The sequence below is a fragment of the Aotus nancymaae genome, unplaced genomic scaffold, assembly GCF_030222135.1.
Source record: "Aotus nancymaae isolate 86718 unplaced genomic scaffold, 86718_ANA_hifiasm-v0.15.2.pri h1tg000028l, whole genome shotgun sequence".
Taxonomy (NCBI): Eukaryota; Metazoa; Chordata; class Mammalia; order Primates; family Aotidae; genus Aotus; species Aotus nancymaae.
In genome coordinates this window covers 34,676,565-34,786,079 of record NW_026988441.1, presented here as the reverse complement: position 1 = coordinate 34,786,079, position 109,515 = coordinate 34,676,565, and the positions used below count along the sequence as shown (strand labels likewise).

General features: G+C 51.3%; 6 protein-coding genes and 2 non-coding genes across 12 annotated transcripts; 5 read left to right on the top strand and 3 right to left on the bottom strand.

Moving 5' to 3' along the window:
* Window positions 1–7,210: 7,210 nt before the first annotated feature.
* SHFL (shiftless antiviral inhibitor of ribosomal frameshifting) lies at window positions 7,211–14,121 on the top strand. 2 transcript variants are annotated; one of them, XM_012436185.3, is made up of 8 exons: window positions 7,211–7,342; window positions 7,817–7,940; window positions 8,139–8,188; window positions 9,860–9,898; window positions 10,208–10,357; window positions 12,113–12,216; window positions 12,448–12,494; window positions 12,919–14,121. In XM_012436185.3, the coding sequence occupies exons 1-8, from the start codon at window positions 7,322–7,324 to the stop codon at window positions 13,152–13,154; spliced, it is 771 nt and encodes a 256-aa protein (XP_012291608.1). In that variant the 5' UTR covers window positions 7,211–7,321; the 3' UTR covers window positions 13,155–14,121. The 2 variants fall into 2 exon arrangements, with proteins under 2 accessions (XP_012291608.1, XP_012291607.1); XM_012436184.3 differs by having other exon boundaries at window positions 12,340–12,494.
* On the bottom strand, window positions 13,190–24,907 carry ANGPTL6 (angiopoietin like 6). Of its 2 annotated transcripts, XM_064381885.1 has the most exons (7): window positions 24,790–24,907; window positions 20,602–20,687; window positions 16,518–17,109; window positions 15,328–15,502; window positions 14,563–14,750; window positions 14,220–14,490; window positions 13,190–13,631 (listed from the first exon to the last, which is right to left on the bottom strand). In XM_064381885.1, the coding sequence occupies exons 3-7, from the start codon at window positions 17,097–17,099 to the stop codon at window positions 13,441–13,443; spliced, it is 1,407 nt and encodes a 468-aa protein (XP_064237955.1). In that variant the 5' UTR covers window positions 17,100–17,109; window positions 20,602–20,687; window positions 24,790–24,907; the 3' UTR covers window positions 13,190–13,440. The 2 variants fall into 2 exon arrangements, with proteins under 2 accessions (XP_064237955.1, XP_021532286.2); XM_021676611.2 differs by lacking the exon at window positions 24,790–24,907 and having other exon boundaries at window positions 20,586–20,698.
* PPAN (peter pan homolog) lies at window positions 24,098–30,116 on the top strand. Of its 2 annotated transcripts, XM_012436180.3 has the most exons (12): window positions 24,099–25,141; window positions 25,230–25,400; window positions 26,690–26,791; window positions 26,991–27,041; window positions 27,144–27,314; window positions 28,458–28,534; window positions 28,733–28,840; window positions 28,943–29,066; window positions 29,143–29,221; window positions 29,305–29,434; window positions 29,517–29,704; window positions 29,783–30,116. In XM_012436180.3, the coding sequence occupies exons 1-12, from the start codon at window positions 25,124–25,126 to the stop codon at window positions 29,983–29,985; spliced, it is 1,422 nt and encodes a 473-aa protein (XP_012291603.2). In that variant the 5' UTR covers window positions 24,099–25,123; the 3' UTR covers window positions 29,986–30,116. The 2 variants fall into 2 exon arrangements, with proteins under 2 accessions (XP_012291604.2, XP_012291603.2); XM_012436181.3 differs by lacking the exon at window positions 27,144–27,314 and having other exon boundaries at window positions 24,098–25,141.
* On the top strand, window positions 26,837–26,921 carry LOC135276872 (small nucleolar RNA SNORD105). The gene has a single exon (XR_010344426.1). It is a non-coding gene; the product is annotated as a small nucleolar RNA SNORD105 (small nucleolar RNA).
* On the top strand, window positions 28,583–28,660 carry LOC135276880 (small nucleolar RNA U105B). The gene has a single exon (XR_010344434.1). It is a non-coding gene; the product is annotated as a small nucleolar RNA U105B (small nucleolar RNA).
* A 94-nt stretch (window positions 30,117–30,210) lies between the features above and the next one.
* Window positions 30,211–33,590, top strand: P2RY11 (purinergic receptor P2Y11). Its single transcript, XM_012436182.3, has 2 exons — window positions 30,211–30,557; window positions 32,243–33,590. Exons 1-2 carry the CDS (start codon window positions 30,539–30,541, stop codon window positions 33,334–33,336), a joined length of 1,113 nt encoding a protein of 370 aa, XP_012291605.1. The 5' UTR covers window positions 30,211–30,538; the 3' UTR covers window positions 33,337–33,590.
* On the bottom strand, window positions 33,587–38,297 carry EIF3G (eukaryotic translation initiation factor 3 subunit G). Its single transcript, XM_012436183.3, has 11 exons — window positions 38,203–38,297; window positions 38,017–38,063; window positions 37,440–37,523; window positions 37,240–37,328; window positions 37,052–37,111; window positions 35,601–35,705; window positions 35,317–35,506; window positions 34,521–34,628; window positions 34,265–34,401; window positions 34,069–34,175; window positions 33,587–33,698 (listed from the first exon to the last, which is right to left on the bottom strand). The coding sequence occupies exons 1-11, from the start codon at window positions 38,220–38,222 to the stop codon at window positions 33,683–33,685; spliced, it is 963 nt and encodes a 320-aa protein (XP_012291606.1). The 5' UTR covers window positions 38,223–38,297; the 3' UTR covers window positions 33,587–33,682.
* A 15,792-nt stretch (window positions 38,298–54,089) lies between these two features.
* DNMT1 (DNA methyltransferase 1) lies at window positions 54,090–107,758 on the bottom strand. Of its 2 annotated transcripts, XM_021676661.2 has the most exons (40): window positions 107,624–107,758; window positions 97,637–97,673; window positions 96,700–96,807; window positions 96,286–96,505; window positions 95,178–95,253; window positions 92,242–92,320; window positions 90,377–90,411; window positions 89,583–89,667; window positions 85,747–85,781; window positions 83,765–83,852; window positions 81,972–82,006; window positions 81,321–81,402; window positions 80,257–80,291; window positions 79,893–79,938; window positions 79,716–79,796; window positions 79,532–79,641; window positions 76,308–76,426; window positions 75,778–75,870; window positions 74,855–75,006; window positions 74,534–74,721; window positions 74,242–74,428; window positions 71,888–71,985; window positions 71,533–71,680; window positions 70,001–70,116; window positions 69,606–69,810; window positions 68,748–68,881; window positions 66,171–66,344; window positions 64,693–64,914; window positions 63,199–63,391; window positions 62,256–62,340; window positions 61,935–62,063; window positions 61,194–61,476; window positions 60,814–60,955; window positions 59,257–59,423; window positions 58,662–58,839; window positions 57,941–58,136; window positions 56,735–56,901; window positions 56,348–56,464; window positions 54,909–54,999; window positions 54,090–54,445 (listed from the first exon to the last, which is right to left on the bottom strand). In XM_021676661.2, the coding sequence occupies exons 1-40, from the start codon at window positions 107,701–107,703 to the stop codon at window positions 54,411–54,413; spliced, it is 4,851 nt and encodes a 1,616-aa protein (XP_021532336.2). In that variant the 5' UTR covers window positions 107,704–107,758; the 3' UTR covers window positions 54,090–54,410. The 2 variants fall into 2 exon arrangements, with proteins under 2 accessions (XP_021532336.2, XP_012291679.3); XM_012436256.3 differs by lacking the exons at window positions 97,637–97,673; window positions 107,624–107,758 and having other exon boundaries at window positions 96,286–96,465.
* Window positions 107,759–109,515: the final 1,757 nt, after the last annotated feature.

Genomic DNA, 109,515 nt, shown 5'->3' with positions numbered 1-109,515 from the left:
TAGAGAACATGTATCGAGGGCTCTCCTCTTTCCCTTTGTGTTCGTCATTTTGGCGAATTACTGGAAGATGGCGGTTCCGGCCGAAAGCGACTCTGTTTCAAAAAAAAAAAAAGAGAAAGAAAGAAAATAGGAAGGAAGGAAGAGAGGGAAGGAGAGAGGAAGGAAAGGAGGTTGGTTAAGGACTGTCTGGTTCCAAAGCAGGCCCCCTTCATATCTACAATTATCAACCTAAATTCCAGCTTGAAGGAGTTTGCAGTCAGTTGGCCTGAGTTCAAATCCTGGCTATACCACTTACAAGCTGGCTGTCCGCATGAGTTGCTTAATCTCTTGGAGGCTCAGTTTCTTCCTCTGTAAGGGCCAATCATGCCTAAGCCAGAAGATCCTATGGCCGAGGGCGTAACCTGCAGAGAGCCTGACACCCAGTGAGCCCCAGATACACTCGGGGCATTTCTTTTAGCCATTGTAATTTCTCCACTCACCAAACTCATTTGAGCAGAGCTCCACCAAACAGATTCCTCAGCTTTTGCCCATAAGGTATCCTTGGAAAAGTATGAAGCTGATTTCACAAGACTCAAACAATAGACTTCTGTGCTACAAAGGATGTTCCATTTACTGAGAACTACTCAAATTATAAAATCCCAAATTACTTCTTACGTCTTAGGCGTTCATTGTCAAAGATAGTGACCAGGGTTTCATCCATGTTATTTTAAAAAATTAATTGGCTTTATCTTATTGGGTATTTTTTTTCTCATTATAAAAATGATAGATTAGATGCTTGTTGCAAGAAAAATTCAAACCAGGTGCAGTGGTTCATGCCTGTAATTCCAGGGCTTTGGGGGCCCAAGGAGGGAGGGTCACTTGAGCCCGGGAGATCAAGATCGGCCTGAGCAATATAATGAGACCCTGTTTCTACAATTAAAAAAAAACAAAAATGGCCGGGAGCAATGGCTCACATCTGTAATCCCAGCACATTGGGAGGCCAAGGCAGGTGGATCACCTAAGGTTGGGAGTTGGAGACCAGCCTGACCAACATGGAGAAACCCTGTCTCTACTAAAAATACAAAATTAGCTGGGCGTGGTGGCACATGCCTGTAACCCCAGCTACTGAGGCAGGAGAATCACTTGAACCTGGGAGGCAGAGGTTGCAGTGAGCCAAGATCGTGCCATTGCAGTCCAGCCTGGGCAACAAGAGTGAAACTCCATGTCAAAAACAAAAAAATTAGCTGACACGATGATGCACACCTATCATCACAGCCACTTGGGAGACTGAGGCAGGAGGATCACTCAAGCCCAGGAATTCAAGGCTGCAGTGAGCTATGATATCAACATGGCATACCAACCTGGGTGGCAGAGTGAGACTCTGTATCTAAAAAAAAAAAAAAGGTCGGGCATGGTGATTCAGTCCTGTAATCCCGGCACTTTGGGAAGCCGAGGCGGGTGGATCACCTGAGGTCAGGAGTTCCAGACCAGCCTGGCCAACATGATCAAACCCTGTCTCTACTAAAAATACAAAAGATTAGTTGGGCACGGTGGCTGGCACCTGTAATCCCAGCTACTTGGGTGGCCGAAGCAGGAGAATCACTTGAACCCAGGAGGTGGAGGTTGCAGTGAATCGAGATCACACCATTTTACTACAGCCCGGGCAACAAAAGTGAAATTCTGTCTCAAAAAAAAAAAGAAGAAGGTGACAGAAAATGAGAGACTCAGCTAATCCAGCATGCTTAATAGTTTAGTGGCAGATTTTTCCATGGTGCCTTTTCCAAAAGGTTTCACCAATGGATGTTGTCTCCGATGATTTGGGAAATTTCTCATTTCCCTACACCTTCTCCAGCTCTGTGCATTCCCGATCAATTTTTCATTGGACTCAACTGGAGTGGGAAATTGACTAGATTGTGAAAAGCACGCACATGCTCCAGTGGTCTCCATTTCCTCCACTATATATATATATATATATATATATTTTTTTTTTTTTTTTTTTTTTTTTTGAGATAGAGCCTCTGTCATCCAGGCTGGAGCATAGTGGTGCGATCTCAGCTCACTGCAACCTCCGCCTCCCAGGTTCAAGCAATTCTCCCACCTCAGCCTCCCAAGTAGCTGGGACTACAGGCATGCCCCACCACACCCGGCTACTTTTTGTATTTTTAGTAGAGACAGGGTTTTGCCATGTTGGCCAGGCTGGTTTCAAACTGCTGGTCTCAAGTGATCTGCCCACCTTGGCCTCCTAAAGTGCTGGGATTACAGGCGTGAGCCACCGTGCCCGGCCTTCCTCCACAATTAACACACAGTTACTCAGCTAAAGTTTCCAAAGGTCCAGTTCCAGTTCAAGATTCGTTGCTTTTTTTTTTTTTTTTTTTTTTTGAGACAGAATCCCACTCTTTCACCCAGGCTGGAGTGCAGTGGCATAATCTTGGCTCGCTGCAACCTTCACCTCCTGGGTTCAAGTGATTCTCCTGCCTCCGCCTCCCAAATAGCTGGGATTACAGGCACCAACCACCACACCCAGCTAATTTTTGTAATTTTAGTAGAGAGGGGGTTTCACCATGTTAGCCAGGCTGGTCTCGAATTCCTGACCTCAGGTGATCCAGCCGCCTTGGCCTCCCAAAGTGCTGGGGTTACAAGAGTGAGCCACTGCGCCCAGCCAATAATTTTTAAATTTTTTGTAGAGATGGGGTCTCACTATGTTGCCCAGGCTGGCCTCGAAATCCTGGCCTCAAGTGATCCTCCTGCCTTGGCCTCCCAAAGTACTGGGATTATAGGCATGAGCCACTGTGCCTGGCCAATGAACCTTTAATGTACAACATGTGGCAGAAGTGATGCTATGAGACTTTCAGGCTAGGTCATAAGATGATACACCTTCCACCTGGCTCTCTGGTGTGCTCAGGAGGCCAGCTGCCACGCTGGGAGTACACTCAAGTCACTCAAGTACATTGGGAGGAATCGAGGCGTTCCACCAATAACAGCAGCCATCGGCATGCCCTGGGAGTGAGCCGCCTTGGAAGCAGATTCGCCAGCCCCAGTCAAATCATCAGATGATGGAAGCCCTGGCCAACTCCTTAACTGCAACCTTCTGAGAGGCCGTGAGTCAGAACAGCCCAGCAAAGCCATTTCTCAAGCCTGAGCTACAAAGACTACATAACATCATAAGGATTGACCAGGCAGTGACTTATGCCTGAAATCCCAGCACTATGGGAGGCCAAGGCGGGAGGATCACTTGAGCCCAGGGGTTCAACACCAGCCTGGGCAACATAGCGAGATTCCCTGTTCTCTACACAAAGTATAAAAATTAGCTGAGCGTGGTGGCACATGCATGTAGTCCCAGCTTCTCAGGAGGCTGAGGCAGGAAAATCACTTGAACCCGGGAGGCAGAGGTTGCAGTGAGCCGAGATCGCGCCACTGCACTGCAACCTGGGTGGCAGAGCAAGACTCTGTCTCAAAACAAATACAAAACAAACAACAACAAAATAACAAACAAATTAGCCAGGTGTGGTGGCACACACCTGCAGTCCCAGCTACTCAGAAGGCCAAGGCGGGAGGACTGCTTGAGCTCAGGAGATTGAGGCTGCAGCAGACCTATGACCGTGCCACTGCACTCCAGCCTGGGCAACACAGTGAGACCCTGTCCGTTTTAAAAAAAAAAAATGCCAGCTCTACAAGGGCAGAGATCTTTGTTTGGTTTGCTGTCATGTCCACAGTGCCTGGAACAGCATCTGGAACAGAGTAGACGCTCTATATGGTTGCCACAATGATTACAACCTAACAGACCTTTGATCTGCGTATTCTGTCCAAAAAAAAAAAAAATTATAAAACCTAGTAGATCTGATTTGTATCAGGGCTAGATCAGACTCTTACCTGTTTCCTGCCCACCCTGACCAGTGGATGGGACATAGCTATGACCTCCCCCTACACTGGGCAAATAGATTAGTAACTGGCAACTATGATGGGAGGAGATCCCTTCCAAACCTCCACACTTCCCTCAGGATAAAATCCCAGGTCCTCTGTGCAGTCCACAGCCCCCGTCCGTGCCTCGAATTGCACCATTCAGCCACGAAGAATCATGAACTGCTTGTAGTTTGCAAATATAGTAGTCTCCAGGGTGGAGTACATGCACCCTGTAAACAAAGCTTTGGAGTTCAACTGGAAAATATTAGAATATCTAGATTTGGGGAGTTTTATTGCTTGTTTTCAGTTTTTTAAAAATAACTATTTTTTTTAAGAGACAAGGTCTTGCTGTGTTACCCAGGCTGTTTTTGGATGCCTGGCTTTAAGTGCTTCTCCCACCTTGACCTCCCAAAGTGCTACATGCCCAGCTTCATCTATCTATTTTTTGAGAGTCTTGCTCTGTCACTCAGGCTAGAGTGCATGCAGTGGCATAAGCTCGGCTCACTGCAACCTCTCCTGCCCGATTCAAGCAATTCTCCTACCTCAGCCTCCCAAGAAGCTGGAATTATAGGCATGCACCACCATGCCCAGCTAATTTTTGTATTTTTAGTAGGGATAGGGTTTCCCCATGTTGGCCAAGCTGGTCTCAAACTCCTGGCCTCAAATGATCCACCCGCCTCAGATTCCCAAAGTGTTGGGATACAGGCATGAGCCACCAAGCCCAGCCCTCATGTATAGTTTTAAATCTGCAGTTTTCTGGTTTTTTTGAGATGATGTTTCGCTCTTGTTGCCAAGGCTGGAGTGCAATGGCACGATTTCAGCTCACTGCAACCTCCGCCTCCTGGGTTCAAGCGATATTCCTGCCTCAGTCTCCCAAGTAGCTGAGATTACAGTTTTCTTTTCTTTTCTTTCTTTCTTTTTTTTTTTGAGACAGAGTTTCGATCTTGTTGCCCAGGCTGGAGTGCAATGGTGTGATCTCTCAGCTCACTGCAACCTTCGCCTCCTGGGTTCAAGCGATTCTCCTGTCTCGGCCTCCTGAGTAGCTGGGATTACAGGTGCATGCCAACATGCCTGGGTAACTTCTTTAGCCGGGGTTTCATCATATTGGTCAGGCTGGTCTCAAACTCCTCAACTTAGGTGATCCACCCACCTCTGCCTCCGGAAGTGTGGGGATTGCAGGTGTGAGCCACCGAGTCGGCCTTTTTTTTTTTTTTTTTTTTTTTTTTTGAGATAGTCTCGCTCTGTCACCAGGCTGGAGTGCAGTGGCGTGATCTCGGCTTACTGAAACCTCTGCTTCCCAGGTTCAAGCGATTCTCCTGCCTCAGCCTCTTGAGTAGCTGGGATTATAGGCGCACGCCTTCACGCCCAGCTAATTTTTGTATTTTTAGTACAGACGGGATTTCACCATGTTGGCCAGCGTGGTCTCTATCTCTTGACCTCATGATCCATGCCTGGACCAGTTTTTTGTTTACTAAAGAACATATCTTTCGGCCAATGTAGAGGCTCACACCTGTAGTGCCAGCAATTTGGGAAGCCAAGGGGGAGGAACACAAAGTCAGGAGTTTGAGACCAGCCTGGCCAACATAGTGAAACCCCATCTCTACTAAAAATACAAAAAATTAGCCAGGTGTGGTAGCAGGCACCTGTAATCCCAACTACTTGGGAGGCTGAGGCAGGAGAATCACTTGAACCCAGGAGGTGGAGGTTGCAGTGAGCCCAGATCTCACCATTGCACTCCAGCTCAGGCGACAGTGAGAGACTCCATCTCAAAAAAAAAATATATATATATATATATGTATATATATTTCTATAATAAAGATACTGTTATATAATAATTTACAGAATATATTGATATAATTGTATTTGTATATAACTTATAAATAATATCCATCTTTGAGGCCAGGAGTTTGAGACCAGCCTGGGCAACATAGCAAGACCCCGTCTCTACTAAAAAAATTGAAAATTAGCCAGGAATAGTGGCATAAGCCAGTAGTCTCAGCTACTTAGGAGGCTGAGGCAGCAGGGTCATTTGAGCCTAGGAGTTCAAGGTTGCAGTGAGCCATGATCAAGCCACTGCACTCCAGCCTGGGCAACAGAGCAAGACCTTGTCTCAAAAGATAAATAAATAAATAAATAAATATTCATCTGGGGGTGGAGCTTTAACAGTTTTACCTATGGGGTGTCCAATGGAGAAAAAAATTTGGAGTCGTTGAACACAATGCTATTTTGCCACTCAGAGTATCTGGCAGTCTCTGGAGACATATTTGGTAGTCACCACGGGGAGAGTGGGGAGCCATTGGCATCTAGTGGGTGGAGCCCAGGGATGCTGTTAAATGTCCCCCGATAACAGGACAGTCCCCCACACAAAGAACTAGGCAGCCCAAAATGTCAAGCGTGCTGGGCTTAAGAAACTCTTGCCCGAGCGCCCCAGACTTAGTCTTGCTTTGGGGGCTCCGCAGGCTGCTGCATCTCCCAACTCTGTTCCTCCCCTAGACCTCCAATTCCAGTGACGCTGTACAAAGCATCCCCTCCTCCAGTGAAGCAGCCATTTCTGAAGTCCCCAGGCTGGGCCAGAGCCCCACCACCCTAAGGCTCCCAGATGCGTCCTGTACTAGGTTCGAATTGTCCCGGCCCACCGCGTCCTCAACCATGGCAGATTCCCTGGATCCCTGAGACAGCCAGATTCTACCGAGCTACTAGAGACCAAGAATCTGTATTTTTCTCAAGCACCGCTCCCCGCACCACACACACACTGCCTGCCCCATCAAGGGCACACAGCTGGTGGCCCAATGCTAGTTGAGCGCCTACTGCAAGCCAGGCGCTGTTACGCGATCCACTCGGGAATCTTGGCACAGGCTTCACTCCATGGTGTAGACACCAGGATCCTCCCCATTTCACAGAGGAGTAAACTGAGGCTCAAAGAGGTGACCATAGCGGGACAGAGACTCAGGGCAGGAAAAGGGCCCAGGTCCTTAGAAGCTCCAGATTCCCGGGGGAGGAGGGAGGACAGAGAGGAGGGTGATGGACTGGGGGAGCGCGCGCTGGGTGGGGGGGCGCGAGGCCTCGCCGCGGCCTTCCGATGCAGCCCCGCCCCCACGAGGGACGTGAAGACGCGGACCCCGCGCAGCGTGGGGACATGTGACCGACTGCAGAGGCCGCGCCGCCTCCCCCGCCCGAGGTCTGCGCGCTCCGCCGCAGGGTGCAGACCCGGGGCGCCCGCCTGGGTTTGGGGCGCAAGAGCAGAGGCGGAGCCAGGGCGGAGCCAGCGCGCCCGGTCCCCCCCGAACCGAAAGCGAAACAGGGGCCGGGGAGGAAGGGCGGAGCCGGCCCCGAGGCACCGCCCCCTGCCCTGCGCGGCTGCTGGACCGACGGGCGCGCCCAGGTAGGGGGGCGGCTGAGCCGCGCAGTGCGGACCCTCGCGGGGACCTGCGCCGCCGCCACCATGTCTCAGGAAGGTGTGGAGGTAGGAGATGGCTACGGCTGGTCCCGGGGGGAGCCGCGACAGACCCCGAGGAGAGGCCAGGAGGCGCAGAAGGGGCTTCGCAGTTCCTGGGGACCCCCATCCTAGAACCCCAGATCCTTACCCCTGCCTGGCGCTCGCCCCCCCTTGAAAAGGAAAGTGACTCCCACGTTTCCTCAGAGCGAAATGAGGCCTCCCTGAGGAAAAGCGGGGGCTGCGGGGTCAAAGGTCAGAGGCCAGAGATAACCTGGCCGACCCCCCACCTTAGGCTGGGACGCTCGCCCCAGTCCGCGCCCTCCCCCAATGCCCTGTGGGGACTTTGGCTTTTTCCAGGAAATGCCGTAGAGGGATGGAGGGGGGGGCGGCGGAGGCCAAAACCAAGGGTCAAGTTCAGGCCGGGAGAACGGTGCCTAGAGATGGGGGAGGGAAGATCGCGCGTCCCCTTCCGCCACCGGAGCCCCGGTGTCCCCATCCCAGCTGGAGAAGAGCGTCCGGCGCCTCCGGGAGAAGTTTCACGGGAAGGTATCCTCCAAGAAGGCGGGGGCTCTGATGAGGAAATTCGGCAGCGACCACACGGGAGTGGGGCGCTCCATCGTGTACGGTGAGGCTGAGGGGGTCCCGGGCCTGGTGCGGGCACCGCGCGTGGGATCGCCGAGGGGGCGTGGTCTAGGGAGAGGCGTTGAGATCACCTCCCCCGGAGATCCCAGCTTGGGGGAGGCTCTGCGTCGCGGCTCTGGGTGGCCTGGAACTCCCACAGACCCTTCAAAGGCCCTTCCCTTATACGCACTCTCCCCCGCAGGGGTAAAGCAAAAAGATGGCCAAGAACTGAGTAACGACCTGGATGCCCAGGTAACCCCTCCCCTCTCAAAGGACTGGGTCACGGGAGGGAGAGCAAGAGGGGACCCGACCCGTTCATGGTGACCCTCCTCTGAAACAGCAGGGACCAGGCATTGTCTGCAGCTCATCGCCCAATCTGACTCACTTTTTCACCACTGCAAACAGTAGGCGCTCATTATGTGCTGATTGTATTCAATGGGGGAGAGAGAGCCATGAAACTAGGCAATGAAAGGAGCCAGGATTATTGCCATGGTAGGGGAACCCCAGAGGTCAGAGAAGGCTTCCTGGAGGAGGAGGTACCAAGTCTTAAAGGATGGGGTGGAGTGAGCCCTGGGAGGGGAAGCCAGGGGTCTTGGGGTGGGGGAGGGAATGGTATGAGCAAAGACTGGAAGTGGGGAAGGGTTGTTAGTGGCAGTCCCTAAAAATTAGGCTGGGATGAGCGGGGGATTTGGGGAGGAGAGAGAGGTGAGGAAATGGAACCCTTGTGTTGAGTGAGTGAATGAATGAATGAATGACTGGCTTTGAAGCACAGGTGCACTTTGCTTCTTTGACAGCTTTGGTGATGGGAACACTGTGGATTTCACCTGCCTGAAAGGCTCAGTGTAGGGCTGTTAAAGAGTATAATAAAATATGTATCATAGTCTACATTTACACATATAAAAGTATGATAAAAATACAGCAGAGGGGCTGGGTTCAGTGGCTCATGCCTGTAATCCCAGCACTTTGGGAGGTAGAGGCGGGCAGATCACTTGAGGTCAGAGTTCGAGATTAGCCTGGCCAACATGGTGAAACCCCATGTCTGCTAAAAACACAAAAAATTAGCCAGGCGTGGTGGTGCATGCCTGCAATCCCAGCTACTTGGGAGGCTAAGGCAGGAGAATCACTTGAATCCGGGAGGCGGAGGTTGCAGTGAGCCGAGATCGCGCCACTGCACTCCAGCCTGGGCGACAAGAGCAAAACTTCGTCTCAAAAATATAATAACAATAGCAGAGGGTAGCATTGACTGAGTACTTCCCACATGGCGAGACTCCAGGAATTGATTTATTTCCTCGCCACAGTGACCCAGGAGACAGGTTCTATTATTTATCATCCCCATTTCACAGACAAAGAAACTGCGACTTGAAGTCACTTGCCAGGTTCACGCAGCAAGCAGGTGGCAACTGAGATTTGAACCCTGGCCACCTGGAGTCAGAGCCTGAGCTCTGACATGCCTGTCAGTCAGTGGGAACCCAGGGGGCAGGGAGTGGCTTGCCCAAGTCCCCACAGCTGGAAGCGATAGAGTTAGGATTCAAACCTGAATCTCTCTCAATCCAGATCCCCACCACTTATCCCTGGCACAGCGTGGCCTCAAAGGGGTGATGTGTCACAACACCAACAAGCATGTGGCAATTGCAGGCAGGAAGTGAGTATGGGGGTCAGGCTGGCCTCACTCATGCAAGTCCTCCGCTAAGCCTCAGCTTCCCCAGCGCAGCAATAATGTCACAGGTGTGCCCACTCCTCAGGGCTGCTATGAGGACAACTCAGGCAACACACCCAGCTCTCAGTAAGTGGGCAGTGCTCCGTGAGTTCCTGGCGAGTCAGGGGCACCCCATTCTCCTTGTAGCCAGGCCCCTACCCCAGCAAACAGGGGTGGAAAGAGGCCTGAGCCCATCCCCCGTTTCTGCCCCTGCTATCTCCACCCAGGACCCACCAGAAGACATGAAACAGGACCGGGACATTGAGGTGAGTTGGTGGCCGTGCCTAGGGATGGGGAAGTGGGGAGGAGGACATCTGCAGGCACAGAAGCGTGTCCATTAGGAAAGGAGGGGAGATAGTCACTGGGGCAGGAGGAAGACCCCTCTGTTGGGAGAGAAGGGCTGATGTTTACGTTGGTACAGAAGGGTGACCCCAGGTGGAGGGTACAGTGAGCTGAGATCGCGCCACTGCACTCCAGCCTGGCAACAGAGCGAAACTCCATCTCAAAAAAAATAAAAGAAGAAGGAAAAAGGGTGACCCCGCCCCTGCCTCATCCCCACCTGCCCCATTCCACAGGCAGTGGCGACCTCCCTCCTGCCACTGACAGAAGCCAACCTACGCATGTTTCAACGGGCCCAGGACGACCTTATCCCCGCTGTGGACCGGCAGTTCGCCTGCTCCTCCTGCGACCACGTCTGGTGGCGCCGCGTGCCCCAGCGGAAGGAGGTGATTTTGACTCTGACTGTCCTGAACTCCACTCCCAACTCCCATCCTCAGTGACTGTAGCTCTGACCTAAGGGCTTCAATCACTGAGAGTCCAATCCCTGACCTCCAAACTCAGAGCGCAGCCCTGATCTCGGATCCCAACCCCTGACCCAGGACTGGACTTCTGACCTTCAATGTGAGAAGCCCAATAACCCCATACCCCAGAGCCTGACCCCTGACCCCACAGTTGAACAGCTACGACAGAAATCAAACTTGACCAGGTGCAGCGGCTCGCGGCTGCAATCTCAGTGCTTTAGGAGGCTAAGCAGGGAGGATTGCTTGAGCCCAGGAGTTTGAGACCAGCCTGGGTGATAGAGCAAGACCTTGCCTCCAAAGAAAAATTTTTTTGGGCCAGGTGCCGTGGCTCACGCCTGTAATCCCAGCACTTTAGGAGACCAAGGTGGTGGATCACAAGGTCAGGAGTTCAAGACCCGCCAGGCCAAGATGGTGAAACCCTGTCTCTACTAAAACATACAAAAAGTAACTGAGCCTGGTGGCGGGCACCTGTAATCCCAGCTACTCAGAAGGCTGAGGCAGGAGAAGAGCTTAAACGAGGTGAAGGTTGCAGTGAGCCGAGATTGCGCCACTACACTCCAGCCTGGGTGACAGGGTGAGAAAAGAAAAAAAATTTTTTAAGAGATGGAGTCTCGGGCCGGGCGCGGTGGCTCACGCCTGTAATCCCAGCACTTTGGGAGGCAGAGGCGGGTGGATCACGAGGTCAAGAGATAGAGACCATCCTGGTCAACATGGTGAAACCCCGTCTCTACTAAAAATACAAAAATTAGCTGGGCATGGTGGCGCGTGCCTGTAATCCCAGCTACTCAGGAGGCTGAGGCAGGAGAATTGCCTGAACCCAGGAGGCGGAGGTTGCGGTGAGCCGAGATCGCGCCATTGCACTCCAGCCTGGGTAACAAGAGCGAAACTCCGTCTCAAAAAAAAAGAGATGGAGTCTCGCTCTGTCACCCAGGCTGGAGTACAGTAGTGTGATCATAGCTCACTGCAGCCTCGACCTCCTGGGCTCAGGTGATCCTCCCACCTCAGCCTCCCAAGTAGATGGGACTACAGGCACGCACCATCATGCTTGGCTAATTTTTATATTTGTATGTGTGTGTGTGGAGATGCGGTTTTGCCATGTTACCCAAGTGGTCTCAAACTCCTGGGCTCAAGCAATCTACTGCCTCGGTCTCCCAAAGCGCTAGGATTACAGGCATGAACCACTGCACCTGACAAAAAAATTTTTTTAATTAGCTGGGAGTGGTGGTATGTGCCTGTGGTCCCAACTCCTTAGGAGGCTGAGGTGGGAGGCTTGTTTGAGCCTGGGAGATTGAGACTGCAGTGAGCCATGATCACAACACTGCATCCCAGCCTGGGTGACAGAGCAAGACTCTATCTCTAAAAAAAAAAAAAAAAAAGAAAAGAAACCAAATTTGACCTTAAAAACACAGCCCCAAATCTGGTCTCTGAACCTCCTGACCAGTAGTTTGCTTCAGTTCAACGCTTAAGTCTTGCAAAAGAGGCAGGAAGCTGAGATGTGTAGTGTTTGCCAATTTTCGTGGTGTAAATATTCCCACTATGGTCAATATCAGGCTATGGATGTAAAGTTACTGACTGAGTTGGCTTGCTCAAGCTGAGGCCAGCCGCTGCAACACACTGTTACCCCTGACCCTCTAACAACCCTTGGTCCCCTCTCCACACCCCCCTCCCCACCACCACCAGGTATCCCGGTGCCGGAAATGCCGGAAGCGCTACGAGCCAGTGCCAGCCGACAAGATGTGGGGCCTGGCTGAGTTCCACTGCCCGAAGTGTCGGCACAACTTCCGGTGAGGGCGCTGACCCCCAGCTCCCCTTCAGCCCTGCCCCACCCCAGCCCTGCCCCTCCCCAGCCCTGGCCCCACCCTGGCCCAGCCTCGCCCTCGGACCCTCACAGCCCTGCCCGCCCCCAGGGGCTGGGCACAGATGGGGTCCCCGTCTCCCTGCTACGGGTGTGGCTTCCCCGTGTATCCAACACGGATCCTCCCCCCGCGCTGGGACCGGGACACGGATCGCCGCAGCACCCACACTCACTCCTGCTCTGCTGCTGACTGCTACAACCGGCGAGGTGAGGCTCTTCTCCCCTAACAGCCTGGGCAGTCTTCGTCCCCTTCTGTCCTTTTAAGTCCCCAAATCTCCACTCAGTCCACTTCATCTCCCACGGCAGCAGCCACTGCTTCCAGGTGGCCTCCGTGGCCCCCCAGTCTCCGTGGTCTTGCCCACAAGGCTCTGAGGTTTCACCCCAGTGGCCCATGCCTGAGGGTCCCCATGTCTCTGGGTTTGGGGCCCCTGTTTTGTCCCCTGTAGTCTCAGGTGACTCCCCATGTCCCTGGATCTCCTGTATCTTCAATACCTCTGAATGTCCGGTCACTCTGGTCCCCATATCTTGTGGCCTCAGCTCCTCCCTACAGCCCCGAATGGCCTCAGCCCCCTCCTCCTCAGACTCTCCCAGGACCTCAAGCCCCATGCCAGCAACACCTTTCCCTCCCTAGAGCCCCACGTGCCTGGGACGTCCTGTGCTCACCCCAAGAGCCGGAAGCAGAACCACCTGCCCAAAGTGCTCCACCCCAGCAACCCTCACATCAGCAGCGGCTCCACTGTGGCCACCTGCTTGAGCCAGGGGGGCCTCCTGGAAGACCTGGACAACCTCATCCTGGAGGACCTGAAAGAGGAGGAGGAGGAGGAGGAAGAGGAGGTGGAGGAAGAGGAGGGCGGGCCCAGGGAGTGACCCCTGCCAGGTGCAGACACAAACCAGACACGGTCTGTGGCTACTTTGTGTTATTATAAGATATGAGCTCAAACCGAGATATGAATGACCTTGGGGAGCCATCTGGGGCCGAGATATTGGCAGGGGGGGATTCCTGGGTCCCATTTGCAGCGCCCAGGGTCACAGATCCACGGAGGGGAAGTTCCGTGGGACCCATTGGTACTGAGCCACAAAGAAAGTGTGGCCAGGACAACTTGGGCTCTTGCTGACCAATGTCCCCTGGGGCCTAGGGGACAGAGGAACAGAGTCACAGCCTCAGGGGCCGGATGAGCATGGCGGCCTTCCTGAGAGAGTATGCCCCGCCATGAAACTCGGCCCAGTAGACACCATCCTGGTAGCGGCTTCGGTAGTGGCCGCCATGGTGCCACACACCATTGAGGTTGGAGTGGGCGCAGGCATGGTACCACCAGCCTCCCCGCTGGTACAGGGCACAGTTACCTGAGGGGGGAGAGAGAGAGAGAGTCCATGTCCCCTTATCAGAGTAAAAGCCTCTATCTGCACCTCACAGTGTAAGGCTTTTGCCAGGCATCCCCTGGCCCCTCCTATTGTTATTCAATACAAGCCCTGATCTTCCATCTCCTCAGCAAAATAGGAGCCCTGGCCCCCCAATTTTCTTCAGAGTAATAGCCTTAATTCCTTCCCTATCTCCTTACCAAAGTACAAGTCACTTATTTCCCACCCTTTCTGCAAACTAGGAGTCTACTGCTTATTCCTTTATCAAATAAAATAAAGTATCTACTTCCTTTCTAGAATAAGAGTACTAGCTCTCACCCTCTGCCCTTCACCCAAACAGGAGTCTTGATTCTTTTTTGTTTTTTTTTTTTGCCTCATCAGAGAAGGAATCTGGGCTCCCTGTCCCCTCACCAGAATAAAAGTACTGTCCCTTGTTCTCTTGACAGAATAAAAGCTTGCTTATCCTAATACTTAACAGAGGGGCCTCTTACCTACCCCATCTCCTTCTATTCCCACACCAAAACAGGAGTCCCGTCTCCCCTATCCTCCCACCAGAGTAAGAGTTCTCCTTACCAGAATAGGAGTCTCGGTCCCTATCCACGGTGCTGAAGGGCTTGTCATTATGCCAAGAAAGAGAATCTCCAGCATCACCATGGTATTGGCCAAGCCGCAGGCGGTAGTGGTCACTCTCGGGTTCCAGGGAGAAGCCATCATAGTGGGCACGTGCTCTACGGCCTCCCCAGTCCTCCAGGAGCACCAGCAGCTCATGGTCTTCACGGCTGGTCAGCTGATACACAGGTTCAAGGCCCAGCCAGTATTCCCCGTCTGGCTGCCCAAAGCCCACCTGGAAGGGCAGGAAAGTCAGGAGGCCAGAACAGGCTCCCTCCCTGCCCTGCCTCTGCCCGCCTGTGCCCACCTTGTAGTGCTGCCAGGTAGTGAAGAAGTTGACCGAACCATCCTGCCTCCGCTGGATCACAGTCCAGCCTCCACCCTCCAGCTGCTGCTCACACCATACTGACACCACGTGCCGGCCCACTCGCAGTTCATACACTCCGCTCTGTTCATGCCCTGCCTGTCGGGCCTCTGCACAATCCTGCCATGGGCCTGTAGGCACAGCGATATAGGGAGGCACAGCCTGGGCTGACCAATCCCTTCCCGGAGCAAGAGTTGAGATTCTCACAAGTCCTCTCACCAGAATAAGAGTCCTGCCTCTCCCACTATTCTACCAAAGAGTCCTGCCTCTCCCATGTCCTCACCACAATAAGAGGCCTGCCTCTCCCATTTCCTCACCAGAATCCAAGCCTCAATAGCCATTTCCTTACCTAAGACTCTGGGTCCCTTGTCTCTAACCAGAGGAAATGTCAAGTCTGGGATTCTTAAACCCTGGTTTTTTAATGGTCTCCTCACCAGAATATAAGTCCTGAACATAGTACTCTGAACCAGCTCAAACTCTTACCAAAGTAGCAGTGCTAAATCTACCATTGCCTCACTAAAATAAGAGTCCTTCTTCCTTTTCTTGTTTCTCCTATTTTCACACCTTAGTAAGAAGTTTGGTCTTTCTTAAAGTCAGAATAAGAGTATTATTTATTCCGGTCCTCTCACAATGAGAGAAATCTGCCACTAAAATCCTGACTCCTTGATTTCCCTCTACCCACAGTTCTCAGCCCTACTGTCGACTTACCCGCAGGCTTGGTAGGGACAGCAGGGTGAACTGCAGGCATGAGAGAAGCCAGGTGCTGTCTCAGGATTTGGTCTCTCCGGGGCTCTGGGGCTGAGTCCAGCCTCCTTCTGCTGTCATTGGTGCCACCCACAAGACTGACTGGAACCACAGGCACCAGTGGTGGTGGGGGCAGGATCTAAGGTAACAGAGAAAGTCAGGTGTAATTGCACTAACCGTCGGGCCAGGAGGCCTGGTCTCAGGGGCAGGGATGGTGGATAAATCTCCCAGTTCCCAAATGACCTGACATCTGGCAGTGTGGTGTCCCAGCCCTAGGAATGATCCTCTCCAAAGGCTAAACAACTTGGCTTTAAAGTGCAAACAGGCCAGCCGAAGTGGCTCACGCCTGTAATCTCAGCATTTTGGGAGGCCGAAATGGGCGGATCACCTGAGGTCAGGAGTTTGAGACCAGCCTGACCAACATGGTGAAACCCTGTCTCTACCAAAAATACAAAAAATTTAGCTGGATGTGGTGGCGTGCGCCTGTAATCCCAGCTACTTGGAAGGCTGAGGTAGGAGAATTGCTTGAACCTGAAAGGTGGAGGTTGCAGTGAGCTGAGATCGTGCCACTGCACTCCAGCCTGTGAGACAGAGCGAGACTCCATCTCAAAAATAATAAAGTGCAGACAGATCTAGGCTTAAATATCCGCTCTTTGTCCTCATGGCTTAACTGATCTGTGCCCCAGCCTCCTTCTCTGTAGAGATAGTAAGAACACATCCTGCAATAGCCAACTTACTGACTCCTCCCACCCATCCTGTAAGGCGGGGACTGTCACAGAGCAACAATCTCTTATCCCAAACCCAGACCCAGGCGCGTTCCAGAATTCAGAACAACACGGCTGGATTTAGATTTAGGGAGGGTTATGTATAGGCATGTGTGTATGGAACATACATAACACCCCTAAAGGGGTTTTTGCTCTTTACGTGATAATATGCTTAATTATAGGATCCTATGACTATTCACATTAAATGGATAAGAAAAGGCTATAAATAGCCACCAGTCACTTTTTGACTCAAATATGTTACGAGAGGGGGCGAGTAGGAATCCGATTTTCAGGATTTTGCAGATTTCAGAACCGCGGATAAGAGATCGTGGGGTTGCAAAAGGCCGATTTCACAGACGATGCTGCTAACCGGGGAGGCTGCCAGGTTACCTGCTGCTGCCCGTCCGCGCCCCCCGGGCACAGGCGCTCCAGGCGGGAGATGAGGTCGCTCTGCTGGGTGACGAGCTGCGCCAGCTCGCGGAACTTGACGTCCAGCTGGTGGAAGCGGGCGGCGGCGCGCTGAGCCTCGGCGGACGCGTTGAGCACGCGCTCCCCGAGCAGCGCCAGCGCCGCGGCAGGCTCCGCCCCCGGGCCCGCCCCGGGCTCCGCCTCGGGCCCCGCCTCGTGCTGCAGCTGCGCGCGCAGCTGCCCCAGGCGCGCGCTCAGGCCGCGGCTCTCCTTGCGCAGCGCGCGCACCTCGCCGGCCACGGCGCCGTCAGCCGCCGCCAGCCTCTGCAGCTCGTGCAGCAGCTCCTCGTGGCGGCCGACGCGCAAGCGCAGCGCCGCCAGCTCGCTGGCGTTGGCGGCCTCCGACGTCGCCCGCGCGGACACTGGGCCGCTCCAGCACACGGCGCCCGTGAACTTCTGCGGGGGCAGCACGAAGGTGTAGGTGCAGCGCGGGGCGCCCGCCCGCGCCCATGACGCGCCCAGCAGGAGCAGCAGCTGCAGCGCACGCAGCCAGGGCGTCCCCATGGCGGCGGACCTGCAGGCAGAGAAGGAACGCGAGGAAAACCAGGTGCTGGGGCCCGGCCAGACCCCTCCGCTTCCACGCGGGGATGCGTGCGTCTACACCCGCGGTGTCCCTGGCCCATAATTCCCGTCACCATCTCATTTCCCCCGCGGCTGAGGGCTCCAGTGTGATCCCACTCTGGCTTCAACACCGAGCTCCTGGCGCCCCGCAGGATAACGGGTCTCATGCATTCATTCATTCATTCATTCGACGAGCGAGGCCGGGCGCGGTGGCTCACGCCCGTAATCCCAGCAGTTGGGGAGGCCGAGGCGGGAGGATCACGAGATCAAGAGATTGAGTGCATACTGGCCAACATGGCGAAACTCCGTCTCTACTGAAATACAAGAATTAGCCGGGCGTGGTGGCACGCGCCTGTAGTCCCAGCTACTCGGGAGGCTGAGGCAGAAGAATCGCTTGAACCAGGGAGGCGGAGGTTTCAGTGAGCCAAGATCGCACCACTGCACTCCAGCTTGGGCAACAAGAGCGAAACTCCATCTAAAAAAAAAAAAAAGCTAAGGGAGCAGGGTGCAAGGAGGTGAGGAGGAGTGAGGGAAACGTCTCACTGTCTTCCTATCCGTCGCGTACTGGAAACTCCATCTTCCACGTCCTCAGACCAAAACCCCAGCAGATCCAATCCATCAGCCAGGCCTGTCTGCTCTTCTGTTTAGACCCCGAATTCCTCCACGTCCCTGCTGTTCCGCTCTCCCCCTACACCCTCCCTGAATTCCCAGCTCAAGACACCATCTGGATTTCCTGACAGCAGCTGCCTCCCTGCTCTCTGAATTTTCCTCCTCAACCCCAGGTCTACTACCCACGACAGCCGCCAGAGGGCGCCGGTGAACATCCGAGTCAGTTCACGTCCCTCCCTCCTTCCCTCCTCTGCCCAGAATCCTCCTTGGCTCCCACCTCCTTTAGAGAAAAAGCCCAAATCTTCCCATGGCCCATAAAAACTTGCGCTGTCTGCCATGTCCCCTCCTGCCCTCACTTCCTCCCACGCCCTTCCTCACACCAAGCACATTTCAGCCTCAGGGCCTTTGTACCTGCTGTTTTTGCAGTCTGGAACATTGTTCTCTTTTTTTTTTTTTCTTTTTTTTTGCGACAGAGTCTCACTGTCGCCCAGGCTGGAGTGCAGGGGTGCGATCTCGGCTCACCACATCCTCTGCCTCCCGGGTGCAAGCAATTCTGCTTCAGCCTCCCAAGTAGCTGCGATTACTGGTGTGCACTACCACGCCCGGCTAATTTTTTATTTTTAGTAGAGATGGGATTTCCCCACTGCCCTGCGATTTTTTAATCCCAGTGCTGGAATTTTTTTGAGATGGAGTCTCCCTCTGTTGCCAGGCTGGAGTGGTGTGATCTCGGCTCACTGCAACCTCCCCCTCTCGGGTTCAAGCTATTCTCTTGCCTCAGCCTCCCAAGTAGCTGGTTTACAGGCACGCACCACCACGCCCAGCTAATCTTTTGTATTTTCATTAGAGATGGGGTTTCACCATGTTTCCCAGGCTGGTCTCATGGTGGTTCACGCCTGTAATCCCAGCACTTTGGGAGGCCAAGGCGGGCTGATCATCTGAGGTCAGGAGATCGAGACCTGGCCAACACTGCCCTATAGCCTGGACGACCTAGACCCAGTGAGACTCCATCTCAAAAAAAAAAAGAGACTTGCTTGCTCTGTTGCCCAGGCTAGAGTGCAGTGGAGCAATCATAGCTCACTGCAGCCTCCAACTCCTGTGCTCAAGTAGTCCTCCTGCCTCAGCCTCCTGTGTAGCTGGGACTACAGGTGTGTACCACTATGCCCAGGTACTTTTTTGTAGAGATGGGATCTCACTATGTTGCCCAGGCTGGTCTCCAACTCCTAGGCTCAAGTGATCCTCCCACCTTGGCCTCCCAAAGTGCTGAAATTACAGGTGTGAGCAGCCACAACCAGCCCTAAACGTACACTTCCTGATGCCTGTGCAAGCGCGTATCCTGAGGGTCTCCATCACACACACGCATTGCCTCATTTATTCATTCAACCACGCATGCCTTAAGTGCCTGTTTTATGCCAGGTGCTGTTTTAGGCAATGAGGACACAGCCTTAACCCAAACAGACAAAACGTCTGCCCTTGTGGAGCTGAAATTCAAGGTAAGAGAACAGAGAAATAAGTCAAACAGCCGGTAGGTAGGTCAGAGCGTGATGGTGCTTAGGAGAAAAATGGAACAGGAAGGGAGGTGACAGTCCTTGGGTTTGGGGACATTTAATAGAGTAGGCAGGGCCAGGTGCAGTGGCTCACACCTGTAATCCCAGCACTTTGGGAGGCCGAGGCAGGAGGATCACTTGAGGTCAGGAGTTTGAGACCAGCTTGGCCAATGTGGCGAAACCCTGTTTCTACTGAAAATACAAAAAGCCAGGCGTGGCGGCAGGCACCTATAGTCCCAGCTACTCAGGAGGTTGAGGCACAAGAATCACGTGAACCCGGAAGGTAGAGGTTGCAGTGAGTCATGATCGCACCACTGCACTCCAGCCTGGGCAACAGAGAGAGACTGTCTCAAAAAATAAAAAAATAAAAATAAAATAGAGGATTCAGGAAAGGCCTCACAGAAGAGACACTTGACCGGGCACAGTGGCTCACACCTGTAATTCCAGCACTTTGGAAGACCAAGGCAGGAGGATTGCTTGAGCCCAGGAGTTTGAGACCAGCCTGGCCAACATGGCAAAACCCCATCTCTACTAAAAATAAAAATTAAGAATAAGTGACACTTTCGCAAGGACCTGAAGGAAAAGAGAGAAGAGGATGAACATTCCAGGCAGAGGGAACAGCAGGTGCAAAGGCCCTGAGGTTGGACCCAAGAAATGGCAGAAAGGGGCCAGGCATGGTGGCGCATGCCTGTAATCCCAGCACTGTGGGAGGCCAAGGCAGAAGGATCATCTGAGGTCAGGAGTTCAAGACCAGCCTGGCCAACTTGGTGAAACCCTGTCTCTACTAAAAATACAAAAATTAGCTGGGTGTGGTGGGAGACACCTGTAATCCCAGATACTACTCAGGAGGCTGAAGTGGGAGAATTGCTTGAACTCAGGAGGCAGAGGTTGCAGTAAGCCGAGATTGCGTCACTGTACTCCAGCCTAGGTGACAAAGACAGACTGAAAAAAAAAGAAAAGAAATGACAGAAAGGTCTGAAGCTGGAACAGAGTAAGTGAGGAGGGAAAGCAGGAGTGGGTGAGAGGTGACGGCAACATGTGAAGTCTTGTGGGCCCAGAGGAGAACTTGGGTTTTACTCTGAGTCAGGTGGAGGGTGGTGGGGGGGGTCCTCTCTTTGTCCTCTGATCACTGACACTCCCCCCCACCGCCACCCTGCCCCCAGCTGCCTTTCACACTGCATTTCACACTCTCTGCCTGGGGTGGCGGGATGGCCTGGGGGCCCCAAGCCAAGCTGTGGTTGGGGTTTTCCGACAGTGAGAATCTACCTCCACCTACCTTCCCACCCTCTCACCTCTCACGCCCAAGACCCTGAATCCAGCAAAGCTCACAGGGCGCGCAAGTCCAAGAAAGAGTCGAGGGTCCAGTGGAGCCTCTGAGCTAGAGAAGGGTGTGTGCGGGGGGATGCTGGGACAGGAGAGAGGAGGCTTGGTAACCACTCCCCAACCCCCAGAGCCTGGGAGTGGAGCTGGGATGCTGGGCCCAGGAGGCCAAACTATAAATATTTAGCATTTCCCGAATGAGAAATGAGACAGAGTTGCCAGATCCCCCTGCCCAGGCCACCAGAGCCTGATAACACAGGTCAGTGTCCTGGACATCCCTCCCCTTCCCCGCCACCCTCCACTGCAGAGCCCAGAGCGTGAGAGGCTGCAGGCCCCGGGGCAGCCAGGCGGGATCCCAGCTCCAGACACTCACACACCACACATAGAATGAGGAATGTCACTGGGGACTCACTGTGTGTAGGGTGTGGCTCTAAACTCTCCACACCTTTCATGTCATTTGATCCTCACAACCTGAGCTGGCTTCTCTGTATGTAGCCTCATTTTACAGCAGGGAAACAGGCTCAGAGAGGGTGAGTGACTTGCCTGTGGTCACACAGCCGGAAAGAGACCAGGATGAGAACCAGCCGAGGTAGCTTGACTCAGAAACTCACACATGTATACCACAGCAGTCATACACATATCGGCATATAACAGAGCAGACACAAAGACACACACACACACACACGAATTAACACCCAGCAAAAGTCCGGGTACAGTAGCTCATGCCTGTAATCCCAGCACTTTGGGAGGCCAAGGCAGTTGGATCACTTGAGGTCAGGAGTTCAAAACCATCCTGGCCAACATGGTGAAACTCCGTCTTTACTAAAAATACAAAAATTAGCCAGGCATAGTGGTGTGGGCCAGTAATCCCAACTACTCGGAAGGCTGAGGCAGGAGAATCGCTTGAAGCCTGGAGGCAGAGGATGCAGTGAGCCGAGATCGCGCCACCACACTCCAGCCTGGGGTACAAGAGTGAAACTCCTATCTTAAAATAAATAAATAAATAAATAAAAATAAAAAATAAGTATAAAAGACACAGTTGGACATTTTTATTTTTACTTTATTCATTTTTTGAGACAAAGTTTCACTCTTTTTGCCCAGGCTGGAGTGCAATGGCACAATCTCAGCTCACCGCAACCTCTGCCTCCTGGATTCAAGCAATTCTCTTGCTTCAGCCTCCCAAGTAGCTGGGGTTATAGGCGTGCACCACCACACCCAGCTATTTTTGCATTTTTAGTAGAAACAGGATTTCTCCCTGTTGGTCAGGCTGGTCTTGAACTCCTGACCTCAGGTGATCCACCTGCTGGAAATTTTTAAATTGTGGTAGAAGAAATGTGTTTTTTTTTTCTTTTTTTTTTGAGACAGAGTCTCACTTAGTCGCCAGGTGCCAGGCTGGAGTGCAGTGGTGCGATCTCGGCTCACTGCAACCTCTGCCTCCCAGATTCAAGCAATTCTTCTGCCTCAGCCTCCTGAGTAGATGGGACTACAGGAGCACGCCACCACGCCCAGCTAATTTTTGTATTTTAGTAGAGACGGGGTTTCACCATGTTGGCCAGGATGGTCTCGATCTCTTGACCTCGTGATCTGTCCGCCTTGGCCTCCCAAAGTGCTGGGATTACAGGTGTGAGCCACAGCACCCAGCCCACAGCATATTCTTTTTTCTTTCTTTCTTTTTTTTGAGATAGAGTCTCACCCTTTTGCCCTGTTGCCCTGTTGCCCAGGCTGGAGTGAAATGGCTGGATCTCAGCTCACTGCAACCTCTGCCTCCCAGGTTCAAGCAATTCTCCCACCTCAGCCTCCCGAGTGGCTGGGACTACAGACGCCCACCACCACACCTGGCTAATATTTGTATTTTTTTTTTCAGTATAGACAGGGTTTCACTACTTTGGCCAGGCTGGTCTTGAGCTCCTGACCTTGTGATCTGTCCACCTCAGCCTCTCAAAGTGTTGGGATTATAGACGTGAGCCACCGCCCAGCCCTCTTTTTTTTTTTTTTTTTTTGAGACGAAGTCTTGCTCTCTCTCCCAGGCTGCAGTCAGTGGTGCGATCTTGGCTCACCGCAACCTCCACCTTCTGGGTTCAAGCGATTCTCCTGCCTCAGCCTCCAGAGTAGCTGGGACTACAGGTGCCCGCCACCACGCCAGCTAATTTTTATGTTTTTAGTAGTGATGAGGTTTCACCACGTTGGCCAGACTGGTATCAAACTCCTGACCTCATGATGCGCCCACCTGAGCCTCCCAAAGTGCTGGGATTACAGGCGTTAGCCACTGTGCCCGGCCAGAGGGAATGTATTAAGTGAGAAAAATTTTCAGGAATCAGAACTCTAACATGTTAAAGTTAGTGTTAAACATTGTCATATTGGATCTGAACCTATCCTAATATGTAACCATAAAGCTTGACTTTTGCATTGGAATTATGCTTTCATAAATAAAGGATATCCCACTGATAAAAAAATAAAAGACACAGCTTACTTTGTTCCAGCTTCACAGACCTTTCTGGAAACATAACACAGTTTCAGGCAACAACTGTGTGTTCCAAATACGGTCACACATACATCACAACTTAAAGGGAAATGGGGGTGAGCTGAGTGGGTCTTTTTCTTTCTTTATTTCCCATTTTTTTTTTTTGAAAGGGAGTTTTGCTCTTTTCACCCAGGCTGGAGTGCAATGGCACGATCTCAGCTCACTGCAACCTCCACCTCCCAGGTTCAAGTGACTATCCTGCCCCAGCCTCCAGAGTAGGTGAGATTATAGGCACCTGCCACCACACCCAGCTAATTTTTGTACTTTTAGTAGAAACGGGGTTTCTCCATGTTGGCCAGGCTGGTCTCGAACTCCCGACCTCAGGTAATCCACCCGCCTCAGTCTCCCACAGTGCTGGGATTATGGGCGTGAGCCACCGAGCCTTGCCCTAAGTGGGTCTTTATCTGTGTGTCAGACTTGTCCACACCCTGGTTCTTGTGATCACACTGTGATGCACAGATACAAAACAGGTACACACAGGTGACACCCAGACACCCATCCACCACACCACGGAGGTCACCATCAGTCTCCCACACACTCGGTCATATTTTCACACAAGTCAAATCACACAGGGACAGAACTGGGAGAAGTAACCATGCAGTCATTTCCCAGGGGTACAAAGAAACTCACGTAGAGCCCCGCAGAGCCCAGGCCCAGGGTCTGAGACCTGTCCGAAGGTCCCACCGACAACCGGCCACACGCTGGAAGAGCCGCCTCCTTCCCTGGTCCGCACCGTCCTGAGTTCCCAAGTAACTCGAGTGGACTCCAGGGTTGAAAGAGGAAATGGTCGTCCCAGATTTGAGAGAGGCTGCCAGGCTGGGCTCTGGGCCTAAGTTGGGGCCCCCATGCTGGGCCCCTCGCCCCCCCCCCGCGCCCCGCCCCAATCTCAGCCCCCTTTAGCTTCCCCATTGGCAGTAGAGAGGGAGTAAACGTCATAAGTCACAGAGAAGGGCTGAAGAAGACAGACTCGGACAGATGGAGATGGGAGAGACATAGGGAGATGGCAGAGATAGGGAGAGATGGGAAGATGGGGAGAGACACAGGGAGGCAGAGGAGAAGAAAGAAACGGGAATGGGGCCAGACACAGAGAAAGGAAACTTCTTTAGTTATAAATGACGAAAGAGACAACTGATGACAGAGACAAAGTTAAAGAAGGAGACAGAGACAGGGAGAAGATGAGAGGGAAGAGAGACACATATGGGGGAGAGGAGGAAGAATTGGGGTGCCAGAGAGAGCCAGGAGGGAGAGGAGGCCGATGGGGGAGGGGAGAGCAATGTTCAGCTCAGGGAGGGGGTGTCCCTTCCCCCAACTGCAAGGTTTTGAGGAAGAAGCCAGAGGCCTGAGGCCAAGACTGAGGCTTTGAGCGGAAAGAAGGAGGGGGCGAGTTATTCACGAAGCGCCCGCCTTGCCCTGAGTTTCCAGAAGGTGATGTGGAGTTTCCATCGCTCAGCGGGTCTGCAGACAGGAGTACCCGGGGAGGACAGCTGGCCCAGAGGAGCTGCGGGATCAAAATGAATGATTGCCACAGTCCTTATTCCCTCTAGTGGCTTCTCCCCAAGTACCTGGCGCCAGAGCGCCCCACATTGTGCATACATGATCGCTCCTCATTCGTGGGCCCGGAGGACATTGTCATCCTCACTTTGGGATATTTTAGAAGCCTCGGAATGCAGAAAGTGGTTTTAGCCCAGCTGGAGGAAATGGGCCGAAGCAGGATTCGAACTGTCAGATCAGTTTCTCTGCAGCCAGGAGCCGCGTAGCCCCGCCCCGTCTCCCTAGAAACAGTCCTCCCTGTCTCCATAGCAACCGCTCCACCTGATTGCCCCTCCCCGCTCCCAGAGGCCACCTAGTGCGCAGGACCGCCTGATGACGTCACCACGCCGTGCCGATTTCCGTGAGGCCTCTCAGGCGCCGGAAGTGAGCTGCGCGGCGCCGGAATCGGCAGACAGAGGAACCCTCGTGGAGGACCCAGGAGCATGGGGCGGTCAGGGAGGGTAAGGCGCGGTGGCTGGGGAGTCAGGGGGTACAGGTGGGGTCTTGGTCCGGGTCGCGGCCCTCACTGTTTGTTTTTCGCCTCCGTAGTCCCGGCACCAGAAGCGTGCGCGCGCCCAGGCGCAGCTCCACAACCTCGAGGCCTATGCCGCCAACCCGCACTCGTTCGTGTTCACGCGGGGCTGCGCGGGTCAGAACCTCCGGCAGCTCACTCTGGACGTGCGGCGGGTCATGGAGCCGCTCACTGCCAGCCGCCTGCAGGTCTGTAACTCACCCCTAGCCCGTCTCCACCCACCCTGAGGTTCGTCTTCGCGGCCGTAGTAATGCCTCCCTATGGGAGGCCTCAGTCTCCCCAGCTAGAGAAAGGGACCCTCATGGGGAGTCTCATCTCTGACTCAGGGCTTTCCGGGGCTGGAGCGAGGGCGTACAGCTTGCGAGATAGATAGTAGGCTAAGCGTGGCGGTTAAGACTGGGATCTCTCCATCATCAAATAGAAGTGATATAAAAAAATAAATAAATAAATAAAAAAGACTGGAATCTGGAGCCTGGCGTGGTGGCTCAGCCTGTAAGCATTTTGGGAGGCTGAGGCGGGAGGATTATTTGAGCCCAGGAGTTCGAGACCACCCCTCGGCAGTATGGCGTCTTTACCAAAAAAATAGAAAAGTTAGTCTGATACGGTGGTGAATGCCTGTAGTCCCAGTCACTCGGGAGGCCGAGGTTGGAGGATTCCTTGAGCCCATGAAATTAAGGCTGCAGTGAATCAGGATCATGCCACTTCACTCCAGCCTGGGCGACAGGGGCAGGCCATGTTGCAAAAAAAAAAAAAAAAAAAAAAAAAAAAAAAAAAGCTAGAATCTGGAGACAGCAAAGCAGGGTTGGAAACTGACTTTTCCTCAGTACCTGAAGCTAGTTACTTAATCTTGCTGGGCCTCGGTTCGCTCATCTGTCAAATGGGAAGATGCACTGTGAGCAAGAGACAGAGTTAGAACTGAAATCCATGTCCAGTTGACCTGGACTTGTTGAAAGAGTCAGGTGCAAGACAAATCATAACAGGATCTGCAGTATCAGCTTATAGTCACTGCAATAAGGGATAGCTGTGTGGGCTTGTTGAAAGGGTCAGGTGCAAGACAGACCATAATGGGATCAGCTTATAGTCACTGCAATAAGGGATAGCTGTGTGGGCTTGTTGAAAGGGTCAGGTGCAAGACAGACCATAATGGGATCAGCTTATAGTCACTGCAATAAGGGATAGCTGTGTGGCTTGTTGAAAGGGTCAGGTGCAAGACAGACCATAATAGGATTTGCAGCATCAGCTTATAGTCACTGCAATAAGGGATAGCTGTGTTTTTTCTTTTTCTTTTTTTTTTTTTTTGAGACAGAGTTTCCCTCTTGTTGCCCAGGCTGGAATGCAATGGCAACATCTCGGTTCACTGCAACCTCCACCTCCCTGGTTCAAGTAATTCTCCTGCCTCAGCCTCCCGAGTAGCTGGGATTACAGGCACACTCCACTACGCCCAGCTAAGCTGTTTTTTTCTCTTTGTCATTTCTAGGTTCGTAAGAAGAACTCACTGAAGGACTGCGTGGCAGTGGCTGGGCCCCTCGGGGTCACACATTTTCTGATCCTGAGCAAAACCGAGACCAGTGTCTACTTTGTGAGTAGACACCCTCACCCCTTCATCTCCCCCAGACCCCCGCTTTCCCCATCTCTCATGATGAACACATATGCCTCTGAGCTGCTGTGATTTCTGGCTTCAAAGTAAACGCTCTGAAGGAGAGATGGGGCAAATGTGCCTACTCCCGGGCTCCTCTGCTAGAGCTCTCCAGCCTGACTGATCTTTTCTTCCCCTGCAGAAGCTGATGCGCCTCCCAGGAGGCCCCACCTTGACCTTCCAGGTCAAGAAGGTGAGGAGGGGAGGTGGTACAAAGTCATGTGGGTGGGAGCTGGACTTGGGGGTGGCCCCAACCACATGTGGTTGATGGTCACCCCCTCCTCCTGCCCTGCAGTACTCACTGGTGCGTGACGTGGTCTCCTCACTGCGCCGGCACCGCATGCACGAGCAGCAGTTTGCCCACCCGCCCCTCCTGGTGCTCAACAGCTTTGGCCCCCATGGCATGCATGTGAAGCTCATGGCCACCATGTTCCAGAACCTGTTCCCTTCCATTAATGTTCACAAGGTGGGCCTGGCCTAGTGAGGTGGCAGGTACGGGTGGGTGCAGCAGGTAGAGGTGCCACAGGCCCTCAGGTGGTTCGCTCACTGACTCCTAGTGCTGAGGCTGACAGCTCCTGGGTCCGCTGAGTCCTGAGGTTAAATCCCACTCATGTGTCCGGTGATGCTGGGCAAAAGTGTCCAGAGATGCCCCCAGCACTCCCCACCCTGCAAGTTGTACCTTGTCCAGCAGGTCGGAAGACATACTGACAGAGTTTTATTTTCTGTGTGTGTTGAGTGTAGCATCTCTTCTCATGGCCCTGTTTTACAGAGGAAAGCTGCAGGGCCCGGTCCTGTGGCTCAGGCCTGTAATCCCAGTACTTTGGGAGGGCAAGGAAGGAGGATCACTTGAGCCCAAGAGTTTGAGATCAGCCTGGGCAACATAGCAAGACCCCATGTCTACAGAAAGTAGATTTTTAAAAAGTAGTCTCGTGTGGTGGCACATGCCTGTAGTACCAGCTACTGAGGAGGCTGAGGTGGGAGAATCACCTGAGCCCAGGAGGTCGAGGCTACAGTGAGTCATGTTCATACCACTCTACTCCATCGTGGGTGACAAAGCGAGACCTTGTCTCCAAAAAAAGCAAAACTGAGGCTGGCAGAGATGCTGAGTTTAGATTCCAGGGGGCAGGACTGGATTTTTAAATTTGTCTCGCCCCTGAGTCCTAGCTCCTAATCCTTGTCGCCAGTGACTCTCAGATGGGACCAGGGAGTCTAATATGGGCTGTGGGGACCAGGATTTCTTCTTTTTTTTTTTTTAAGAGACAGAGTTTACCTATGTTGGTCTTGAACTCCTGGGTGCAAGCAATCCTGCAGCCTCCGCCTCCTAAGTAGCTAAGACTGCAGGCATGCACCACCATGTCCAGCTCATTTTACATCTACTTTTTGTAGACATGGACACTCTTTATGTTGCCTGGGCTGGTTTTGAACTCCTGGGCTCAGGCAGTCCCCCAACTTCAGCTTCCAGAATAGCCGAAACCACAGGTGCAAGCTGGAAGCAGGAATTCTAGCCAGCACCACAGTCAGTGTAACAGTGCATGTATCCCCTAAAGCCCCCATTTCCCCAAACTTTGCCGAGAGTCTACTGGAACATGCTTTCTTCCTCACCTCCCAGGTAAACCTGAACACCATCAAGCGCTGCCTCCTCATTGACTACAACCCCGACTCCCAGGAGCTGGACTTCCGCCACTAGTGAGCATCCCGGCAGGCGAGGAATGAGGGGGTACGGGATGGGGGCCTCTGCATGCGGCTGATGACAGCACTCCTGCTGAGACTCTGATTGCTCTGTCTCAGAGTAAACGCCCTGATGCACTGTGGGAAGGGCGAGATGTGGGCTGCAAGCCCCAAGACTCCTGACCACCCCCTTGTCATCCACTCATGTCCCCACAGTAGCATCAAGGTTGTTCCTGTGGGTGCGAGTCGCGGGATGAAGAAGCTTCTCCAAGAGAAGTTCCCCAACATGAGCCGCCTGCAGGACATCAGCGAGCTGCTGGCTACGTGAGGAGGGCACAGGGCGGGAGGCCACCCGCAGCCCAGGGACCCCAGAATGGGCCCAAGAGTCTGAGCTCCCCCATTGAGCTGCGAGTGTTCCCCACACAGGGGTGCAGGGCTGTCGGAGAGCGAGGCGGAGCCCGACGGTGACCATAACATCACAGAGCTGCCCCAGGCCATCGCTGGCCGCGGCAACATGCCGGCTCAACAGAGCGCCGTGCGGCTCACTGAGGTGAGGCCCAGGGCAGGTGACCCTTGGGGACCCCCAGCCCCAACAATGGGATGACACTTCTCTCTTGTTCCCCCAGATCGGTCCGAGGATGACACTGCAACTCATCAAGGTCCAGGACGGCATCGGGGAGGGCAAAGTGATGTTCCACAGTTTTGGTGAGGCCGGGGCCCAAGGGTGGGGGGGGGTCACGGGTGGGGGGCTGCACCCGACTCTTGGTGACCCGCGTCTCCCTGTTCAGTGCGCAAGACGGAGGAGGAGCTGCAGGCCATCCTGGAAGCAAAGGAGAAGAGGTTGCAGCTGAAGGCGCAGAGGCGGGCCCAGCAGGCCCAGAATGTGCAGCGCAAGCAGGAGCAGCGGGAGGCCCACAGGTCTGGGTGGGGCTTGGCAGGGCCAGGCCAGGCGTCCTGGGGATGGGCAGCCATCTTGACCACCACCCAATCCCTCCTTCAGGGAGAAGAGCCTGGAGGGCATGAAGAAGGCACAGGTTGGGAGCAGTCACGAAGTGACCCCGAGGAGGGCGAGCCTGGGGTTGAGTGAGGAGTTCGATGACCTGGATTATGATGACCTGGAGGAAGATGACCTGGAAGATGATGACATCGAGTATTTCTGCCAGGCGGTGGGCGAGGCGCCCAGTGAAGGTATGGAGTGGGGTCTGCAGCGGGGTCCCCAGGGCCTGTCCTTGTTCCTGGGGCCCTGACATGGTCTCTTCCTCACAGACCTGTTCCCTGAGGCAAAGCAGAAACAGCCAGCTAAGTGTCCGGGCTGGAAGATGCGGGAAACGGACCGAGGCAAGGGTCGCTTTAGTGACCAGAAGTTGACCAAGGACAAGCCCCAGGGGGCTCAGGGCAGGTGGGGGCCCAAGGGGGTTTCCTGGCATCGTGGACGGGGCCGGGGCCGGCCACGGAAGAGAGCAGCATGAGGCCGAGCCACGCCGGAGCAGTGGATAGATTGAACACCCCAGATTGGGGCCCGAGAGACGTGGCCCTCGGTTTCCTTTCATAAAGGAGTTGTGTCCCCAACGCTTCCACTCCAATAAAGGACTGAACTGGCCAGGAGTCCACGTCAGCTTTTGGGATAGGGGATCCTGGAGCCCTACAAAGCATCCCAGAGAGGCCGGGGACGCCTGGGAGTCCCTCCCACCTGGTTTGCTCCTGGAAGCTGGGTCCCTCTCCCACTTCCTGCATGGGGTTGGGTTGTGTCATTGGTGGCAGCATTGGGCATGGGCAGCCCCTCCCCATGGTACCACCAAGAGCCCTGCAAGCAGACAGAGGTCACGCTTTAAGCAGATGGGCCTGAACCCCCGGCTGGCTGTGGCACAATGAGGAAGGAAACGTGGGTGGAAACAGGATGCTCTGGCCTGCTCTGCTGGCTGGCCCCGGAACTGGGCGGGACTGGGGCTTGGCCACAGGAGACTCAGGAGTGACAGTAGAACTGGGACGCAGGCTCAGGCTCGGCACGGACAGCGCGAGAACATGGCAGCCAACCACTCAGGTGAGAAGGCGTGATGGCCTATCCAGGGGTCTGCAGTTAGCCCTGGAGATTGTCAGAAGGTGGGTGCAGTGGGGGATGGGTATTGGTAAAACCTAGGTTGAGGCTGCTTGTGGTGGCAGGAGCCTGTGGTCCCAGCTACTCAGGAGGCTGAGGCAGGAGGATCGCTTGAGCCCAGGAGTTCCAGCCTGCACTGAGCTGTGATTGCACTTCATCCTCAGTGACAGAGCGAGATCGTGTCTCCAGAAAAAAGCGAGGTATAGATGGCACTTCCTCCGTGAGCAGGCTGGGGTTGGGAGTGGGTAGGCACCTCCAGAGGAGGCTGTCAGCCTGCGGAGGCGGGAGTGGGGAACGAGGAGTGAGCGCCCCTGTGCTGCTGTGCCCTGCACACTGTGGTGGGCACTGGTGCTAGTGGTGGGTAAGCAGAGCCCTCCATCCTCCCGGAGGAGGGAGGTTTTTTTGTCATTAGGTCCGGGCACGATATGGGGGAAAATGCTGCAGGGAAGGGAGAGTGGAGGGCATGAGGCTGCAGGCACGCTTTGGGGCCTCTGCAGGCAGGACCACAGACGTCGGGGAGGGAGCCTAAAGAATGTCGGGGTGTGGCCAGGCATGGTGGGTCATGCCTGTAATCCCAGTGCTTTGGGAGGCTGAGGCGGGTGGATCACCTGAGGTCAGGAGTTTGAGACCAGCCTGAAAAGGAAATCAGAGGTCAGAGTGGTTCAAACATTGGTTTTGGCGTAGGAAACCAGAGCTAGATAATTAAGCTCCAAAATCCTAGAGGTGGGTGGGGTAAATGCAAATTTAGCAAATCATTAAACCCTTGGAGGCAACCTTTGTGCCCCCTAAAAATCCTTATTAGCAGTGACCAACGTGGGGAATCCCCATCTCTACTGAAAATACAAAAATTAGCCAGGCGGGGTGGCACATGCCTGTAATCCCAGCTACTTGGGAGGCTGAGGCAAGAGGATTCCTTGAACCCGGGAGGCAGAGGTTGCAGTGAGCCGAGATTGCACCACTGCACTCCAGCCTGGCATCAGAGTGAGACTCCATCTCAAAAAAAAAAAAAAAAGTCTGGGTAGGAAGGTCCTAAGGCACAAGCCTGCAGGAGCAGCCGGGAAGCTAGAGTGGGCTATCATGAGGGAGTGAGTCATGGAGCAGAGAGGATGGCACTGGAAGTGTGGCGGGTGGGAGCGCACCCATGGCATCTTGGGTGAGTCTGGCTCTTGGGCGGCAACTCCTTGGCCAAGGGAGCTGGAAGCGGAGGGGGTGGGGACAGGCCTCCAGCACTCGCAGGTGCCCTCTGGTGGCCACGGGGAGAAGAGGCTGCGGGTGAGGGCTGGACCCCAGTGCGGCTTTAGGCAGCAGAGATCTGAAGTGAAGCTGGCAGGACTTGCTGGGGCTGGACTTCAGGGAGGAGGCCTCTAGTGGGGCCAGCGACTCCAGTAGACGAGGGTGGTGGGGGAGCTGGGTGGCCACTGGCTTGCCCCAGCTGGTCCGTTGGGGCCCAGTGCAGAACCCTGGCTCTGAGTCCCAATCCCGGCCATGTAACGGAGTGGAGCCTGGTCCCCTTCCAGGACGGGGAAAGGACTTGTGTCAGGATCCACGCCATGGTGGACGTGGGCTCTGGAGGCAGCAGAAGCTGCCTTATGGGAGATGAGGGCTCAGCTGGTGACACCTTCTGCCCACAGGTGCTAAGGCCTGCCCTGTTGACTTCTTGGTGGCTGCCGACCGCATCCTCAGTACGTTCCAGGGGGACTTCTTGTGGCCCATACTAGTGGTTGAGTTCCTGGTGGCCGTGGCCAGCAATGGCCTGGCCCTATACCGCTTCAGCACCCAGGAACAGCGCCCGTGGCACCCCACTGTGGTCTTCTCAGCCCAGCTGGCAGTCAGTGACCTGCTCTGCGCCCTGACGCTGCCCCCGCTGGCCGCCTACCTCTATCCCCCCAAGCACTGGCGCTACGGGGAGGCCATGTGCCGTCTGGAGAGCTTCCTCTTCACCTGCAACCTGCTGGGCAGCGTCATCTTCATCACCTGCATCAGCCTCAACCGCTACATGGGCATCGTGCACCCCTTCTTCACCCGCAGCTACCTACGGCCTAAGCACGCCTGGGCCATGAGTGCCACAGGCTGGGTCCTGGCTGCCCTGCTGGCCGCACCCACGCTCAGCTTCTCCCACCTGAAGAGGCCACAGCAGGGGGCAGGCACCTGCAGCGTGGCCAGGCCCGAGGCCTGCATCAAGTGTCTGGGGACAGCGGACAGCCATAGGCTGGCGGCCTACAGAGCATACAGCCTGGTGCTGGCGGGGCTGGGCTGTGTCCTGCCGCTGCTGCTCACACTGGCAGCCTACGGTGCCCTTGGACCAGCCGTGCTACGCAGCACAGGCATGACTGTGGCCGAAAAGCTGCGCGTGGCAGCGCTGATGGCTAGTGGTGTGGCCCTCTACGCCAGCTCCTACGTACCCTACCACATCATGCGGGTGCTCAACGTGGAGGCTCGGCGACGCTGGAACAGCCGCTGCCCAAATTTTGCAGATGTGGGACAGGCCACAGCGGCCCTAGAGTTGGGGCCTTACGTGGGCTACCAGGCGATGCGAGGCCTCATGCCCCTTGCCTTCTGCATCCACCCGCTGCTCTACATGGCCGTGGTGCCCAGCCTCAGCTGCTGCCGCCAACACTGCCCTGGCTACAGAGACAGCTGGAGGCCGGAGGATGCCAAGAGCACCGGCCAAGCCCTGCCCCTCAATGCCACAGCCACTCCTGAACCATCGGAGCCCGTCCCATGAGGTGAGCCTGACGTGTCCTGGCTGAAGCCATCCTTATTCCACGTGTCATTCCAAGGTGCCACTTCCCCCAGAAAGCAACGCCTGTGATCGCAGCCAGGTTGGGCCTGCTGCAGCCCAGGCAGCAGTCACCTTTCCCACCCAGAGCGCTGGCCATGGGACTCCGCAGGGTCAGGGACCAAACCCACACCCAGGGGAGGGGAGGGGCTGGCCCCGCCGCAGGACTGGAGATGCAAGAATAAACAGGACGGGGTAGAGAGGAGCCTTTTTATTGCCTTTGGAGCCCGCGCTCTCAGAGGCTGCCTTCTGTCGCCAAGGATCCTGGGCCGAGCACACCGTGGCAGCTGGCTTAGTTGGTGGATGGCCTGGGGAAGGCAGGAGGGTGGCATGGTGTGAGACCTTGGGGGGCACCCCAAGACTCCTGACACCCAAGTGGCACCTCGAGGGCGGAGCAAAGGGGGGGTAATACAAGGACAAAGGGGGCACAGAGTCAGATGGCCGGTCTCAAGACCTGGCCCAAAGACTGGCAGGGACTCTGGGCACAAGAGCTGCCGCCCAGTACCCCTCTGCCAGGTTTTGGAAAAAGACAAGGACTTTTTGAGCCTGACTTTTTGGTTCCCCTCAAAACCAACCTGGGGACTATTAAATTGCCATAGGACTATTGGTTGGCCCCAGGCTCAGTGGTGGTCCTGGGACAAGGCAGGGACCCGGGGCAGGGCAGGGGTTGGATCTTACTTGGCCCACTCGACGTTGAGGATGAGGTGGTCGTAGCCGAAGCCAGACACTCCAGCGATGGCGCGCGCAGCATCCTCACGGCGGTGGAAGCTGATGAAGGCAAAGCCCTGCAGAGGGGAGGTGTGGGCGGGATCAGGGGCAAGAGCTGGGACAGGCAAACCCCTGCTCCACAGCCCCGCCATTCCTGCCCACCTACCTTGGACTGGCCAGTGGTCTTGTCCTTGGCTAGGTAGATGCGGGAGATGGAGCCAAAGGGCCGGAAGAGCTCCTGGAGGTCGGTCTCACGCGTGTCCTCTGACAAGTTGGTGACGCGGATGGTGGCGTTGTCATCAGCTGTGAGGGGAGGTGGCTGTGAGTGGAGGCCCCTGCCTGGCCCTCGTGTGCACCTCAGGGATAATGACGGGGTGCCGGGAGGCGCCCACGCACCAGCCCGGTGTCGGGGCACCCCTCACCTCTGCGGTTCGGCTGCATGGACTCCCCGCGGCGGCTGGCCCCGTCGCGCAGGCTTGGTGGCACGTACTTCCCCGTCTTGTTCTGGGTGGCCTGCACTGGCTCCAGCTCTGGGGACCAACAGACAGCCGAGTTCAACTTCACCCTGGCACAGGCATGGGGACAGAGCTGCCCCAGGAAGCTGGGGCTCTAGTGCTGACCCAGAGCAGGCACCGTCTGCCAAGCCACAGGCAGCCGGTTGGCCAAGACGACACCAAGGTCACACCTGGAAAGCTGATACCATTCGAGCTCCCAGCCAGCAACACTGGTGAAGGCAGAGATGGTAAAGCCCCAACCCCCCTCCAGAGAGGGCGGGGGGTGACAGGGAGAGCAGCCTCACATCTACAGCGATGGCAGTCATGGGACACACAGGACAGTGCCCAGGCTCCCCTCACATGGCAGGCAACAAGTGCACATCCCCTCACCACCAGCTAATCCCACAAAAGGATTCAGATGGTAGAATCACAGGCGTGCAAACAGACGCCACACACACACAAGGGGATGGAGGGGTCAGCACACTGGGACTGACAGCAGCTCAAGCAGCTCACATCAGGACAGTCACAGGGCCACCAGCAGAGTCACAGCTGCCAAGTCGCATATAAAAGGGAGACGCCTGTCTCCCAACCTTACAGGAGATGCAGCCAACTAGGAAGGCAAAAGGCACCTCAAGGGAAGACAGGCACTGTGAAACCCACTGCGCCGTCATGCAGGAGGTAACAGGCACCGATCAAGGACGCCCCACACACCACGCCCGCGCACCTCCGGGCAGCTTCTCCTTCTCGCCGGTGGACAGGCCCAGCTGCTCGGCCAGCTCCTTCTGCATGGGCCCCAGCGTGTCCTTGTATGGGCAGCGAGTGGTCCAGTGGTCGCCCTTGCAGATGCGGCAGGACACGATCTTCTGCCCCTTAAGTTTGTTCATGGGGTCCTCCTCCTCCTGGCAGTTCAGGTCCTGGGCAGGGGCAGGTTTGGGGGAACTCAGGCGGCTGAGGCACCCCCTTTGCCACCACCCCCGGACACCAGCCCTGTCTGGTTGCCCTGCTTACCTCTTTGCTGGTGATGAACGTCATAGAGACATCGTCACTGACGGTGGTGGTGGCCACATTGGGCCCTGGGGGGTCAAACTCTGAGTTTCCAAACTTCTTCCAGTTCTGGGCTCAGGGAGGGATGGGGGACAGTTGAGGGCAGGGGCAGGCAGGTTTCCACAGTGGAGTACCCCAGACCTACAGCCTCCCCCAGTGTCTGGGCCCTGAACCTCATTTTCATCCTCGTCAACCACTCCCTGAACAGTTCTGGTGACAGTTCCTATTGCCTGAGTCCCCACCAGGCCCGAGCTCCAGGAGGCAGGGCAGGTGTCAGCATCGGGCCCCAGGTGACAGCTACACAGCCTGGGGCCTGTTCATGCTGGCGGACCAGCTCCCACTAGGGTTCAATATTCAGGGATGTGAAGGGGTCCACCCAGACCTCCAGGCCTTTGAGCTACACAGCCTGAGCCTTGGCTTCCTCCCTTGTAAAACGGGAACCACAAAAGCTTCCTACCTCCCTGGGCTTCTAAGGACATCAAATGAGAAACACCCTGCAAGGTGCTTGGCATGAGGTATGGTACAAATTAAGCGCACAGCAAACTGTCCCAAGTGTATTAATTGGTATCACTTCTTCCAGAAACTGCTGTGACCACCTCCTGGCTCCATTCCTCTGTTGACAGGCTAAGAGGAATAAAAAATCTAACCACGGCTGGTCACAGGGCCTCCCTCCCGTAATCCTGGCACTTTGAGAGGTAAAGGTGGGAGCATCTCTTGAGCCCAGGAACTGGAGACCAGCCTGATCAACACAGAGAAACCCCACCTCTACAAAAAATTAAAATTAGCCCAATGTGGCAGTGTACACCTGTAATCCCAGCTACTCAGGAGGGTGAGGTGGGAGGACGGCTTGAACCTGAACCTGGGAGTACAAGGCTGCAGTAAGCTCTGATTGTGCCACTGCCCTCAAGACTGGGCAACAGGACCGGACCCTGTGTCTTTAAAAAAAAAATAAAAGAATCTAACATATTTTTAATCGAATTTATTTGATGATATTACTATCATTTGATATTTATCATCAATTTTTTTTTTGGGTGAGATGCAGTCTCGCTCTGTCACCCAGGCTGGAGTGCAATGGTGCAACCTCGGCTCACTGCAAACTCCGTCTCCCAGATTCAAGCAATTCTTCTGCCTCAGCCTCCCCCGTAGCTGGGATTATAGGTGCACACCACCACACATGACTACTTTCACTGCACTCAGCCCATCATCGAACATTTTTACTATGTATCATCATCATTTATTTATCATCAACTCCTGTGCCCTGAACTTTCCAAGGCCCCAAGAGAGTACAAGCACCCAAGGCTCAGTTCAGCTTCACAACAGGTACAAAGAGTTAAGTCCCATCTCTTAAAAACTAAGGTCCAGGGAACACAGTTTTCCAATTCCTCTGTGTTATCCCTGGGGAAAGAGGATCTCACCTTCCTCCTTGCGACAGCCTTTGAAGCCTTCCGGGTCTCAATCCTGAAGGTGCGGACAATCTGAGGATGGGAGAGGAGAAGGGTCTGGCTCCTGGAACCAAAGGAGCTCCTTTATCAACCCCCTCAACACACCCTAACCCCTTCTGGCCTCAGGGTCCCCCTCACTCCCTGCCCCCTCCCACCCTCACCTTGAACTTCTTGCCATCCTCATCTATCTTGTACTCCGTCACTGTTTTTATGTTTCCGTTGATGACCTCCTTGGGAGGCGGCAGTGGAGCTGGAGAAGGGGAAAAAGAGCAAGAAACTGAGCCCTGGGTCACAGGCATCAGGAGCGGCATGGCTGGAGGGAGAGAGGCAGCCCGGACACGGAGTGGCAGTCCTCACTCACCTCCCGGCAGCAGCTCCGGCTCTGGGCTGGTGTCGCCGGTGGCCAGAGGAATCCCTTTGAGGAGCTCGCTGGTGACACATTTGTCTGTGAGAAGCAGCGTGGAGAGAAGGGGTCAGCTCCAGGGGCAGGAGCTCCCCAGCTGAGATGGAAGGGCCTTTGGGATGACGCCTACAGCAAAAGCTGAGAAAGGCAGGCCAAGGGCAGAGGGCTGGCCAGGCAGCACACTGGGATGGCCCTGTGGGGACTCGGAGTGGCAAGGATGGGGGAATCCCTCGTAGGAAGGTGGGGGCCACGCCATGAAGCCATCCAGGCGCCAGTAGAGAAACAGCAGACAGGAGATTACAACTTTCTCCCTGAAGTAAGAGAACAGCTGGGAGGGCTAGCGCAGTGGCATGGGAGGAAGAGGGACCTGCCAAGGAACATCTGGAGCTGGCAACAAGCGGGCCCCAAGGAGGAAGGCGCGGGGCAGGGGCTGGCCATGACGGCGGACACGGCGACAGGCTGGGAGATGGAAACAGGCAGCAGTGACCCGGCTCGGGCCTGGCCGCGATGACCTGGGGCAAACGGATTCACTTACCGTCCTCTCCCTCCTCTTCCACCTGGTCGGCCCAGCTGGGCTTCGAACTGCGGAAACAAGTGTGCGGGGAGCTGAGATTAAGTCAGCCAGGCCCGGTCCCCGCGGCCTCGGCGCACCCAGGCCACATAATACTTCCCAGAGCCCCGTGACCGCCTCCCGTGCCCGCTTCCGTGATCCCCAACTCACTCAAACTCTCCAGTAGGCATTGCAAAAACGCTCTCCACGCAGCCCAAGCCCGGGATAGAAAGCGGAAGTGGGTGGAAAAGGAGACTTCCGGTTCCGCCGACGCCGCCTAGAGGGGCCGGCCGCGACATCTACAGCGACACTTGCGGACGGAGGTGGAGGCGCAGGCGGCTGTGTATGCTGCTGGGTGCTGCTGGTACCAGAGTAGGGAGGGCGGAAGGGCGGAAGGGCGGTGGGGCGCAGAGGCTGATTTCAGGGCTGGTCCTACTAACCTTTAAAAACTAAAATAGGCCGGGCGCGATGGCTCAAGCCTGTAATCCCAGCACTTTGGGAGGCCGAGGCGGGCAGATTACGAGGTCACGAGATCGAGACCATCCTGGCCAATATGGTGAAACCACGTTTCTAGTAAAAATACAAAAATTAACCGGGTGTGGTAGCATGCGCTTGTAGTCCTAGCTACTCCGGAGGCTGAGGCGGGACGATCGCTTAAACCCGGGAGGCAGAGGTCGCAGTGAGGCGAGATCGCATCACTGCATTCCAGCCTGGGCTACAGAGTGAGACTCCATCTCAGAAAAATAAGTTAAATAAAATGATATAATAATAACAAGGTATAAGGTTCACTGATTGAGTGCTTATTGTATATGAAGCACGGTGAGGAGGATATTATTGCAATTTTACAGCTCCAGAAACTGAGGCTGAGACTGGGTGAGGTGTCACACTCCTGTAACCCCGCACTTTGAGAGACTGAGGCATGGGGGTTGCTTGAGGCAAGGAGTTCGAGACTAGCCTGGGCAACATGGTGAGAACCCCACCACCACCACCACCTCCCCGACCCCATACACACACCCACCACCGTCTCTAAAAAAGAAAAACAAAAAGAAAGCCGAGGCTCGGAGAAAACAATCCTTTTGCTTATACTGTTCCTTGCCTTCCTTCCCAGTCCCACAGATTCAGATGTCAAGGGGCCCACTGAGCCACTCCCCCTTCTTTTCTTTGTAGTGTTCTTGGCTCCGGTATAATTTTGTGCATTTACTTGTTTATTGCTGAGCTCCTTGCTCTAAGAACAACCATCCTCAGCTGGAGTGATTCATGATGACTCCCCAGGAGCAAAAATTGGTTTTCAGGGAGGGGGAAAAAAAAACTTAGATATTGTGGTCTTCCAAAGCCAGCTCTATCAGACAACATCTTATTCTTTTTTTTTTTTTTTTTTTTTAAAAAAAAAACGGGGTTTCACCATGTTGGTCAGGCTGGTCTTGAACTCCTGACCTCCGGTGATCCGCCTGCCTTGGCCTCCAAAGTGCTTGGATTACAGGCATGAGCCATCACGCCCGGCCCCATCTTACTCCTAAGTATTTAGTTTCTGCCTTTAGGGAGATATTAAGTGTAATTAAACTGAAATTAATTTAGTTGATTTAAATTCAATTTTAGAATAATTTGGGTTTTCTCCTAAGGAGGTTGATAATGAACCAAAAAAACTGACAATGTGGGGCTCAGTGACTCACGGCTGTAATCCCAGCAATTTGAGAGGCCAAAGTGGGCAGATCTCTTGAGATCAGGAGTTCAAGACCAGCCTGGGCAACATGGCAAAACCCCATCTCTACTAAAAATACAAAAATTAGCTGGGTGTGGTGGCCTGTGCATGTAATCCCAGCACTTTGGGAGGCTGAAGCAGAAGGATCACTTGAGCCTGGAGTTCAAGATCAGCTTGGCTAACACATAGTGAGACCTCCAATCTCTAAAACAAAACTTTTTAAGAATTAGCTGGTCATACTTCTATGTGCCTGTGACAGTCCCAGCTACTTAGGAGGCTGAGGTAGGAGAATAGCTTGAGCCCAAGAGGTTGAGCCATGATCATGCCACTGTACTTCAGCCTGGGCAACAGAGAGAGATCTTGTCTCAAAAAAAAAAAAAAAGGCCGGGCGCGGTGGCTCAAGCCTGTAATCCCAGCACTTTGGGAGGCCGAGGCGGGTGAATCACGAGGTCAAGAAATCGAGACCATCCTGGTCAACATGGTGAAACCCTGTCTCTACTAAAAATACAAAAAATTAGCTGGGCACGGTGGCGCGTGCCTGTAATCCCAGCTACTCAGGAAGCTGAGGCAAGAGAATTGCCTGAACCCAGGAGGTGGAGGTTGCAGTGAGCCGAGATCGCACCATTGCACTCCAGCCTGGGTAACAAGAGCGAAACTCCGTCTCAAAAAAAAAAAAAAAAAAAACACACACAAAACAAACAAAAACTTGTAAGAGAGAATGGCTTGAGAAAAATAAATAAGACAGGGAAAAAAAATTATGCTTTTTATCCTCTGGGGTGTGAGTGAGGAGGTCACTCAAGTGTTTTGAATATCACCAGTGTTTCTTGTGAAAAAAATTATTCTAGAAGCCTGTAGAGAGCTGAGTGGAAGGGAAAACAGTAGCTGGAGAGCAGGAAAGAGAGGCCTCTGCGGCCTTTCAAGAGGGTGGCCTGGCTATATCGGTGAAAATATGAAGCTGATCCAAAGGGTTGATAAACATTTGTACAAGCTTAGTCAAATGTACTCTGAGCAACACAAAATCCAAACAACCTAGCAGATTGGGTAAAGCTTTAAAAATTCGGTATCACCCAGTGGTAGTAAAGATGTTACAGGGAAACAGGGCAGGCACGGTGGCTCACGCCTGTAATCCCAGCACTTCAGAAGGCCGAGGCCGCTGAATCACCTAAGGTCAGGAGTTCGAGACCAGCTTGGACAACATGGTGAAACTCCATCTCTACTAAAAGTACAAAAATTAGCTGGGCGTGGTGGCGGGTGCCTGTAATCCCAGCTGCTCAGGAGGCTGAGTCAGAAGGATCACAGGCTGGGCGCGGTGGCTCACGCCTGTAATCCCAGCACTTTGGGAGGCTGAGGCGGGTGGATCAAGGGGTCAGGAGATCGAGACCATCCTGGCTAACATGGTGAAACCTCGTCTCTACTAAAAATACAAAAAATTAGCCAGGTGTGGTGGCGCGTGCCTCTAGTCCCATCTACTCGGGAGGCTGAGGCTAAGGCAGGAGAATCACTTGAACCTGGGAGGCAGAGGTTGCAGTGAGTTGAGATCACACCACTGCACTCCAGACTGGCAGACAGAGTCTGTCTCAAAAAAAAAAAAAAAGGATTGCTTGAACTTTGGAGGTGGAGTTTGCAGTGAGGTGAGATTGCACCACTGCACTCCAGCCTGGGCAACAAGAGCAAAACTCCATCTCAAAAATAAATACATACGTAAGACATTATAGGGAAACAGATGCTCACACACAATGTTAGTGCATGAGATCATGCAAGCTTTTTGGATGGAATCTTGACATCTAATAAAACTTTTTACTTTTTCTTTTTTTGAGACAGGTCTGGCTCTGTTGCACAAGCTGGAGTGCAATGGTGCAATCATAGCTCACTGTAGGCGCCATCTCTTGGGTTCAAACAATCCTCCTACAGGAGCCTTCCACATAGCTGGGACTACAGGCATGTGCCACCATGCCTGCCTAACTTTTATATTTCTTGTAGCGATGGGGTCTCAAGACATTGCCCAGTCTGGTCTTGAACTCCTGGGCTCAAGCAATCCTCCCGCCTTGGCCTCCCCAAGTGCTGGGATTACAGGCACATGGTACCTTGCCTGGCCTGCATCTACTAAAACTTAAAATGCTCATATGGGCTGGGCATAGTGGCTCATGCCTGTAATCTCAGCACTTTGGGAGGCCGAGGCAAGTGGATCGTGAGGTCAAGAGATCGAGACCATCCTGGCCAACAAGGTGAAACCCCATCTCTACTAAAAATACAAAAATTAGCTGAGTGTAGTGGTGGGTGCTTGTAGTCCCAGCTACTTGGGAGGCTGAGCAGGACAATCGCTTGAACCCAGGAGGCAGAGGTGGTAGTAAGCTGAGATCGTGCCACTGCACTCCAGTCTGGTGACAGACCAAGACTCCATCTCAAAAAAATTTTTTTAAGTATGTATGAATTTTCCTTTGAACCAGCTATTAATTCTCGCTGTGAATAAACTTGTAAATATATGCAAAGACATGAAAGTAAAATGTCCGTGCAGTATTGTTTATGATACAAAAACTGGAAATACTTGTCCACCCATCCATAGGAATAGAGGCAGGTATGCTATGCCATAATCTATAAATTGCTATTTGATCTTTTTTTTTTTTTTTTTGAGACGGAGTTTCGCTCTTGTTACCCAGGCTGAAGTGCAATGGCGCGATCTCGGCTCACCGCAACCTCCATCTCCTGGGTTCAGGCAATTCTCCTGCCTCAGCCTCCTGAGTAGCTGGGATTACAGGCACGCGCCACCATGCCCAACTAATTTTTTTTTGTATTTTTAGTAGAGATGGGGTTTCACCATGTTGACCAGGATGGTCTCGATCTCTTGACCTCGTGATCCACCCGCCTCGGCCTCCCAAAGTGCTGGGATTACAGGCGTGAGCCACCGCGCCTGGCGCTATTTGATCTTTAAGGAGGTAGATCCATTTGTGCTCATGCAAAAAACAACTGTCAAGATAAAAAGAGGAAGCAAAGGCTGGGTACAGTGGCTCACATCTATAATCCCAGGACTTTGGTATGCTGAGGTGGGTGGATCACGAGGTCAGGAGTTCAAGACCAGCCCCTGACCAACAGGGTGAGACCCTGTCTCTACTAAAAATACAAAAAAAAAAAAAAATTAGGCATGCTGGCAGGCACCTGTAATCCCAGCTACTCAGGAGGCTGAGGCAGGAGAATCCCTTGAACCCAGGAGGCGGAGGTTGCAGTGAGACGAGATCGTGCCACTGCGCTCCAGCCTGGGGCGACAGAGAGAGAGGCTCCATCTCCAAAAAAAAAAAAAAAAAAAGGGAAGTGATATATAAAATGGCATATATTAAAGGAACCAATTCGTGTAAATCTATAATAGCACATAGATATGCAGATACATGCAAATATGCAAATTATTTCCTGGAAAGAAAGAATAAGAACTTGTTGATGAGGAATGCTTTGGAAAGAAGTCACCAAGAAAGGAAAGATTATTTTTGGACATGAATATATAATATGGATTTATGTAATATATGTGAGATGTAACATCTATTTCTTGGCCAGGCACTGTCACTCATGCCTATAATCCCAGCACTTGTGGGAGGCCAAGGCGGGAGTGTTTCTTGAGCCCAGGAGTTCAAGACCAGACTGGGCAATGTCATGAGACCCCATCACTACACACAAAAAAATAGCTGGGTATGGTATTGCATGCCTGTAGTCCCAGCTACCTGGGATGCTGAGGTGGGAGGACTGCTTGAGCCAAGGAGGTTGAGGCTGCAGTGAGCTCTGATTGTGCCATTACACTCTGGGTTTGGTGACAGAGCAAAAACCCTGTCTCTAAAAAAGGAGGAGACTGGGCACAGTGGCTCATGCCTATAATCCCAGCACTTCGGGGAGCCAAGGTGGGCAGATCACCTCAAGTCAGGAGCTTGAGAACAGCCTGGCAAACATGGTGAAAACTCATCCTAGTAAAAAAACAAAAATTAGCTGAGCATGGTGGCGTGTGCCTGTAATCCCAGCTACTCAGGAAGCTGAGGCAGGAGAATTGCCGGAGCCCGGGAGGTGGAGACTGCAGTGAGCCAAGTGCTGCAATTACAGGCATGAGCCACCGTGCTCGGCCACATGAAGGTTTGGGTGCAAGAGTACATCTGGTTATAGACTACAGAAGCGTAATCCCTTAACCGCGTTAGATGTTATTTTATATGTAGGAAAAGGCCTGGACCAAGGTCTTCGTTTTGTTTTGAGACAGGGTGTTGCTCTATCACCCAGGCTGGAGTGCAGTGGCGCGTTCACAGATCACTGCAGCCCCAACCTTCCCAGGCTAAGGTGATCCTCTCACCCTGGTCACCCAAAATCCTGGGATCACAGGCATGAGCTACCGCACCCAGATTCATTTGAGGAATATAGTGACTCGGGCAAGAGACAGGGGTGCCCTGTGCTCTATCCTGTTTTGTCTTCACAGCCTCTTTCTGGAGAGCTGCAGAGATATGTCCCGGAGTCAGGGGCTTTGTGAAATTATGCTGGAAATCAGAAATGAACAAACCTGGCTTAACAACTGTTACTTTCTCTCACGTTGCCATGACAAAATACCACAGACTGGGGGATTAAACAGGACAGGGGGATGGAGCGAGACTTCTTTTTTGACATGGAGTTTCGCTCTTGTTGCTGAGGCTGGAGGGCAATGGCGCCATGTTGGCTCACCACAACATCCGCCTCTGGGGTTCAAGCAATTCTCCTGCCTCAGCCTCTCAAGTAGCTGGGATTACAGATGCCTGCCATCATGCGGGGCTAATTTTCTATTTTTAGTAGAGACGGGTTTTCACCATGTTGGGCAGGCTGGTCTCAAACTCCTGACCTCAGCTGATCCACCCACCTTGGCCTCCCAACCTGATGGGATTACAGGCGTGAGCCATTGCCCTCGAGCATGGGCAACAAGAGCAAAACTCTGTTTCCAAAAAAGAAAATGGGGGTGGACGCCTGTCCCAGCTACTCAGGAGGCTGAGGCAGGAAAATCACTTGAATTCAGGAGGTGGAGGTTGCAGTGAACCAAGATTGCACCACTGCACTCCAGCCTGGACAACAGAGACTCCATCTAAAAAATAAATAAATAATAAATAAATACAAAGAAAAAGAAAAGGCTGGTTGCGGTGGCTCATGCCTGTAATCCCAGCCCTTTGGAAGGCAGAGGCGGGCAGATCACCTGAGGTCAAGAGTTTGAGACCAGTGTGACCAATACGGAGAAACCCCGTCTCTGCTAAAAACACAAAATTAGCTGGGTATGGGGGCGCATGCCTGTAATCCCAGCTACTCGGGAGGATGAGGCAGGACAGTCGCTTGAACCCGGGAGGCGGAGGTTGCGGTGAGCCGAGATGACGCCATTGCACTCCAGCCTGGGCAACAAGAGCGAAACTCCATCTAAAAAAAAATAAATAAATAAAAAGGAAAAAAAATAAAGAAAAATAAAAAGGAAATACTAAATTGATGAACATGCAGATGTAGTAACAGTCAAGAAACGGGCAGAAAGGAGACACGGCAACGCCTTTACTGTGGTTTTCTAGGGGAGTAGGAAGTGTCTGCGCGGCCCACAAACAAGCTTCAGCCTTGCCTTACGTGTTCGTTTCATTTAAAAAACCTCCCGCTACGAACTATGGTATGGCGTTTCCTCAAAAAACTAAAAACAGAACTACCAAACGACCCAACGCTTCCACTTCTGCTTTATATCTACAAGAACTGAACTTACTGGAGACCAGCCTGGGCAACACAGTCTTTACAAAAAGTATTAATACATTAAAAAAAAAAAAAAAAAAAAAAAAGCCAGGCACAGTGTCTTACACCTGTAATCCCAGCACTTTGGGAAGCTGAGGCGGGAAGATCAGTGGAGCCCAGGAGTTCGAGTCCAACCTGGGCAACAGAGCAAGAACTCGTCTTTACTAAAAATGAAAATAAAAATCAGTTAGGCATGGTGGTACCTGCCTGTAGTCCTAGCAACTCCAGAGGCTGAGGCGGGAGGGTCTCTGGAGCAAAGGAGTTCGAGGCTGCAGTGAGCTATGATCGCACCACTGCACTCCAGTCTGGGTGACAGAACAAGACCCTGTCTCTAAACAGAAAAGACCATGGTTTCTAATTCTAACAGCAAAGTGCATCCTCCAGTTGTTCTTGGTAGAGGATCACATACCTGAAACTGTGACAACTGAAAAAAATGGCGTTAAAAACAAGGGAATTCCAGCCAGGCATGTGGTGGCTCCGCCTGTAATCCTAGCACTTTGGGAGGGCCATCCCAAAGTTAGGAATTTGAGAACAGCCTGGCCAAAATGGTGAAGCCCGGCTCTACTAAAAATACAAAAACTAGCTGGGCGTGGTGGCAGGTGCCTGTAATCCCAGCTACTCAGGAGGCTGAGGCAGAAGAATCCCTTGAATCTGAAGGTGGAGACTGCAGTGAGCGGAGATTATACCACTGCACCACTACAGCCTGGGCGACAAAGCGAGACTGTCTCCAAAAAAAAAAATTTTTTTTCAACAATTTGGTTAGGTTGAGAAAACTGAAGAATACAATACGAGAACTCCGCGAAGTATGCACAGGTTTTAACAGTCGAATTGATCAAGCAGAAGAAAGGATATCAGAGGTCGAAGACCAACTTAATGAAATGAAACGAGAAGACAAGATTAGAGAAGAAAGAGTAAAAAGGAATGAGCAAGGTTTCCAAGAAATATGGGACTATGTGAAAAGACCTAATTTATGATTGATAGCTATACCTAATTGTCATGAAGAGAATGAATCCAAGCTGGAAAATATTCTTCAGGATATTATTCAGGAAAACTTTCCCAACCTAGTAAGGCAGGACAATACTCAACTCCAGGTAATACAGAGACCACCACAAAGATATTCCTCAAGTAGAGCAACCCCAAGACACATAATCGTTAGATTCACCAGGGTTGAAATAAAGGAGAAAAATCTAAGGGCAGCTAGAGAGAAAGGTCAGGTTACCCATAAAGGGAAGCCTATCAGACTCACAGCAGATCTCTCAGCAGAAACCCTACAAACTAGAAGAGAATGGGGGTCAATATTCAATATCCTCAAAGAAAATAATTTTCAACCCAGAATCTCATATCCAGCCAAACTAAGCTTCATAAATGAAGGAAAAATAAAATTTTTCGTGAACAAGAAAGCACTCAGAGATTTCATCACCACCAGGCCTGCTTTACAAGAGCTTCTGAAAGAAGCACTATACACAGAAAGGAACAACCAGTATCAGTCATCCCAAAAACTTACCAAAAGGTAAAGAGTATCTCCATAATGAAGAATCTACATCAACTAATGGGCAAAATAGTCAGCTAGCATTAAACGACAATATTAAACTCACAAATATCAAGATTAATCCTAAATTTAAATGGATTAAATGCCCCAAAGACACAGACAGGCAAAATGAATAAAAAGTCAAAACCCATCGGTACGCTGTATCCAGATCCATCTCATAAGCAAGGACACACAAAGACTCAAAACAAAGGGATGGTGGAAGACTCACCAATCAAATGGAGAGAAAGAAACAACAACAACCAGGAGTTGTGATTTTCGTCTCTGACAAAATAGACTTTAACAGTAACAAAGACTAAAAGAAACGAAGAAGGACATTACATAATGGTAAAAGGATCAATGCAACAACAGGAGTTAATGATCATAAATATATATGCACCCAATATAGGAACACCCAGATATATAAGACAAGTTCTTAATGACTTATAGAGAGACCTGGACTCCCGCACAATAATAGCGGGAGACTTTGACACTATATTGTTAATATTCGACAGATCAACAACATAGATAATTAACGGGGACATCTATGATTTGAACTCAGACCTGAAACAAGTAAACTCAGTGAATATTTATAGAATTCTCCACCCCAGGTCCACAGAACATACATTTTTCTCAGTATCACATCACACCTATTTTGAAAGCAACCACATAATTGGAAGTAAATCACTCTTCAGCATTTGTATAGCATTTCACAGACTTAATGAAATATTGGTTGGCTGTTTGTTATTTTCTTCTCTTTTTCCTTCCTGTCTCCACTGTTAAGCACAATTATCGGCAAAAAAGAGGTTTTCAACACCTATTTTTAGATTACATTCCAGCCTGGGCAATACAGCAAGACTCCTGTTCTCTCTCCCTCTTTCTCTTTCTCTCTTTCAAAAAAAAAAAATCGAGTTACGAAGTCTGCAAGATCGGGATGAAAAGTTGTGACGGACACAAAGGAATTCCTGAATAAACAGGAGGACAACCCCTGTTCTCAGAAAGGAAAGCCTGTCATTAGCATGTCAATTTTTCCAGAAGCCTGTAAAGTTAATGCAATCCCAGATACTGGGGAGGCTGAGGCAGGAGAATTGCTGGAACCTGGGAGGCAGAGGTTGCAGTGAGCTGAGATCACACCACTGCACTCCAGCCTGAGCAACAGAGCGAGACTGTCTCCCCTGCTTGATTTTTAGAGGATGTGCCAGTTCGAAAGTTTCAACCCAGCCATTCAACTCCTAGAAAAGTAGCCTAGATGTGGATACACATGTGTATACAAATCTACGTGCAGCCACCCCTCAGTGTCCCCAGGGGATTAGTTCCAGGAACCCATGTGGTACCAAAATCAGAATATGTTCAAATTCCTGATATAAAATGGCATAGGACGGGTGCAGTGGCTCACACCTGTTGTACCAGCACTTTGGGAGGCTGAGGTGGGTGGATCATTTGAGATCAGGAGTTCAAGATCAGCCTGACTAACATGGTGAAATCCCATCTCTACTAAAAATCCAAAAAAATTAGCCAGGCTTGGTGGCACATGCCTGTAGTCCCAACTGCTCGAGAGGCTGAGGCAGGAGAATTGCTTGAACCTGGGAGGCAGAGGCTGCAGTGAGCCAAGATTGTGCCACTGCACTCCAGCCTGAGTGACAGAGACTGTCTCAAAAATAAAATAAAATGGCATAGTGTTTTCATATAGGCTACACACAATCTCCTGTGTACATTACTTTTTGACATAGAGTCTTGCTCTGTCACCCAGGCTAGTGCAATTTCGGCTCACTGCAACCTCCACCTGCTAGGCTCAAGCAATCCTCCCATCTCAGCCTCCCAAGTAGCTGGGACTACAGGTGTACACTGCCATGCTCAGCTAATTTTTGTATTTTTTTTTTTTTTTTTTTTTTGAGATGGAGTTTCGCTCTTGTTACCCAGGCTGGAGGGCAATGGTACGATCTCGGCTCACTGCAACCTCTGCCTCCTGGGTTCAAGCAATTCTCCTACCTCAGCCTCCCAAGTAGCTGAGACTACAGGCTGCGCCACCACGCCCAGCTAATTTTTGTATTTTTAGTAGAGACGGGGTTTCACCATGTTGGCCAGGATGGTCTCGATCTCTTGACCTCGTGATCCGCCTGCCTCGGCCTCCCAAAGTGCTGGGATTACAGGCGTGAGCCACCGCGCCCGGCCCCAAAATACTTTTTGTATTTTAGTAGAGACAAGGTTTTACTGTGTTGCCCAGGCTGGTCTCAAACTCCTGAGCTCAGGTAATCCTCCTGCCTCAGCCACCCAAAGTGTTGGGATTACAAGCATGAGCCACCGTGCCCAGCCAGAAAAAAAGTTTAAATAAAGGCATTCTAAGAGATTTATTGTATAACATACTGAGTATAGTTAGTATGTTGTATTCTTGTCCAGGCCCAGTGGCTCATGCCTAAACTCCCAGCATTTGGGGATGCCAAGGCCGGCAGATCACTTGAGCCCAGGAGTTTGAGAGCAGCCTGGGCAACAAAACGAGACTCTGTCTCTACAAAAAACACAATAATCAGTGGCAAGGCGTGGTAGCTCATGTCTGTAATCCCAGCACTTTGGGAGGCTGAGGCGGGCAGATCACTTGAGACCAAGAGTTCGAAACCAGCCTGCCCAACATGGCAAAACCCCGCTTCTACTAAAAATACAAACATTAGCTGGGTCAGGTGGTGGGCCTGTAATCCCAGCTACTTCGGAGGTTTAGGCATGAGAATAGCTTGAACCTGGGAGGTGGAGGTTCCAGTGAGCCGAGATCACACCACTGCACTCCAGCCTGGTGACAGAGTAAGAGTGTCTCAGAAATAAAAAAAATTGGCTAGGCGCAGTGGCTCAAACCTCTAATCTCAGCACTTTGGGAGGCCGAGGTGGGCATATCACGAGGTCAGGAGATCAAGACCATCTCTGCCAACATGGTGAAACCCCTACTAAAAATACAAAAAATAGCTAGGCATGATGGTGCACACCTGTAATCCCAGCTACTCGGGAGGCTGAGGCAGGAGAATCGCTTGAACCCAGGAGGCGGAGGTTGTAGTGAAGCAACATTGCGCCACTGCACTCCAGCCTGGCGACAGAGTGAGACTCCATCTCAAAAGAATAAAAGAACAAAACTGATACACATATAATGGCATGGATGAATCCCTAAGGCATTATGCTGAGAGAAAGACCCCAAACTCAAGAGCCTATGCTGGCCTCAACAGGCAAATGTCACCTATGGAGATAAAACTGGATGTGAAGCTGCCCAGTGACAGGGAAGGGGGAGATCAAGTGGGAAGAGCCATGAGGTGACCTGAGGTGACAGACATTCTCTGTCTTGAGAAGCATGTGGGCTGCAGTGCTGTGTTCACTTCTCAAGATTCAAGCCGAACATTTAGGACCTGCATATTTCATATTGTACCCCAATTTTTTTTTTTTTTTTTTTTTTTGAGACGGAGTTTCGCTCTTGTTACCCAGGCTGGAGTGCAATGGCGCGATCTCGGCTCACCGCAACCTCCGCCTCCTGGGTTCAGGCAATTCTCCTGCCTCAGCCTCCTGAGTAGCTGGGATTACAGGCACGCGCCACCGTGCCCAGCTAATTTTTTTGTATTTTTAGTAGAGACGGGGTTTCACCATGTTGACCAGGATGGTCTCGATCTCTTGACCTCGTGATCCACCCGCCTCGGCCTCCCAAAGTGCTGGGATTACAGGCGTGAGCCACCGCGCCCGGCTGTACCCCAATTTTTAAAATAGAGGAGCAAGAGAGATTCCTAGGTAAGACAACCTTCAAAGTGCAAGTCAGTTTGTTTATTTATGTTTTGAGACAGAGTCTTTGTCACCCAGGCTGGAGCGCAGTGTCGCAACGGTGGCTCACTGCAGCTTTCGCCTCCCAGATTCAAGTGATTCTGCCTCAACCTCCTGAGTAGCTGGGACTACAGGCACATTACCACCACACCTGGCTGATTTTTGTATTTATACTAGAGACAGGGTTTCACGCTGTTGGCCAGGGTGGTCTTGAACTCCTGACCTCAGGTGATCCACCCACCTGGGCATCCCAAAGTGTTGGAATTACTGGCGTGAACCACCGCACCTGGCGCAAAGCAGTTTATTTTTGAGACAGGGTCTCGCTCTGTTATCCAGGCTGGAGTGCAGTGACACAGTATCTGCTCATTGCAACCTCCGCCTCCTGAGTTCAAGCAATTCTCTCACTTCAGCCTCTTGAGTAGCTGGCACTACAGGCACACGCCACCATGCCCTGGTAAGTTTTTGTAAAAGCAGTCTTAATAGACACTATCGATGGGCATGGTGGCTCCCAGCACTTTGGGAGGCCGAGGCGGGTGGATCACCAGAGGTCAAGTTTGAGGCCAGCCTAGCTAACATGGTGAAACTCCATCTCTACTAAAATACAAAATGCAAAATTAGCTGGGAGTGGTGGCAGTCACCTGTAATCTCAGTTACTCAGGAGGCTGAGGCAGGAGAATCGCTTGAACCCAGGAGGCAGAGGTTGCAGTGAGCCGAGATCAAGCCATTGCACTCCAGCCTAGGCAACAAGAGCAAAACTCCATCTCAAAAAAATAAAAAAGACACTATTGGCTAGGTGTAGTGACTCACACCTATAATCAAGCACTTTGGGAGTCTAAGTGGGAGGGACACTTGAAATCAAACTGGGCAATATAGTGAGACTGCATCTCTACAAAAATAAAAATTAGGCTGGGTATGGTGACTCATGCCTGTAATCCCACACTTTGGGAGGCTGAGGTGGGCGGATCACTCAAGGTCAGGAGTTTGAGAAGAGCCTGGGCAACATGGTGAAACCCCATCTCTACCAAAAATACAAAAATTAGCCGGGCAAATGCCTATAATCCTAGCTACTTGGGAGGCTGGTAGGAAGACTCCTTGAACCCAGGAGCTAGAGGCTGCAGTGAGCTGAGATTGCATCATTGCACTCTAGTCTGGGCAACAAGAGTAAAACTCCATCTCAGAATAAACACAGTTGGTACGCTCCTGTAGTCCCAGTACTTGGAGGCAGGGCATCACTTGAACACAGATCGTGGAGGTTGCCATGAGCCGAGATCGGGCCACTGCACTCCAGCCTGGGTGACAGACCAAGACCCTGTCTCACAGAAGTAAAAAAAAGACAATAGGTACACGAGCTCTATCCTTCTATTTATATACGGTATGACCTTGTGAGGAGACAAGGACTTGGTTGCCTTAATCAAGGTGCCTGGGAATCCAGAAAAAGAAAACTCATTATACTCATTATATGCTTTGAAATGAATTTTTAGCTTAAAAAAGCAGCAAAAAGTATATTTTAAAAAATATTTCGGCTGGGGGAAGTTTACACCATCTGTCAAACTGAGCTGCTGCACTTGCTGTGTGCGTTTATCAGTCTTCAAAAAATAAGCTGAGATTCCCATTTTTAGTCCTTAGAAAAGTGATTCACGTGTTAAAATGAGAATGTCAGAAATGTGGAAGAAGATACATGTTTAAGATCTACTGATGAGGGGAGGGAAGGCGTTTCTAAATAGGCTACAAAGGCCGGGTACAGTGGCTCATACCTGTAATGCCAGCACTTTGGGAGGCTGAGGCAGGAGGATCATTTGAGGTCAGGAGTTTGAGACCAGCCTGGCCAACAGGGCAAAACCCTGTCTCTACTAAATATACAAAAATTAGCTGGGCCTGGTAGTGCATGCCTATAATCTCCACTGCTCAATCCTCACTACCTGGGAGACTGAGGCAGGAAAACTGCTTGAACCTGGGAGGCGGAGGTTGCAGTGAGCCAAGATCATGCCACTGCACTCCAGCCTGGGTTACACGGCAAGACTCCATCTCAAAAATAAATAAGCAGGCTACAAAAATCAAGAGTGACAAATATAAATTAATTAACTTCCTAAAAATGGGAAGTCTCTGTATGGCAGAGCCAGGACGAGCCAGGATGACTGGGCAGGGGTAGTCATCCCAAACGCCCAGGGAGCTCCCAGCAAAGAGTCATGTGGCCTCCACAGAGAAGGGGTACATCCAGTGGTCACCAGACACATGAAAGCGTTATGTCACTATAAAAAAACACTGGCCTGGCGCAGTGGCTCACACCTGTAATCCCAACACTTTGGGAGGCTGAGGCGAATGCATCATCCGAGGTCGGGAATAGACCAGCCTGACCAACATGGATAAACCCGTCTCTACTAAAAATACAAAATCACCAGGGTGTGGTGGCGCATGCCTATAATCCTAGCTACTCGGGAGGCTGAGGCAGGAGAATCGCTTGAACCTGAGAGGCGGAGGTTGCGAAGAGCCAAGATTGTGCCACTGCACTCCAGCCTGGGGGACAGAGCGAAACTGTCTCAAAAACCAAACCAAACCAAACCAAAATGCTAACAGAAGGCTGGGCGCAGTGGGTCACATCTATAATCTCAGCACTTTGGAAGGCTCAGGTGGGTGGATCACGTTAAGATTTTGAGACCAGCCTGGCAAACATGGCAAAATACCGTCTCTACTAAAAATATAAAAATTAGCTGAACGTGGTGATAGGCACCTGCGATCTCAGCTACTCAGAAGGCTGAGGCAGGAAAATTTCTTGAACCTGGGAGGCAGAGGTTGCATTGAACTGAGACTGTCCCACTGCACTGCAGCCTGAGCAACAGAGCAAGACTCTGTCTAAAAATAAATATTTGAAAAGAAAAAAACAACTAAAGAAGGGGTTTTGCCTGAGGACAGGGCAGCTGAGGCTCCGAGGGCAGCTCCGTGATGACTCCTCTTCTTGCTCCACCAGTTGCTGCAGAGAGCCGTCCTCATGGTCACAGGATGGCTACTCCACTGCCAGGCATCACGACCCACTCCAGACCAGAGGGCCAGCAGCCATGCCTAAGGTTGGCCGATACCGTTCCCTGAAAAGGCTTTCCTGGAACTGACACTATCAAGTTCCATCTGCTTGTCATGGGGATCAACTCATGTGACTGTTCTGAACAGACACAGAGAGACACAAGGAGCATCTAGCTTTAAACACGTGCCAGCTTCAAACTCCGTGCGGGTGGCCTTCGGCATGGAGGAGTTTGATCCTGTCCAGCCTCAGCCAGAAGCCCCACGCAAATCACGAGTCCCCACCCAGGGTGGTTTATAGGAGAGATTTATTTGAAGAAATATTACAACATATAAAAACTACATAAAGTCTTAATTTCCACTCATACAGTGGTAGATTTGATATAATGCATAATAAAAAACTTTTAAAATCCAGAATGCACAAAGTACTGCACAATTTGATCACTAAATCATTAGTCGATAAGCGAACCTCACACAACAGCTTCATGTCAGCCAAGGCCACAAACACCATGTACCACACATGTGAACGGACAGATTGACATGTTAAAAACACAACATCAGTGCATGTTGGGGATTCCTGGTGCCAGAAACATGGGTGACGGGAGGGCAGAACTAGTCCTTAGCAGCTTCATCCTCCTTTATTTTAGCTGAAGGGAAATAAAAGGAGAAGTCACTCTGGAGAACATGCACGGTGTCACCACTTAACAGGTGAGTGCAACAGACACGGTCCATCGGGAAAGGTCAACGCCCAGGCGGCGATGGCACGGCTGAAGGAGTTCCTGGGGACTGAACGCTCCTCAAACCCTGAGGGTCCTAGACCCAGAAGCGCCAGTGAGCAGCTGAGGCAGTTGCCTGACAAGCCAGACCTACCGAGCAGGAGTGAGGGACGTGGCCCCAGGGCCTGTTCAGCAGCCAGCCCGACTACACACCTGCTGCGTGCAGCACGCCTGCTCTAAGCACTCAACACAGGCAACTCACTCAGTCCTCACAGCAGCCCCTTGAGAAAGATGGGGCCACCCCAGAGCCCAGAGCAGTGGCTGGTGGCTGCCCCTGCATGTACCACCAGAGGGCAGTCAGGCCCCAGAGGAAGCCCAGCTTACCCCACCATACCTGAGGCACTCTCTCGGGCTTTGGCCAACACACAGAGCTTGATCTCCAAGCCGATGGCTTTGGCCAGAGGCGGCGGCACGGCATTGCCCACCTGTGGGAGGGGAGAAGGGCAACGCCTGATGTAGACAGCCAGGCCCGGGGGCAGGTGTGCTGCCAGCCCCTACTCGATGGAGGACGACCTGGGCATTGTGCACCTTGGGGAGGGGTTCTGGTCCTGCTCACATGGGCCCAAAGCCCTTCCAGCACAAGGCCCTCGGACCCTCCAACTGGCCCATCGTCCCACCCCACAGCTATATGTCACTGGGACTTTAAAGAGCTTCAGAAAGACTCAAGATAAAGACACATGGGCTGGGTGCAGTCTCTCACACCTGTAATCCCAGCACTTTGGGAGGCCAAGGCAGGTGGATTACTTGAGGCCGGGATTTCAAGACCAGCCTGGCCAACATGGTGAAACCCTGTCTCTACTAAAAATACAAAAATTAATTAGCTGGGCGTGGTGGCATGTGCCTGTAATACCAGCTACTCGGGAGGCTGAAGTGGGAGAATCGTCTGAACCTGGGAGGCAGAGGTTGCAGTGAGCAGAAATCATGTCACTGCACTCCAACCTGGGCGACAGAGTGAGACCCTGTCTCAGGAAAAAAAAAAAAAAGACAAATGAGCCACCTAGACACATTTCACTCCCAGCTGCTTCCCTGGCAGGGCACAGTGGCTTAGGCTTGTACTCCCAGCACTTTGGGAGGCCAAGGCAGGTAGATCACCTGAGGTCAAGAGTTTGGGACCAGCCTGGCCAACATGGTGAAACCCCGACTCTACTAAAAATACAAAAGTTAGCCAGGCGTGGTGGCATACATCTGTAATCCCAGCTACTCGGGAGACTGAGGCAGAATTGCTTGAACCCAGGGATTGGAGGTTGCAGTGAGCTGAGAGCTGAGATCTCGCCACTTCACTCCAGCCTGAGCGAAAGTGTAAAACTTCATCTCAAAAAAAAAAAAAAAAGGTAAAAAAAGAGTGGCCGATTCCTGAGAACCAGGTTTGTCGGGGAGGAGTGAAACGTGATTTTCAAAGAACCCTGGACACTGGTTTTTAAGCCATGTGTGTGCCCTGTGTTGATGAAAATCTGCTTAACTAAGACTAACTCATTAAGCGAACCTCACACCTGAGAAGTAGGTAGGAACAAAGGTACAGGTTCATTTTAACCTTCAGCAATCGAGCTGTCACCCCCATGGGTTGTAGCCTGCTCCTTCTGGCTCGATCTCTGCCTCAACTCAGACGTCTCAACCCTGTGCCTCCTGCGGGCAGTCTTCCCACTTTGAGCACTGGCACTACCCGGTGGCCAGCAGGTGTCCCCTCGGAAGAGACTGTACTGTCCCCGGCCCCACCCAGTGACAGGCACAGAAGCCTCCTTCCTGTCCAGACCTGGCAGGCGCCGCCCCACTGACCTGCCGGTGCTTGTCCAGGATGTTGCCAAAGAGCCGGTAGGTGTCAGGGAAGCCCTGGGAGCGGGCACACTCCCGCACACTCACCACACGGTGTTGCTCGGGGTGGAGCACGCGGCCCTGCGGGGAGAGAAGCAGTGGGTGAGGGCAGCAGCACCCAGGCCGGGTCACCATGGGGGACAGGGAGGGAAATGGCACCATGGCAGAATTCAGACTTGGCCTTGGCCTGCCAGCCTGTCCCATGGACACGAAGCGGGTGGGAGGAAGAGGAGGCCAGGTGCCTGGGGTCCCGGGGTGCTGTCTCCCACTGGGCTAAGCCCACACCTCCATCCAGCTGGGCCTCCAAGTGCAGAGCCTAACCCAGGCCGATAGACACCCCTCCCCACCTACCTGCTTGCCCATGGGCTCGGGGTTGGTGACGGTTGTGCTGAAGAAGCCATCCCACTCGAGCCTTCCATAGAGGCCAGCCCAGTGGTTGTGCCGGTTCCCAGTGTGCGGCAGGCACCAGGGGATGAGGGTGTTGAACTGCCTAGCTGCAGGGTCACAGGCTTTGCCGGCTGGAATAGAGGACAGTGATGAGGCTGCAGTTATGGGATTGGGTGAAGGCTTGGGATGGGGGACAGTGGCTCTTAGTGCTTTGGGAGGCAGAGACAGCATCTCCTGTGCAAGGGGCCCCCTGGGGTGGAACAACCAACAATCCTCGTTCTCTAGGCACTGCTTTTATTATTATTACTATATGTTTTTTGAGACAGAGTCTCGCTCTGTTGCCAGACTGGAGTGCAATGGCATGATCGTGGCTCACTTCGACCTCTGCCTCCTGGGTTCAAGCAATTCTCCTGCCTCAACCTCCCAAGTAGTGTGGAATTACAGGTGCGTGCCACCACTAATTTTTATAATTTTAGTAGAGACAGGGTTTCACTATGTTGGTCACTCTGGTCTCGCACTCCTGACCTCAAATGATCTGCCTGCCTCAGCCTCCCAAAGTGCTGGAATTAAACCACACCTGACCTGTTTTTATTATTGACTTTTTTCTTTTTTCTGTCACCCCCATGGGTTGTAGCCTGCTCCTTCTGGCTCAATCTCTGCCTCAACTCAGACGTCTCAACCCTGTCCCTCCTGCGGGCCGTCTTCCCACTTCGAGTGCTGGCGATACCCGGTGGCCAGCAGGTATTCCCTCAGAAGAGACTGTGCTGTCCCCGGCCCCACCCAGTGACAGGCACAGAAGCCTCCTTCCTGTCCAGACCCAGCGGGCGCCGCCCCAGTGACCTGCCAGTGCTTGTCAGTCTGAGATCTGAGTAAGACAGGGTCTTACTCAGCCTCCAAGGAGGGAGGACAATGGCACAATCATTTCACCACAGCCACAACCTCCCAGGCTCAAGCGATCCTCCTGCCTTGACCTCCCAAAGTGCTAGGATTACAGGTATGAGCCACTGGCCTAGCCTGCTTTTATTACTTAACAGTCAGCAGCTACCTTCTCTGGGACACCCAGTCTTGGTGTGTCTGTCCCCTGACCTGGCCTCCAGGACCATGGGCCAAAGCCCCAGGGCTCTGCTGTCCTTCCCGAGCCCACCGGGAACCAGAGCCTACAGACCGCACCTTCCACACAGGAGCAGACCCCACGGAGGGCCCCGGAGCTGCTTCGACCGTTCTTCCTGTCGTGGTGGGTGTACCGCAGCTTCCGGGCCATGGTACCGTCCGAGAGCCGCACTTCGATGTTGGGCAGATCTCGCCAGTCTGAGCCGGGGGCCAAGGGGATGTGCCGCATGCGGGCGGCCACCAATGCACTCATGTCCTGAAAGTGTGGGGGCCCAGCTGTCACCCTGTGTTAGCAGCATCCGAGCATCCGTGGTGGGCTGGTTGCTGGGAACACCATGGTGACCAGGAAGCCCCCTGGGGCTCACGCCCATTAGGAAAGAGACAGTCAGGGATGGCGCACTCAGCTCAAGGCCATGGCAGGGACCTGGGGCAGTGCAGGGGTGGGGCAGCATGGGAATCTAAGCTGAGCCTTTAGGGTGGGGGAGGGTCAAGAGCTGGTCTTGGCATCCTGGGAAAATGTGGGTAGAGGCAGCGAAGGGGGAGGCAGTGGTGGGTGGGCAGTGGCTAGACACCATTCCAGACCGAGTTCAGGACTGTGAGCTCTGACAGTCCCCATGACTGTGCGAGAGAAGCCAGGGGTCATGCACGGGCTGAGGACTCAGGAGGAAGAGCGTGGGATCAGATTCCATGTCCCTGATGAGCCTTGGGCAGGCTCTGACTGTTCCCCTGAGGCTGCTGGGCTGGGTCTCAAGGAGGAGCTGCTCTGTAGGGGTGCCATTACCTTACAGATGTGGTCCCTGAGGATGGGCTGGTACTGTGTGCCCCGGAGCTGCCTCTGGAACCAGGACTGAGGCTCCCCGTTGTAGGAGATCTCCAGCGCCGAGGCTCCGTTCCGCACCTCCGGCAGGTCAGACATCGTGTCTCGCACCGTGATGGTCCGGAAAGGACCCGAGCTCAACCTGCAACACAGCAGGAGGTTGACACCACTGGGGACGCACGGAGCAGCTGTCCCCTCATCACAGGGGCCGTCCCCTGCCTGCTCAGATGGCCTTCTCCAGAGTTCACAGCACTGCCCAAGGTCACATGGGTGGCAGTGTGCCTGGAGGCCATCTGCAAGGGGGATGGGGCTGTGGTGTGGGCTTTGCGGACAACCACAGCCAAGTGTGTGGCCGACTGTTCTGCACACAGCATCTACTCGGGGAGCAGATGACGCAGGGTTAAAACTGGAAACTGGGGGTGGCAGAGTGCCGTGTGGCAGGCTGGATGCCATAGCATCCTCTCCTCCCCAAGCCTCACTCACCAGGGAGCACTCACGGGCCCCGTGAGCTACTGAGGCCTGCTCTGCAGCGCATGGAGGAGCGATGGGGGCCACCTACCTGGTTATGTTGCTCACGAACTTCTTGTCGTCCACCACCACGCTCAGCTGGCAGGCCCGGGGCGCAAACACATGCAGTGGCTCCGGGAACAGGGGAAGCTTCTCTCCAGGGGCCGCGGCCAGGATGATGGCCCGCCTCCGCGTCTGGGCCACGCCATACTGACCGGCCTGTGGGGGAAGGACAGACGCCCACATCGTCAGTGAGACACCCCCAAATGGAATGGCCAGACACAGGCCTAGGGTCAGCAGCCCAACTCGAGTGGGTGGCTGGTGTGGAGCGCACCTGCAGAATCCCGTTACCCCAGCAGGTGTGCTCCTGGTCAGAGGAGGTCAGAGCAGATAAAGAACAAAAGCAGCTGAGCCCAAGAGGCAGCCACTGGGGAAGATAGGAGCAAACCCTGCAGGCAAGTGCCGCCAGCTCTGAGAGCACTGCAAGGGCCCCGAGGTCTTAGCATCTGGGGAGATGGGACATCAAAGACCAGGATCTCTGCCGCTTCCCTGATGACTGTGGTCACAAGGACAGAGAAATCAGCTGCAACAAGTCTTGCCTGGTGAGCCTGAGTTGCCCTGAGCTGAACTGGGGGGCAGGCAGCCGAGTGCCTGCCCACTCAGGTAGACATCCTATGCTAGCATCTGGGTAGCTGCTTCATTTTTATTTTTATTTACTTCTTAAAAATTTAATTTTTTTTGAGACAATGTCGCTCTGTAGCCCAGGCTGGAGTGCAGTGGCACAATCTTGGCTCACTGCAACCTCTGCCTCCTGGGTCTCGGTTCTAGCAATTCTCCTGCCTCAGCCTCCCGAGTAGTAGGATTACAGGCATGCACCACCATGCCCAGCTAATTTTTGTATTTTTAGTAGAGATAGGGTTTCACCATGTTGTCCAGGCTGGTCTTGAACTCATAACCTTGTGATCCACCCGCTTCCACCTCTCAAAGTGCTGGGATTACAGGCATAACCCACCACATCCGGCCTAGCTGCTTCATTTTTAGTTATGCCCTCAATTGCTGAGCTGATACAGAGGACTGAGGATGCTTTTCTGATAAGGCCTGGGCCCCACAGACCAACCCCATCCCTGCCCCTGCAGACACAGCCACCTGGAGTGCAACCCTTGGCCTCCTGTGGGGGTTTGTGTGCGCGGTTACCTAGAGCACAACTGTCCTTCAAACCAATCGAACAGCTGCGCCTACACATGGCTCTGAGCACCTCGCTTCCCCTCCCCCATGCAGACTCAATGCTACGCTGTGCTCTGTGGTGCGCTGCTTGCCCTTCCCATTGAGGAAATGGAGCCCGGGAGCTGCATGTCAAGAAGCCCCTTGCAGCCAACCCTCCTGGGCATGTACGAGAACACAGCCATAGAGACACTAGAGGTGGACTGGTTGGGCGCTGGCTGAGCATGCATCTCCCCTGACCCAGCCAGCAAGACAGAGCATCATGCCAGCCTCTGCTGCCTGGATGGCAGGCCTGCGCCATTGAACCATTTTCAGTAAGGGATGGTTGGCTGCAGGCCGCGTTACATAGTGGCCACATCTGTCTGCCCATCCCAGCCCCGGGGCCCACCTGCAGCACGCCAAAGGTGCACTGATAGCCCATGCGGACCAGGCAGCGGAGGGTGAGCTTCAGAACCATGGAGCGCTTGAAGGAGACAAAGTTCCTGACGTTCTCCAGGAGGAAGAACCGGGGCCGGTAGTAGTCACAGTAGCTGTAGTGGGTGGGAGAGACTGCAGGAGTCACCCCCACAGACAGAGGGGAGAAGCGACCCAATGTGCTGGAAGTCCCTCATGAATGTTATCAAAGTCTCTCCCTATCGAGAGCTGAGCCCTGAGCTTCTGGGGGGCGGAGGCCTCAGTGCAGGGTGAAAATGACCACTGATGACACGTGGCACAGCCCTCGGCTGTCTGGTCACGGGCAGGCAACACTGGGGGCTTCTACCCGTTTACCTGAGGAAGGAGACCACCAGGGAGTTTTTGAACTTGGAGTAGGTGCGCGAGTTGAAGCGGTTCATGCCGCTGAAACCCTGGCAGGGCGGCCCACCACAGAGCATCTCCACGTCTCCCTTCTGGGGCAGCCGCTGGCCACGGGAGTTGGTGGTCTCCCCAGCCATGACCAACTTCAGCAGGACGTTGCAGTCCTCTGTGAACACCGTGGAGCCGGGGTTGTTCAGCCGGAACGCCTGGGCTGCGGGGTCCCACATCTCGATGGCCCACAGTGTCTCAGAGATGCCTGGCAGACCAAGGACGAAGGCATGCTTTCAACTCTCCAGGAGGAGATTCTTTTTTTTTTCTTTTATTGATATGGAATCTCATTCTGTCCCCCAGGCTGGAGTGCAGTGGCATGATCTCGGCTCACTGCAATCTCCGCCTCCCAGATTCAAGCAATTTTTCCACCTCAGCCTCCTGAATAGCTGGGATTACAGGCGCACACAACCACACGCAGCTAATTTTTGTATTTTTAGTAGAGACAGGGTTTTACCATGTTGGCTAGGCTGGTCTCAAAAACTCCTGACCTCGGGTGATCCACTCGCCTTGGCCTCCCAACGTGCTGAGATTACAGGTGTGAGACACCACACCCAGCCTCAGAAGGAGATTCTTGAGTCAGGAAGGGGTCAGAACGTGTTTCAGGTAGCACCTGCCTGATCTGGGCTCACCAGGTGTTCAGAGATGGAGCCTACGGACGCTCACCTGCTTGGTGGAATCCCTCTGACAACCCCCCGCAGCCAGAAAACACGTCCAGGGTCCGCAACTTCGGCAGCTTGATCTCGGTCTCCGGCTCACTCGGCTCACAGGCTTGGGACTTGGGCTTGCCCTTCCCTGGATGGGGAGAAGCCAGACTAAACCCTCGTCAGAGTCCAAGTCCTACCTTGCTTTCAGTGCCTTGTGAATTCAGACAGCCTCGCAGTCCCAGAGTCGTTAACACCAGAAGCGGTTTTACACTGAGTGATTCACAAGGCAGCCTCCAAGTTACAAAAGAATGACTTGAAAAGAAACCCAACAGTGACGTACCTTTTCCCTTGCCCTTCCCTTTGTTTCCAGGGCTACGAGCATGGTTGGGAGGATCTTCAAAGCTTTTGCTCCTCGCATTATAGGCCTGAAAAAGAGAGCACTGCAATCGTTCAGGAGGGAAACACACTGGTCCCCTCTCTAACGCAGACTAGTAAGACAGCAACTGGAGAGTCACTGAACTTCTCCCTCAGTGGGGCCATGACCAGTTAGCCACCAATAAGAGGAGTCTGATTTTGCTACAATGGAAACTTAAAACAACCCATTTTATTAATACTAACATTTGATCTGACTGATGCTGAAATGCCTGCAATTGTAAGCACTTGGACTACTTGTTCTAGAAGAGGAAAAAGTGCTATGCAGAGTCTGCTGCCCAACTGGGCTATCCTCATCTGAGCCTAGGGAAACATAGCTGTATTAAGATAACACAGAAAGGCCAAGCCCCAACCATTTACAAGTCATTAGCTTGATAAGCTGACTCGGGGACCTCTCCATAACCAGGGCCACATGCAGTCATGTGGGCTGGGCCTGGATGTGGGTGCCTAGCCCAAGGGACCCAGGTGCAGGGGTACCTTCTTCAACTCATGCTAAGACAACAGTCAGGCTGCTGGAGGCTGCCTCACAGTCCTCAACATTTAGTTGCACCAGGATACTAAAACATTACATTCTCTAACAAAGCATTTTTTAAAAACCAGGAGTGTTAAATGCTGGAACAACTTGAATCTCACAGATCTGTTGTATGGAGAATCCTGCAACAACTGCAGCTTTGCAGGCACTGCCCAGACCCCTGCAAAGTTCCTGCAGAACAGCCTCACCTCAGCCAGCTACCCACTTCTTGCAAAAGCTAAACCCTGCGGCCAAGCTGCCTTGTGCATAACCCAGTATCAGACTCCTTTCTGGCCAACTTTGACCCCGAAGCCTTCCCTCTAGCAAGCAGGGGCACCACCTCAAGGAAGTAGAAGCGGTCGGGGCCGCCCATGGAGTACTCCTGGATGCACTCGGGCAGGTCCTCCCCGTACTCCACGGTGCAGCGGCCCTGCACGGCCTTGAAGTCCACCACGGCCTCCTCATCGCTCCAGTAGAGCAGGTTGATGTCTGCATGGTAGCTCGCCGGGGTGGACTTGTGCGTGTTCTCGGGCCTGCGAGCAGGAGAGGCCTCGTTAGAAGCTCTCCTTTGTGGTGAGCTTATGCCAAACTAAACAGCACCACGTTCCTGGGGTGCCCAGGGAACTGCTGGGTAAAGAGCCCCCTCCCTAGTTAGGGAGGTACCAGTTAAAGAACCCCCCAGTTAGGGAACTGCAAGGTAAAGAAGTCCCTGGTTAGGGAACCGCAAGGTAAGGAATCCCCATTTAGGGAACTTCAGGGTAAAGATGCCCTAGTTAGAGAACTGCAGAGTAAATACCCCCCAGTTAGAGAACCGCAGGGTAAAGACCCCCCAGTTAGCGAACCGCAAGGTAAAGACCCCCCCAATCAGGGAACCACAGGGTAAAGACCTCCCAGTTAGGGAACCACAAGGTAAAGAACCCCACCCCCATGCTTAGTTAGGGAACCACAGGGTAAAAACATCCCCTCCCCACATTAGGGAACTGCAGGGCAGACCCCTCCCAGTTAGGGAACCACAGGGTAAAGACCCCCCCCTCCATTAGGTCAGCTTAGCTGCTTGCTCTGCACTCCTGGCCCTGCCCTGCTGTGCCCACCTCCCGGTAGCAGCCTCTCCAGAGTGTGTTTCTCTTGCCTGTACCACTCAGAACTGTTTTCTTTCCTGTTATTATAAAGGCTTCAGGAAATCTTTGATCTACGTTAGCTAAGAGGTGAGGCACGTGTATACCTTTCTGTACAGGTTAGTTTCAGGTTCATGCGTAATCACTGCCAGTTACTTGGGTCTTAGAAAAATAAAATGGACTTAGGTCAAAAGCTTGGGAAAGAAAAAATCCCACAGACAGAAAGGAGGACCTGGGAACAGGTGGGGACAGCGGGACAGAACCTGGACAGTCACAGATGGAGCTTGGCAGGTTCTCTGGGGTGCCCAGATGCTCTACCGCTGCTTTTTCTTTTGAGACAGGGTCTGGCTATCACCTAGGCTAGAGTGAGTGGTGAGATCATAGCTCACTGCAGCTTAAAATTCCTGGGTTTGAGTGATCCCTCCAGCCTCTGCCTCCCAAGTAGCTGGGACTACAGGCGTGTGCCACCACGCCCAGCTAGTCTTTGCTATAGCACCTGGCCAGCTTAAGGATTTCTTTTGGAAAAAGGGCTCTGCAGCATTATAATAAGGACCTAAAAGTGGGGGCTAGGAACTAGAATTCTAGTCACTGTCAGTCCAACGATCATCAGAAACACTTGGAAAAACAGCTACTTCAACCTAACTTAGAACAACCGTGGGTGCTATGTCACAATCCTGCTTCAGGCAGAGCCTTCTGGAAGAGCAGAGGCCTCGGCTGACCTGTAGAACTTGTTGAGCCGGATCTTGATGTCAGTCTCGTTGGGCCTGCCATTGCTCTTCTTGAGACAGAAGATCTCTTTGATCCGGCCGATTCGGTAGGGCTCAGGGGCGTCCAGGTTGCTGCCTTTGATGTAGTCGGAGTACTTCCGGTAGTGCTCTGGGTACAGGTCCTCGTCCACGGGCTCCTTCCGTGGGCGTTTCACAGGACTGGACAGCTTGATGCTGCAGAGAAGCACCCATTTGCTATCAGTGAACCTTCCACCTTACAGTGCTCAGTTAGGCATGACTGACTGACAATAACCACTGAAAGTCAAACACCTGATGATTTAAGGCAGATGAGTACCCTAAGAAACGATTTAGCCTGAGTGCCGTGGCTGACTCCTGTAATCCCAGCACTTTGGGAGGAGGCCATGGCAGATGTACCACAAGGTCAGAAGTTCAAGACCAGCCTGGCCAACATGGTGAAACCCCGTCTCTACTAAAAATACAAAAATTAGTCAAGCGTGGTAGTACACACCTGTAATCCCAGCTACTTGGGAGGCTGAGGCAGGAGAATCGCTTGAACCCGGGAGGCGGAGGTTGCAGTGAGCTGAGATTGCACCACTGCACTCCAGCCTGAGTGACAGACTAAGACTCTGTCTTGAGGGAAAAAAAATTTAGCTGGAGATTCAGTCTGAAAGTTTGAAGCATGCATTCACCCTCTGCGCATTACTGGCTATAGTGGTGGCCGATACTGCTCAAATACCCCAGTCTCCTGCCTCCCGACTGCTTGGCATCTTGTGTTTCCTGGCATGTGAAGTGAACAGAAGTGACCTAATAGCAAGTCACTGCCTGGGGAATGTCCTGTGTGCTTTCCCTTGGGCTTGGAGACTGGCAACTTCTGACTCAAGCCGCCCAGATATCCAAGGGACACAACAGGTGAAGCCCTCTGCTGACCCATGATGGGCACCTCGTGTGAGCGAGACAGCAGCTACTGAGACTATGTTTTGCTCTGTTGCCCAGGCTGGAGTGCAGTGGCGCAATCTTGGCTCACTGCAACCCCCGCCTCCCAGGTTCAAGTGATTCATGTGCCTCAGCCTCCCAAGTAGCTGGGATTACAGGCACCACCACGCCCAGCTAATTTTTGTATTTAGTAGAGACGGGGTTTCACCATGTTGGTCAGGCTGGTCTCGAACTCCTGACCTCAGGTGATCCCTGCCCCACCATGTTGGCCTCCCAAAGTGCTGGGATCACAGGTGTGAGCCACCACACCCAGCCACACCACTGAGTTCTGACTTTGACACTCAGCTTTGCTCCGCAATGGCACCGCCGTCAGTCTATACTCTATGTTCTATGTTTGCCAGCTATGCCAATGTGATGGCTGAGACAACAGCTGGCGTGGAGGAGTGGGAGGATGTCTGTGAGGAGGGGGACACCACAAAGCCAGCCTGACTCTGCCTGGAGCGCCCTGGCCCCGGCTGCTCTGAGGGGGCACTCACTTGAAAGTGAAGGCCTCAGGGGGCAGATATACGCCGTCACCGACTCGGTACAAGATGCCGTTCTTGGTGGCTGAGTAGTAGAGGACCCGGCTGTCCAGGTCCTCGAGCTGCTCCAGGACCCTAGGGATTTCTTTTTGCCTCATCTCAGCCAGACGAGCACAGCTCGCACAGAACCTGAAGGAAATAAAGGGACAGAAACATAAGGCCCTGAGGTGGCCGGCCGTGGCCGCGGCAGCTACTGCCAGCTTAATCCAGAGACTCTGGCGATCAAGAGAAATTATTTGCAGATGCTCGAAGGAAGTGGCTTTCTTGTGCTTTGTGTTCACATTTTGAAGGCACTGATTTGAGACCAAAGCCCAAAGAGAACATAGCAAGAAAATCAAGCCAATCCCACTTGAGTCATCGATAGAAAAACTCTAAGATATCAACAAACAGGATCTAGGATACGGTTAAGAATACACCATGCAAAACTACATTGAGATATCATCTCATGCCAGTTAGAATGGCGATCATTAAAAAATCTGGAGACAACAGATGCTGAAGAGGATGTGGAGAAATAGGAACACTTTTACGCTGTTGGTGGGAGTGTAAATTAGTTCAACCATTGTGGAAGACAGTGTGGCGATTCCTCAAGGACCTAGAAATAGAAATTCCATTTGACCCAGCAATCCCATTACTGGGTATATATCCAAAGGATTATAAATCGTTCTACTATAAGGACACATGCACATGAATGTTCATTGCAGCACTGTTTACAATAGTAAAGACCTGGAACCAACCCAAATGCCCATCGATGATAGACTGGACAGGGAAAATATGGCACATATACACCATGGAATATTATGCAGCCATCAAAAACGATGAGTTCGCGTCCTTCGTAGGGACATGGATGAACCTGGAAACCATCATTCTCAGCAAACTGACCAAGAACGGAAAATCAAACAATGCATGTTCTCACTCATAGGTGGGTGTTGAACAATGAGAACACATGGACATAGGGAGGGGAGCATCACACACTGGGGTCTGATGGGGGGAAATAGGGGAGGGACAGCGGCGGGTGGGGAGTTAGGAAGAGATAGCATGGGGAGAAATGCCAGATATAGGTGAAGGGGAGGAAGGCAGCAAATCACACTGCCATGTGTGTACCTATGCAACAATCTTGCATGTTCTTCACATGTACCCCAAAACCTAAAATGCAATTAAAAAAAAAGAACACACCATGACCAAAAGTCCCAAGTGGCTCAGTGAGGAAATCAATCCAGCAGAGACTCCTACTGTTCTCTCTATAAAGGCTCAACAGGTATTTGAGGACCTTCAACATTATTCTTGACTAGTAAGCCCTTCAAGGAGAGTTGAAGACGGCCTTAAAAATAGAGAGCAAGGCCCAGCGTGGTGGCTCATGTCCATAATCCCAGCCCTTGGGGAGGCCAAGGCAGGAGGATCACTTGAGCCTAGGAGTTTGAGACTAGCCTGGCCAACACGGTGAGATGCCGTCTCCACATAAGATTTTTTAAAAATTAACCAGGCAGGGTGCTGCATGCCTGCAGTCCTAGCTACTCAGGAGGCTAAGGTGGGAAGATCACTTGAGCCCAGCAGGTCAAGGCTGCAATGAGCTATGACCACACCACTGCACTCCAGCCTGGGTGATAGAGAGAGACCTTATATCTAAATAAATAAAAAAATAAAATAAAAATAGAGGCTGAGTGCAGTGGCTTACACCTGTAATCCCAGCACTTTGGGAGGCTGAAGGGGGCAGATCACCTGAGGTCAGTAGTTCCAGACCAGCCTGGCCAACATGGTGAAACCCAGTCTCTACTAAAAATACAAAAATTAGCTGGGCATGGTGGCAGGCACTTGTAGTCCCAGCTACTTCGGAGGCTGAGGCAGGAGAATCGCCTGAACTGAACCAAGGAGGCAGAGGTTGCAGTGAACCGAGATCGCGCCACCTGAGATTCTGGGTAACAAGAGTGAAACTCCATCTCAAAAAAAATAAATAAAAATAGAGATCAAGCCAAAGCCAGCACAAGGCTTATGGGAGAAGCATAGATGTACCCAAGGAAGCCCTCTTGGCCTCCCCGGGTCACCCTGATTGCCACCTGCTCCTCTGGGGGTGCTGGCTGATGCTGTTAGTTGAAACAAGTGAGGTACAGAGATTAGAAAGAAGGTATGGAGCGTTGGATGTAAAGAAAAAAGGCCTCCCTCAAAGCAGTCACCCAGTTAGAACAGAATCAAATAAAAGGTCTCATTTACAGAAGAAAATAAGAAACAGTCAAAAACATGCCAGAGCTGGGGCACACGTGCTAAGAACACATGGGAAGTCTGGAAATGGGAAGATGAACCCTGTTCCTGAATAGAGAAACCTCTTACAAAGCCAACACCAGATCATCTACACACTTAAAGCAACTCCTGGCCAACCACACACTTGAAGCATCATCCATAGTCAGACTGGCCTTTGATGAGCAAGAAACACTAACTGGGGGGGTCCTGGGGGAAGTCAACCATGCAGAAGTGCACAGGAAACAGGAGCAACGCAAGCTCAAAGTGCGTGCTGTCCCCGAGCCCGGACCCCGTGCTCACTTGAACTTGTTGTCCTCTGTTGGCTGGGTTTTCGGAGGGGACTCGAATCTCGCGTAGTCTTGATCGTACCATAGCTGGTAGAAGTAGGTCTTCCCATCGTTCCCCTCCAGCAGGGACTCGGGATCCATGCCTCCCTTGGGAGATAAGAATGCATGTCAGGCTGGGCACAGTGGCTCACATCTGTAATCCCAGCTCTGTGGGAGGCTGAGCTAGGTGGATCACCTGAGGTCAGAAGATCGAGATCAGACTGGCCAACATGGTGAAACCCCTTCTCTACTAAAAATACATAAAAAAAAAAAGGTAGCCAGGCCTGGTGGCGGGTGCCTGTAATCCCAGCTACTTGGGAGGCTGAGGCAGGAGAATCACTTGAACCTGGGAGGTGGAAGTTGCAGTGATCTGAGATCACGTCATTGTACTCCAGCCGGGCAACAAGAGTGAAACTCCGTCTCAAATTAAAAAAAAAAAAAAAAATCAGAGGCCGGGCGCGGTGGCTCAAGCCTGTAATCCCAGCACTTTGAGAGGCCAATGCGGGTGGATCACGAGGTCAAGAGATCGAGACCATCCTGGTCAACATGGTGAAACCCCGTCTCTACTAAAAATACAAAAAATTAGCTGGGCACAGTGGCGCGTGCCTGTAATCCCAGCTACTCAGGAGGCTGAGGCAGGAGAATTGCCTGAACCCAGGAGGTGGAGGTTGCGGTGAGCCAAGATCGCGCCATTGCACTCCAGCCTGGGTAACAAGAGCGAAACTCCATCTCAAAAAAAAAAAAAAAAAAAAAAAATCAGAACAAAACAATGCACATCAGCAGTGACCCTGCATGGCAAGGCAGGGGCTCATGAGGGGCACCAGGCACTCACCTCCATGGCCCAGTTTTCAGAGGGGGCCTTGTAGATGACCCTCACTTTGCTGTGGATGTATGAAAGCTGCATGTCCTCACATTCGTCCACCAGGAACAGCTCCAGAGGGTCCGACGTGGCCCCAAGGACCGTGTCTGTCCCAGCGCAGAACCAGTGGGCATGAAACATCTGCCCATTGCTGTTGTCCTCCCACAGCGCCGTGACCCTGGAATCGGAACACGGGCATGGGGAGAAAGTTCTAAGTTGGCCGGCGAATGTGACTGAGTCTATGCAGGGGAACTCATCCTGGAATCAGTTTTCATCTAGGGCAAAAAGCTGCTGGTGCTGTTTTGGCAAAACAGGTTTGATGATGAGAAAGTGCACGCAGAAGTAAAGAAAAAACAAACAATGCAAACCTTGCTAGATACAGCGGTTTTGATGAATCATCTGGAATAACAGAGACACAGTCCCCCACTTCCAGGGTTTCCGCATCAATGCACACCTTCTTATAGTAACTCTTCTTCCCATCAGTCTGAAAAGGAGAGGATAAGTTCAGGGAGGATCATTTTGAGGGTCTTTGCTGGGCTTGACCAGCATGGTCCTCTGTTACTTTATATAAGAACGTGACTCAATCTCATTAAGAAGTCAATGAAGAGTTGTGGCTACAGAGAGCACCCTGTTCTACAAAGGTTTCGATAATAAACAAGAAAAAAATCAGAGAACATCCACCTTCCTTGGCCGAATGCTGCAGTCAAGGGCGCTCCCAACTCTCCCACCTCTGCTCTGTCACTCGGGTTCCAGCATTCAATTTTAACAGCACAGCCCCCAACACCTCACCGTGGTCTATAAGGCCACAGTCTGACCCCTGACCCCTGTCCTGCCTGTCACCCCCTGGCTCAGGCCACTCTAGCTGCAGGGGCCTCCCTTTTCTCCAACAAGCTCAGCTGACTGCCACCTCAGTGCAGCGTTCTCCCAGGTCTTCATGTGGCTAGCTCCTACCCCACCTTCTCCATCTCAACCCAGTTGTCACCTCTGAAAGGCCCTAGCCTCCTCCCCAGCCCCCACCCTGAAGGGGCACAAATGCCATACACCAGTACCCATGTCTGTCCTCCCACAGGGGCTGAGCCATGGCCCACGCAACCAGGAGATGGCAAGCCTCATGCTTACGTGAACTGATTGCATCTTTAATTTACGGACATCAGAGAAGCAACACAGAGGATACTCACTCCTCTCTCTCACATTGTGGTAAAGGAACTGACCCTCAGAGAGGCCGATGACCACAGATGGGAGGCCATCTGCTGGCACTCCAAAAACACCCACCCCAGGCCTGAGGGGGCTGTAACGGCTCTCTTGAAAACAAGCTACGAGGGGCCAGGCATGGTGGCTCCTGCCTGTAATCCCAGCACTTTGGGAGGCTGAGGTGGGTGGATCACTTGAGGCCAGGAGTTCAAGAACGGTCTGGCCAACATGATGAAACCCAGTCTCTACTAAAAATACAAAAAAATTAGCCTGGCATGGTGGTGCATGCCTGTAATCTCAGCTACTCAGGAGGCTGGGGCAGGAGAATTGCTTCAACCTAGAAGGCAGAGGTTGCAGCAAGCTGAGATTGCACCACCGTACTCCAGACTGGGTGACAGAGCAAGACTCTCTCAAAACAATACAGAAAAACAAGTTATGAGGGCTCACCTGCCTGATGCCCCTAGAACTGTGTCAAATGTCCATTTTGGAACACGAGGAGAACTAAGTCTTGTGGCCACACAAAAATGCTTTGCTGGTGCTGAGCCACGGAACATGGTCTTGGCCAGTCCTGCTCCTCTCAGGGATAAACAGGCAGGTTTCCAGGTGCCGGGGCTCAGGCTGCCCAAGAGGTCAGGTTGGCAAGATACTAGGAGGCAACCTGCTTATTGGGAGCATGACAGTGAGCTGACCAAGGGGCTCCAAGGGTTACCTTGACAGCTTCTCCAACCCAAGAGATGCGATTCTTGTTCTGTTTCTTTTTCTTCCCCTGGTGCATTTTTTTGGGTGATGGCATCTCTGGGATGTTATCATCGACTTCCTCATCGTCATCTGCCTCCTTCATGGCCATATTGGGACACCTGCAATGTCACTGGTTATACCTAAGGCCACTTTTCTAAGTAAGACCAACCGGGGCTGTTTTCCTCCTAACAGGGACAGGCCTCGAGACAATGCCTAACGAAGGAATCCTGCTGTTGTCCCACACACGGCGGGGCCCTTCTGCCTCGGTGCATCCACCATCAGCCAGCAAGTCCTCTGCCACAGGAGAGGGACTCGGCCCGACCTACCTCCGCTCTTGGCAAGCCTGCTTGCTCCGTCCACTGCCACCAAATTTAACCATGTCCTTGCAGGCTTTACACTTCCCACACTCAGGCTGCTGACACACCTGAAAAAAATGGCATTAAAAAGGCAAATCAGGGCTGGGCACAGTGGCTCATGCCTGTAATTCTAGCACTTTGGGAGGCCGAGGAGGCAGATCACTTAAGGTCAGGAGTTCCAGACCAGCCTGGCAAAATGGTAAAACCCCATCTCTTCTAAAAATATAAAAATTAGCCAGGTGTGGTGGGGTGCACCTGTAATTTCAGCTACTTGGGAGGCTGAGGCAGGATAATTGCTTGAACCTGGGAGGTGGAGGTTGCCATGAGCCAAAGATCACCACACTCCAGACTGGACGACAGGAGCGAAACTCCGTCTCAAAAAAGGATAAACAAAGGTGAATCACACAGCCCTTAGTAACAATAAACAATGAGACAAATAGTAAATTAAGACTTATAGGTTGGGCATGGTGGCTCATGTCTGAACTGGTACACTGGGAGGCTAAGGCAGATGGATCTCTTGAATCCAAGAGTTCAAGACCAGCCTGGGCAACATACTGGGATCCCATCTCTACAAAAGAATTAAAAATTAGCCAGGTGTGGTGACAAATTCCTATAGTCCCTGCAACTCGGGATGCTAAGGTGGGAGGATTACTTGAGTTCAGGTGTTAAAGACCAGCCTAGGAAACGGCAAAATCCCATCTACAAAATGTTTTTTTTTTAATTATCTGGTCATGGTGGCGTGCACCTGTGGTTGCAGCTACTTGGGAGGCTGAGGTGGAGGATCACTTGAGCCCAGGAGGTTGAGGATGCAGTGAGCTACAATCATACCACTGCACTCCAGCCTGGATGACAGAGTAAAACCTATCTCAACAACAACAACAAAAAAAAAAACAAGAAAACTTTAAAAAATGTGCATATTTGGTTGGGTGCAGTGGCTCATGCCTCTAATCCTGGCAGTTCAGGAGGCCAAGACAGGAGGACCACTTGAAGCCAGGAATTTGAGATTAGGCAACACAGCAGGATGCTGTCTCTACAAAAAAAAAAAAAAAAGCAATATCCAACCTCATTAGAAGTATGATAGGTGAGCGAGAAATAAAATTCCCTTCCCATTCTCCAGATGGGCAAAGGTTAAGAAGCCAGATGGGCAGTGTGAGGAAACAAGAATGCACACTGCTTGAATGATGTTGGTAAAACCATTTTGGATAGCAATCTTCTTGATCAAAGTTAAGAATATACACCCACAGCCCAGCAATACTACTTCTAAGCAGATACACTCACGAGAAGCTTTGCTCAAGGATGCTGCTGTATATTTATAATCCTGAAGAGGTGCCTATTATTGAGGAGTAAGTTAGGATATTCATTTAATGAAATACTACAGAATACTTAAAATGAAATAACTAGATCTACCTGCGTCAACACATAACAGTTGCATAATTAAAAACAAAAGATTTAAGGGCCGGGCACAGTGGCTCACGCCCATAATCCCAGCACTTTGGGAGGCTGAGGTGAGCAGATCACTTGAGCGCAGGAGTTCAAGACCAGCCTGGCCAACATGGTGAAATCCTATTTCTACTAAAAATACAAAAAAACTAGCCAGGCGTGGTGGCACATGCCTGTAATCCCAGCTACTTGGGAGGTGAAGGCTGAGGCCAGAGAACTGCTTGAACCTGGGAGGTGGAGGGGCTGAGACTACACCACTGCACTCCAGCTGAGCAACAGAGCGAGACTGTCTCAAAAAAAAAAATATGTTAACTGAGAAAAGAAAGAATGGTGAGGATATGCAGGCTCCTGTTAAGGGATGCCACAGGGATCAAAGGCAAAGGCCTGAAGCCAGTGTTCATCCAAAAGAAAGTCAAGTGATAGGTATCAAAATATACCTGGTCTCTGGGTCATAGGACTAGGTTGGTTCCTCCTGAGTGAAGTAAATATAGATTTTAAAAACTCATAAAAAGGGAGGCCTCCTAAGGGCCTTAAATCTAAGTTGGACAAAGTGTCCACTTAGATGTGAACACCCCTTAGCCCTCACATGGGACCCTTTGAACAGTGAGATGCAGGCACAGCAGAGCCACCCAGAAGCCAGGATCTTCAGTGTAGGCCAGTGGAATTATCAGCAAAGCACCCAAGCATGCCTCTGTGGATATTTGTCCTATCGATGTTCCATGAAGCATGCAGGGTCCTCCCAGACCACTAACTAATTTCTGTCTCAGGGTTCACATTTGAGCAGTCAGAGTCTCAAGCCACAGGGAGAAAGATGGAACCGTCCACAGATCAGGCCAGAGGCTGGGCCACTTTAGGGGAGCAGGAGCCCCTACAGGCAAGGTTACCTCGCAGACGCCACACCGCCGGCGCTTAAAGGCATTCTCCTTGTCTTCTCTGTCATCCTTTTCAATTTGCTCTGAGAAAAAAGTGTCGAAGATCTGGTAGACCAGCTTGGTGGTGGTGGCTTTCGTGGGTCCCCTGTCCTTCTCCCTGGTAGAATGCCTGATGGTCTGCCGCCTCGCCTGGGCTCGCCTACAGGAGAGGTTCCAGCATCTCAGAGGAGTGGGACAGAGGACGTGGGCCATGCTCTACCCTCCCGGTCCCTGGTCTTCACTCTCGTCCCCGCCATGTCCTTACCTCTGTCCCAGCGTGACCCCAGCCAGCTTGATCAGGTCCCGCATGCAGGGCGTCAGGAAGATGGGCTGCTCGTCGCTGTCCCCAGCTTCGTCGTAACTCTCTACCTGCTCCACCACAAACTGTGCGTGTCGCAGGAGGGAGTCCTCCGTGAAGCGATTCAGGTTGAGGCCAGAAGGAGGAACCGTGGTCTTGAAAGAGAGAACAGGTTTCTCTCATGCTTAAGCCAAACTGGCCTAGATCTAGCTGAAAAACGGTGTCTGCTGGTTCTGAAGGCAAGTTTCCAGTGGGAATCCTGGATGGTGAGGAACCTCCATCTCTTACCTCAATCTTATTGATCAGATCCTCGTAGGTCGAGTCAGAATTGCTCTGCAGGAACTCTACCACGATCTTGCTGATGTAGATCTTCTCCTGCATCAGCCCAAATATGGGCGCATACTCAGGGCTGGGATCCATCAGAATGTACTCGGCGAACGCTGGGGTGAACAGAGGAGTTGTGAAAAAGGAATTGGAATCTGATGGCACCTACGGTGGCCACAGGGCAGGGAGGAGTCTACCAAGCTCACCCAACAGTCTAAAAGTGATCCTGTACCCAAATGTCAGAAACAGGCACAACACATCATAGCTGATGCGTTCTGCAGGAGCCTGTCTTAGCCAGCCAGAGAATGAAGACTAGCTGAGTAGGCCTTCAACAAGCTCAACTCTGGCTTTTGGAATTCAGTCTGGGTTTGGATTGCAAGAATAAGACCTGCTCTTTTTTTGGGGAATGAGGAGGTGGGAACAGAGTCTTGCTCCGTCGCCCAGGCTGGAGTGCTGTGGCATGATCTCGGTTCACTGCAACCTCCATCTCCCGGGTTCATGTGATTCTCCTGCCTTAACCTCCCAAGCAGCTGGGATTACAGGTGTGCATCATCACATATAGCTAATTTTTGTATTTTTAGTAGAGACAAAGACGGGGTTTCACCACATTGGCCAGGTTGGTCTTGAACTCCTGGCCTCAAATGATCTGCCCACCTTGGCCTCTCAAAATGCTGGGATTACAGGTGTAAGCCACCGCACCTAGCCAAGACCTGCTCTTACAACTGGAGAGTGTTTCAGAGCCAGTCATAATTAATACAAGAGGCAGTCACATGGCATTCTGCAAGCCTGTTGAGAATTCCCACCAGAGCCCAGCCAAACCCCAGGAAGGAGAACACGAAGGCCCCCTTTTAGACTCCGGGTCAGCCTATGATTGGCCATACACTTACAGGTGCTGAAGCCGATGAGGGCCTTTTCACCTCCATCAAACCCAGTGATCCACCATTCATTTATGGGGCCAAGATTTTTGCCATTAACGCCACCTAGAGCAGAAAAACAAAGTTTCCCCAAAGGAAATGGCCTAAGGGCTCTGACTCACATCTCAAACCCAGGAGGGTACAGAGGCCCTCCAAGCGCCCAGCTCGGCAGACATCCCATCAGCCAGGTCAGTGCTCCTCAGTTGCCAGGGTGACTTGGCTTACAGCTGTTCCTGGCACAAAGTCTCATGCCCTAATTTTAAAAGGCAGTAGCTCCAGCTGAATATTGCTTTGTATGTTTCTATTTATACATATATATGTGTATTATTATTATTATTTTTGTACAGGCAGGCTCTTGCTATATTGCCCAGGTTGGTCTCAAACTCCTGGTCTCAAGTGATCCTCTGGCCTCAGACCCCTGAAATGCTAGAATTTCAGATGTGAGTTGCCATGGCTGGCTGTTTTTAAAGTGTACCCAAACAATCCTGGACCATTCCACTTACCTTCAAGAGATGGGTCATCATCATAGATTGGTTTTGCTGAACCAGAAAAGAAGAGTTCGATATTCTTCTCGATGAGGCCCGTGTCGATGGGACACAGGTGACCATGCTTACAGTACACGCTAGACAGGAAACAAAGCACACGCTTACCAGCTAAGCTTTGAAGGCGGGTCACGGCGCAGAGTTCAGATCAGGTACCAGTCAATGAGACAATGCAAGTCCGACACTTTTTGTTAGTTTTTGAGATGGAGTCTTGCTCTGTCCCCCAGGCTGGAGTGCAGTGGCACGATCTTGGCTCACTGCAACCTCTCCACCTTCTAGGTTCAAGTAACTCTCCTGCCTCAGCCTTCTGAGTAGCTGGGATTACAGGCCTATGCCACCATGCCCGCTAATTTTTGTATTTTTAGTAGTGACAGGGTTTCACTATGTTGGCCAGGCTGGTTCCGAACTCCTGACCTCCAGTGATCCACCTGCCTTGGCCTCCCAAAGTGCTGGGATTACAGGCGTGAGCTACCGTGCCCAGCCCCAACGCTCATTTTTTGGTTGCGGAACACTAGATTAAGACAGTGTTATATCACCCGGAGTTTCTACCTTATTCTCCCACCCAAGCATCAAGAGTATGTGTGTTTGCAAGAGCAACACCAAGAGATCAGACTTACAGTGTGGGAAATAGTGGTTTCTAGAACTTTCCACTATGCTGCGCAGCCACCACCTCTATTCAGCTGCAGGACATTTCCGTCACTCAGACGTTAACAAAGCCTCATTCCCATTAAGCAGCATCACTCTCCAGACTCCTCCCAACTGCCCCTGGCCCCCAGCCCCCTGTAACCACCAATCTGCTTTCTATACCTATGAATTCTCCTATTTAAGATACCTTGTATGTGGTTAATTTTATATTATACGAGTTAGATCTCAATATAAAAAAGAAAGCAGGTTACAGAACAGTGTGGAAAAGGGATGTGGGAGGGAAGGATTTCTGTCTCCTTTTGGGCATAAATCTCCAACACAAGGGGGGCACCCTTAACATTTGGGAGCACGTTCCTTAGTGAAGACAAAGAGACCAGATGTCAAACTTAAGGAAAAAGATGTGAACTAGGGGTTCTGCTCACGAACCTGCTTATCTAGATACAAAAGCCACCCCTTCCCAGTCTAAGGTGCTGGGTTATCCTCAGAGCCCCTACGTAGGGGTCTGCACAGGTGCCTGGACAACACCCCTCACAACACTCACTCAGCTTCGTGCCTTGGAGACCAGAAATGCTCAAACAAAAAACGAACACCTCCAGTGGAGCTCCCCTACTGTGTGCCAGGCATGGCAGACAGAAGAGATGGCAGCCCTGCCCTTAGATGAAAGACCCAGAAGAAGAGACAGACAGACAAAGACAGCGAGGGTCAAGGGAGGGCCAACAGAAGAGGGGATCCTGCTCCCCACTGCACAGGTGAGCCGGAGGCTCTCTTCATACAGAAGACACAAAGGGAAGAGAAGCTCTAAATCCCAGGCAGGGGCAGGACCCACCAGTTCCCAGGCCAGACCCCACCCATGACTGGCTTCCATCCGCCACTTTCAGGTCAAGTACAGCAGTACGGAGAGTCCCTAAATAACCCAGGCAGTCCAGCTCCAGTAGAGAGAAGGAATATGACTTCTGGGAAGTGTACTCCACGCCACCATCCCACCCACCAGGAATAAATCTATGACAGACCTCAACTCAGGGAGGAAGCTGAGACACTCAGGCCTCTGACAGCCCCAGCCCCAGGCTCCCCCAAGCCTCTGTCCTGACGAAGGCCAGAGGCAGGCCCGACAGCGTGCTTATCAGTTCTGCCCACCACAGCACGCCTCACTCGCACCAGCAAGAAGAGGTGTGTGGCCCTGCTTTGGGCCAGGCCTGGGGGGCTAGTGGTTGCTGGTAAACGCAACAGCATCTCAATCTGGATCAAGATCCCAAAGAAGGAGAGGGAGGGGAACCGCCATCAGCCAGGCACAGAGAGCATGTGGATGCCTTCCAAGTGGGTGCAGGAACTGCTGCTTGGGGGTGCTTCCAATAGGGGCCCCCAAGGCACTCCCCCTCCCGTTTACAGAGAGGGAAAACAACACCCAGGCCTAAAAGGAGGCAGGGCCATTCCTGGAGCTGAGGCATTTCCCGCAAAGAACAAAGTGAAGCCCTGGAGGGTAACTGCACCCACAGGGAAAGGGCAAAAAATAGGCTGGGGATGCCTGAGAGCCCTGGGCCTCTGCCCACTCAAGAGCTGAGGTGAGCCTTGGCGAAGGTATGGGCCGGACGCTCCAGGCACCTTCCCTCAGAGGACACTAAAGCCCTATGTGGGCCCCAACCCACTAACCACCACACCAGCCTTGCCATTCACCTTCCACAGCTGGCACAGGCCCCTCTGAGCCCTGGTACTCATGCCCCCTTCTACCTGGGGGGCCCCACTCTGCCATCCCCTCGGCCGCTTCTCTTGCATGTCACCAAGGCCTTTACTGAAGTCATTGACTCTCCCGTCTTAACAGAACTTCTTCCTCCCACTCATTCTCTCTGCATGGCACCAGGCTTTTTAAATCTGTCGTGGCTGTGACTACCCAACAGGTACCACCTGTTTCTGGCTCCGTGAAGCAGGACCTGAGCAGCTACACCCGTAACACCTAGATCACTGGTACCTAGCACAGAGCAGGCCTTCATCTCAGTGTGTGACCTTCAGGGTATGGCCAGAATGGAAAGGTAATACATGTAGTATAAAAACCCAAAAACCAAACCAAAACAAAAAAGAACCAGCAAAGTCACTTCACCGGCTTTCGACAGTGGCTCTCTGAGACAGAGTCTCACTCTGTCGCCCAGGCTGGAGTGCAGTCGCACCATCTTGGCTCACTGCAACCTCCACCTCCAGAATTCAAGAAATTCCCCTGCCTGAGCCTCCCGAGTAACTGGGATTACAGGTGTGCACCACCACACCCGGCTACTTTTTGTATTTTTAGTAGACAGGGTTTCACTGTGTTGGCTAGGCTGGTCTCTACCTCCTGACCTCAAGTGATCTGCCCTCCTCAGCCTCCCAAAGTGCTGGTATAGGTGTGAGCCACCGCACCCAGCCCTCCACGTTGGCTCTTATACGAGAAGTGTTAGCTTAAGACATGTTGTAGATCAGGCACTAAAAGATGTCACCAGAATCGTAAGCCCGTAGGGGCCTCTGGGGAAGTGCCTCCTTCCACAAAGCAAACGTGCACACGAAAGTGCAGTTACCTGAAGCATGTCAGTTTGTGTTGGGGAAGCGCCTCGTAACTCTCAAAGCCGGACTCGTTGGCATCGAAGATGGATAGCTTCTCATTTGTCAGCATCTGCGGCTCATCCACCTGAAGGACATGGGGCCGGTGAGCAGAGGGACAAGGGACGGGCAGTGGAAGGCTGGGAAGAGAGCTGCACGTACCGCGTCTGGTGGGTGCTGCCCATATTTGAGGTCGGGGTCGTCCAGGTACTGACCACACTGAATACACTTGGGAGGGTGGGTCTGTGGGGGCAGGAACACAGATGACGGCGCTCAGAAAGCCGCTCCCAGCCACCTCGTGAGCGCCGCCACCAGCTTTATTCCCAGGCAGGCATATACCTTGGAGCTCACTACTGTTTTGGCGCGAGCCATTTTTTTCTCCATCCTGGGGGAAAAAGCACAAGATCGTTTAATTGTTTCAGAAAATATCAACATCGCCCCTGTGAGGTTTCTGCCTGAGGCACCTGGCACAGGGAGGCCCTGGCTGCTGCGAGGCCCAGGTACGAGGTCACAGTGGCTCTTCACCACAAGGCCGTCCCGCCTGACGCATCTTGGTCCCATGTTCACCAACCCAATCCAAAATGAGCCTAAGGTTCCTCCCCAAGGTTGCTCTGGCAATTACTAAAACCCCTTCCCTTTTCTTCTAGAACCATCATTTTAACATTACCATCAGCTTTTGATAATGCCAGGAATAAATACTTACGGTTCTTTGGGGGTCGTTTTGCGTCTCTTCTCCTCCTGCAGGGAAAACAGAGGAGTAAAGCATACAAGAGCATTTTACGCCCAGATAGTGCTTTGGCGTTAAGAACTTTGTGTATGTGATTATCATAAAACAGACAGATGGGGAGGGAGGCAGTGAGAGGACCAGCAGGTGTGCTCTCACTCACTCCACCACCTAAACTTGTATAATCAAAAATCTTATAGCCAGGCCTGGCATGGTGGCTCATGCCTGTAATCCCAGCACTTTGGGAGGCCAAAGCACACAGATCATTTAAGGTCAGAAGTTCCAGACCAGCCTGGCCAACAGGGCGAAATCACGTCTCTACTAAAAATACGAAGATTAGCCAGGCATGGTGGCGGACACGTGCAATCCCAGACACTCAAGAGGCTGAGGCAGAAGAATGGCTTGAACCCAGGAGGCAGAGGTTGCAGTGAGCCAAGATCCTGCCACTGCACTCCAGCCTGAGGGCAGAGCAAGACTCCGTCTCAAAAAAAAAAAAAAACAAATAAACCAACCAAAAAAAGCACATTAGATGGGAAGCTGAGAGGACTTTGTGGATGGGTCAGGCGGACAGTACATTAGCTCAACAATCAGTTTCACCAAGAAAGACAACTGTGCTTCCTGTGTGATACAGTACACATACAGCACTATTTCAAAAGTTCTATTGAGAACAAGAAAGACCGGCATGTGCTCAAGCAGCCTGCAGCAGACAGGGCTACAGGGAGACATGGCAGGCAAAGTCCAGAACCCCAGAAACTACAGATAACCTTCCACAAGTTACAAGTATATGAAGGAGTGGGAAAACTACAGATGAAACATTTAGGATACTTCTCAACCAAATCCATTATATAAACCTTGTTTGGGTCCTGATTCAAATAAAATGTCAAAAACAAACAGGCCGGGCACAAGCAGCTCATGCCTGTAATCCCAGCACCTTGGGAGGCCAAGGCAGAAGGATCACTTAAGGCGAGAAGTTCAAGACCAGCCTGGGCAACATGGCAAAACCCTATCATGAAAAAAAAGAAAAAGAAAACTAAGGCCTTTACCTTTTCATCCTCATCTTTTTCATCAGCAATCTGTGGATTTGCTTTTTCAGGTTCTTTTTCTTCAGGCCTCCGTTTGGCAGCTCTGCAGGTTAACAGATACACAGCAAGTAGCAGCTTAGAAACACTAACCACATCGCCAACTAACACAGAAAATGACAAACTAATGCCTCCCCATGGGAAAACAAGATACCCATGGGAGCCCTACAGGCACACTGTCGGCTTGTCATCCTGAGATGAGGCCTTCAGAGGCCCCAGGGTCCCTGCACCTGTCTACGTCACCACAGGTTTCTAGAACAGGCATATATATATTTTTTAAACAGTTTCACTCTTATCATCCAGGCCAGAGTGCAGTGGCACAATCTTGGCTCACTGCAACCTCTGCCTCCTGGCTTCAAGCGATTCTCCTGCCTCAGCTTCCCAAGTAGCTGAGATTACAGGCGCCTGCCACCACACCCAGCTAATTTTTGTATTTTTAGTAGAGACAGGGTTTCACCACGTTGGCCAGGCTGGTCTCGAACTCCCAACCTCAGGTGATTCACGCCTCAGCCTCCCCAAGTGCTGGGATTACAGGCGTTAGCCTCCACACTCAGCCTAGCACAGGCTTTCTACTGATTTAGACGACACAAAGGCACAAGCATTTTAACCACTTACAGATCTTTGGGTTGACTTCTGTGCTTCTTCTCATCCTAAGAGGGAAAAATAGAAGGGAGGTAGAGAGATAAAGAAGGGAAAAAATTAGTTTCTGAGCCAGAGTGAGACAAAATGCAAACAGTAAAATTACAGGTTACGGATCCCAGCACTGTGGAGCTGGAGGACAGGCAGGCCTAGGAAGATCTACCTGGGTACACATGAGGCTTCACTTCCCCCACGTAGTTTCCTACTGGATACAAACAAGCAGGCACTAAACAACCTCCTAGACTAGGGCTTGGCAAACTTTTTGAAAGAGCCAGAGGATAAGTATTTTCAGCTTTGCCGACCACGTGGTCTGTGTCAGGATGATAGACTCTGCCACGGTAGCACAACAGCACCCACAGGCAAAATGTAAATGAAAAGCATGGCTCTGTTCCAATAAAACTTTATTTACAGGCTGTGTGCAGTAGCGTGCACCTGTAATCCCCGCACTTTGGGAGGTTAAGGTGGGAGGATTGCTTGAGGCCAGGAGTTCGAGGCCAGCCTGGGCAACACAGTGAGACCCCCGTCTCTACAAAAATATTTATATATTTTTTGAGATGGAGTTTTGCTTTTGTTGCCTAGGCTGGAAAGCAATGGCATGATCTCGGCTTACTGCAACCTCTGTCTCCTGGGTTCAAGCTATTCTCCTACCTCAGTCTCCCAAGTAGCTGAGATTACAGGCACACACCACCAAGCCCGGCTAATTTTGTATTTTTAGTAGAAATGAAGTTTCACCATCTTAGCCAGGCTGGTCTCGAACTCCTGTCCTTAAGTGATACACCTGCCTCAGCCTCCCAAGGTGCTGGGATTATAGGCATGAGCCACCATGCTGGCCCTCACATCCCTTTCTACCATGAGGCAAAAGTGCTGGCGGTGTGAGCTCAAGCCCCTGCTAGTTTCTGATAGAGGGCAAGGAGTAATGTGATTAAGCCACTAAGCTTTCTCCAGTCTGAAGGGATCCCAGGCAAGTACCGACAGTAAGGTGACCAATATCTGGACAGAAGAGGTGAGGGACAGTAAGGCATCACAGTGGGAGGCTGGAGGCAATACCAAAGGTTCCCCTGCTACGAGGTGAGGGTGGAGGCCCATCGGCGGCCAGGTTAGAAGTGAGGGTACTCACCACCCACCAAGCCCATAACTTTGGGCTCCACTCTCTAGAACACAACAGGCAGAAACCCACAGAGACCCTCTTGGGGTCTTCAGCCTCTCTCAGATAGGGACGTGCCACCCCCGACCAATGACCTAGCTTCCTTCCCTACAGTATCAGGCAGGAGAGCCTGCAGCCCACCTGGCCATCCTGTACTTTGACAGAAGCCTAGCTGTGCTCCACATGATGCTTTAGGGTTTAAATGTATGCACTTGGCTGAACTAGACTGGGGAGGCTGGCAGGGGGAGAGTTAGTCTCAGATAAACGTAGGAGGCTGGTAAAAAATCGAGGTGTGGCTGACAAGTGCGTCAGAGCTGACATGTATCAAGGGTTCTCAGCAATTAGGCCTCAAGAGAGTATGCTTCACACACGTCTCAGCCCAGGCGCACATAGACCCTCTCTAGTGCAAAGGACAGAGGACAACTGAGTGTTCACTGGGCATTGGGCACAGGAATCTAGCCACAAATCCCAGCCCCCAGACAGAGAAAAAGAGTCTGGACGGCCCCATGGAGCCTGGGTGGATAGGGCTGGACTTGAATCCAGAGCTCCACCCTGCACCCTCCCACCCAACCAAACAGGAGCAGAAGAATAAGCGGGAGTTCAGAAACAAAGATCCCGCCCTTACTTTCTCCTCTCCATCTTCGTCCACATCAGCATACATGCCTGCCCTGGCTTCTCTGTCTGGCTCCTCCTTCAGTTTTTGTTTGGGTGTTCTGTCACAGAAGACAACACACGCACAGGCTGGTCAGCTGGGGGACCCTGCACTGGGACCAACAGGCTCCCAGGGCTGACAGAGGCTCCCCTCCAGGTTCAGAGGACAGGTGGCCTCTCTTCACTGCAGGAAACTCAGAGGGCATTTATTACTACTTCAGGACTCACGGTCCTCAGGAACACCATCAACACCCCACCTAAATGTTGGTCAGAGAAGCTAGTGGTTTAATGCAAAAAACAGACAAGGGAATGCCCTGATTTCTGTGGCCTGATGGAAACCTGGACTGCAGTGGAGGAAGACTCATGACTGGCCTGCCCAGGTTTAGCAGAGCTGAGCTGATGTGTGATCTGTCAGTCAGTGACTGTAGACAGCTGACTACACACGGGTCCGAGTCTTCACCTCTCCCTCTGCCATGGCCCTGCCGCTCAGGTTGGGTATTCTGCCCACGACTGGATTCAGGCTTAGTCTCAACATCTGCTTCAGCTAATTGTTTTTTTCGAGATGGAGTCTCGCTCTGTTGCCCAGGCTGGAGTGCAATGGTGTGATCTCAGTTCACTGCAATCTCCACCTCCCTGGGTCAAGTGATTCTCCTGCCTCAGCCTCCCAAGTAGCTGGGACCATGCACCACCATGCCTGGCTAATTTTTTTCTATTTTTAATAGAGACCATGTTGGCCAGGCTGATCTTGAACTCCCGACCTCAAGTGACCCACTTGCCTCAGTCTCCCTAACTACTGGGATTACAGGTGTGAGCTATTGCACCTGGCCCAATTTTTTTTCAACAGAGGTTTGAAGAAGTGCTACTTTCACTTCTGCCCTCGTGCCCTTGCACAGTCACAAGCGTCTATCCAGGCTGGCCAAGTAGTGAAGGCAGAGGTAGGTCAGCCCAGCCGCCCCCATTAAGCCAGCTCAAGATCAGCCAACAGCCACCAAGCCATAGACAGGCAAGCTTGACAAATGCACACTGTTCTAGGCCTCTGGCCTTGGGGCCATTTGTCACACAGCATTTTCACAGCGATAGGTAACTGACACAGCTGCTCACTCGATGGCCTTTCACTACCACACAACACACAGCTGTTGACCAACCCTTAAGAGGGCCCAGAGGTCAGGAGGAGAAATCGAAGCCAAAGTCACCCTGTAATCCCAGCAGTTTGGGAGGCTGAAAGGGGAGGGTCACCTGAGGTCAGGAGTTCAAGATCAGCCTGACCAATATGGCAAAATGCTGTCTCTGGATTCAGGCTCAGTCTCAACATTTGCTGCAGCTAATTGTTTTTTCTTTTTGAGATAGAGGCTCACTATGTCGCCCAGGCTGGAGTGCAGTGGTGTGATCTTGGCTCACTGCAATCTCTACCTCCCAGGTTCAAGTGATTCTCCTGCCTTAGTCTCCCAAGTAGATGAGACCACAGGCATGCTCCACCATGCCTGGCTAATTTTTTTGTACTTTTATTATTTTTTAGTGTCATTTTTTAATTTAATAGTTTTAAATATTAAATATTTTAAATATTTGTGTTTATTTTTAATTTGTATTTTGTATTTTTGAATACAAAAATTAGCTGGGTATGGTGGTAAGCGCCTGTAGTCCCAGTTACTCAGGAGGCTGAGACAGGAGAATCGCTTGAGCCCGAGAGGTAGAGGTTGCAGTGAGCCAAGATCATGCCACTGCACTCCAGCCTGGGTGACAGAGCGAGATTCCTTCTCAAAATAAAATTAAAATTAAAGAAGCTAACTTCAGCCTTCGCTGCAGGGTAGTCTCGCCTTTCACAAGTAGAAGTTGCCCACATAAGAGGCGTATAATTAGTGCCCACTGTTCCACACCAACACGTTACTTTACCAGAATACTTATGCTAGCAATTCAGTTTCACAACATAAAGCACAAAGGCAGGTTCGCTGTACTTACAGTTCTTTGGTTTGACTCCGGAGTCTCTTGTCTTCCTAAGTTGGGGATAAAAAAGACAAGTTAATTTTTTGGATTTGGTTTGGATCTATCAAAGCGTCCTATGGAAATAAAACACCTGAACTTATCCTAGAGTCCAGTTGGTGGGAGTAAAGATGGTCTACCGGCCGGGCACAGTGGCTCACACCTGTCCTCTCAGAACTCTGGGATGCTGAAGTGGGAGGATCACTTGTGCCCCACTTGTTCAAGATAGCACTTTTCTTCTTCAGTGGGGTAAGTAGATGGGAAATGAAACTTTTAGAAAGGAGATACTACAACACTGCTATTTAAGTATTTTTACTTCAAAATTCTTCTGCCACCTGTCATCAGTAAGTGTTGATGGCCTCACAGAAAGTAACCTTATTACAGATCTCCCCTTTCCATATGAAGGAATGAAGTAGGATGGCCCAATCTGGAAAGTAGCTCCAGCAGAGACACAACAACACATCCAGTGAGACTGCATTTATTCATTTATTTATTTATGAGACGGAGCCTCGCTCTATCACCCAGGCGGAGGGCAGTGGTGCAATCTTGACTCACTGTAACCTCTACCTCCCAGGTTCAAGCAATTCTCCTGCCTCGGCATCCCAAGTAGCTAAGTTTACAGGTGCACACCACCATGCCCAGCCTATTTTTATTTTTGGTAGAGATGGGGCCAGACTAGTCTTGAATTCAAGTGATCTATTCACTTCAGCCTCCCAAAGTGTTGGCATTACAGGCGTGAGCCACTACACCCAGCCTGAGGCTGCATTTAAAGAACCAGACATGGCCCAGCATGGTGGCCCACACCTCTAAACCCAGCACTTTGGGAGGCTGAAGCGGGCGGATCACGAGGTCAAGAGATCGAGACAATCCTGGCCAACATGCTGAAACTCTGTCTCTATTCAAAATACGAAAATTAGCTGGGTGTGGTGGCGGGCGCCTGTAATCCCAGTTACTCAGGCAGCTGAGGCAGGAGAATCACTTGAACCCAGGAGGCGGAAACTGCAGTGAGCCAAGATTGAACCACTGCACTCTAACCTGGTAACAGAGCAAGACTGTCTCAAAAACAAACAAACAACAACAACAAAAAACTAGACACATCTTGCCATAGAAGAACCAGGCAAATCAAATCCGACCCTCAGAAACTCCCCATGTGGTAATTTGGGAAGAGATCACAAAGGTTGCTGGTATTAAGACACACATTGCAAAACTTCCTACTGCCAAAAAGAGATCCTGTGAGTGTGCCTACAGGCAAGCGATTTCAATCTTGCCCCAGGTCCTTCTTTGGAGGATAGTGGTTGAACTAGCCCATTAGGACTGCTTGTTCTGAAATGAATTCCAGGTATGCACTGATTGCAACTGCTGTCTAATTTAACTAGAATCAGGGTAGGAAAGGTGATCAATGAAAGACCAACCTCAGCTGGATGCGGTGACTCATGCCTGTAGTCCTAGACTCTGGGAGGCCAAGGTGGGTGAACTCCTGAACCTGAGGTCAGGAGTTTGAGACCAGCCTAGCCAACATGGCGAAACCCTGTCTCTACTAAAAATACAAAAATGAGCCAGGTGTGGTGGCAGGCTCCTGTATTCCCAACTACTCGGGAGGCTAAGGCGGCAGGAGAATAGTTTGAACTTGGGAGGCAGAGGTTGCAGTGAGCCGAGATCCCACCACTGCACTCCAACATGAGCAACAAGAGCAAAACTGTCTCAAACATAAAAAATTGCATTATCTTAGTTGATTCCCCAATGGACAGCTATCCTTTACCAACCTCCTGAGAAAGGCACTTGCTACCCACCCAAGTTGGTAAGTAACTTCTAGTCATTTTTTTTTTTTCAGACAGTCTTCCTTTGTCACCCAGGCTGGATTGCAGTAGGGCAAAAATGGCTCACTGAATCCTCAATCTCCTGAGCTCAAGTGATCTTTCTGCCTCTGCCTCCCGAGACACTGGAACTACAGGCACGTTGCATGCTGCACACTCCACCACACCAGGCTAATTTTTTTATTTTTTGTAGAGACAGGGTCTCACTACACTGTCCAGGCTAGTCCTGAACTCTGAGCTCAAGTGATCCACCCACCTCGGCCTCCTGAAGTGCTAGGATTTAGGCATGAGCCACCATGCCCGGCCCTTAGGTATTAAAAAAAAAAAAATACAGGATCCAACATCTGTATTACATAGAACCTTAGATGCTCAGATTTTACAAAAAAGATGGAGGACTGGGGAAAGAGCTGGTCTGACTTCACAGAGGAAAATGCAATTTTATGTCTGGATGATGCTAAAGAATTTTAGCACCTCCTACATCTGAAAATTAGATCTTCACCAAGATCTCATCAGCCAGAGAAGCAAGTGGGCGAGGTAACAGACTGAAACTCTGACTAGTTGATTAAGCAGCAAAGGTTGGCCAGTGTGGTGGCTCATGCCTGTAATGCCAGCACTTTGATGGCTGAGGAAGACAGATCATTCAAGGTCAGGAGTTCGAGACCAGCCTGGCCAACGTGGTGAAACCCCGTCTCTATTGAAAATACAAAAATTAGCCAAGCGTGGTGGCAGGTGCCTATAGTCCTATCTACCCGGAAGGCTAGGACACGAGAATCACTTGAACCTGGGAGGCAGAGGTTGTGATGAACCGAGATCGCACCTCTGCACTCCAGCCTGGGTGACAGAGCGGGAGACTGTCTCAAAAAAAACAGTAACATAAAATAAAATACTTCAAATAAGTAGCAAAGGTCCTCACTATCACAACCTCATAACCCACCTTCCATGTAGAAAACAACGAAAAAACAAGTTTGAAAAGTGTTTTAGGTGGGGCATAGTGGCTCATGCCTGTAATCCCAGCACTTTGGGAGGCCAAGGTGGGTATATCACCTCAAGTCAGGAGTTTGAAACCAGCCTGACCAAAATGGTGAAATCCCATCTCTACTAAAAATACAAAATTAGTCAGGGGTGGTGGCGGGCACCTGAAATCCCAGCTACTCAGGAGGCCGAGGCAAGATAATCACTTAAACCCAGGAGGCGGAGGTTGCAGTGAGCCGAAATCGCACCACTGCACTCCAGCCTAGGTGACAGAGCAAGACTCTGTCTCAAAAAAGAAAAAAAAAATTAGCACCTTCTATGTCTGAAAATTAGATCTTTACAAAGATCTTGTCAGCCAGAGAAGCAAGTGGGCGAGTTAACAAACTGAAGCTCTGTGACTAGTTGATAAACTAGCAAAGGTTAGTCGGTATGGTGGCTCATGCCTGTAACCCCAGCACTTTGGGGGCTGAGGCAGGTGGATCATTTGAGGTCAGGAGATCGAGACCAGCCTGGCCAACACGGTGAATCCCCGTCTATACTAAAAATACAAAAATAAACTGGGCGTGGCAGTGGGCACCTGTAGTCCCAGTTACTCAGGAGGCTGAGACATGAGAATCACTTGAAACTGGGAGGTGGGGGTTGCAGTGAGCTGAGATTGCACCTCTGCACTCCAGCCTGGGTGACAGAGCAGGAGACTATCTCAAAAAAACAAACAAAAAAAAACCACATACACACACACACACACACACACACACACACACACACACACACACAGAAAATAAAATAAATACCACAAAAAAATAGTAAAGATCCTCACTATCACAACCTCATAACCCACCTTCCATGTAGAGAACCACCAAAAAACAAGTTTGAAAAGTGTTTTAGCCAAAGTCAAGGCCATTTCGATCACTGGCAAAAGCCACCTTCTTCCTCCACGTTCCCCACACCCTGTCCCTGTGTTCTGAAAAGAAACTGGGACTGTATAGAATTAAAGGAGAATTAACAAACTTGGAGGTGATAGAGCTTTACTTTTTCATCTCTTTCTTCTTCCTTTTCAGTGCATGTTCCTGGTTTTACTCTTTCGGGTTCTTCTGCAGGAAGTGGTCTAGCAACTCTGTCAAGCAAAACAACAGACCCCAAGTGTGAATGCCAAGAGCCTCCCCACAGAAGCTGTTTTTATAAAGCTCCTCTTTCCTTCCCCCAAAAGCAACCTTCATTATCTCAGGAGCCCTAACAGATGCATACTCATTTAACATTTAGTAATTGATACAATTTTTACACATGGTTCCAATGTCAGCCGTCCTCAATTCATTCCTTCCAAGGAAAGAGAATTCAATTTCAATCTAAACACTACTGATCTGACCCCAAATTCAACATCCTTAATGAGGATATGGTTGCCATGAAAACTCATGATAAAGCTCTTTTTAAACCTTTTTTTTTTTTTTTTTGAGACAGAGTCTTGCTCTATTGCCCAGGCTGGAGTGCAGTGCAGTGGTATGATCTTGGATCACTGCAGCCTCTACCTCCTGGGTTCAAGCAGTCCTCCTGCTTCAGCCTCCAGAGTAGCTGGGATTACAGGCACCCACCACCACTCCCAGCTGATTTTTGTATTTTTAGTAGAGAAAGGGTTTCTACTAAAGACTATGTTGCTCAGCCTGATCTTAAACTCCTGACCTCAAATGATTAGCCTGCCTCGGTCCCCCCAAAGTGCAGAGATTCCAGGCATAAGCCACTGTGCCCAGCCTTAAACTTTCTGAAACAGTAATTTTGTGATCAAGATTATACAACTCGTAGAAAAAGAAAGGTATAGTAACTATTCTTACCGTTCTTTGGATGTAACTCTACGCCTCTTCTCATCCTGTGTGGAGGGAAGGGAAGAAGAACAAAAAAGATAAGAATAACGGTTTCAAGGGAAGATCAACACCACAATGTGAACTGAAATATTAACATATTTGACACAGTTACAACAAGAGTGGAAAAGGAGGGGGCTTAGGTCTTGGGGAGAAGACCTGAGAAACTCTTACTCTGGTATTAATGCCCTACGAACCCCAAAACAAAGGCAGTTCCGAGAAGTAGGCAGGCACACTGACCATCACTAGAGTTTGCTTAGTGATATGACATAAGAGAATCAAAGATTCTCCATCTTGTGTTAGAAATCTGTTTATCTATTTAAAGACCAGTCTGGACAACATGGGGAAACTCCAAATCTACAAAAAATAGAAAAATTAGCTGAGTGCCATGCGCCTGTAGTCCCAGCTGCTCGGAAGGCTGAGGTGGGAGGACTGCTTGAGCCCAGGAGGTTGAGGCTGTAGTGAGCCATGACTGCTTCACTGCACCCCAACCTGGATGACAGAGTGAGACCTGTCTCAAAAACAAAAAAAACAAAAAACCCATAATTCCCGCACTTTGGGAGGCCGAGGTGGGTGGATCAGTTGATGTCAGGAGTTTGGGATCAACGTGGTCAACACAGTGAAACCTTATCTCTACTAAAAATATAAAAATTCGCTGGGTGTGGTGGCACATGCCTGCAGTCCCAGCTACTCAGAAGGGCTGAGGATGGAGAATCATTTGAACCTGAGAGGCAGAGGGTGCAGTGAGCCAAGATCATGCCATTGCACTCCATCCTTAGTGACAGAGTGAGAATTCACCTCAAAAAAAAAAAGCTTAAGGGCCAGGCGCAGTGGCTCACGCCTGTAATCCCCGTACTTTGGGAGGCCGAGGCGGGTGGATCACGAGGTCAAGAGATCGAGACTATCCTGGTCAACATGGTGAAACCCCGTCTCTACTAAAAATACAAAAAATTAGCTGGGCATGGTGGCGCGTGCCTGTAATCCCAGCTACTCAGGAGGCTGAGGCAGGAGAATTGCCTGAACCCAGGAAGCGGAGGTTGAGGTGAGCTGAGATCGCGCCATTGCACTCCAGCCTGGGTAACAAGAGCGAAACTCCGTCTCAAAAAAAAAAAAAGCTTAAAAGAATAAAACTTGGCCAGGCACGGTGGCTCATGCCTGTAATCCCAGCACTTTACGAGGCCGAGGTAGGCGGATCACTTGAGCTCAGATCGAGACCAACTTGGGCAACATGGTGAAACCCATCTCTACTAAAATACAAAACATTAGCTGGGCGTGGTGGTGGGTGCCTGTAATCCCAGCTACTCGGGAGACTGAGGCAGGAGAATTGCTTGAACCTGAAAAGTAGAGGTTGCAGTGAGCCATGATCACGCCATTGCACTCCAACCTGGGTGGTAAGAGCAAAACCTGGTCTCAAAAAAAAGTCAGAATACATATACATACATGTACATAACACATATGTATATAAGACTGCCTTCAGACTTGAGCTGTGACATCAATTCTCCCCGGGCTTCTACCTCACCCCGCGGATTTCAAATTTACCAGCTTTCACAATCTTGTGAGCCACTTCCTCAAAACACATGTCTCTCCTCATAAATACATACTCCAACTATGTACCCACAAAAAGGAAACAATAAAATTATATATACATACACACATACACGTGCATATGTATAAGCACATCTATCTATCTGTATACACACATATACACTCGATTGGTCCCATCTCTCTGGAGAGCTCGAACTAGACAGGGTTTTTACTTGAACAGACCACATATGAGGTCACAATTATCAAATACACCAAGTTCAGCTAGAGTCAGGAAATGTAAGTGCCAGCCCTACCTTGTCTTTGTCTTCTTCCTTGATGGACTCGTCCAATTTGGCTCTTTCAGACTCTTCCTGAGGTTTCCGTTTGGCAGGGCTGTCACACACAGTGAGGCCGACCATTAGCGTAACAAGACCCTAGACCTCCAGCGGGCCTGGAGTGACTGACAGGCCTCTTTCCTCAATGCACTCCCTTAGGGACAGTTCAGGGCATGGATGCCTTCTTCTCTCCCAGCAAGGGCCCTGGTTCACCAGGATGTTGAAAGATGCTTCAGTTTGTTTTTTTTTTATTTTTTACAGACACAGTTGCGGTTTTATTGCCCAGGCTGGAGTGGAAAGATGTGATCTTGGCTCACCGCAACCTCCGCCTCCCAGGTTCAAGTGATTCTCCTGCCTCAGCCTCCCGAGTAGCTGGGATTACAGACATGTGCCACCACTCTCGGCAAATTTTGTATTTTTAGTAGAGACAGGGTTTCTCCATGTTGGTCAGGATGGTCTGGAACTTCTGACTCAGGTGATCCATCCGCCTCTGCCTCCCAAAGTGCTGGGTTACAGGTGTCAGCCACCACGCCCGGCACAAGGCTTCAGATTTAATGTTTCTCTGAATCATGGGCTTAGAATGCTGTCTTGCCATCTTGCAAGTCCTAAGAAATCATGGGTTTCATAACTGACCAACAGCTGCTGGTGTCAGAGAAGAGGTGTTACACACCTCTCTGATGGAGGGACACAGTACCATCCATAAAGTCAGCCTCAGACCGGGCACAGTTGCTCACGCCTGTATTCCCAGCACTTTGGGAGGCCAAGGCAGGCCAATCACCTGAGTTCAGGAGTTTCAGACCAGGCTGGCCAACATGGTAAAACCCTGTCTCTACCAAAAGTACAAACATAAGCCAGGGTGGCAGGCACTTATAATCCCATCTACTCAGGAGGCTGAGGCAGGAGAACTGCTTGAACCCAGGAGGTGGAGGTTGCAGTAAGCCGAGATCATGCCACTGCACTCCAGCCTGGGCAACAGTGCAAGACTCCATCACTCACACATACATACACACACACACACACACACACACACACAACCCATAAAAAAATAAAAAGCTGGAATGTGATCAGGCCTGTAGTTCTATCAGTTTATAGGGAACATAAGACAAAGGGACCTGTGGAACACCACAAGAATACAATCAGCACAATCTAGAAACTATTGAATGAATTTTTTTTTTTTTTTTTTAAAGATGGGGTTTCACCATGATGACCAGGCTGGTCTTGAACTCCTGACCTCAGGTGATCCACCCACCTCGGCCTCCCAAAGTGCTAGGATTACAGGCGTGAGCCACCGTGCCTGGCCCCAAATGAATGAATCTCTTCAAGTAAACAGCAAGAAGAGAAGAGAAGGAATTAAGGAATTTACAAGAAAATAGGAGGGAAAGAATCTATAACTTTAAGAAACAAGTCAACCAAAGGGTGTTGGTTTGCCACAAAAGCTTGTTCACCACAAAGGAAGAAATGTGAATACCAACTATATATTTGATATTAGGAAATTCTTACATTTTTATAAGGCATCAGAACAGTATTATACTTTGTCTTGTTAAAAAGACTATTTTGGCCGGGTGTGGTGGCTGATTCCTCCCAGCACTTTGGGAGGCCAAGGTGGGCACATCACCTGAGGTCAGGATTTCAAGACCAGCCTGCCCAACATGGTGAAACCCCATCTCTACTAAAAATACAAAAATAGCCAGGCATGCTGACACACGCCTGTAATCCCAGCTACTCAGGAAGCTGAGGATGGAGAATCGCTTGAACCCAGGAGGCAGAGGTTGCGTTGCAGTGAACCAAGATTGTGCCGCTGCATTCCTGCCTGGGCGACAGAGTGAGACTCAGTCTCAAAAAAAAAAAAAAGACTTTGTGAAGGGCATAGTGGCTCACACCTGTAATCCCAGCACTTTGCCACGCCGAGGCAGGAGAAGTGCTTGAGCTCAGGAGTTCAAGACCAGCCTGGGCAACATGATGAAACCCGGTCTCTACCAAAAATACACAAAAAATTAGCCAGGCATCGTGGCACATGCCTGTGGTTCCAGCTACTTGCAAGGCTGAGGTGAGAGGGTTGCTTGAGCCTGGCAGAGGCTGCAGAAAGCCAAGATCACACCACTACACTCCAGCCTGGTTAACCGAGCCAGACCCTGCCTCAAAAAAACAGAAAGACTGTTTAACAAGAGCGAAACTCCGTCTCAAAAAAAAAAAAAAAAAAAGACTGTTAAATGTTAGCAATTATTGTAAAATATGAGTAATATAAAAAAAGTTGTCAAAAGGTATCCCATTGTCTAGAAATATATTGAAATATTTAGGGACAAAGTAATCCAGGTGGAGACACACAACACAGGGACATAGATAAAACAATGGCCTCAAGTCTGTAATCCCAGCACTTTGGGAGGCTGAGGCGGGTGGATCACGAGGTCAAGAGATAGAGACCATCCTGGTCAACATGGTAAAACCCCGTCTCTACTAAAAATACAAAAACTAGCTGGGCGTGGTGGCGCACGCCTGTAGTCCCAGCTACTCGGGAGGCTGAGGCAGGAGAATTGCTTGAACCCAGGAGGCGGAGGTTGCAGTGAGTCGAGATTGTGCCACTGCACTCCAGCCTGGCACCTGCCAACAGAATGAGACTCTGTCTTAAAAAAAAAAAGAAAAACAATGGCTGTAAGTGGATAACTGTTAGCTTTAGATGATGGGTATTTCAGGGTTCATCATACAAAACTCATGCTTTTGTGTACATTTGAACTTTCCTATGTGAGTAAAAACAGGTAAGGTTTTCAGAAATGCTATTCATGAATGTCTAGTAAACAGAACTGCAAGGCAAAAACCTATCAACACGGAAGACAGAATTGCCACCTGACACCCTACCAGTTCCATCCCAAAACAGCTGGCCCCTAAAAAAGTCAGCTGCCAATTTATCGAATACTGACCCTTTTGCGAAATGAGATGTGATAGTGGTCTGCCTGGTGCTTTGCCTTGTAATCCTGGGGCTAGGTGAAGGTTCAGCTGTTTAAAGAAAAAAAAAGCATTAACAACAAACAAAAAGCCACTATGAATAGAAACCCCGCAGCAATGATGCAGTTAAACATTACCAAGTTATTGCAGGAAGCCAGGTTCTGAGGACTAAGCATCTTTGCATTTTTATTCTAGTCAATAACGAGCTTGCTAATGTTGGCAGTTAGCAGCTGCCAGTTTGCTGAGCCATATCACATCAGTTATTTGAGGGGCCAAATGCTAAAGAAAGCCAGAAAATAGAACCTCTCCTTACAATATCTAAAGATGAAGTGGGCCAGGCGCAGTGGTTCATGTCTGTAATCCCAATCCTTTGGGCGGCCAAGGTGGGAAGATCATCTGAGCTCAGGTATTCAAGACCAGCCTGGGCAACATGGCAAAAACCCATCTCTACTAAAATACAAAAAAGTTAGCTGGGCGTGGTGGTGCACATCTGTAATCCCAGCTACCCAAGAGGCTGACGCAGGAGAATCACTTGAACCCAGGAGATGGAGGCTGCAGTGACCAAGATCATACTACTGCACTCCAGCCTGGGCAACACAGCAAAATTGTGTCTCAAAAAAATTTTTTTAAATAAAAATAAAGAGCTGGGTATGGTGGCTCACACCTGTAATCCCAGCACTTTGGGAGGCTGAGGCGGGTGACTCACCTTAGGTCAGGAGTTTGAGACCAGTCTGGCCAACATGGTGAAACCCCATCTCTACTAAAAATATAAAAACTAGCAGGCGTGGTAGCACATGCCTCTAATCCCAGTTACTTGGGAGGCTAAGGATCAGGAGGCTTAGGTCAGGAGTTTGAGACCAGTCTGGCCAACATGGTGAAACCCCATCTCTACTAAAAATATAAAAACTAGCAGGCGTGGTAGCACATGCCTCTAATCCCAGTTACTTGAGAGGCTAAGGATCACTTGAATCTGAGAGGCGGAGGTTGCATTGAGCTGAGATCATGCCACTTCACTCCAGCCTGGGCAACAGAGTGAGACTCCGTCTCAAAACTAATTAAAAGGAAAATGAATCGTGCTCTTACACTTAGTCTCTCCATCAGACTTGCTCCTCCTGGGCATGCGAGGTTTGGAAACGGGTCTGGGGGGGCTGTTGGCATCTGCCATTCTCACTCTACGGTCTTCACCTCTTACTTGGGTCCCATTTTCTAGACGTCCATTCACTTCCCGGTTGCAAGCATGAGCACCATTCTCCAAGGACAAATCTTTATTTAAAAGGGATTTGACTTTAGCCAGGTAGCCCTCCTACAGCAGGAAAGGACAATTTAAGCAGCAGTGAATGTAAACAAGTGGCAGTCAAGAGAACAAGGAAACACATTCGTTTCCATCATCATCATCAGGCAACGAGGACAGCTGGGGATCGAGCTGCCTCCTGGTAACATAAAAGTTACAGGGAGGAGACGTTTTTCTAGAGGCTAAGATGCTGGAAACTGACTTACCTCAGATAATTCTTCTTTACGTAATTTGGTTTCCAAGTCACATAACTGATTCTTTATTTCTGTTTGCAGAAATTCGTGCAAAAGATTCAATTTCTCCTTCACACATTCCTAAGGGAAGAGTATAGGGTTAGCAGTCCCCACATTCCCAAGCTATTCACTAATGGACTAATACACAAATTACTGAGCTGCCTGTTCACATCACAATGACTGAATGGCAGGCAACGCTGTCTTGGCCAAAAATCTAAACAGTCATGAAACATGTTCAGGGTTATTTCCATTAGGATCACTTCACTCCTGTCTCCAAAGTGGTGAAAAAAGGGAAAGTTGGAGGTGAGATTGAGACTTATCATGGTTTATAAGAACAATATTGCACTCTGAAAAGTGTTGGCCAGGCACAGTAGCTCACACCTGTAATCCCAGCACTTTGGGAGCTCAAGGCAAATGGATTGCTTTGAGCCCCAGAGTTCAAGGCAGCCTGGGTGACATGACAAAATCCCATCTTTACAAAAAATATAAAAAATTAGCTGGGCATGATGGCTTGAGCCCATAGTTAAAGCTACTTGGGAGGCTGAATGGGAGGATCACTTGAGTCTAGGAGGCGAAGGTTGCACTGAGCCGAGACTGCTACTGCACTCCGGCCTAGGCAACAGAATGAGACCCTTTCTCAAAACAACAACAAACAACAAAAACACAATACAACAGTGTTACCAGGACAAGTTACAATCCAAAATAGATTGTTTAGTAACAGATTGGTTAAAAAAAAAACTATTAGCAGTAAATTAGTGCCAACATTTAACAAGACTATCCCAATTATCTTTGAAACTTCATGGGAAAAAGTGCCAAATCCACTTCAAGAAAACAAACCTTTTTTTATGAGGCACAAAGCAAGCATGTCAGTCACATTTGGTAGTAAGAAAAACTTCAACGTGGAGATTACCTTTTCTGTTAAGCTGTCTCTTTCCAAATCTTTGAGCCTGGGGGGAAAAAAATAGGGGAGAAAACACAAACACTTGTTAAGCAACTTCATTTGCCTGTAAGAATATCACAGTTCTAAGGAAGTTTAATCTGACAGAAAAAAACAAGCTGGCTTTTGTCTCTCCACCACTGTCTAGAGTGTCCTACTGAAATGCCTAATGGTAAGAAGTCATCTGATTTGAAAAAGATTCCCCTTTTGGGGTTGATTTTTCTGATGGTAAGATTATACAGCATCTCTGTAACAGAATATATACATATATACACATATATACATGTCTATGTATAAGTATGTGTAATCCCAGCACTTGTGGGCAGATCACCTGAGGTTGGGAGTTCAAGACCAGCCTGGCCAACATAGAGAAACCCTGTCTCTACTAAAAATACAAAATTAGCTGGGCATAGTGGCACATGCCTGTAATCCCAGCTACTCAGGAGGCTGAGACAGAAGAATCGCTTGAACCGAGGAGGCAGAGGTTGCAGTAAGCCACGATTGTGCCATTGCACTCCAGCCTAGGCAACAAGAGTTAAACTCCGTCTCAAAAAAAAAAAAAAAGCTGGGCACACATGGTGACTCATTCCTGTAATCCTACCATTTTGGGAGGCCGAGGCAGTGGATCACCTGTGGTTGGGAGTTGGAGACGAGCCTGACCAACATGGAAAAACCCCATCTCTACTAACAATACAAAATTAGCCAGGTGTGGTGGCACAGGCCTATAATCCCAGCTACTCAGGAGGCTGAGGCAGGAGAATAGCTGGAACCCAGGAGGTGGAGCTTGCAGTGAGCCAAGATCGCACCATCGCACTCCAACCTGGGTAACAAGAGCAATACTCTGTCTCAAAAAAAAAGAAAAATTATCTGGATTTGGCGACTCACACTTGTGGTCCTAGTTACTTGGGAGGCTGAGGAAGGAAGATCACCTGAGCCTGGGAGGTCGAGGCCATAGTGAGACATGATTGCATCACTGCACGCCAGCCTAGGCAACAGAGTGAGACCCTGACTCAAAAAGGTACCAGGAAAGGGGAGGGGCAGGTCATACAGTTGGTGCCCTTCCCTAAGGGAAATCACCTACAGCTGGTCTTCTCCAGCTGGATTTGCTGACAGCCCATAATATGGTGTGCCACAGAGTGGCCAGTGTGAGAATGAGTAGCCCAGGGCCACAGGATACTGTGGAGAAGCCAGCTAATGCTCCTAAAGGTCTGTGGGAGGTAGGAGCATTTTAATAAGGATGAAATGGGGGAGTCAAGGCATCCAGGGAAGCAATGGAAGCCCACACACAGGGCAGACAGAGGTGAGGTTAGAGGAGGTGGCTCGTGCCTCCTCCAAGAACACAGTCTTCAGGATGTCTCTAACTAATCATTCCTAAGTATAGAACTGCCAGGAGTTTGCCTGGAAAACTGTGGTCTGATCTGATTAATGACAATTAGTGGCTTGACTCTTTTGTGGGGAAAGAGGGAAGAAATAAAAGAACAATAGCTGAGTGCAGTGGTGCACGCTTGTCGTCCCAGCTACTCAGGAGGCTGAGGTGGGAGGACTGCTTGAGGCCAGGAGTTTGAGTCCAGCCTGGGGAACATAGGGAGATTATCTCTTCAGAAAAAATATAAAAGAACAAGAGAAGGCACCAAGGAAAGAGAGGGGAACACAGAGGTTATTGTTCCCAGCCTGGGTGCTAACTGCAGACTGTGGGGTGAGAACAGGTCTAACCAGCTGGGTAAGTGTCTGTTGGTGGAAGGAAGGTGCCCCAGGCAGAGACCAGGCCACTGCCATCTCTGGACCTTCCCACCCAGCATCCGCACAGACAGGTGCTCAGTTATCGTTTTCCCGAAGGGCAGAAGCGGCTCCTCCAGGCTGGACTTCCTAGAGGGCCAGTGCAGGCAGCAGAGTGAGGAATGCTTTGCTGAACCAATGTCATACAATGGCTGCTCCGGGCCGTGCGGGTCGTGCTTCCCCACCAGTGCTGCTCACATCTTAGCATCTGCTGAATGGCAGGCCCTGCTCCAGGAAATGAGCTAAGTCATTAGATGTAGATGCCACTAGGCAGGGACTTCCTGACTTGCTGGGTGGTCAGGCAAGGCCGCTCTGTAGAAGAGATACTTAGCACCCTGCAGACAGAGTGGTAATAGAGACTGCATATTATACATTATATATACTGTATCACTTGAACTCAAGGCAAGACGCAGTAGCTCATGCCAGCTACTGTGTAATCCCCACACTTTGGGAGGCTGGGGCAGGAGGATCACTTGAGGTCAGGAGTTTGAGACCAGCCTGGGCTATATTGAGAGATCCTATCTCTACAAAAAAAAAAAAAAGTAAAAATTAGCCGGGTGTGGTAGTGTGCATCTGTGGTACCATCTACTTGGGAGGCTGAGGTGGGAGGATCGCTTGAGCCTGGGAGGCTCAACTTGGGAAGTTGAGGCTGCAATGAGTTATGATGGTACCACTGCACTCCAGCCTGTCCAGCCTGAACAATAGGGCATGACCCTGTCTCAAAAGAAAAAACCATCAGGATTTCCAGAACAGGGAATCTCTTCCAGGCAAAAGTCATTCCACCCTTGCAGCAACTGGGGTCCAGGGAGAGCCTTAAGTCAGGAGGGCTACAGAAATAGGTACTTCCAGACAGAGGCACACACGCTGTCGCAGCAGCGTTACACCTGACTTCTCAGTCACTTCACTGAGAATACTGGAAGGACTTGGCTTCTATCTCGACCAGCCAGCCAGTCCCTGATCCCGAGGTTGTCTGGGGTGTGAAGGATAAGGCTCAATTGACTGCAGAGACCAAAGTGTCCTTTGCAGAATGGGTCTGCTTTCTTTCAACCCTTCTTATGAACTGGGATATTTAGCCTGGCAAAGAGAAGAAGAGAGAAACCTTCAGAACCCCTAGGATGTCTCATTCAGTGAAGACCTGATTTAACCTGCCTGGCCCCAGAGTGGTAGGTGGGATCCCAGGCAGGCACCGAGGAGCCCATGGGAGGGTCACTTTAGAGACGGCCCTTCCCTGGTAAAACTGTGATGACACCGATCACATCTGCTGAAGCCAGCAGGGTTGCAGATGGCCGTGAAGGACCTAGCAGGATTGAGAATGCCGGCTTAGGGCCCAGCCTGAGACCCTATGATTCATTCCTAGTGTTTCCCTCGGAGATTAGCCTGCCACAAAGAGAAGATAAGATATACATAAACAGCCATGGAGGAACAAGGCAAATACAGCTCATGCCTGCAGGCTTCCCAAGGGAAAGGATATAACAGGCTCAGGAAGAAGGAGTTGAGAGCTCTGTGTGAACTGGGCACAGGAAGCTGCTCAAATAGGGACTCCATCTCGGGACAGCTGGCTCTGGAAACACCTAAGAAACAAACTCAAGACTGGCCACACACAGGGAGAGAAAGGCATCTTCAGAGAGGAGGCTGGCGACACTCTGAGCGAGGGCAGGAGCATCAATCACGCTCATCAATCTTGTTCCAGAGTTAACAAACCACCAAACCAGTCAAGGGGAAGTAAAACCCATGATATCAGAGCCGTTTTTTTTTTTTTTTTTTTTTTCTGAGACTAAGTTTCGCTCTTGTCACCCAGGCTGGAGTGCAGTGGTGCGATCTCGGCTCAGCACAACCTCTACCTCCTGGGTTCAAGCGATTCTCCTACCTCAGCCTCCAGAGTAGCTGGGACTACAAGCACCCACCACCGTAATTGTGGGGTTTTTGTATTATTAATAGAGACAGGGGTTTTGCCATGTTGGGCAGGCTGGTCTTGAACTCCTGACCTCAGGTGATCCGCCCACCTCAGCCTCCCAAAGTGCTAGGATTACAGGCATGAGCCACCGCACTCGACCCTTATCAGAGCCATGTTTTAAGAAAACTAACCCAGCAGAGGTATCTAATACATATTGGACAGGAAGAAATTGCAAAAATGTTAGATTACTCCAATACCTCTATGCCAGAAATGCTGGTCTGAAATACAACACATCACGGCTGGGCACAGTGGCTCATGTCTGTAATCTCAACACTTGGGAAGCCAAGGCAGGAGGATCACTTGAGCCCAGGAATTCGAGACCAGCCTGGGCAACAGAGTGAGACCCTGTCCTTAAAAGAAAGAATAATTAGCTGGGTATGGTGGAATGTACCTATAGTCCTAGCTGCTCGGGAGGCCAAAGTGGAAGCATCACTAGAGCCCAGGAATTCGAGACCAGCCTAGGCAACACAGTGAGACCCTGTCTCTACAAAAGAAAAAAAAAAATTGTAATTAGCCGGGTATGACAGCATGCACCTGTAGTCTTAGCTGCTCGGGAAGCCAAGGCAGAAGGATCGCTAGAGCCCAGGAATTTGAGACCAGCGTGGGCAACACAGTCAGACCCTGTCTGTACAAAAAATAGTAATTAGCTGGGTATGACAGCATGTACCTGTAGTCCTAGCTGCTCAGGAGGCCGAGGCGGAAGGATCACTAGAGCCCAGGAATTCGAGACCAGCCTGGGCAACACAACGAGACCCTGTCTCTACAGAAAATAGTAATTAGTTGGCTGTGGTAGAATGCACCTATAGTCTTGGCTCCTTAGGAGGCTGAGATGGGAGGATCACTAGAGCCCAGGAATTGAAGACCAGCCTGGGCAACACTGCAGAGACCCTGCCTCTACAAAAAATAGTAATTAGCCAGGTGTGGTAGCACATACCTGAGGTCCCAGCTTCTCAGGAGACTGAGGCAGGAGGATCACTAGAGCATAGAGAGCTATAATTGTGTCACTGCATTCCAGCCTGGGTGACAGAGCAAGACCTTGTCTCTAAAAATAAAATACAGCGGACCATGCAAGACAAGTTACAAGTCTCTGTTAACCCAGCTTCTTTAGACTGGCTGCATGGCAGCTGGAGCAGGGCTGCCCAAGATGCCATCTGCAGTAGGCAAAAGAGTAGACGTGCCAGGTGTGGTGGCTCACACCTATAATCCCAGCACTTCCGGAGGCCAAGGCAGGCAAATCACCTGAGCTCAGTTCGAGATCAGTCTGGGCAACATGGCAAAACCCTACCACTACTAAAAATACAAAAGTTAGCCAGGCGTGGTGGCTCATGCCTGTAATCCCAGCTACCCAAAAGCCTGAGGCACAAGAATCGCTTGAACCCAGGAGGCAGAGGTTGCAGTGAGCTGAGATCGTGCCATTGCACTCCAGCCTGGGTAACAAAAGCAAAACTCCGTCTCCAAAAAAAAAAAAAGCGGACCCGCCGAAAAATGTCCATGCCGTAATCCCTGGAACCTGTGAATGTTATTTTATGTGACAAAAGTTACTTTGCAGATATAACTAAGAATACAGTCTTTTAGATGGGGAGATTATCCTGGATTATCTGGGTGGGTCCAATCTAATCACTTGAGTCCTTAAGAACACAGAACCTTCTTAGCTGCACTGAGAGCTAGCAATAATGATGGATGGATCAGAGAGAGATGCAACCCTCGGCTGCTGATTTTAAAGGGAGAGGAAGGGGGCATGGACTGAGGGATGAGATGGCCTCCAGAAACAGGGAACGATCCTCAGCTTAGAGCCAGTGAGAAAACCAGGACCTGAGTCTTACAACCACCAACTTCTGCCAACACCCCAAAACAGGAAACAGATTATCCCCTGGAGCCCCCAGAAAGGAATGCAGCCTACAATACCTTGATTTTCATCAGGTGAGACCCATATCAGATTTCTGACCTGCATAACTGTAACAAAATAAATCTATGTTCTTTAAGCCAGTAAATTTGAGGTAAGACCCTCCACCTCAAAAAGATTATGATTTGCTGAAGGCTCATAATTTTTGAGATGGAGTTTCACTCTGATGCCCAGGCTGGAGTGCAGTGGTGCAATCTTGGCTCACTGCAACCTCCACCTCCAGGTTCAAGTCATTCTTCTGCCCCAGCCTCCTGAACAGCTGGGACTACAGGTACACACCACCACATCTGGTTAATTTTTTCTATTTTAGTAGAGACCAGGTTTCACCATGTTGGCCAGGCTGGTCTCAAACTCCTGGCCTCAAGTGATCCACCCACCTCAGCATCCCAAAGTGCTGGAATTACAGACATGAGCCACCGTACCTGGCCTAGATGACTGTATTTTTTAAGCAAAAAAGTATTTTTTTATTAAGGTAGGTACCATATTTTAGATATAATACTACCGCATAGTCAAAACTATAGTATGCCTTTTTTTTGAGACATGGTCTCACTCTGTCATCCAGGCTGGAGTACAGTGGCACAATCTCGGCTCACTGCAGCCTTGACCTCTTGGGTTCAAGCGATCCTCCCACCTCTGCCTCCTGAGTAGCTGGGATCCCAGGTGCATGCCACCAATTTTGGCTCTGTGTGTGTGTGTGTGTGTGTGTGTGTGTGTGTGTTTGAGATGGGGGTGTTCTTACCATGTTTCCCAGGCTAGTCTTGAACTCCTGGGCTGAAGTGATCCTCCTGCCTCGGCCTCCCAAAGTGCTGGGGATTACAGGCATGAGCCACTGTGCACGGCCTAGTCTAATAATAACTCTTACATGTACTGAGTAACCAAAATGTGTGTGTCACTCACTTTCTTGCTAGATTCACTTTACTGTGGTGGTCTGGAACCTAACTCACAGCATGCCCTCTGTACACACAGGACCATGTAATAACCGGTCCTGTGGACAGGTGCTGCTCTTAACACATTTATACAGATGAGCTCAGTCTTCCTTATACCCCTGTGGTATTAGGTATTTACGGATGAAACACCAAGGCACCAAGAGGTTCGATGACTGAGCCATACAGCTGGCAAGTAGGCTGGGATTTGAACCCCAGCAGTCTGCACCTCTAGAATCCTACCACGGGGGAACAAAACGAAAAGAGTTAAGTCAATTTTGCCTTATTCAGTATGTACTTAGTAGTAGTCAAGGAACTGGACTTAAGGAGTTCAAGACCTAGCTTAATCTAATCACGGAATAACTAGCAGATAAGAAAGCAGTAGTAATTGTGAAGGAGGCTGCTAGCATTGGTGTGTTAATGCAGGCTGTGCAGCGGAAGAGCTGGCAAGCAAGCATTCGACTCTACTGTGCTCCAAGCTGCAGGTACAGTGAATACAGCAGACACACTCTGATAACAGACCCTGAAATAATCACTAATTTTAGGGTTATAATGGCAACATGCTGGGTACACTGACAAAATTCAGCACTCTTGTGGGGAAGCCTACCTGTCTATGAGCAGGCTTAAGAATGAATTAACGCTGGGCACAGTGGCTCATGCCTGTAATCCCAGCACTTTGGGATGCCAAGATGCGTGGATCATGAGGTCAGGAGTTCATGACCAGCCTGAGCAACGAAGAAAGACTCATACTTCTAATAAATTTTTTCAGGATTAGCTGGGCATGGTGGCATGTACCAGCTACTCAGGAGGCTGAGGCAGGAGGATGGCTTGAGCTCTGGGGTTCGACACTGCAGTGAGCCATGATTGTGTCACTGCATTCCAGCCTAGGTGACACAGCGAGACCTTATCTCTTAAAAAAACAAACAAAAACTGAAAAAAGTAAGCTAATTGGCCACGAGTATGTGAGCCTTTATGAGTCAGGCATATTCTCATTTAGTCCAATACCAGCTGAAAACCCGTATCATCATGCCTAGCCTACGAATATAGAGGTGGCATATGCTTGTTTAAGGTCCTCCAAGTGGAGGCTGTGTTTTCAAGAAGGCTGGGCAGGCCAGGCTCACATCCATAATCCTAACACTTTGAGAGGCCGAGGCAGGAGGATTGCTTGAGGCCAGGAGTCAAAGACCAGCCTGAGCAACATGGCAAGGTCCCATCTCTGCAAAATAAAAGGAAATAAAAAGGACTGGGGCCAAGCTTCTCTGAATTGGATTTAACATCATGCAGTTAGACACTTTTATAATTTCACTTCCATTTTAAATCAAGTTTTATCTTGGGAGGATACTGGCACAGCTAATTCAAGAAGATATATCCCCACTAACTGGTTATGAAGTGGTTTGACTATAATCCCAGCACTTTGGGAGGCCAAGGCAGGTGAATCACTTGAGGTCAGGAGTTTTGGGACCAGCCTGGCTAACACTGAGAAACCCTGTCTCTACTGAAAATATAAAAATTAGCCAGGCATGGTGGTGTACACCTGTAATCCCAGCCTCTTGGGAGGCGGAGGCAGGAGAATCACTTGAACCCGGGAGGTAGAGGCTGCAGCAAGTTGAGATCACACCACTGCATTCCAGCCTGGGCGACAGAACGAGACTCATCTCAAAAAAAAAAAAAAAAAAGGAGTGGTTAAGGCAGGGTGGCTCACATCTGTGATCCTAACCTTTGGGACACAGAGGCAGGAGGACTGCTTGAGGGCAGCAGGAGTTTAAGGCCAGTCTGAACAATATGGTGAGACCTCGTGTATACAGAAACAAAAACTAAGAAAGTCAGCTGGACATGGTGGTGAGTGGCCTGTGGTCCCAGCTACTCAGGAGGTTGAGGATCCCTTGAGCCCAGGAGTTCAAGGCTACAGTGAGTTATAATTGTGTCAGGGTACTCCAGCCTGGACAACAGACACCCATCTCTAAAAATAACAAAATTAAAAAGTGGTTTTGGAGACAGGGTCTCACCCTGTCACCCAGGTTGGACAATCTCGGCTCACTACAGCCTCAACCCCTGGGGCTCAAGTGATAATCCCACCTCAGTCTCTCCAGTAGCTGGGACTACGGGCGCATGGCACCACTCCTGGCTAATTTTTGTATTTTTAGTAGAGATGGGGTTTTGCCACCTTGCCCAGGATGGTCTCAAACTCCTGGCTCAAGAGATTCGTCCGCCACTGCCTCCCAAATTACTGGGATTACAGGCGTGAGCCACAGCACCCAGCCTTCAAAAAGACAAAGAGGGCATCAACTCAAATATCCATCCCACCCCAAAGACCCAAATCAGTACTGGCCTGGACCAACCAGGCCACTTAACAAGCCCGAGGAAGCAAAAATGGCAAAGAGTGCTTTCACAAATCCAGTTGGAAGTGTCCAGGTCTGGTGAGGGTTCCGATGATTAATGCACACCTCACTTGAACAAGTTCTCAGGCATGAATTTCATGAACAAGGGGCTGGGACCAGTGCTCCCACTGATACTTGTGCACGGAAGTTGGACAGAGGTATGAATTGCTATAGCCAGGGCCCCCAACATTAGACACACACACATGAACATGAACACACATACACACACACACACAGGAAAGTGTAGCCAGTTCTCATTAGCAAGGCTTCCCTGATGCCCACGGCTCAAAGGCACAGATTTACTAGAAAAGACCGACCATGCATCCTTCACCCTTCCCTGCGCTGCACTGCACTGCATGCTTAAAGTTCCTGCCAAAACACGACTTTCCCAAGCAGCAAGGACCACACAGTCCCAAGTAACAGAATGAGTCCCCCGCTGACGGAAGGCTGGGCTCGCAAACAGGAGCCAGCCCAGCCCGGGCCGGGCCCGAACGATGACGTCCGTCTCTGGAGGCCGCTACCGGGATGCACAGCACAGCTTTTGGGGAAAGGCACTGAGGCACCCCCTCCCTCCAGAGAAGCACCCCTAGGGACCCGGCCGGACACCGGAAGTGGAGGCCGAAGTGCCCGTGCCCGAGGGGTGTCCGTTGGCCGCGGGCTGCCCACTTCCTGTGCAACCAGGCTGGAGGCTCAGGAGCCCGGCACGCCGCTGCGTGGAGAAGGGAACTCTGGAGACAAACCCAAAGCTTGCTCGATTTGGGGATCAAAAGAGACCTCTCCCGCTACCTAGTTTCTAGCCACCAGGGAGCTACGGGGGAATCCACGGCCCATTTTGGCGCCAAACAGCCCGGGCACGCGGGACCGGAAGTGCCACCCTGCCCGCGCCAACCGCCGCTGCGCGCCGCACCACCCCACGCATGCGCGCCCGTCTGTCAGCAGCGGCCAGCAGCCACCCCGAGGGGAAACGACCCCCCACCCAGCGCCCTGCCTGGTCCCCAGAGTCCGCGCTCCCCCTACGGTACCTACCGCCTGCGGACATGGTCGGGCAGCGAAATGGCTGGGGCGGCCAGCGTGGGCACCCGGGCTGGGGTGGTGCGCGCCGGCATCTTGGAGGTTAGAGCAGAAGCAGCTGCGGTAGCGCAGGCGCCCGGGCTTTTCGCGCGGAAACCGATGGGGAGGGGCGACGAGCGGAGGCGGTGTGTACCACCCTGGCCCTAGCGCAGGGGGAGAGGGGATGTACCAAACAGAGAGAGGCGATACCCTGTGCAGACGGCTGGAGCGGAGCGGTTCACGCCGATGGACCACGCATGCGCAAGGCGGACAGGCACCCCCGCGCGAAACAGTGGGCTCGTCCAAGCTCCACAGTTTGCTGGGAGGTGGGCACAGTGCCCGAGGCATTCATTCATTCATTCTTTCGGGCGTGCTGGGAATAAAGCAGCGAGAAGCCCCCATGGGGTTGTGAGAATAGGGTTCTTGAATAAAGTCCTCAGTTCTAATCCAACTTCCATCTATTTGCTGGCTATACGACCTTGGGTAGGTCTTTGGGGCTCAGCCTTTGCATCCCTGCCTGTAAAACCGGGTAATTACACCTACTCCAGAAAATCTTGAGTATGCACAGAATTTGTAGCTAGTACCAAGAATCTCACAGTGTATAGAGGCCCGTGCCACTTCTATAGCCAGTGTGTTTTTTTGTTCCCTTTTTTTTTTTTTTTTTAAGCACCACATGGTTCATGCCTGTCATCCCAGCACTTTGGGAGGCCGAGGCTGGAGGATCCCTTGAGTCCAGGAGCCTGGGTAACATGGAGAAACCATTCTAAAAAAAAAAAAAAAAGTTAGGCATGGTGGTGTGTGCCTGTAGTCCCAACTACTCCAGAGGTTAAGGCAGGAAGATTGCTTGAACCAGAGAGGCAGAGGTTGCAGTGAGCCATGATTGCACCACTGCATTCCAGCCTGGGAGACAGAGCAAGACTTTGTCTCAAAAAAAATAAAAAGTAAAAATATATTAAGAAGCACCATGCCAGACGCAGTGGCTCATGCCTGTAATCCCAGTACTTTAAAAGGCCCAGGTGGGAGGATTGCTTGAGGTTAGAAGTTCAAGACCAGCCCGAGCAACAAAGGGATACCCCATCTCTACAAAAAATGCCAAGATTAGCCAGGTGTGGTGACACACACCTGTAATCCTAGCTATTCCGGAGGCTGAGGTGGGAGGATGGCTTGAGCCCTGGCAGTGGAGGCTGCAATGAGACGTGATTGGGCTACTGGACTCCCACCTGGGTGACAGGGTAAGACCCTGTCTCACTCTCATCCAGGCTGGAGTGCAGTGGTGAGCTCTTGGCTCACTGCAACCTCCGCCTCCCAGGTTCAAGCAATTCTCATGCGTCAGCCTCCCTAGAAGGCTGGGATTACAGGTGCACTCCACCGAGTCTGGCTAATCTTGTATTTTTATTGGTAGAGACAGAGTTTCACGATGTTGGCCAGGCTAGTCTGGCACTCCTGGCCTCAAGCATCCGCTTACCTCAGCCTCCCAAAATACTGGGATTAAATAGGCATGAGCAACCACAACCAGCTGGAATTATTTTATTTTTTTGAGAGATGGAGTCTTACTCTATTGCCCAGGCTGGAGTGCAATGGCGCAATCTTGACTTAGTGCAACCTCTGCCTCCCAGGTTGAAGTGATTCTCCTGCCTCAGCCTCCTGAGTAGCTAGGATCATAGGCACGTACCACCAAGCCTGGCTAATTTTTGTACTTTTGGTAGAGATGGGGTTTCACCATGTTGGCCAGGCTGGTCTCGAACTGCTGACCTGGTGATCCAGCTGCCTCGGCCTCCCAAAGTGCTAGGATTACAGGTGTGAGCCACCTCGCCCAGCAGAATTTTTTTTTTAAAGGACCAGAGCATGGGGGAAAGATTATGTCTTCT

What these genes read in the sequence shown, in the direction of transcription:
- SHFL (XM_012436184.3), top strand. Translation starts at nt 7,322, where the DNA reads ATGTCTCAGGAAGGTGTGGAG. An exon ending in AACAGGACCGGGACATTGAG is followed by an intron (nt 9,899 to 10,207) that starts GTGAGTTGGTGG and finishes CCCATTCCACAG; the next exon opens with GCAGTGGCGACCTCCCTCCT. An exon ending in GCGTGCCCCAGCGGAAGGAG is followed by an intron (nt 10,358 to 12,112) that starts GTGATTTTGACT and finishes CACCACCACCAG; the next exon opens with GTATCCCGGTGCCGGAAATG.
- ANGPTL6 (XM_064381885.1), bottom strand. Translation starts at nt 17,099, where the DNA reads ATGGGGACGCCCTGGCTGCGTGCGCTGCAGCTGCTGCTCCTGCTGGGC. An exon ending in GCGCGGACGGGCAGCAGCAG is followed by an intron (nt 15,503 to 16,517) that starts GTAACCTGGCAG and finishes CTGTTACCTTAG; the next exon opens with ATCCTGCCCCCACCACCACT. An exon ending in CTACCTGGCAGCACTACAAG is followed by an intron (nt 14,491 to 14,562) that starts GTGGGCACAGGC and finishes CTGCCCTTCCAG; the next exon opens with GTGGGCTTTGGGCAGCCAGA.
- PPAN (XM_012436180.3), top strand. An exon ending in TGACCTTCCAGGTCAAGAAG is followed by an intron (nt 27,042 to 27,143) that starts GTGAGGAGGGGA and finishes CCTGCCCTGCAG; the next exon opens with TACTCACTGGTGCGTGACGT. An exon ending in AGTGATGTTCCACAGTTTTG is followed by an intron (nt 29,222 to 29,304) that starts GTGAGGCCGGGG and finishes CTCCCTGTTCAG; the next exon opens with TGCGCAAGACGGAGGAGGAG.
- EIF3G (XM_012436183.3), bottom strand. Translation starts at nt 38,222, where the DNA reads ATGCCTACTGGAGAGTTTGA. An exon ending in GAAGGAGAAGCTGCCCGGAG is followed by an intron (nt 34,629 to 35,316) that starts GTGCGCGGGCGT and finishes GTTGGTCCCCAG; the next exon opens with AGCTGGAGCCAGTGCAGGCC. An exon ending in AGACCACTGGCCAGTCCAAG is followed by an intron (nt 34,176 to 34,264) that starts GTAGGTGGGCAG and finishes TCCCCTCTGCAG; the next exon opens with GGCTTTGCCTTCATCAGCTT.
- DNMT1 (XM_021676661.2), bottom strand. Translation starts at nt 107,703, where the DNA reads ATGCCGGCGCGCACCACCCCAGCCCGGGTGCCCACGCTGGCCGCCCCA. An exon ending in GGCGGTGTGGCGTCTGCGAG is followed by an intron (nt 71,986 to 74,241) that starts GTAACCTTGCCT and finishes CATTTTTTTCAG; the next exon opens with GTGTGTCAGCAGCCTGAGTG. An exon ending in CGGCTCAACAAGTTCTACAG is followed by an intron (nt 63,392 to 64,692) that starts GTCAGCCGAGGC and finishes TCCTGCTCGCAG; the next exon opens with GCCCGAGAACACGCACAAGT.